Source organism: Felis catus, chromosome F1, assembly GCF_018350175.1.
Source record: "Felis catus isolate Fca126 chromosome F1, F.catus_Fca126_mat1.0, whole genome shotgun sequence".
In the NCBI taxonomy this organism is placed as follows: domain Eukaryota; kingdom Metazoa; phylum Chordata; class Mammalia; order Carnivora; family Felidae; genus Felis; species Felis catus.
In genome coordinates this window covers 16,981,462-17,125,640 of record NC_058384.1, presented here as the reverse complement: position 1 = coordinate 17,125,640, position 144,179 = coordinate 16,981,462, and the positions used below count along the sequence as shown (strand labels likewise).

At 47.0% G+C, this 144,179-nt stretch overlaps 2 protein-coding genes and 2 long non-coding RNA genes across 9 annotated transcripts; 3 read left to right on the top strand and 1 right to left on the bottom strand.

Annotated features, from left to right (window-relative positions):
• The first annotated feature begins 23,591 nt into the window (after window positions 1-23,591).
• On the top strand, window positions 23,592-65,191 carry KIAA0040 (uncharacterized protein KIAA0040 homolog). Of its 2 annotated transcripts, none has more exons than XM_019821658.3 (2): window positions 23,592-23,976; window positions 63,069-65,191. In XM_019821658.3, exon 2 carries the CDS (start codon window positions 63,202-63,204, stop codon window positions 63,499-63,501), a length of 300 nt encoding a protein of 99 aa, XP_019677217.1. In that variant the 5' UTR covers window positions 23,592-23,976; window positions 63,069-63,201; the 3' UTR covers window positions 63,502-65,191. The 2 variants fall into 2 exon arrangements, with proteins under 2 accessions (XP_019677217.1, XP_011289213.1); XM_011290911.3 differs by lacking the exon at window positions 23,592-23,976 and adding an exon at window positions 53,161-53,223.
• A 9,169-nt stretch (window positions 65,192-74,360) lies between these two features.
• On the bottom strand, window positions 74,361-142,479 carry TNN (tenascin N). Of its 4 annotated transcripts, XM_045048451.1 has the most exons (23): window positions 142,350-142,479; window positions 132,734-133,174; window positions 130,861-131,235; window positions 130,069-130,332; window positions 126,534-126,719; window positions 125,213-125,302; window positions 115,536-115,799; window positions 111,977-112,240; window positions 109,054-109,317; window positions 108,129-108,392; window positions 106,086-106,349; window positions 104,043-104,306; window positions 102,000-102,263; window positions 101,077-101,340; window positions 99,681-99,944; window positions 96,496-96,759; window positions 93,230-93,360; window positions 92,056-92,188; window positions 91,478-91,629; window positions 85,435-85,531; window positions 83,905-84,072; window positions 77,484-77,647; window positions 74,361-75,228 (listed from the first exon to the last, which is right to left on the bottom strand). In XM_045048451.1, exons 2-23 carry the CDS (start codon window positions 133,137-133,139, stop codon window positions 75,088-75,090), a joined length of 4,947 nt encoding a protein of 1,648 aa, XP_044904386.1. In that variant the 5' UTR covers window positions 133,140-133,174; window positions 142,350-142,479; the 3' UTR covers window positions 74,361-75,087. The 4 variants fall into 4 exon arrangements, with proteins under 4 accessions (XP_044904386.1, XP_044904389.1, XP_044904388.1 ...); XM_045048454.1 differs by lacking the exon at window positions 101,077-101,340; XM_045048453.1 differs by lacking the exon at window positions 102,000-102,263.
• LOC123382701 lies at window positions 85,525-103,226 on the top strand. Its single transcript, XR_006591454.1, has 2 exons — window positions 85,525-85,820; window positions 100,788-103,226. It is a non-coding gene; the product is annotated as an uncharacterized LOC123382701 (long non-coding RNA).
• LOC111558353 lies at window positions 131,029-134,813 on the top strand. 2 transcript variants are annotated; one of them, XR_006591452.1, is made up of 3 exons: window positions 131,029-131,252; window positions 131,868-131,996; window positions 132,512-134,813. It is a non-coding gene; the product is annotated as an uncharacterized LOC111558353 (long non-coding RNA). The 2 variants fall into 2 exon arrangements; XR_006591453.1 differs by having other exon boundaries at window positions 131,029-131,308.
• Window positions 142,480-144,179: the final 1,700 nt, after the last annotated feature.

Sequence of the window (144,179 nt, the reverse complement as noted above, 5' to 3'; positions counted from 1 at the left end):
ATGAGAGAGGAGGCCCTGAGTGTGGCATAGAGCTTAAAAGGCTGAGCCAAACTTGCCCAGTAGAAGACAGTACTGTCCTTAGGTTCCAGGCAAGAGGGCCTTGGCCTGGAGCTTTGTATTAAGGGGGCTCCCACACATCACAGCGCACGTGCACGCACACACACACACACACACACACACACCACTTAGGTAGATCACTTGAACACCTCTGGCACTTGGGATCTAGTGCTCAGAGGACAGGCATAGAGCCACCCAGAATCCCAAACATCCACTTTTATTTCTAGCACCCTTCAGCCCCAAGGAACTGCTTCACATCTCTTGCCCCTCTCCTCAAAAAAAAAAAAAAAAAAAAAAAAGGCAGCTGCATCTGAATGCCATGAAGGTTTGTGGGTTTCTTCCTGAAGACACTGAGCCATGGGGGGAATTTGAGGAACAGAGGCATTTAAGTATAAAAGAAGAGACAAATTAACCTGTCAGATCCTTCCTCTTGGTTGTAAACGCAATACTTCTTGCATACTGAGTGATCATCTCCTAGTAAGTGCCAGGTGTCTCTTATCTTCCTTCTCTTTGTATTCTAATTTAAGGCTCCAGAAGTGTTCAGGAATGATCACAGTATTTGCAACAGATGCAGGGAGCAGCTGAGGAACATTTTGCAATCTTAAACAAATCATACTACCCTTAAACTTGTGTATAGGAGTGAAGCAGGAAACCAATATTTTTACTGGTAACTAAAAGAATGTTGACTGTTAAAACCCTAAATTGTTTTATTCTTGTAAAAATACTTTTAAATATTTAATTGCATTTCAAAAATTCCAACTAAAATTCAACTTTATTTAAGACGTTTCCATTTGATAGTTCTTCAGGGGACCTAGGGGAGACACACGTTGACATATCTATTCCTTCCTTTATGCACAGATAAAACCCCAAACATCATATATAAAGATAAGAAGACTCTGAAAGGCAGAGAGAAGGCTGACTGGCTAGAGACTTCAGAACCCAAGAAATGCAGAGCGGTCAGTGTCCTGGATTTTCTTTTTGCCTCATATATTCGACTTGGTGCTGAACAACCCAGCAGCTCAGAAGCACCAACAGGCAGACAAAACAACCCCCAGCAAAAGCCACGTCTTTCTCACCAAAGGAGTAAGAAAGGGGCAGCCTAGCAGACTGGAAGCTTTTTGGGCTATACCCAGTCTACCCCAGCCAAACGCCACAAAAATTATCCACGGCCCCATCCATGCCAGCAAAGTCCCAGTGGGAGCCTAGACATCCCCGCAATGAGATCATCCTGAAGTGCCCCCAACACACCAGGTGGCATCAGAGAAAGTCAAGTATGGTGCCTGGACTGTCATCCTCAGTGGCAGTAATGAACTCCCCCCGCCCCATGGTGTCAGTAGAGTCCATGCTGAGAGTCTGGACTTCCACCCCCAAAACAGAAACAAGGAGCCCCTCTCCTTCCCCTCTGGAAGGAGGCCTAGTGGAGAATAAAACTTTCACCATCACCCAGCAATAACCAAGCCACCCTTACTGGAGTGTCAGTAGAGACCACGTGGGGGGCTGGAACTCCCACCTCCACCTGGCAGTAAGAAAGAGCAGCCCCCTCGGGGGTCAAGGGTCAACAAACAACAGGTGGGGAACCTAGACTTCTACCTAGACCTTATAGTAACGATGTGATACCTCCCCAAAAAGCCAGCAAAAACAGAAGATTGAAATAAAATATAAAGTCTCAGAACATAACAGGAAAAATTTCAAGTTCTCATTGAAAATCATTTATCATTTCAACAACCAGGAAGACCGCAAACTGAATGAAAAAAACAAATAGCAGAGCCAATACTCAGATGAAAGAGCTGGTAGAGCTACCTGACAAAGACTTCAAGGCACAGCCACGATACAGTGCTGCAGTGAGCAGTTACGAACAAGCACAAAATGAATAAAAATATGTGAAAACAGAAAGTGTCAACAAATAAAATCAAAATGGAATTCTAAAATATGTTCACATAACCTGCAGGAAGGCAGGCAAAGAAAACAGAAGAATGAAAAATCAGAAAGAAGAATGAGAAAATAAAAGACCTCAACCCTGTAAACAACCATATTAAATGTAGGTGATTGATTTGTTTTTCTCTCTGACTCACTTCACTTAGCATCACACCCCCTAGGTCCATCTATGTTGTTGCAAATGGTAAGATTTGTCCTTTGTATGGCTGGGTAACATCCCACTGCATATCTATACCACATCTTCTTTATCCATTCATCTATCCATGGACCCTTGGGCTGCTTCCTTATCTTGTCTATTGTAAATAATGCTGCCATAAACATCGGGGTTCATATATCTGTTTAAATTAGTGTTTTCATATTTTTTGGGCAAATACCCAGCAGTGGAATTACTGGATGATATGGTATTTCTATTTTTAATGTTTTGAGGAATTTCCATACTGCTTTCCACAGTGGTTGCACCAATTTGCTTTCCTACCAACAGTGCACCAGAGTTCCTTTTTCTCCACATCCTCACCAATACGTGTTTTTCCTTGTCTTTTTGATATTAGCCATTGTGGCTGGTGTGAGGTGATATCTCATTGTGGTTTTGATTTGCATTTCCCTGAAGGTTAGCGTTGTTTAGCATCTTTTCATGTGTCTGTTGGGCATCTATATGTCTTCTTTGGAAAAATATCTGTTCAGATGCCCTGCCCATTTTTTAACTGGATGTGGTGGTAGGCAAAGAATTCTTAGACTTGACATCCAAAGCACTATCCAAAAAAGGAAAGAAATGATAAATGTTCAGGGATTAAGGAGTGAGTTGGGAAGAAGTGTATGGTTATTAAAAGTCAACACGAGGGATTCTTGTGGTGATGGAAATGTTCTTTATCTTAACTGTATCAGTGTTAATATCCTGGTTGTGAAATTGTACCATAGTCTTACATGGTAGTACCATAGGAGGAAACTGATAAGGGTATTTGAGATCTCTCTATATTATTTCTTTTATATATATATACACACATATTATTTCTTATAATTGCATGTGAATCTACAATTACCTCAAAATAAAAAATTTAATTAAAAAATTACATTCATTAATTGCAATTTGGTTTTCTTTTAAATTTATTATATAACTGTAAATGCTTTTTAAAAAGCTTTTCCAGTAACACACATGAAAAATAATATTAAATTTTCACTTTTTCACATTTTTCTCACATTGATAACTTAGATGAAAATACACACAAATGTCATTTTGATGATATCATCCCTCACCTAAAAATCTTTTCATTTGGGGCACCTGAGTGGCTCAGTCAGTTGAGCATCCAACTTCAGCTCAGGTCACGATCTCACGGTTCGTGAGTTTGAGCCCCACATCAGGCTCATTGCTATCAGTGCAGAGCCCACTTCTGATCCTCTGTCCTCCTCTCTTTGCTTCTCCCCCACTTGAGCTATAAATAAATAAATAAATAAATAAATAAATAAATAAATAAAATCTTTCCATGGCTTTCCAAGGCCTATCAGGTAAGATCCTTGGCTTGGCATTCAAGGCCATTTTTGTTCCATCAGCCCTTGCCCATCAACCTGGACTCATCTTCCTCTGCTGCCCACCAGCCCACCTACCCCTCTCTAAATCTTGCCTGCTTGAAGTTCCTGAATGTTCCTTGCTGTTTTGTGGGAGTTTTTAAATGTTTATTTATTTTTGAGAGAGAGAGAGAGCATGAGTGGGGACGGTGCAGAGAGAGGGGGGGAAAGAGGGTCCAAAGAGAGCACTGTGCTGACAGCAGAGAGCCAGACACAGGGCTTGAACTTGTGAACCACAAGATCATGACCTGAGCCAAAGTCACCCAACTAAGACGCTCAACCAACTAAGCCACCCAGGTGCTCCTGTTCCATGTTTTTTTTGCTCACTCTGCCCCCGCCAAACACTTTTATAGCTTTCAAAGCTCAATATTTTATATCCTTCAAGATTCATCTAAATTTACCTCCTCTAGGAATTCTTGCCTGCTCCTCCCTTAAGAGTCCAGACCAGAGAGAATTTGCCCTCTCTCTGCAGTCACACTATAATTTGTACTTCTGTCTTGGTTTCTAACTCTCAGTTGCTTACATGTCTTTTTCTCTCTTCTAGTCTGTGAGCACCTTGAGGATACCCACCTTTGCATTTTCAGTGCCTCAAATAGTGCCTGACACACAGGAGATGATCAAATACATGTTTATGGAACAAATGGCTGAATACCCAGTTCACATGACTCCTTCATTCTATTGATTTCCTTGTTCTCCCTTTTTCTCATCCTTCCCCCAATAAAATTCATTTCTTATTCTTCTGAAGTCCTTTAGACTTTGTTCACAGGACTAATATGGAATCAATATACTTGTCAGCTGTGTGGGAGTTCACCTAAGAGTCACTCAAGGATGGGGATTTTTCAGACACACTTCAGACATATCAAAGAGCTCAAAATTGATTGGTAAACAAACTGTTCAATTGAATGAACAAGTGAATGAATGACCTTGAAATACCATGTAAATTATACAATGTAGGTTTTTTGGGGGTTTTGTTTTTTACTTTGCTCCAGGATGTTTTACGGGGGGGGGGGGGGGGGGGGGGGGGAGAAGACCAGAAAGATACATGAAAATCGTATAAAGAGCCCAAACTAAAAAGAATGAATATGTGGTTGGAATCATGAGCATCACCATGCTGCTTTTGAGTCTGGGGTTAGGTCCTGTGAATTGTTCTCTGGAACTGATGGAAGGAGGGAGGGTGAGAAATTATCACATCATTTCTAACTGCTTATGGACGAATACCCAGTTTGAGTCCCATTTTTCATGTATAGGGAAAGAAGAAACACAAAGACACGTCAAAATCATCAAAAGGCACACTTCAGATTTATGTGCAGTCCCAGACCTGAGGAATTTATAATCTGTTTTCAGCTGTAATCATTCTAAACATTCACCTTTAGGGTAGTTTAATGAAATAAGAAAATATTGCATAGGGAATAGTGTGGGCATTAGCCTCGGGCTTGAATTCAAGCTCTGGACTGACCCCCTGCCAATTACAGCAGGCTGCTCTTTCTGAGTCTATCTCCTTAGCTGTAAAATGCGGTATCAGACCACCTACACATGGGACAGGTGTGAGGATCAAATAAGATAATGTATGTAAACTGTGGAGCATAATTCCTGGCACATAGTAGGCCAATAAATTATGACTGTCTCTTTCCCCATCAGAAGCACCAATCTCAAGATTATGAACTTCAAAACACCTTCAAGTGAAATATTTTTCTCATTTAGACTGTATTAGATGTCAAAGTTATAACGCCAGGAGAATACTTAAGGAAAGTATGATGTGTGTTAAAAATGTTGGATACCCTGCAGGGCTCTCAATAAATACTTATTGACTGACAAATGTATTGTCAGAGCATAAAATCACAGAGATGGAAAGAGGTAACAGCATAAAAAGGTAATTTGGATCAGCACAGGATAATGACTATACTTCAATAAGTATTTTATTTTTTAAAAGCAATAGTAAAGGAAACTGGAAATCATTTGAAAAAAAATCAGGTTTTCTTTTACAGCCATAAGTTTATATGAACAACTGGAGACACAGTACCCAAAAGCTGGCATCTTATTGGCAAAATTGGAAGCAAAATGTTCCAGGTATGAAGGGGCATATGTACTCATGACATCTGTTGCCATCTGTTGCCATATCTTTCCACATGACCCAAGGAGCAGGACAACCAGTTGTCCTACATACCTGTGACTGAAGCACCTTCTAGAACTTTCTAGAACATGGGGCACCTGGGTGGCTTAGTCAGTTAAGCGTCCAACTTCGGCTCAGGTCATGATCTCATGGTTCATGAGTTCGAGCCCTGTGTCGGGCTCTGTGCTGACTGCTCAGAGCCTGGAGCCTGCTTCAGATTCTGTGTCTCCCTCTGTCTCTGTCCCTCACCTGTTCGTCCTCTGTCTCTCTCTCACTGAAAAATAAATACAACATTTTTTTTAATTTAAAAAGAACTTTCTAGAAGGTCATCACCCAGAAGACATAGTTTACCTAACAAATATTTATTGAGCTTTATTATGGGCCAGGTACCCTGCTGGGTTCAGCAACATCAAGACAGATGGATTATGATTCCTGTCCTCAAGAAGAGAGGTAGACCTATAAATAAATAATTTCAAATAAAGAGTGACTGGCTATACCTGAAGTATATCCAAGGACATATAGTGGCACTAAGAAAAGAGTGGTCCATTTGACCTGAAGTATAAGGAAATATTTCTCAGAGGTAATAACAACTGAGCTGGACCCTAAAGGAAAAGATGTTTGCCATGCCAACAGAAGGTAAAGGCAGTCCAGGCAGAGGAATCCCTTGGACAAAAGCTCAAGGTCCAAATCAAGGGGTGAAATCAGGAAACTGAGGGTAGTTGCACAAGACCTGGGACACTAACAAGTCATACATAATGTATGTATAAATAATATTTTACACGTATAAGATATCTTACTATCTTTGTGAAATTAGCAGTAAATAATTATTCCAATTTTGTTCATGTAGAGACAATACATTCCCTATTCCATGAACTCATCAGGTCCACCTAATATTTTTAAATTGAATATCTGTACTTGTTCTTGGTTTTAGGTCTTTAGTAATGGCCCTTATTAATTGATGCCTTGCTCCTCATAGGTTCTTGAATTTTTCCTAGACCAGCCACCCACAATCATTAAGGTCCTGGGAAGGAAGGAGACTGAAGGATAAAGGGACACAACTTCCCAGTGTGCGCATCTCAGTGATCCAACAAAATAACCCAACATCCTGGAGAAATAAATATTTCGGAATGGTCAGAAATATGATAGGACTATGAGTAGCAAATGTGTCAACGATGTACATTATGAAACCTAAGCCATTGGTTCTTTATTCCACAGTATGAAAGTAGAAAAACTTTCATCATGATAAAAAAATAAAAACAATAAAATGAAAAAATAAAATAAAAACAGAAGATATGCCAATTTATGGCCAGACCCATGATGCCCTAAATTTCTGTGCAACAGAAACAGCCAATAGTGTTGCACACGGGCCTCCAGTGCAGGAATCATGAAATGATCTCAGGATGTTTTCCCACTGAACCTGAGATAAGGGGATAACATGAGGTCAAAGAATAAAATGGAAATATTCGTTGTCCTATTGAAAATAGTGCATTTTAGGCATCATCGGAATGGCCCTATGGTTACATTCAAATTGCCACTTCAAAATGTCATCTACCCAATTTCATGTCTCATGCCTGCCAGAAAAATGGTTATGTGACCTTTCCTAAGGTCACATAATTTCTCTGGGCTTCTAATTCCTGTCCTCCAAAATGAAGACCGAGACCATAAAACCTCCAAATCCGTTCCCATTCTGACAGTTTGTAATTCTGACTTTGTGTTTTCCCCACATCTAATTATCCTAAGCCTCTATCTGTACTAACAACCAATTGTCTCAGGCAGCAGAAATCTACCCCTAGCCCCCGAAGGAAGGCACATGGGCGGATTCGTGGCCCAAAAAGCACAGTTCAGTTGAAATGCCCCCATGGGCACATCTGGTCAGAGTCTTTGCCCCCCACCTGGGGCAAATATGTGCTAGATGTAAAGCTGCAAGATAATGACGGCTGCTCCCAAACTGGTAACTTGAAACTCAAGATTCACCTCGAGCACTGTGGTTTCATTTCCTGCCCGGAAACGGAGCTCGGTGTCACAGATGAGGCCTAAGATGACAAATGTTTCTAAGACAGGTTCTGCGTTCAGCACGGTTTCCTTTGCTGTGACATACTGGTAAATACTACAGAGCTTTTCTGTGTGTGAGGTCAGACAGAAAGCACAATTTGGATGAACTTCGCCTTGGATTTCCCACTTATGGATGAAATGAGTGTGCAGCATACCCTGGAAGTTTGGCATTAGGTGAAGCTCCCACCCCCCTTGGCAGTGGTTCCCAATCTCGTAGAATTCACTGGGTAGGGAGTGAACAGGCCCCCAAGGGTTCCAGCCAGGAGGTAACAGGTGCACTGAGCATCCCTCCAGGAGGACCACAGAGTCACCGTAGGCAGAGCCTGCCCCCAGCTCAGCACCACTGGGGTACAGCCTTCCGTTGGAGCAGAGAGCTATATTTGTAAAGGTGTATAAGGGAGTGTTTAAAAGCATGAATCATAAAGCCAGAGATCCAGGTTCAAATTCTGTCTCTGCCCCTTAATACCTCTGAGACTTGAGCTATCCAAGCCTCAGCTTCCATATCCATCAAATGATGTTAATAATGGAACTTAATAATAAGGGTCATTGTGAGGATTATTAAGGCAATGAATATAAAGTAATAAGATGTAGCAGCTAGTATGCAGTGTTTTGCTGAGCCATACTTGAGCTTGAGACAGAAGGAAAAGTCAACACTACTGAACTTCTCTTCATTTAAAATCTTGACAGTTTATTATGAATTTCTTGCATTTTTTAATTTAAAAAATTATTGCATTAATATATTATTATCTTCATGATTGGGTTTTCTTTTTTGCCATCCCTTAAATCTTGCACATGCCTACAAATTCAGTAAATATTCATTGCTATCATTTTACCATCCTCGCACAATGACTGCACAACACAGATTAGCACTGAATTATTTAATGTCTTGTATTAGTCATTGTTCCAAGTGCTTATGTGCTGTTTTTCCAACTAATTGGTACCCTTATTAAGGGCAGAGATTATGACATATGTCTTTTATTCCTAAAACTGCTGAGTACATAAGAGATTCACGTAAGTACATGTCCAGCAATTGCTTACAGCCTATGTAGACAATTCACCACTCTGCTATTCTCCAATCATGTCATGTGTTTGAAGGTTTTGTTCCATGATCCTTGAGAGCTGGGATGACATCTGGCATTATCCTATGCCATGTCTGGCACAAAGATGGAGGGACAAAATCAAAGAACAGGTGGGGATCTTTGAGTTTATCTAATCCCACCTGTTCACTTTCCAGAGAAATTATCTGATGCCCAAAGAGGTTGAACGATGTGACCAAACCAATCAGTGATAGCACTGGGTTGAGAATTCCATTCTCCTCGGCTTTCTCCACCCCAGTACTTTGTTAATTTTCTTTTATCTCTCCATTCCTTTTGGCACCAAGCATAGAGCTCTGCGTGCAGGAAAAATTCAATAAATGATGTGGATTAATGATTTCTGGAACCTGAGTAATCTTTGCTTAAAGGGGGGAGTATGGAGTCATTGACTGGGAAAGCATATGTGTATTTATTTACCAACTATCCATATCTCTTGGCTCAGTGCAGCAAGGTGGCTAAGAAAATACTGGATTCAGACTTAGACAGCTCTGAGTCAAGCCCTGGCTTCACTACTTCCTAGCCATGTGACTTTGGATGAAATTAAGTTTCTTAAATTAATTTTCCTCATCCAAAACATGGACAAAATAATGGCACTTACTGCATAGAGTTGTGGATTATTACACAAAATGAAAACATGTAAAAGGTACGGCAGACTTCCCAATATAGTAAATACTCAACAAATATTAGCAATTATCACTATTTCAAAAATAAGCTCTAAGAGTTAGGTGGGCTATAAGGGCAGATAGATAGAGTTATAGTTATGGTTGTGTAATATACCCACATTTTTATATTATGGTGGATAGGGGCACCTGTGTGGCTCAGCTGGTTAAGCATCGAGCTCTTGACTTCAGCTCAGGTCATGATCTCACAGTTCGTAAATTCAAGCGCTAAGTTCAAGTGCCACATCAGGCTCTATAGTGACAGCACGGAGCCTCCTTGGGAGTCTCTCTTTCTGCCCCTTCCTCTCTCATGTGCTCCGTTTCTCTCTCTCTCTCAAAATAAATAAATAAACTTAAACTTTTTTTTATATTACAGTGGAATAGAACTGGGAATGGGGGGCTAAATTATCAGTTGAGCACTTACGATTATGCCAAATCTATCCCATGAAACCTCATAAATAACTCTAATACCCACAATATTCTGTGGGATTTCAGTTCCATGTAACCATGTCAGGGACTCCGCCCCCTCCTGAAACTTTACAGATTTCCAAAAGCACCACGAGCCCAGACCAGTAGACTACAAAAAGGGATCTGTCATAGACTGAAGAATACCTAACTATAATGTCATTTTTAGTTCCATTTCAGAAGAAAACACTACATTAGCAAGGATGCCTAATCAATAAGCAGAAGCCCAAATATCATAAAACGCTCCATGACTTGAAATGGCCGCCAGCACAAGCCTGGTGCTATGAACAATGGATAGCCTAACCCGGGCAAGCCAGTTGCACAATTCAGTTCCCACAATACCCCACCTACATTCAGTCTCAGTCTCTTTTCCCCTCAACACAAAGCAAGACTCTGAGCCCAAACTTGTACAACTTCAGGGGACTGGACGATATGAGGTAGAAGTCCATGTGGAAAGCAACTGTGTTTCAGTACTTAGAACCTGGGGAAAGAAACAGGCTTGGATATGCCAAATTTCCAAAGACCACAATATTTTACATCCTAACAGCATCTTCATTCCAAAATCCTCACACTGCTTCAGCTTGTCTGGCATTAACATCCAAGGGAAGCACCTATGGGTTCACTGAAGTCACAAAACTTTAAAGAACACTTAACGTTCAGGGTGCCTGGGTGGCTCAGTCGATTAAGTGTCCGACCTCGGCTCAGGTCATGATCTCACAGTTTGTGAGTTCGAGCCCCACGTCGGCCTCTGCGCTGACAGCTCGGAGCCTGGAGCCTGCTTCCAATTATGTGTCTTCCTCTCTCTCTCTGCACCTCCCCCGCTCACATTCTCTCCCTCTCTCTCTCTCTCTCTCTCAAAAATAAATAATCAGTTTTTTAAAAAATTTTTTAAAAACTTACAAAAATAACAATGTTCATAGCACATGGGTAAGAAAAATGAGGGAAAATACAAATAAAACCATTTCTATCCTGGGTCAAACCCTCCATGGGCACTCTAAAATTTCTCTTCAAATTCAAGTTTCCCCAAAACAACACGGTATCCTAAATTGGATCCTAAAACAAACAAACAAAAATGGACATCGGAGAATAAACTGGTAAAATCCAAAGATTCTTTAGATCAGGTATGTCTGGGTGGCTCAGTCAGTTAAGCGTCCAACTTCGGCTCAGGTCATGATCTTGCAAACTATGAATTCGTGCCCAACGTCGGGCATTGTGCTGACAGCTTGGAGCCTGGAGCCTGTTTCTGATTCTGTGTCTTTCTCTCCACCTCCCCTGCTTGTTCTCTCTCTGAACAATAATTTTTTTTTTAATTTTAAAAAACGGCACAAAGTTTCCTTAGATCAGTTAATAGTGTAATATCAATGCTAATTTCTTAGTTTTGACAAATTCACCATAATTACATCAGATATTAACATTAGGTGAAAACTGAGTGAAAGGTATTTATCTTTTCAACGTTTCTGTAAATCTAAAATTACTCCAGAGTTTATTCAAAACTTTATTTTTGAAGTAGCAAAATAATAATAATAATAATAATAATAATAATAATAATAATAAGTCAAGATTTCTTTGCTGAGGAGCTTTTGTTTGATGAGTGGGAAGATTAGAGATTATTATTCTCTCTCCCCAGTAAAAAGTATATTTAAAAGACAAAAATCTCCAGCTTTTTACTAGAAATCAACCAAAGATGGTTGACTAACTCCTTTCCCCTCTAGGTAACATGTTGGGAATAAAGGACAAAATGGATGTAGAGCACTTGACGCGGGTCAGGAGTTGGGGAGGGGGCATTTATTTCCCTTTACTCCTTCTCAGGACATCCCCACAGGCAGTGTCTGTCATCCCTCAGGGAAATTGTTACAGGTGTCCCTCTGGGTGGAAGGAGGGCTCCTCCGTGTTGGCAAGTAGGGCTCCCTACGTCACTGGCCTCTGGAGGACCTGCCGGATGGCTTAGCACCTGGACATCAAGCTATAGTCTCTCCCTCCGTCACCCTTCTAGAGAGCAGCTTGTCCTCTGCTAGGCTCCCGTCAGGCCCTCTAGGAGTAGCTCTGTCCTTGCACTACTTTCTAAAGAACAGCCCACCCATCACTCAGTGGGGATAGGGAAACAGAACATCCTATCGCTTACTTAGTGAGTTGCTTTTTGGTAAGAGTGAGAAGGGAAACAAGGATCCACAAGCTGAGGCTTGGGGGCCCAGCCCCTGCCCCACAGAATGTTATCATGCTACATCACAGGGAGGCTCATTTCTAGAGCAACCCTCACTCCCCTTGTCTTGACTCAACTTTAAGTATATCCATGTTGGCTGTCTTTTATTTCCAAGAAACTCTTAAATTAACTAGACCTTGCTTTGTGTGACAGTGTAGAGCCCCTCCATTCTTCCTGGCATTGCAGGAAGGCAGTCTTGTCTGGTCTTGCAGATAGAGAAGACTGGTGACAGTCCCAAGCTTTTATGTTCTACCCCTATAGGTCGTACATTTCTTAAATAATCTCTATTCCAAATACTCTGCCTTATTAACCTAGCAACCATTCGAATGTCTCAGAAATTTAAAATGTTTCAGTATGTATTCTCTCCCAGATAGCCTCATATACCTAGAGGTGGCCACATGTTCTTGCCAGCCCATGATCTTCCTTCAGTACCCAGCAGTCAGATTACCCTTGATAATCTGGGCATTATCAAGGTCATTCTCATGCTTTTTGGCCACTTAGCATCTGAACCCCTTCTATTTTGGGGGAGTCCTTCTCCCTGTGAGGCAGAGCTGGTCTATGGAGGTGAGCAATGATAGATATTTGCTTACTAACCTCCCAGCAACAGGAGGGATGACCATGAACTAGGCTCCACCAGTAATATACATCCAGTCCAGACTTAAATTGGAAACAAATCATATGAAAAAGCAGAACTCACACAGAATCCCTTCTGGCAATGCAGACAGCTCCATCCAGTTTACGACAGACCCATGGGCAGTTTCCAGCATTTACTGTTGGTGTAGCATGGGGACAACTATCTGCGCTCAGCAGGAGCAGACCAGTTCTCCAGCACAATTTGGATATTTCCCCTGGCTGAACGGCCCCTGAGTCTAACCCATTGACCTTCCTGGAAATTCTAGGACCAGGGCCCAGTTCACAGGTCAGCAACCTGTGTAGTCGCACAGGGGCCCAGGCTCAGCATGGACTGTGCTTGGTTTAATGTTCTGCTGTCCATCTTCCAATTCTCAAAATTTTGACTAAAAGGCCTCATATTTTCGTTTTGTGCAGGGCCCTGCAAGTAAAGCCAATCCTGCTGTGAGCTAGTGAACAAGCTTCAGGTCAGGGACTTCTTAGCCTTTTGTGTGCCACACTGCCCTTTGGTGGGCTGGCAAAGCCTATGAAGCACATGAAGAATGTTTCTAAATGCACAAAATATAATAACCAAGAATACTGAAAAATAGTTAGAAATTTTTTTAAAAACAAATATATGATAGCATAATATGTGTGCTTTTTTTAATTAGTACATTAAATAAATCTAGTGGTAGGGTCTAATAAACCACCCTTACCCAGAAGTAGTAATGAGCATAAACAACACTTTGAAATGTCTGTAATAACTGAAACTGACTTAAAAATATCTATGATTTGGGGGGCAAGGGGGAGGTGCCTGGGTGGCTCAGTCGGTTGAGCATCCAACTTCGGCTCAGGTCATAACCTTGCATTTATGGATTTGAGCCCTTCGTCGAGCTCTGTGCTTACAGCTCAGAGCCTGGAGCCTGCTTTGGATTCTGCATCTCCCCCTCTCTCTGCCTCTCCCCTGCTTGTACTCTGTTTCTCAAAAAATAAAATAGAATGTTAAAAAAAGTTTTTTTGGATATATACATCTATGTTTTCTAACAGTAATAAATTCACATATACCTGGTTCAAAACTTAAGGAAATGCTGAATTCAGTGAAAGATTAACCCAAAAAAGTGACTCATCCAATTCACAGAGCCCCTAAATTTTATTTTTTTTAATTTTTTTAATGTTTATTTATTTTTGAGAGAGAAAGATACAGAGCGTGAGAGGGTGAGGGGCAGAGAGAGAGACACACACAGAATCTGAAGCCAGCTAAGCTGTCAGCACAGAGCCCGACGCAGGGCTCAAACCCACGGACCATGAGATCATGACCTGAGTGAAGTCAGGCACTTAACTAACTGACAGAGCCACCCAGGTGCCCCAGGCAGAGCCCCTAAATTTTAAATAAAATTTAATTTAATTTTAACTTAACTTTAAAACTTAATTAAAATTTTATTTAAATAAATTCTTTTTTCACTTCATTCAGCCAAAGTTATTATTTCAACAGAGAAGCTTACAACAGAGAAGCCTGTAGAATATAGGGCCCAGGGTGACGCAGGCCCTCAGACCAGCCCTGAGTATGCCAGGATTCCCCACCAAAAAAACACAAGCAAATACAGTAGTCACAGTGGCTCCAGATAAGTCAAAAATGCACCCAGCACAGCCGTGCCCTCAGCTGTTAGGATCTTAGAGGAGAAAGTGTCAATGATGACACCCCAGGACACTGTCTACAAACCATGTGACAAGCTCCACGTGTGTGGTATAAACCAAGTGATCCTGGTTGAGCAAGTAGAGATCCCTTCCCACTGGGAGATGATTATCAGGGAGATAAGAGCACAGCAGGGTAGTCATTACTCCAAAACCCACAGCAGGCTAACAGAATGTTGAAGAGCCCTTTCCTCCATCTGCCAAATCCTAACCCAGGATTCTCTATTCTAGCCTAGATACCTGTATTTCAGCGGGAGTTTGTTTTGTTCAGATCTCATCTCAAAAGAAATATCCAAACATACCTCTGCACGTACTGCTCTCTTGTTCCCCCTTCACTCCTTTTGGGAGGGGGCACTCAAAAGCCCTTTGAGGCAAAGGGAATATCTACCTCTTGGACACCCTTGAGAAGCCTGGGTTTGTTTAACAAAAGTAGAAAACAAATCACTTGCAGATATCTTGAACTTTTCTGTTACCCCCACTTTATAGATGAGAAAACTGAGGGTCAGAGAGGTTGTGACTTGCCCAAGGTCACCCAGGTCTCTTGCCTCTTAGCTCAGTGTCCTCTCCTCTGCCCACACCACTCCCATGAGTAGGTCATAACAAAAGGGGAGGCTGTCTCTGAAAGGGAAGTACATTCATGCAGATCATCTAAAAACCGAGATACCCACACTCCAAATACTGGAGAGCAGGTGTCAGCTAAGAGAGAAGCTCAAAACAGAAGACAGATCCCGAATCCTCTGGCCCCCGAATAGGCTTTGATTTGAGTCCCCAACGCAGGACAGAATTCATTTGGCTGGTGACCAGCACACAGAGTCCTTCCCATTCCTGCCTGGGAGTTATGCTCATAACAACAGCAACAGCAGGAAAAGGGCTTCACGAACATAAAAATAAACAAACTTTCTATTTTTAGCAGGGCTGCAGCTGTGAGAGCTTCATTATTTGCATTTTAGCTGCAGCATTCTGAGGGAGAAGAGGCAAGGGTGGAGGGGTGGGGGATGGGGACAACTGGGGGCAGTCGCACTGGGAGCCAAATTTTCCATTGCTGAGCCCAATTACACACAGGACACAGAAACCAATGTCCAGCCTGGAAGTCTCTGGAGTCTGCAGGTCTGGAAAAACTGAAGAGGGTCAACCAGGAAGCCAGCCTGTGATTGGGCTCTTTTCTGGCCATATATAGAAATAAATAATCCTTTACCCACAGGGGTTTTTAGAGCCACAGAAAACTGTTGCCTAGTGACTCCATCAGAGGAGTGTAAGCTCAATTGTAAGTAGAGACCTTTTCGTCTTAACTCAGGTTCTCATTGGAACCTGTGTAAATCTCATAGGAGCGCCGCTCCAGCACGGTCCAGGCTTAACCACTGTGCCCAGAATTCTCGATGAGCCTGCAGTGTTTTCTCCTGCCCAGCTCTCTCTGACAGCTGGCAGCATGGGGAACTTGACAAAGGACAAGCCTAATGGGGAAGGTGGAGAATGATAGTAGCTGTAGTTCCTCCTTTCTGTTTCCCTGGAACAGGAATGGATGTTGTAAGAAGGAAGTTAGTTTCAAGGCTGCCACAGAGGAGGAGTAGAAAGGTCCTTTTCTTATAATAAATGTCACAGAGGCTTTAGGAAAAGGATACACTTGATGTGATTTCAGAAGAAAGTCTCTTTGCCTGTGCTAATCTCTTTAGCCAGGCCATACCTTGACCCCATGTCGCCTTTAATTATGTTCTTTTTCCCCTCTTGTGTCCCTTTTCATGCACAGTCCCAGCTATATGTTCAGCCCTTTGTGAGGAGATAGAATTGCAGTCCTGAGGAAGGAAAGAAGCCAACACTTCAGGCGCTCACAAAGAGGAAAATTCGCAAGGAAGGGTGCCATGCTCTTCCATGACTGGGGAGCCCCTCTACAGCCTCCCAGATGTGGCCTTACATCTGAGGAGCTTCCTTCACTGGCAATGGGGAACAAATAAACAGGTAATTTCATTACTGTGGGCAGGCTCTACGTGGGTCAGCACAGAGTCCCTCAGGAATACAAAAGACCCACTTCTTCCTCAGTCTTGGAGAGTCAAGATGTTTTCAGAGGAGACAGTGGCTGAGCTGGGACTCAGGCAAATAGAGATTGGGTAGGGGTAAGGAGCTCTCTTCAAAGGCCACTCATCTAAAGGTAGCTCTCAAATAACATGGCAAGACATATAGCAAGGCTAAAATATACAAGAACCACAAAGATAGTTGATTTCTACCTCCCAATAATATTTACCTTGTTACCCAACAACATTACTGAACAAAGCAATTGTCCAGTCATAAGAAAGAGTATCACAGTCTATTTGAACATGGATTTCCACAGTTAACAGTGTAAGGGCGCCTGGGTGGCTCAGTCGGTTAAGCGTCCGACTTCGGCTCAGGTCATGATCTCATGGTTCGTGAGGTCAAGCCCCACATCGGGTTCTATGCTGACAGCTCAGGGCCTGGAGCCTGCTTCAGATTCTGTGTCTCCCTCTTTCTCGGCTCCTCCCCTGCTCACATTCTGTCTCTCTCTCAAAATAAATAAAGATTTAAAAAATTTAAAAACAAAAACAAAAAAAAAAACTTGAGCCCTAGAACTTGGGGCTGGAAGAGATCATATGGACTACATCTCCAGAGATAGCAACCCCTTCTCAGCACTTCTGCCAGGTGGTCACCCAGCCTCTACTTGAATTGTTCCAGTGATAGAGAGCTGTACACTGATCAAGGCAACTAGTTAGCTAGTTAGTTAGCTACTAAGGCAGAAGCTAGAGTATATAATGGCCTCCTACCAGGCTGGAGTTTCTGATTCCCTTCTCTCAGTCTCTCTACGCTGCAATAAATCCTACAAAAGGCCACCAGCGTAACTTGTGAGTGATTTGTCCATTGTTCCAAATCTGCACTAACCCCAACTACCAACATACAAATTCTGATCTTCTGCTAAAAGACTAGAAGAACCCATATCGAAATGTGACATTGGTTATCTTTGGTCACCAGGTTTACAGATGATATTTTGTTTTTCTCCTTCATACTTTGAGTCTTTCCCTACACTTCTGCATTAGAGAGAAAGAGAGGTTGAGAAAGCATCATCAAATAAATAATGTTATTTACAGAAAAGTCCTACCATTTATTCCTTCTCTAAACCTTTGTCCATGTTGGGTTCAACAGAGAAACTTTCAGTCTCTTTTGCTGTCTTCAGATTCTTCTGCATCTCCTAAATTCTGGCCAACCCATCCCTATCACACAAAGGTTTCCATGAATGCTCCAGCCCTTACTTCCCTTAAATACAAATGTTAAAACTTAGCACTTCATTATAAGCAATTTTCTAAGATCTGCTAATCATTTCATGGGTCAGTTTTACAGTAGATTGTAAATTCCTTAAGGACCATTTCATAGTGCCTACCTAGCACAATACATTCTCCATAAACAATTGCCCATGGCTGGATGGATGGCTGAAATGCTACCAAGTTGTGTTTATTAGCTCAGTTGGTTAGAGCACAGCTTAATAAGTCACCTCTTCCTGTCCTTCTCAAACTGTGGGGTGGTGGGAGCACATCCCTGGAGGTATAGGAAAAGTGTGTCAAGTGTATATGAAGCCACAAGATATTAACTAATGTCCTCCTAAAGCAACAATTTCCTACCCTTTAGGGACACCCTGGTGGAAAAGTTTAAGAAGCACTCCGTAGCCCATGCTTTTTCAAGGGCAGGAATTCCCTCCAAGGCAGATATCCAGATTCTGCTTGAGTTCATCATGTTAGGCTTTGCTTCTAGATACTTTCAGATGACCAGTAGGTTATACTCCACCAAGAAATGTTCCTGGAATGTATCACTCATCCCACACACAACAACGTAGACACCACTGACCGAGGAGCCAGAACACCTTGGTTCTTGTCCAATTATGCACTATGGTGGGCAACCATAGTTGGCTTCTTCAAGCCTTAGCTTCTCATCCACCCTGCCCTCCTAATAGTAATTGGGTGAAATTAAATAATACATGTGAAATGTCTTTGTAAACTGAAAAGTGCATATAAGAACCAGGTATTATTATTGTTGCTATCATCCCAGAATCAGTTCATTTGTTTTTGTCCCACAGATGCAGAAGCTGTTTCCCCAACCTGTCCAGTTGATTAAAGTGGAGGGCAGTGGAGCTCTGAATCCAGAAAGTTCTGGGCTGAGGTGTGACTCTAGGCTCCACCACACTAGGGACTGATCCATTTTTGTATATCTCATGTTTCTCAAGGTATTGGGAACATGTATGTACTCAATAAATGTGTTTCTGTTTACTGGAATCTCTACTTACCATCTACCTGATCTTTGAGAAAATTTTTTAACTTTCCAAATCCCAGTCTCGTCATCTATTAGATTGGTATTATAGAATCTCATAGTGCTGTGCAAAATTTGAAGGCAATGTGCATATCCTACTTAGCACAAAGAAAGCAGTAAGTCAATGGTAGTTAAAATAGAAAGGATGAGTGTATTTCTGCAACTTGGTAAATGAAGACTATCACATTATTATATATTTCTGTCAGCCCTTCCTTTTACCTGTTATGGAAAAGTCAGCCTAGGGAGAGGAAGTTTGTTGGTGGCAAAGTTGACATTCTGAGTCACTGAGCTACTTAAGGAAGCAAACTTCAAAGGCACAGTTACTTTATGGGCCCTCCAGGCAAGAGGAATAAACAATTTCAGCCTTCACAAAAACTTCTGCCAGAATGAATGTGCTGGGCAGGGCAGGCTGGGGTTTCCCAGACGTCTTGCTGACACAATGGCAAGAAATGTTTTATCTAGTGCATGTAAATCTATATGAAACCCACACAATGGGCTCACTCAGTAAATCGATACGTAAACCTGTCCCCAAGAGAAGAGCAGAGGACAAGGGGAACCACAAAGAGAGGCAGAATGAGAACTCTGTGGGGCTCTGCTCTGGCCCTGAGACCCCTGCCAGGAAAATGGAATCCAGAGGCCTGCTGCTTACATTTGAACAAAGCCAATGCTGAATCCCCAGAAAGAGCACTGAACGGTAGTGCTGGCCAGTTTGCAACAGCCAGAGACAGTGCTATAAAAATAGCTTTCAAGACACATTCTGAGGGGCTGTGCACCAGAAACAGAAAACGAAAACAGAACCCCTTCATGCCCCAGAGGTATAAACAAAGCGCTTTCCAAGCCAGCACCTGTCCCCAGCCACATCAGCCCTAGTAATGGAAGGGGTTGGGCAAGGTGCTGTAGCTCTAGAATCTACAGGAGCACTGAAGAAAGCACAAAGCGCATGCAGTGTTGGGACACGTATGCAAGGGGAGACATGTGGATTATCAAGGGAGACATCCAAGAATTTCCTAAACTTTCCCCAGTGCCAAGATTTGCAGCTACAGCCGTAAAAGTAACATTTTTCCTGGCAACCCGGATGCAGCACTGAAGACATTTTGGGTGTTGCATTGAAAAGAGTTCCCAAGAAAAGTATATTGTCACTGCTCTTTTTAGAGGAGCTTTCATAATTAGACTAACTTATGTCAGAATTCAACAGTTTAGAAGGGAAAGTCTGAACAGAAATCTAATCACAAGAGGTAAATATAATAACTGGTATGAAAACAGGCTCTCTAAATCTGTTTAGAAGTCCAAAGCCAAAATGAAAAAGCAGCGCCTTTTAAAAGGGCTGTAAGGGGAGCAGAGGAAATACTTTCTTAGAATGGCTATAATTAAGCTGAGCACGCACGAGACTAAAAATAATAGACAGTATCTGCAGAAAATACTTGGCTGAGGTTAAAAGAACAAGGTTTTGCTGCCTTCGTGAGGTAAAGGCCACAGAGACTGTACAATTGGGCAGGTAACATTGGCATTGCCAACTGGCTCAAATCCAAGCTCTATCAAGGCCAAGACAGTTGTCCACAAAGACCCCGCATATGCACAGTGTAAGGGCCACCCTGAAATCCCAAGCACATGGAGCAGACCTTAGCTTCCTCAAGTTCTCCTTTACAGCTCTGCCATTCACACGTCTGTCCAAGCCTTTTTGGAATCCATCTATGTTGCCAGCTTGTGCCCCCTCTGGGAGATAATCCAGTCCATAAATTCATTACCTGCTGCGTGGTATAGTATTTCCACTGACTTGTCTTGAACTTGCCTCTCTCGTGATTCCAAGATGCTGTTACATTTCAGGATCTGATGAACAAGTCTGCGCTCATCTTACCCACGCCATTTATAGGCAGATCATTCCCTCCTGACAGCCTGTGCCTTGTCAACAGACCTTCTGATTTCTAGTCAGTCCCTCGGAGCATCCAGGCCGGCATTCAGTAACTTTCTATAGCCCCGTTTATGATTCTAGATCCTCGGCCAAGTGTCACAGTCAAGAATACACCACAGTTGGAGGGGAGAGCAAGATAAGATTCTTAATTTAATATTTTCCATACCTGAAGAACATGCCCATTGGGGGTAGCCCAAATATACAAACGTATTATATTCGACACGTCTTCTAGACTCAGGGCATTTGCAAACCGATGGGAAAGTGTCCGAAGGCAGCTCAAAGTGGATTGATGCTGGCCAATAGTGCAAGTCAACCTGTCTAAAACAGCATTGCCAAGCAAGAAAAGCAAGTGTAGTCAGTCCTCATGTTCACAGCAGGCTATGGCTATATACTAAATGCCCCAGTGATTTTCACAGCACAGACAGGGAAGTCTTTTGTCCCCAACATACTGATGTGCTAAACTCAGTAGGGGGCGATCACTCAAATTTTCAGTCTCACTTCACATAATCTGCTTATTTTGGCTTCTTTTTTTTTTTTTCAATTAGATGTCAATGTTCTGTTTCACTCCATTTAGAGCCCACTAACCCCTTGACCACCTTCAAAAATCTTGATGGAAAACGTAAGAAATAATGAGGATTAAGCAAGAGGTAACAGCACTGTGGTTGCCTGGGGCCGTTTATGAGTTCATTAGAATTAGGATTTAACTGCCAAGAGAATAAAATAGAATGTGGGTGCTCTAACCTGCTTTTTAGTAAGGGATACATCATCCACCCAGACTGAGAACATTTGGCCAGATGCCCACTCCTTTTCTTCTGCCATGATTGCATCTTCCAAGTAGAGTCAGTCCCTCAACAGACCGGGCAGCCTTGGCAACCAAATATGAGTCAGTCCGCCATCTTGCTCACCTATGAGTCACTGATTTCTCTGCCACAGAAGCTGTTGGCTTTCCTTGTTTAACTGAAATATCACAGAGATACCACGTAATGGATAGGCCCCCGATTTTCTTTCTCCCATTGGCAACCATGTCTGTGAAGCCCTCAGCTCAAGTCAGTTGCCTCCATTTTTCTTGTTTAGTTTCTTCCTGTTTTTTCTTAAAGGCAACCCTAAATAATCGTCACTCAGGCCACAGCCAATCTGTAACATTGCTCTAGATATCCAGAAAAGCTTTTTCTGTAGCCTTCCCTCCAAAGGCCTCATTCCTGGCCTGAACATTACCTTTGTGCAAGCGTGGATTTCCTTCCCAGAAGGCGAGTTCCTCCTTTACTGGATGATAGAGTAAGAGGACAGACTGGGAGTTTGGAAACACTGGAACTCAAATCTGGGCTCCAGTATCTATTAGTTATGTGATGCAGAGGAAGTTACTTAACTTCTCTGAACCTGTTTCCCCATAAAACGAGGAGAATACTACATCTCCTAAATGCGTTGTGAAAGATTCCATGATATGTGCAAACCTCCCGGCACAGTGGCTGTGTCCTTCCTGCAGGTGGAAGGAAATATCCATTCTCCAATCCTTTGGCCAGCATTCAAGGCCTCACTACCAGCCCCACCCCCCACCCCTTCCTGTCTTCCTCAATACTCTCGGACTCTATACCCTGGCTGTAAGCTCCAGGAGTGTTGGAGGGATCAATTCTACATACTTAGACATCTGCAGGCTCAAAGTATGATTCCAGATGGAGCTTCTGACAGCATGGGGAACACATCAACTGAGGGAAGCCCCTGAGTCTGGACACTTGCAAACAACCTTGCAAGCCCAATCTTCCCATTTCTGCTGATGCTACCCAATTGCTTGTTAAGCCCACTTGCTTCTGGAACCTGTCTTCTACCTTCCTGTTCCGATCTACACTGAGTTCACTCCACCTGGATTTCTGGGAAAAGAGTCTCATCTAATCTCCTTCCATTGGAAGAAAACATTTCCCCCCTTTCCTTAATCATTCTTGGCATTTCTGACTAAAGGGCAGGGTTTTCCCTTTGGCCTTTCAACTGAGAGCCATTTGGTTTCTCCGGTACTCACACAAATGGATCTCTTGTTCCTCAGTGGAGATAGTTAACTGCAAAACAGTCATTTTAATGCCCACGTGAACACCAGCCCTCCAGCACAGTAGGTAGAGGGCAAGACCCGGCTCAGCACCTGGCACCTGGTGTCTGAGCACCTGCAAATACAGTCAAGAGGGCAGCACCTGAGGCACATGTCATGGAAAAACTCACCCAGATGACTCAGAGAGGGCCCCTCCAGGGCCAGGTCCTGGCATCACCCTTGTCCCCTACCTGCCCCCCAGTAACCTTGGAGACACTGAACAAGCTCCCTACCACGGGTCACCAGAAGCTTCGAGTCTCAAGTCCCTCACCCAACATTGGCATAGGCCCTTTCATTTTCTAGCGTTCCAGGTACTCGAAACCGGACCCATGGACGTCAGAGTAAAAACTGGATGGGGGGCAACTGAGGATGAGAGGGAGGAATCTCTGAGAATTTTCTGCAGGCAGTTTCCCCCTCCATCTCTGCTCTGACAACTCGTGATGGTGCAGTCTTCCTCAACGTCTTCAGAGAGCGGCCCAAAGACTGCGTACACCCTCTCCCACCAAGCACGCAGCGATTGATTAGGGCAGCCGGTCGCTTTGTTTGTCCAGATAAGGCATGAGAGCCTTCACCCAGTCTGTCCCAGGGCCTCCCTCCCAGATGCCTTCCACCCCCCCTTCCAAGAAGGCCGCTCCCTTAGGCAACGCTGGGCTGTCTTCACAGCAGCCCAAGTTCCCCCCGCCCCCCCCCAACACCACCACCCCGAATCCCTGAATCCTCTCAAGTCCCCGGGAACCTGGTGCGTCTGAGAAATGGACTGGGGACCGGCTCTGGAGGAGAGCGGCGCGTCCCGTAGGAGGCGTGTTCCGGAACCGGTGGGGCACCCACACGTAGTGGCGGGGCGGGGGCCGCGGGGGGAGGGCGCGTCGGGGCGGGGGCGCCGAGTCCAAGGGCACCAGCGGTCTGTGGGCCCCGGGCGGGGAGCTGGGGCCGAGCCCAGGCGGCGGGAGAGAGGGCGCGTCTGATTCAGGAAGTTGTGTCTCTGACATCAGGGGCAGGACGGAGTTGGAGCGAAACCTCAGAAATGTGAGGCTTCAGCCTCGGGAGGGCAAAGAACGCACAGGGGGCTTTCCTCGCGGTGAGGGCAGGTACGCGCGGCGCCCGGCCCCCACCTACCCCTCCGCGCCGCACCTGGCTCCGCAGGGGGGCGGGCTTCCGCACAGGGACCTTGACCTCCGCCGGGACCCCTGCTGTCAGACGGGCCGCGCCAGACCCCGGCGCCACCGCGCCTGTAGGAAGCCCTCCGGTGGACTGCGAGGTAAGTCTCCAGACTGTGTATGTGTGTCAGACTGTGTGTGTGTGTGTGTGTGTGTGTGTGTGTGTGTGTGTGTGTGTGTGTGTGTGTGTGTTTTAAGTTGCCCTCTGTTTGGAAGGGAACTTCCCGCTCACTTTCGTTCTTTGCAAGGAGGAGACCAGCCCCAGAGATCAGTGAGATTCCAGGATCGTTTCTAAATAGCCTCTTGGCCCTTCACAACTTCGGTACTAGTTTGTTTCCCTTCTTGGGAGGATTCTCAGCAGCTTGACATCTGCTTCTGGGCTGAGTCCACATGGGTTGGGGGTGGCGGTTGGGGTGGAGTTCTCTTACTCCAGTTGACAAAGCTGCCAGTAGGAGCTTTGGGACCGGGGGACATTCTATTTGCTACTGAAAAAAAAAGTCAAGGCCTGAAACCCACTAAAACTCACTCAGGCTTAGATGTTTCTAAATTATGCTAAGTGAAGCCAAATTTTCAACGGGGCTAAGAAACTGGCCAAAACGAAAATATGGCGTGGAGCCAGGTGTGGAGTGGGAACCTGGCTGCTAGTCTCCAAGCCTCCAGGGGATTTACTGTGACACAGATTGCTTCCTAATTTCTTTGAGTCTCTAAATGGTCCTACTCCCAGCACCCCATCCCCCCAGACCACCCATGAAGGTAAAGGACACAAAAAGACCTGTTTCCCTAGTATTTCCAAGAGCTTCACAGGAATACATTGTGTAGTGATTGAGTTAAATAAACTATAGATGTTTTGCTGGTGGGAACAGCAGTCCTGCCTAACCGAAAGGGAAACCGAAGCAGACAAGAATTGCCCTAATTTCACAAAGAATGCTGGCGGCCCGCATTCTAGCTACCTTGCAGGACTGCTTCTCAGATTCTGTTCAATAAGGAAGGGGAAGGGGGGATAGGGGGTGGTGCCAGTAAATGCACTTGAGCATGTCAGCAGCACCTTCCTTCAAAGCTGGTGCAGTTCATTCACTCAGCTAAAGTTTGGAAGAATCTGAAGCTAATTTGAAGGAGCCCTCATTTTGAAGTCCGGTTGGTAATGGGGAGAGCCTTGAGTTCTAAGGAACAGGTCTGAAAAGCACCACTGATGCATCTCGTTCCTAACCCTTTTACAAACGGTTTGTCAACTTCCACCCAAAGAGTTCAGCAAGGGTCTTACCATCAACCTCCTAGTCTGATGTGCCTTCCCTTTGCCCAGTGCTGGCCAGCTGTCCAGGAAAATCTGATCAAGTCCTTCATTTCTTCTGAAATTCTGGCTCCCCATTCCCACCCAAGATACAATAGAGGAGAGGAATGCATGACAGAACAGATGTTTCTCCAGCCTCCATGCTTTGTCAATATCTAGCCTATAGAATAAAGTCAGAATGATTTCTGCCCGTTTCTCTGAATACTTAACTCAAGGGAATAATGGGCACCCAGCGAGCTAAGTTACTGACCTCATCAAAGAGGGGTGAACATCCATTCCCCTCCCCACCCATTCCTGCAGCAGTTTCTGTACCTACTGTGTGATAGGCAGTGTTCCAGGACCTTGGAATCCAAAGGTAATGAGATAATTTCTGCTTTTGAGGACCCACAATCTAGTAAATGCCACGAGACACAGAAACAAATATGGTTCAGAATAATACACATTACAGTAACAGTAGCTACAGAACACTGAAATAACCCAAAGGAGAGAGTGATAAACTCCCCTAGGAATTATCTGGAAGTCAACACTGCAGAAGTGATGGATGAGCAAGGTGTTGGAAATGATTAGGAGTGATTAGGGAAAGGGTATTTCAGGCAGCGGGAAGAGTATCTATTCAAAGTCAAGGGCATGTTGGGGGAACTGTGAGTAATGGGACTTATGCTACTATACTAAGGAAGTCGTGGTTTTGGTATTTAAGCAGAGAAAGGGTGTGGTCAGATTTGTGTTTGGAAAGAGAACTAAAGGCCAGATGCAAGCTAGCTTGGAGAGATGGGAGGCAGAGATAAGGAGGACCTCAACTAAGATCATGGCAGCGGGAACTAAAGGAAGGGAATGGATGCTAGTGATGTTTACAAAGTTAGAGTCAAAGTACATCCTGACCAAGTGAACAGGGTAGAGGAGGAGTGAGCGGAAAAGAGGACGATTATAAGGTGTGGAGCTGGGGTTGGGGGGGTGCACTGTGATGTCCAGAATGGAAACCATAGGAACTAAGGGAGCAGTGGACTTGAGAAATGGATTGTGGCAATTAACACTTCACACACATTTAGGACGGATGTACCCAAGAGATGCCCAGGAGGTGCCCAGGAGATTTCTGGTAGGCAGTGGCTATTCAGGTCTGGGGCTCAGGGAGAGATGGAGGCAGCAGGGCGCCTGCGTGGCTCAGTAGATTAAGCGTCCAACTCTTGGTTTCAGCTCAGGTCATGATCTTGCAGCTTGGTGCTTCAAGCCCCACATCGGGCTCTCTGCTGACAGTGTGGAGGCTGCTTAAGATTCTCTCTCCCTCCCTCTGTCCCTGCCCCTCCCCCACTCACACTCTCTCTCAAAATAAATAAATAAGCATAAAAAAAAAAAAACTAACTATCCCTGACTTGCATAAAAGCAGTGTTGAAGGGTGGCTAAAGGAGCCTGTTATAACGCTATCCGTGAGACCATGTTGACACTGAAGAATCTTGGATTTGGCCAGTACTCATTGGCCTGGAGATACTATTTTTATACCATATGGTGACTTGCCGGTGACTCTCTAGACTTCTAAGGCCTTCCCAGGATGCCTTGCAGGTGATACCTAAAATTCTAAAATGTTGGAGACGACCCTGCATTAGTGGCACACAGATGCATTTAACCAAACAAGTGAATCCCTAGGAATCACTTCATCATATGAAAAATGAACACTCTAGTTCAACTGTGAGATCTGCCAAGACCTCTCCAGAACACATACCCCAAGTTTAGTAATACACCTGTGTGGGAGAGTCCTACCATCATTAAAACAAGAAGGATGACTTTGCCAGAGAAAATTTTAAACCCTTATTGAACAGTACTTGAGGTCTGACTGCCATGGCTCAGATCAGGAAATTATGTGACCCAGTGTGGAAGGAAAAAAAAAAAAAAACCTTGAACTTGGAAGTAGACAGACATGGATTCAATTCTTGTCTTGACCACTTATTAGCTGACCTTGGACAAGTCTTTGAATTTCCCAGCTTCGTTTCCCTTATATTTGAAATGGGAATAATTATTACTCACCAGGGCAAATTGAATCAGAAATCAGAATCAAATTGAAAAAGAAAGTTACATTTAATGTGCTCCATAAATTGCAAGGTTCTATAAAAATGTAAGTTGTTTTATTATTATTACTAATCTTCCCTCTTGAAGCTACCAACTTACCCTGAACTGTGTAGGTGTAAGATCTGGGGAGGATCTTCAGCCCAGACTTGCAGCTTTTTAACTGTATGAAATATTTTAAGGCAGCAATTATAAAAGTCTCCTTCCGTCATATGAATGGCATGCATCTACTCTGGCTACTTCTCCTTTTACTCCTTACCTACAGTGGCCAGAGCCCAAAGAAGTGAATGTTTATGCAGGTCGTGCACAGCACAAGGATTCCTGGGAGGTCATGGCTGAAAGCAGCCAGTATTCTACTTACCGGGCCACGGATCTGCCCCACTTGCACTGGGCCCACTCGGAAAGGAAGCTTTCTTTCCAATCCTCACCAAGGTGCTGGTTAAACCAGCACTGACCTTGAATCTGAGCATCGGTTCATGGCTTAGGTGTATCTGTGGTTTTCTTCTGTCCCGACTAAGGAACCCTAACGTCGTCCAACACAGTAAAGCCGACACCCAAACTTTCAACTAAACAGACTTCTGAGAAGGGATGGCTGTTGATGAGCAAAAGAAAAAAATAACCACAGGCTCAAAAACTTCAAATGGAAAAACACTTTGAAATAAGCCAGCCCCGCCCCTTACTTCACAGGTGAGCGAACTGATGTTCAGGGAGGCGAAGTGTGTCCCCAGCTCAACAGCTGATTAAGGGAGCGACCAGAACCCAAGCTCTGTCTCTCTCTGTTCAGGAACAGCAGACACTCTCTAGGGTTTCCGTCACCTGGACCTTCTGGACCTCACACTCAGGCACCCAAACACTGGCAGAGATGCAGAATGAAGAGGCTGGAAGGCTAAGCCCTCCCCCAAGCAGCCTCCAGCAGGCTCCAGCCACCAGGAGCAGATCTTCCAGAGATGGGGGCAGGTCTCCTCTTTTAAGGCACCTCCGTACCATACCCAACACTTCTGTTTGCTCAACGTCAGTCCTTAACGTTTTCTCAAAAATTCCCAAACACCTCTCAAAAAAGGGGGACCGCACTGGGTGTCAAAATCCTTGTCGTGAGGATGGTTTCAAGACCATCGGACAGGTCAACACTAAACATCCAATATTGATTTACTCTTTCCCGTTCCATGAGAAAGGCTCCGGGGTGAGTAACAAAAGCTCATGAGACTTATCACGGGCACTGTAAGAGAGAGAAAACAGAGGCAGATAGACTTTTTCCCTCTTTATGCGGCAAGAGGAAAATCAACAGCCAATTCTTTGAAGGGCAGTCCCCAGGGCCACAGACCAGCTCAGGTTTCTGACTTTTCCCCCCACATGGGCCTGCGCCATCCGAGCAGAGCACCGCCTGGGGACATGAGTGGGCCTCAACGTAGCCTGGTTCCAAAATGAACCTCACGCAAACACAAGATTTCTTTCTCGGGGCAACTCCCACGGGGCCACAGCAGTGTCCAAACCAAATCCCAGCCCCTGGCAAAAGACTTGCTCCCACGATTGTAAGCAAGTTGCTCCATGGAGTTTGTTGCTAAGAGATGAAAGAAATCCTAATCATCGCTGTTGTTCTTGGTCAAAATTGAAGATTGTGATTGTAAACCTTTGTGAACTTGCCTTTGCTCTTAACCATCTACAGTTTCTTCCCGTTAGGATGTCTTTCAGTTGACTTTTATTCTCCTCAGATACACTCCTGATTTCAAGCTGGATAGGCTTCAGGAAAGTGCATCAGCAACTTCTTTAGTTTCCCAAGCGAGTCACAAAAGAAAAGTGGCAGAAGACAGGGAAAAAATATAACGGCAAGGAGGGTAGTTGCATGTTATAGTATTTTTAGTCTTCAGGTTATCCTGAGAAGGTACACAAGTTTAGAGATGGTACGGAAGCTGGTTAAGTAAGTTAACCCCTTAACTGGGGCTAAGGTCAGTGAAAGAAGCGATGGAGGACACAAAGTTGTCTTAGCCGCTGTGTTATGGAAACAGAATGGTGCACAGTGGACACGTCTTAGCCTACGTGGCATGCGGCCATGGCCCCCATGGAAAGAGAAGAGAATGCTTCAGTGCAAGTCAGGAACCTGTTTTTCCCTCTCCAACCTGAGTGAGGATCTGAGTCTGCCCTTCTGGCCCTGGTTTCTAATCTTAGAATCTTCTGCAGCTCCACCAGTGGGACAAAGTGTGGGCTCTCAGAAGCTCTTCTGCTGTAAAAGCCCTGGCCATAGCCTGGAGGCTCCATCGGGCCACTCGTGTCCAGTGGCCTAACATCACCCAGGAACCATATAGGACAAAGTAACCTTCCTGATGATTCGGGACTGGGAGAAAACACGTTCACCCAACCTTTGTCGGTTCCTTCAGATTTCTAGTGTGCATGCTAGGCTCTCAGTAGCCATTTGTTCAACAGTGGTGCTAAGAATTTGAGGCATGCAATTTGACTGTCATGCTACACTCCCCCTCCCCCCCCCGCCCCCACACCGGCAGGTTGTTTTATGAGCACATCGCAATTGTTTATTCAACACGATGTGACAAAAAGTAGCAAAGCTGAAAGAGAACACACCACTCTTAAGGCCAGCCCTGCAGACTTCCCCCATCCATGGAGCCCCTTTCTTGTAAATGACTGAGGCTCGCACCCTCCCTTCTCTCTCCGCCTTCTACTCCTGACCTGAACCTTTCCCTCCCACCCAAGGCCCACCATCTACTGAGTAGCAATTGCCAGTACAGCACAGCGGTGGTCTAGAGTAAAACCTCCAGGCTCATCACATGTGTGACCCACACTGTCCCAAAATGAAACCTCCTCTGGGAGAGGGGAATACGTTTGCACCCCACACCGTCCAGACATGACCTGCCCAGTGCTCTCCTGGTTTCTGAATTAGAAACTCAGTTCCTGCCCTGTGGGATACTTGGCCCAGAGCCTTCCCTCATTCAGAAAAAAGACAGTGATGTGCTGAGTGCCTTAGGATACTTTGCTGATTTCCAACTACCATGCTCTTCATAGGTTTTCACAAGGATATTATTGACCCCTCTGAGGAAAAGATGATTTTTACTGTGTTTCCAATGGACAAATGGCACAGATTTTCACAGCTGGCCATGGAAGGAATATCTCATTTCCAGACAGAGGCACTGAGTCTTCCCTCCACCCTGTCTGGGACAAGGGACAGGGACTCAGTCACAGAGCATGTGCCACATGGGGAAGGAGGTCTGATGTTCCTGACTGACATTTTCCAGGAATAAGTCTTCAGTGGTTTAAAAACATTATTCCTGGGGCGCCTGGATGGCTCAGTTGGTAAAGCATCTGACTCTTGATTTCAGCTCAGGTCATGATCTCATGGTTTGTGGGTTTGAGTCCCACGTTGGGGCTGACAGCCTAGAGCCTGCTTCAGATTCTCTCTCTCTCTCTCTCTCTCTCTCTCTCTCTCTCTCTCTCTGTCTCTCTCTGTCCTGCCCCCACTCACACACGGTCTCTCTCTCCCTCTCTCAAAATGAATAAATAAACTTAAAAAAAAAAAAACAGTATTCCTTCAATAAGGAATCTCCACCATTGAAATATGTGATCATTCAACATTTGGTATTGTAATGAATGAATAAATACACACTAAAAAAAGAATCAATGCCATTTTATACATCTTAAACAATTAATAATAGGAACTATATCATTGTTTTCCATTTACCATCTATGAGCTTTCAAGAAATTTTGCTTTACCTCCCCCCCAAGTTTTTATGAAGGTGAAATTCACATGACATACAATTAACCATTTTATTTTATTTTTTAATTTTTATTTATTTATTTATTTATTTATTTATTTATTTATTTATTTACTTTCACTTTAGAGAGAGAGTGGGGTAGAGGGGCAGAGAGAGAGAGAGAAAGAGAGCGAATCCCAAGCAGACTCCACACTGTCAACACAGCCTGAATCAGAGCTCGAACCCACAAACTGGGAGATCATGACCTTAGTCAAAATCAGGAGTTGGTCGCTTAACTGACTGAGCCACCCAGGTGCCCCTCTATTCATCTGTTGATAGATATTTGGGTTGTTTCTGTCTTTTGGTGTTGTGAACGTGCATGTACGAGGATTTGTTTGAGTGCCTGTTTTCAGTTGTTTGGGGTACACACCTAGGAGTATAATTGCTGAATCATATGGTTATTTTATGTTTATCATTTTGTTTTGCCTTTTCCCACATTTTGATCAACATCCTTTCTTGATGATAATATGCATATTAAGTAAGCATACTATCCTATCCCTAGTCTCTTATTTGTTACCTTTGATCTTATGCTTTAATGAAGGATATCAAACTCTGCTCCTTGTTGTCCTAGAGATGAGGTTATTTGTCTGCTTGAGAAAGAAACTGTTTGGACAAACGATAAACTCTCCTTGGTATGACTGAGTAGGAAGTCACTAACATAACAACAGCAACATTTATGGAGCACAGTCTGCATCGTGCCGGGCATTGCATTAAATGCGTCATCTACTTCCTCTCATTTAGTGTTCAGGACAGCGCACTTACTCTCCTTGTTTTACAGATGAGGAAACTGAGGTCTCTATTGAAAGCTGAGTGCTCTTCCCTTGGCTCCAGAGGGTCATCCATTAGCCTAGCCTGCAAAGAAACTCTGCAGCTGTCACTAATAATGCATCAGGAGCTCACAGTCTATTTTGGCAGATGGATAGATAAAGAGGCAATTACGACGCAGTGTAGGAAATGCTATGAGAGGTGTCACAACAGGGACCCACAGGACCCAGAGGGAAACCACTTAGCCCAGCTTCAGGTGACAGACTTCCCAGAAGAGATAAGATCGAAGTGTGTTATTTTATGTATAAACTTTTGTGACCCTTGGTAAGGTCTGACCCTCCACCATCACCCTTGGGCACCACCACCTGGTCATTAAATTCCCACTGCGTGGTCGCTGGCACATGGTAGCTGCTCATCAAACACAGGTTAATAAACGTGTGCTTCTGCAGCTGGAACATCCAGCCCCTGTCACCCTGTTAACACGACTCCAAAAAGGGCCTGCATTTCAACTCATAGGCTTTCCCAATTCAGATATGGCCCGGGCATCAGGGAGAGAAGGTGAGAAAAGGCCTACAATGGCTTGTGTGGTTCTCTGTGATAACTGCGTGGGCACCACGTACATGAGAAGACGGGAAGGGTGGGGGGAGGGGCGGGAAGTCGTGCAAAGGGCATTATGAGGAGATCTTGGCATGCCCAGGTGAGGAGGCCCTAGGGTTGCATGGGATTCTAAAGAAGAAATTAAATGAACCCGGTAAGCCACTTTCTAAAATCAAAATTTGTCCATTCACCTTGAGATTGTATTGTTGCTTCAGAGACTCCTAGCGTATGGCCATGCTGGGTCTCAGCCAGCAGGTACAAGAAACAGCAGCTTCATGGGGAGAGATCTAGACTCGCCCCTCCCCACCCCCACCCCCAGGCCCCCAGTTGGTAATTCTCACTCCTCTGTCTTGGAGATTGTCAGTGAGATTTGGCCGCCTTCAGTTGTCTTTGGCCAGGCACCTTCAGCTCCTCTTTGCAAAAGGAAAATTGTAAAAAACTCTTAGGAGGCTTGGAGGCCTCGATTTAGAAGGCAGAAACAGTCCCAGTGTGCGTCTAGCTGCATTTCCGTACACATTTCTCAAAAACTCTGTGTGTGCGTGACACTATATACACTAGAGGCCACAGGGAATTTAAAAAAAAAAAACCCAAAAAACAGCAAGTCCAGATCTACCTTCCGTCTAGGAACCTGTGAGCACCTGCGAGCAAAGCCTGCCCCTCTCATGCAGACCTGGGAGAAACAGCCTCTTCCCTGGGATTAGAGTCTGTCCTGGGATCTCTGCTCTTGAGGGCCACCAGCTCTTCACCCATCGCCCAGACCGCACCATTCTCAACATTCTGCCACCTCCTCCATCCCTGGCCGGTTGGCTGTCCAGGCTCTGACCCACTTGCCTAAGCCGAAAACCACTGCTTTGGGCTCCACCCACTGCAAGACCTTCCTGTTCCGCACAGGCCCTGGTCCTGGACCCCTCAACCTGCTGTAGCCCCACCTGCTATGCCCCTGGATGGCCTGGCCCTGCAGAGGCCTGTGCAAAGCTCATAGGGATACCAGGGCTCCAGTGCCAGTGATGAGTGTGGGCGCCTGGGCCCAGAGGAGATAACACCTTAGCCTTCACACAGGCGTTCTTAATTCTGGTTCTTTTCCATCCTCCAAAATCATAACCAGTTAGATTTGTTAACCATTCGACAAACGCTGAGCACCTACTATGTGCTAACACTAAGCAGTGGGGACTCCTAGAGGAAAAGCTCTCAGGTAGAGAGCTCAAATACAGTCACGTGGGAAAGTAGACGTAGCACAGCATCTGTACAGAGCACACGATCATCTCCACTAGTTGTCAGGCAGGTGAGGCAGCAGCGGGGGGAAGACATAGAGATACAGATCTCTATATAAACCAGGATTCCAGAAAAAGCCCCCAGGCCACCAGAGCCTCCTTTCTGTCACCCCTCTCCCGCAGGGGCTACACACAGGTCAGTCTTTGCACAGTTTAACAGGCCAGAGTGTTCCTCACTGGCTCTGCCAGAAATAGCAAGGGGTGCTTTTCCATGCTACACCGTGGCCTGCGTGTCCCTCCGCACCCTTGAACCCCCCACCATTGAATCATTGCGGGGATCACAAGCTCAAATGCCTCCAGGGCCTGGTGGACAAAGCTAACACTTCTTGAACATTTACTTTGTGCCAGGCACTGTTTTACACGTTATACAGATTATTTAACTCATCCTATTTCCACAGTGGACCTATGACCCCAATTCTACTCTTACCCTGTTTTTACTGCTGAGGACTTTCTGAGGTCAGACAGCTAGTGAATGGAGGAGGGGCAGGCTTCCATCCAGATGGGTCTACCCAAAAGAGTAACGCAGGTGGCATGGGGGTGGGGGCAGGATGTGATGTGAAACTAGAAATCCAGTCACTGGTCTCTGGTCATATCTACCTCAAGGGCTTCCAGTTTGCAGCCTGTGGCTTGGGTTTGGCCTGCTTGGGCAAAAATCCCACTTGGTTTCCACAAACCTTCTTCTATAAATGTTTAGCAGTATTGGGTTGCCTGGGTGGCTCAGTCGGTTAAGTGTCCAACTCTGGCTCAGGTCATGATCTCACGGTTTGTGGGTTCAAACCCTGTGTCAGGCTCTGTGCTGACAGCTCAGAGCCTGGAGCCTGCTTCGGATTTTGTGGCTTCCTCTCTCTCTGCCCCTTCCCCACTCATACTCCGTCTGTCTGTCTCTCTCTCTCAAAAATAAACATTAAAAAAAATTAAACATTAGCAGAATTGCTACAGGGGTAGGCTAACTACTAAGTGTGTGTGTGTGTGTGTGTGTGTGTGTGTGTGTGTGTGTGTAGGGAGAGAGAGATAGAGAGATCCCTTTGAACTTGTGCCAGCTGGAACTGGCTTTGGTTACCTTGTGACTCCAGATTTGAAATCAGTAGTAGTACCAAATTAAAGAATATGGAAAGGAATAAATTGTGTCTGGAGTGGAAAGTCTGGAGTGGAGAGGGAAGGAGGCCGAAACCCACAAGCCACATCAAGTTTTCTTACACAACAATCTGCCTTCGTGGTTGAACTTGGAAAACAACCCTTTGGAGGTCCTTGGGCCCAGCACATCATCGGCCACCCCCAGCGTTGCCCTTGGGCATTCAAGCCATAATAGGTGAGGAGGTGTGGGATGGAGAGTAAGTTTCCCAGTAGGCAGCCCTCCTCCTCAGGCCGCAACCCCGAGGAACTCTCACCTTGGGCCAGGCAGCTCGCTGGAATGGCACCCACTGGAGCTCGGAGTGGCTGGCCCGGAAGAGCTCTAAGGAAGGGCGGGCTGGAATGAGTTGTTGGCGTGTTGCCGTGGTAATGGGGGGGGTTGGAGGCTCCATATCTGGGCCACCTTGATTAGATTCTTTCAAGAGCAGCTGGAATCCCTTTACTCCCATTCTCCCTACATTTTAATCATCCTGTTCTCCCTGTAGGTGCCCACCCTGATCACCCCTTCTGTGAAGCCTTGCCTAGATCTCTCACTGGAATTAACAGCTTCCTCCTGGCTGCTTCCATGTGTTTGCATTTCCCTTTGGACACTTAACTAGTCATGCTTCGTCGTTCTTCTTTCATGCTCCTCCATTTCCCCCAACAAAAAATAAATTCCTTGAGTTCACAGTCTACATCTTTAGTTCAGTTTGGAGTTCCTTACCCAGGTAGTTGGCAGGTTTCTGTTTCTTACTAGGCAGCATTATCTGGGAAAGCCTTAGAACGGAGAGAAGGGCTTCAGGCACCCAGTGGTTACTCAACATACTTGCACTGAGTTGGATCGTCTGCTGCTCCGCTGCAGATACTAGAGATGGCAGCTCTTGGCCCCCTCAGCCTCAATTGGAAGGCTCAGGGAAGGAAGAAAAAAGCGAGCCAAGGGAGTTCCTCCCTCTAGGAAGAAACAGGGAGAGACCTTTGCAGTAATAACAGTGATGTATGTAGTGAGTTGCTACACACACGCATACTCTACTCAGTCGGCTCAGCAACCAGAAATTACCAAACAAATGGTATCAATTCATGAACACCAAGACGTGTCAGAAAGACATCTAATCAAGGCTTTTCCAGAGCATGGTGGCAGGTCATGACATTCAATATGGTGCCCTGTGAGAACAAGTGCAATCTCCATTTGAGGCCGACGATCTTTGGAAGAAAGCTGTCACTGCTATCATCGCTGTTTCTTTGCACTTACAGCCCAACTGGAGGTTCAGAAATAGCCAGTCACCAAAAGAGGCCAGCAGAGTGTGCCGATACTCGGGAATGCCCAGGAGTATCTGGCATGGAAGTACACTCTGAGCTCAGGTTGAAAGAGTTCTCCAGACCCAGAATATTGAAAATCCCGTTGATGGATTTTCTTCAGAGCATCTTCTTCCATCTGACCACAGTGCTGTGTGTGAACCCAGAAATCAGCATGGCAGTCTGGAACAAGCACTGGGTATTTAGAGGAAGAAGAATTATCACATCATTCTTGATCATCTGTGAGCCCTTGGGTGTTTAACTTCGGTGGGCCTGATTCCTCATCTATAAAAATGTCCATTTATTAATTCAGCAAGTATTTTCCCAAAGCAAACATGTCCCAGATGCTGGGGATGCTAGATGGGAATAGATTCTGTCTAGAAAGGAATAAAGGTGATTAAATAAACAATTAGCCTCAACCAGGTATGGGCTATGGTAGCAGTGTAAGGACAGTGAGGGGTACCGGGCAGGGGCTCTTACATCAATGAGGTCATAGAAGGTTTCCCAAGGGGACCCACATTTCTCTGAGATGTAAATGAACAGAAGTCAGGAGGTTTGGTGGTAGCGTTTGGACTGGGATTAGGGGAGAGCTGGGGGGTTCCAGACAGAGAAGCTTGTAGAGGCCCCAGAGCAAGAGAGGGACCATAAATCTCAGGGAGTCTGAGAGAGTAAACCGCAGAAGTGACGAATTGCCATTATTAGCTCCTCTCTTGTTGCTTTGTAGAAGTTAATGTAGTGAAGACAACATTGCACTGGGGAACCAGATGACTAGAACCCTCTCTGCCCTTGGCCACTAACCAGCTTTGCAATTTTATTTTTTAAGTTTATTTATTTAAGAGAGAGAGAGAGAGTATGAGCTGGGATGGAGAAGAGATAGAGAGAATCCCAAGCAGGCTCGGCACAGAGCCCGACGTGAGGCTCAAACTTACAAAACTGTGAGATCATGGTCTGAGCTGAGACCAAGAATCGAATGCTTAACCAACTGAGCCACCTAGGTAGCCCACAAGCTTTGCAATTTTAAACAAATTTTGAACAAATTTCTTCTCCTTAGGTCATTCATCTGTGAGATAGGGTGAGAAATTCTCCCTTCCTCACATTATGGTAGACTGAGTAAAGAAATGTTTGCAGAAGCCCTTAAAACATTAACATGTGTTATGAGGGCAAGGTCTTCGATCAGACATCCCCCAATCATAAGTAAAAGCAAGCCCATCTGGGCATCTGTTAAGACTGGAGAAGTGACTGCATCAGGGTTTTTAGCCTCTGCCTGCATTCCCAAAGGATCACGAGATAAATAGTAGTTTCTTTCCGACTGGGTTGACAATACTTCATTTCAGTTCATAATCAGATTTTGTGTAAGGAGGCAAGAGCGCTATTAATAAAATTTGTGTTTTTAGTTGTAAGGTTTGTGATTCCTGAGCCTGGCTGGTTAGGGCAGAGTGCCCCGAGCCCAGGGGTGGGGGCTTGCTGCTGTATAACCGCCAGCTCAGGCCAAGGCACACTTGGAATTACAAGAGGGATCAGGTTAAGAGTATGTGGCCTCTGAAACAGTGACGCTGCTATGTCTCTTCTGTTCGCCAGCTTTCAGGGCCTCGCTGGCACCTGTTACACCAAACCAATGTTCAGCCTTCCAAGCCCTGTGTAATCTCACCAGCCCTGCCTGTATTACCTCGGTCCTCACTCTTCCTTGGGAAGTTTCTTCACTGCTACCCCAGGCCCAAACTCTGCATGTGCTGGCCTCTGACCTGCACCCTGGCTTCCCATCCTATCCAGCTCACCTCAGCTCCCCTTTTCCCACCATCTGACCTCAGACTCTGCCGTGCAGCCTCCCACTTAACTCCTGAGGCAACATTGATTCCTCTCCTTCCTGATTGTGTGTGCACTTTGGCATTTTCTGATATTTATCTTAGCCTCTAACTGCCATGATTATTTTTGAAAATTATACTTGGAAGGGCATTTTCAGCTTATAAAGAACTCTCCTGTATATTGTCTGACTTCCACAGCAAGGCTGAGGGTGATGATGTCAGTGTGATTATTACCTTCCCATCTTAGAGGGGAGGAACCTGTGGTCTGGCCGCGGGGAGGCAGGGACCCGCACTGTCTGGCAGGACCTAACAGCGTTCGATGTTCCATGAACTCTCCCAGGACAGGAACCTTCTTACACTTCTGGGCTCCCCCTCAGCACCAAGTTGACCACATAGTAGTTCCTTAACTAGTGTTTCTTGAAATGAAACCCACGTGCTACTTCAGGAAAAGTAATTCAAATGGCAGGTTTTATTGATGGAAATCATTGTTGTTAGTTCTATTAGCTTCTTCATATACAAAGAACGATATGCCTGCAGCATGGTTTTTATTATGGTGACCCAGTAAACAGCCTAAGGGAGACTGGCACTCATTCTGTATAAACCTCCCCACCCCCACTCCCAGCCAGGGGTCAGTCACAGGGCAGTCATAGAGGCAGGTACCACTCCCGCAGCTCCCACCAGGCAGCCAGGCCCCACTGCCTCCTGGCAAAGGATGGAATGTGCTTGTCAGAACTCGCTCGGCAGGGTGGACATGCTCGGCTAGCCCTTGAAAAGCAGGGGTCATTTGGGCACACGGGGGATCCAGGTCTCCCAGCACCACTGCACAGCAGGTGAAAGAGCCCTCTCCCCTGGGGGAGAAGGGGGGTAGGGGTGGTATCCATCCATCCATCCACTCTGGGTTGGGGGCAGGAAAACTTCCCAGCATGGGAGCAAATTTCCCAAGAATTTCAAGCCACGCACTACCTGGAAGAATTGAGGTGTGATATTTTTTGCCATGTCCCTACATCTGCCTGGAATGATAGCAATTGTGACTCTAAATATTTGTACAGTTCCTAAGAGCCTAGGGTCATGTTCACATGCATTGTCTACTTTGACCTCAGGACCCTGCAAGGTCCACTGCTAGTTACTCGTTTCCTTCAGAAAGTATGTGTATGTGACCAAGCCTTCAGAATAGTACCAAAGGAATGAGACAAAAGCCAGTCTCCCAGCTCTGCCCCCAATGTCCTTTCACAGAGGCAACACATATTATCACTTTCTTGAGTATTTGTCCAGATTTTGCCCCCATTTTAGAGATGAAGAAACTTAGGCCCAAAACAACTGAATGACCTTCTCAAGGATGCACACGAAGTCACAAGTGAGAATGTGAGTTGACTTCTCATACCACAATCTAGGAGCTTCCCCTACGCTCTCAGTCTGTCTTCCTCCCAAGAATTCAGCTCATATGCAAACCTACAGGAGTATAAATAAATAAAACCACCTAAAAGTCAAAGCCAGAACTGGAGCCCCACAGGCTTTCCACTGAGGAGCAGAACTGCCTCCTCTACAAGGACCCCTGCCCCCCTCTCTGGCTGCTCTGAGCCGGCTCCTATCCCGGGGGGCCCTCTCCTCCTTTCTCACCAGCAGAGGCATGGCCAAACATTCAGGTCGTTTTGCTCTATCAAAGTGTTTCCACGCAATGGCCTATTTCTTCAAGACCCTGACACTCTGAGAGTTGGTCTGATTTTTTTTTTTTTTTAATGTATTCTGGGCTGCTAATGGGAGATGAGGCCTAAAAGCTGGTGTGGAGTCTGCAAGCCGCCCCGCCCTGAGGACACAGGTGGAGAGATCAGAGACAAGGTCTGAGTCCCAGGGTCTCTCCCACCAGTCCTCCGCTCCGGGAGACCCGCTGTCTTCCGTAAAGCTCTGAGGTCTCCAGGCAAGGATGGAGCAGAGTCGGTGGATGGGAAGGAGGGTGGCGGTGGAGCCAAGGGAAGGGTGTGTCTGTGCGCATGCGCTTGCCGTAGTATCTACTGGCACCCCCCACCCCTCTCCAACAATCGCAGCTTAAGCCAGTGTCTTAAATCCACGCTCCCAAATGACATGTTTGTAGCACCTGTAGCCTCCCTTACGGAGGGCATTTCAGGGACGGAGAGAAAGACATTTGGGGGCGAGGGCAGGCAAATTGAGAGGATTAGGTGTGGGGTGAAGCCATCGTCGGTTCCAGAATTTCTCTGTAACGGGAGTTTAGGAGTAACAATCTATTTGCACAGAGGCACCCAAGCCGCATTTGATGAGACTTGGAAAATGTCATCTGGATCAAAAGAAGAGGGTGCCACTTGCCTGAGTGTGTGCTCTATAAATATATGAGGAAACTCATACATACTCTGCATTCACCAAGAATTATTTAGCAAAACTGTACAAAAAAAAACACAAAAAACAAAACAAAAAAACAATTCTCCCCGTGACATTGGGGATGCAGATTTAAGCCCCTGCAGACAGGAAGTGAAGGTCGCCCTCCAGGAGGGTTAGTGCCTCTGTATACCCCGCCCTGCGGGCAGGAGCCTGGGGCCCAAAGCCTGGCGAGTCTGAAATATTCCACAGTGTGCATTCCGCAGGGGTGAGTTATGATTGGAATGAGACTATTTCTGCTCACTCCCTCTATGACTCGGCCTTTATGTTTTAAGCCTTAATATTATGGTAAGGTAGCTTTTGACTTTTAATTGCCCTGAACTTCTGTCAACATCCTATGAAAGGAGAAAATGGAAAGGAAAATAAAATCATATCCGTACTGCTTTTGAGTTGCATCACTGTGTATTTTTGCCACCCCATTAGTTTTCAACTATTTTAGCCTATAAACTTCTCTTGCCCCACCACCGAGAAAACTGAATCAGTCCGTCATGCAGGTATGGCTGCGAGGTGTGAGAACACTAAGTTCTCTAATATTAAAGAGAATTACGCAGCTTTCGGGCCTATTTTTTGATTGCCACCTGTGTGGGAGACCCCGATTCACACAAGTGCTGGATTGTCTTCCTGCTTTTTCAAGAAACACCCTCTCCCCCGGAGAGGATGTGACGTTTGAGGACTTAAGTGCCTGTTGCCGGGGTCAGCCACAAAGTGCTCCCTTCATCTGGAGGACAGACAAGGCACCACCCTCCTCAATGGCCCCGAACTTGAAGATGACCTCAGACCCCAAGCTCACACTTTCCAAAAATAAAACTGTACCTATGTGCTTTACCACACCCACAAAGATTGGCTCCAAAATCGTGTACCAAATAGTTTTGGCAAGTGAAAATGGGAGCTGAGTAAGCCAGGTATTTCACAGTAACTATGGCTACAGGTTTTATTAGCACTAATACCAGGATGTGGTCAGATCAGATATATTCAGGCAGCAAACATAAATGCGGGTGTTGTCAGTGTGTATGCCTGTAAATTCTCCAAACTGGAAACACAGCTCCTAATGACTGATTCGGGAAGGATGGGGCCAGGGTTGGGAGGGTGGAGGGCTGCCTCAGGAAGGGAAGCTCAGGGGTTCTCACTTGAGCTTTAATTCAGCTTTCCAGTCTGATCCTTGCATTTCGATTGCAAGCCTCCCTTCTCAGTGTTCTTTCACATGCCTGGCTATTCTCCACGACAATCTTGAGAGATATCTGGGACAGCTCCTGGCCTCATTTCTCAGATGAGGAGAGGGCTCAGAAAGCCTGACTGGTTCACTCAAGGTCAGAGGGTTGGAAGACAACTGAATCGGGACTAAAACTGGGTCCTCTGGCTCCCAGCTTGATGTTCTCTCCACTGCACCCCTCTGCCGGCCTTTTGTATCGTGCGTGGAACATTTTGAGACGCATTAACTCCTCTTGCAGACAGCCCTCATCCTTATTATTTGTCTGATTAGCCAAAGACCAAGGTCAGTGGATCAAAATGGTGGTTTCAGCTGGAAAGGGCAGCTTGCCTTCTGCCTTTTGTCCTCACCTCTCCTTTTCAAGCCCCCTGCCTCACTCTCCCCTACGTAGACTACCGTGCAAGACTAGGGAATCTAGTCCCTACTCCAGAGGCAGTTTGTAGTCTGGGACCCGCAGGCTTTAAATGCAGTGACGGGACTGGGTGAGGCTGGCAGGGTGGGGAAGGCTGTGGGATGGGGGTTAAGGAGGACACACAGGCCCTTCTAAAGCCCCAGCAGGTTGTGGCTATGCAGGAGGATAGGTTGGTGGCCAAATCTGGGGACTAGCTAAAAATTGGTAATTGTACATGAAGTTAGAGGAGGGGAAAAAATAAAATTATAATGAAAGTGCCTATGGGTTGGTTATAGCTCTTGGACTGCCAGCGAGCACTCAAAGGAGTTTTATGCCTTTGGGGTACCCGCTGTCGTATGTGATATCGCATTGTATTCCTTTCCTTTTCTTACATTTTGGGTCCTATTAAAACATGAGCTCCTTGAAGACCCAGAAGACACCTTAATCAGTCAAGAGTGTACCCATAGGGTGTGACACACATGGCAGGCTTTCAAACATTTGATGGATGACTGATTCAGTAAACACCCCCTCGGCTGAGAAGAGAATGTCCAGAGGTGGAAGGCGTCACCTGAGGATGGCAGCCGTACAGCCTTGTGGTCACGTGCAGGATCCTCTCACACTCAGATAGGACCAGAGTCCAACCTCTTCTGACTTTAGTAGCTCTGTAGCCTTGGGCAAATTACTTAATCCCTGATAGACTCAGTTTTTTCATCTGTGTCCCGAGGATGAAAAGACCCACCTCCAGAGTCCTGGCACTTAGAATATAAGAGACGGTGACTTTTTGATACAACAGATCACCCCCTGTTTCTGTGAAAGGTGATAAGACATTTTGCCAACCCTCTGTTTTGCAGCTTTGGCCTCCTAAAGTATCTATGTCAAAAGAGGCCAGTTAAAGAAAAACAAGTGAGCATTCTAGCTGAATGAGCAGGTGAAAGTTGATAGTGATGGACAAAACAAGGCACCCCTAAGAAACTAGATCCAGGAGGTCAGAAAGGCTGAAAGCGGGAGAGGCAGCTGGAAATGAATGGAAATCAAATTCTCAAGAAAGCAGGAAGAAGGTGAATGTGTCTGCCCCGATTCTTCAGGAATCTAAATCTAACTAAATCTAAAGCTAATTCGCTTTTTAAATCCATTCAGGGAAAAACTGACCAACCTCTGGTTAGAACAAAATAAGTCTTTTTTTTTTTTTAAGAGAGAAAGAAAGAGAGAGAGAGAGAGAACGCAAGCAGGGGAGGGGTAGAGAGAGAGGGAGACACAGAATCCAAAGCAGGCTCCAGGCTCCGGGCTGTCGGCACAGAGCCTGACGCGGGGCTTGAACCCACCAGCCACAAGATCATGACCTAAGCCGAAGTCAGACACTTAACCGACTGAGCCACCCAGGCACCTCCAAAATAAGTCTTTCACACAGAGATGTTTTTCACATTTCACACAATATGAATAGTATCATAAATACAGAGCTGCATGGTTCTCAAGGCAATTTAAGGTTTAAGGTGATCTGTTGCCTGTGTGAAGTGTACTTAGGGCTACATTCTTTGCACACATGATATCTTATTGCTCCCAACAATTCATTCATTCACTCATTCACTCATTCATTCATTCACTCATCCATTCCACAAATACTTATTGCCAGCCCACTGTCTACCAGGCACTGTGCTAGGTATGGAAGGTAAGATGATGTAGCACAGTGGATAAAAATGTCTAGCCCTCTGAGAAATGTGCTAACATCTCTGTTTACAGAACACCAAGATCAAAGAACTTAAGTGAATGCCGCCCAGACTCCACACCAGTGGAATCCTCACAGAGGAGGGCAAAATCCTTCTCTGTCTGCTTTCTAGTTTAGGGGAAGAAAAATCAGAAAATTCCCTTGTGATCTCAAGGACATGAATATGTAGGAATTTGTTGACTTGCTAACAAGCTAGAGATATGATATTCAATCCATTTAACACAGTTGGAATTTTCAGAGAATCAGAGAGACAGGACTGCTGGTATCTAATCCTAAGGGGTGACTGAAAAAGACTAATTAGGGGTCTACAGCATGGACCCTTTGGAGACAGTGTAATTAGCCATGAGAAGAGAGAAAAAGAAGGAAAGAGGGAAGAGAAAGAGCAAACGAGAATAAAGGGGCTAAAGATTCCAGGCATTCCCTAACAGAAAGCCAGAGAAAGCCCAAATGAAAACCTTTTTAAACTCTTTTCATTGTTCTTAAATTATTTTCTAATTATTTCCTTGGTATCATCTTTGAGTAGAGAGAGAATGTCTTCTATCTCCCCTGTATTTCCTGGCATCGCTTAATTAATACTTGATTGATTGAAAGATTGACTCATTTGAACCTGGAGTGAAATGGAGCTTTTTAATTGTCTTTTCTGCTGAACCTGAAATAGAGCATATAGTAATTAGGAAAGGATCCCTTGTTATCAGAAAGTCCCAGCTACAATGAGCTCTTTGTAACTAAGCAAAAGGAAAGTAGGTGATAATATAGGAGCTGATAAAGCACACACCCCCACACACATTCCCAACTGCTTTCAGTGATATAAAATTTTCTTGATCATTATTTCCTCCTTAAATGAGTTAGTTGGCTGGAGAATGTGGCTGGATTGTGAGCTAAATGGTGGGTAATTGTCATCAAAGTCTGGCCACAGATGTGACTGATGGTCATGTTTCTATGCTCTTCATTGCTCCTTGTCTCTCTCCCTAATGACCAGGGCTGAGTGATTAACATTTTTTTCAAAATCTCTTTTCCTTTGGGACACTTGGGTTAGCCGGCATGACTTCATTCATTCATTCAACTACATGCCAGACTCTGAGCATCCAAACAGAATAAGACAGGCAAGGGCCCTATTCTCATTAGGCTCATTTCTAATGCAGGAAGGCAGTCAATAAATGTGTAAATAAAGTGACCAGGGCATCATATATCGAATGAGAAATTTAGGAGTGGGAAACACTACAAAGGCAGTAAGACAGGATGGCGTGGTAGAGGTTGATTGGGGGTTGGGCTTCTTAGTTAAAAAAGCCTCCTACTGAGGTTACACTTGACTGGAAATGCATTTGAGGTAAGCCCTGAGTGTTATGAAGTGGTCAATCACACCAAGATCTGAGAACAAATGTACCAAAGGGGCAAAGAAGTTCATGAGGGGAGTGGACAGTCCTAAAGTAAGGTGCATCCAGGACCTGTGAGTGAGAAGGGGGTACAAGATGAGATTAGAGGAGGCAGGGCCAGATGAAGGAGGCACTTGTGGGATATGTTAAGGGTTTAGACTTTACTCTGCAGGCCTTGGGAAGCCAGGCGGGGAGTGGAGGTGTGAGGCTGGGGGGTGATATCATCTGGCGTGTGTGAAGAGAGCGGCCTGTAGAGACAGAAGCAGAGAACCAGACACTGGTTGGGCAGCTGTCGCGGTAATCCAGGTGAGAGATGATGTTGACCTCATCTTGGAATGGGGAGAAGTGACTGGATTGGACACATATTTTGGAGACAGAGCTCATAGGACCAGCTGATGAAGAAGTGGGGGGTGAAGCAAAAGGGACCTCTTAACCTCCTGGGGCTGCCATAGCAACACACAAGCTGGGTGGCCTACGCAGGAGAAATGTACCTGTCTCATGTTGTTCTGGAGGCAAGAAGTCTGAAATCAAGAGGTTGGCAAGGTCAGATTCTTCTGAAGGCCACGAAGGAAGGATGGGTTGCAGGCCTCTTTCCTTGGCTTGTAAATGGCCATCTTCTCTCTCTGTCTCTTCCCGGTGTCTTTCCTCTGTGCATGTCTGTCTCAATGTCCAAACTTCCTCTTTTTATGGAGGACACCAGTCACATTAGATTCTGGGCCCACTTCACTCCAGCCTGACCTCATCTTCACTAATTACATCTGCAACAGTGCTGTGTCCAACTAAGGTCACATTCTGAGATACTGGGGGTAAGGACTTCAACGTAAAAACGTGAGGAAGGCGACACAATTCCACCCTTACCTGGGAGAACCATGGATACAGTCAGTCTCCTGCTTAGCCTGGGCATTGAAAGACATCATTCATTCACCAAATATTTATTAGCACCTATTGTGTGATAGACATTGAATGACGGTGTGAGATTACACAGATGAGTATGAATCCCTGCCATACAGGAGCTTGCAGTGAATGTGAGAAAAAAGAGTCAACAAGTACCATACATATTAATATATGCATATAAAATATTATTACATATGACTTTTTGTACTTCTCTGTATTCTTATAATTTTTCTCAAAAAAAACCCAAATAATTATAATATAGTAAGATAAGAACTATGGGAGGATATTGGCCCGGTGAGAACTCAGAAGAGAAAGAAATTGCTGTGGGGAAGCTTGGGAGTGGAGAGCTGATAGTTCCAGAAGAAGGCCCTCCCCCCCAGAGGAGGCTTGAGGGACAAGGAGCTCTCCCGTGAACGGACAGAGGGAAGAAGGTGAGAAGACACTCCAGGCAGACAGAACAGCATGTGCCGAAGCATAACAATGGGAGGGAGCAGGAGTGTTGGGGAGAATTCTGGAAAATGTAGTAATAAGGGTGGTGGTAGGAGATGAGCCTGGGATGATAGGAGGCGAAGGAGTTATGATTATCCTGCAAGCGATGAAGAGTCAAAGAGGGGCTAAGCAGGGGGACATGACCACTTCCAGACTTTGGAAAGATGAATTGGAGGAAGGAGAAATGGGACAAATGTGACAACAATGGGGACAAAGAAAAGGGCGTCTGAACTTTTCAGGTCCCTTTCTTTTCTTCTCCACCTTTTGTCCTCTGTACTCACTGCCAGGACTGCCCAGCTTAATCCACGCCTCACCTTGGGTGCTCACAGGCCCCTGGGCACCGGCCTCCTCCTCTACTGGGGTCAGCTGAGCTCTTCCCCCTTCAGAGCCTTAACCCTGCTGTCCTGCCCCTCAGAAGGCCCTTTCCTAAGCTCTGCACACAACTGGATCCTTGCCATTCTTCAGATCTCCGTTCAAAGTCACCTCCACACAGGCCAGGCCAATTATTTCCTTAAAGTACTAACAACATATTTTGCCCTTCTCCTCATGGAAAGTAAATAGCTTGACCATATCTGAGTTATTCGTGACTGTATCCACAGTGCCTAGGAACATGGTGCCTAGGACTAGAATATGCTAGGAGCTCATTAAATACACTGGCAGAAGGAAAGAAAGAGGGAAGAGATGAAGGACGGTTTGGTGTGGGGGTGAGGAAGGAGGCTCGCATCCCACTCTGCCCCATGAGGTGGGATCCACAGAGAGAGAGTGAATAGACTGTATCCACATCCTTATGATGCTGCTTCTGAGTGATGCCTGTGCATATTTTAATTCTGAAACGGTTGCTTTGAAAAAGAAGGATGAGTGGAATAAGTTAGAAAGAATATCTTAGGGCACCTGGGTGGCTCAGTCAGTTAAGTGTCCAACTTTGGCTTAGGTTATGATCTCGTGGTTCGTGAGTTTGAGCCCCGCTTTGGGGCTGGAGCCTGGAGCCTGCTTCAGATTCTGTGTCTCCCTCTCTCTCTACCCCTCCCCGACTTGTGCTCTGTCTCTCTCTCTCAAAAATAAATAAACATTAAAAAAAATCTCTTTAAATCTCTAAAAAAATCTCTTTACTACAGGAAAACTAGAGAAAAGAGGGGGAGAGAAATGCCTCTTAAAGGAGACCTATATAGTCAAAGTCATAACTTCAGAACCGTTCCCAATTCTAAAAAGGCAGACAAAATCATTATTAGCTGAGGAGCTGAGAGATGTTTCTTTTGGCCAGCCTTTGGTTTGGGGTCGAAAAATAAGGACTCACATTTATCACCAGGCTCAGTTCTGAGAGGCTCTATCTACCTCTACTGATTCACTTAGATTTCACAACAACCTACTATTGTGAACTCCATTTGACAGATGAGAACACTGAGGCCCAGAAAGTAACCTTCCCAGTATGGCACAGTCAGTGGGTAGCAGAGCCAGGATCTGAACACAGGGTATCTGGTCCCAGAACCAGCACTCTGAAGTGCTTGGCTAAACTCCTTTCTGGTCAAAGCTGCAAACTCTCCAGGAGAGTTGTTGACCTCACTGCATATTTGTTATCATCATTACCCCAACGCTACCTTTTTTTCACTCGTATTAGTCAGGATAGGCTAACAGGTTTAGCCAACAATCTTCAAAATCAATGGCTTTACCCAACAAAGGTTATTTCTCACTTACTCTACTGTTCAGTGTGGTCAGTAGGGGTGTTCTGCTCGTGGTCATTCCGAAACACCTTCTCCTGTACCATCCCAGCGGCCTTGGAGTCCTCTGCTGGGTCCTTTGCACCTAGCCAGCCAGTGAATGAGCAGAGTGAACGTGGAGGATGTTGGGACAGGTTTCAGGAGCCAGGCCCACGTTCCCTCGGCCACAACTCAGTCACCTGGTCCCACGACTATTTAAGGGAGCTGAGAAGGGTAGTCTAGCCTCAGCCCAGGACGAGGATACGGTGGGCATGTTGCCAAGAGCTGCCTTAATGCTTATTCGTGAAGACTTTTGTAAGGGAGACCTTGGCAGGAGGTGATGCTGGGAGTCAGAAGACATTGATCGGGCCCTGATTCCACCAGTTGTCAGCTGTGTGACCTCCAGCAAATCACAGCCCCTTTTGGTCCCACATGCCTTACCAATAAAGTGAGGATACCCAACTAAATGACCCATATCTGGATTCTTCCAGTTCAGAATGTCTATATGATAAAGCATGATTTTATCATTTCTAATAATCATAGTGCCTTAATCATTTTTATATTGATGACCTATGTGTGCCCTTGTTCAAAATTGCACCCATAATTATAACATTGATTCTGAGGAAAAATACTATCTATTTTCTTCTAATACTTAATATCTAGTTACATACCATAAATGTATACGTTGGGGGAAGAAAAGAGCCTCCAACTTTGCATCAGAACTAGGTACTTGAAGCCATTAATTACACTGGGGAAAATACAGATATCTGTTTCATCATGCCTGGAACCACGTTTAAGTTATAAGCGCAATTCTCCACTAGCAGATTATTGCTGTGATCTGACCATTTTTGTACAAAACAGTACTTAAATCTATTAGAAGGCATCTGAGCATGCCAGGTGAGCACGGGGAGAACCGTCAAGAAAATCTGTATCCAGAGCAGCAGAGTTAATAACTACTGACTGAGGTTCTACTCAGTGCCCTCGCTGCCAGCACACCTTGGTTTCTGAAGTGTGTGACATTATTGTAACCATAGGGCTTTTGCAAGAACTGCAGGGGCAAGGTTTGGGCAGGCAGGGTTGGAGAGGCTGGGACTTAATAAGATGTCCTAAACCTCCAGGAGAAATGGCAGGGAGTCAGGCAGAGACCGATGAGGTTCCCATATTGAAAACAATAAAACGCGGCAGACTCGGAGACCTGACCAGGGACTAGGGGTGGGCGTGGAAAAGCAGAACACGGCCTGGGACACCTCCTCATGCCCCTCTGCCCAAGAGTTCTCCCACCGTCCATAGGAGAATGCCCCAGTCAGGCCACCTGTCCCTCCCTCCGCCACCACCCTCGCCCTCATCCCTGCTGCCATTTTCCCTGAACAACTGTAATCTTGCCTCCCACTCTTGTCCCTGCCAGCCTGTCCCCTCTCACCTCAGCAATACTCTTCTTTGCAGAACACATATGGATTATGTCCCCTCGTTTGCTTACCCCCCATGGCTCTTGCAGCATACACCAGCCACTAACACGGCTTACAAGCCCTGTGGGTGTGGGGGCTGCCTGCCTCGTGGGTCTCACGTCACCCCACTGTCACCCCCACTCGCTGCTGCTGACTTCAGCCACACTGTCATTTCGCGTCCTTTTCAGAAGAAGCAGTGGCTCCAACTGTTTGACTGAGAGAAGGCACAAAACACGTATTTCCCTAGAAATACACATACTTCTAGACTTTTGGGGGACACTTTATAACTCATTAGCAACTGAACTCATGGCTTCCAATTTAGAGACACTTCACCTGCAAAGGTAGCTGAGGGTTGAAGAAAAACCTAGCAAGCATATTACTTGAAGATGCTTTAAATGAGTTTACTCTGTTTCAAGACTTTATAGACACCCTGACCATGTGTTGCTCTTGTAATTGACCATGTTTTTGCTCAGATCGTGGTTGAATCCTCCCCACCCAGAGCCTGCCCCACCTCCTTGAAAGCATCATGGGCTTCTCCTCTGTCACACTTCCCGTATGCTATTTTCACACCTGTATGTGGGGTTTTCTGATGAGTGTTTGCTTCCCACACCAGACTTTGAGCACCCGAACAGGGACTCAGTCCGCTTGTTCCTGGTCACCCAGGACCCAACACAGTTCTCAGCATGAAACAGGTGCTCCATACATAGTCGTTGAAGGAATCACTGAGCAGACACCTGCCCTGATTATAATTTCCTTTTCATTTCTTTCCTGTAACCCTCTCTAGACCAAATTGTTTACTCCTTCCCCTGGGCTGTCTTCATGTCCCTTTACACAGAACTTGACCACAGGACTCATCACATTATACTTCTGCTATTTTTCTCTCTCCTCTTTGCTCAACTGGAAAGCGCTCAGGGCTGGTGACATAGTGGGTGTTCAATGAATGTTTACCACATTGAATTGTGACCTCTGGGAAAGCAGTCTTGGCCCAGATGCTCTGAATACACGAGAGCAAGAGGTAATGCCTAAAGAGGCCCCCCCACAGCAGACCACCGTGCTGCTGTGCACAAACATAAACCTCGCCTCCACCTCCTCTCACCCATGACCCATTCCTTCATTCAACACAAGGCTCCTAGGCTCCTATGCTGATGCAACAACTTGCTTATACAACAGTTTTTAAACCTGACAATTGTCCAGAAACCGTCGGGCTATTTGTCACAAGCATAAATTCCAGGGCTCACCCTAGATCTACTGCGTCAGTGTCTCCAGGAGCAGGGCTCAGGAATCTGCACTTAACTAATGCCCTAGGTGACTCTTAAGCAGCCAGCCTGGCTAGAAGTCCATCCTTGGGTGAAGAGTTAAAGCAACACAGTGATATCCACAGCATGAGGTAGAAAAGTCAATGGAAGCATTTGAGGAAAGGCCAAGGAGAGGTCTTTGCTGCCAACTTTCAATTATAAGACGCTCCCCCCCCCCCCCATGCACACCCTGGAGTCAGCAGCTGAGCAGAGGAATCTTTTAAGGTTCTGAGAGAAACCTGAACCTCCCACCTCACCCTACCCCTTAAAGAAGGCAAAAAAATTGGACCACTTGGAGGTCACTGTGGAGTTGCTCTTAGGGATTTCAACTGGGTACTATCATGATCTTTATCATTAACATTTCTAGAAAGCATCTACTACCCCACAGACACTATTCTACAGCTTTACATGTATTATGTCATCTAACAATCAGGAACAAAGAGAGACTAAATGCAAAGTAGCATGCTCTGCCCCCTGCTGGGGAGCTCCAGAAGGAAAACCAGGCTCTTGGCTCTCAGGGATGGATCAGATCTCTCTGTGGAAAGACCGACCCATCCCTGTACACTTCCAGGGATTCCAAAGACAGGGAGAGGGGTTGGGCCCACCGAGGGCTAGGTATTTTCCCCAGGCCTTACTTTATGAGATCAATAATCCTCTAGACACCAACAGATTCCCTCAAAGAACCCTTCTCCATCCCTCTTGACAGATGCCAGAGTCTAGAATTACAGCCGCAGACCTGCTGACCGCCATAAGCAGCAAGGTTACCTGTGAAGTTCTCTTCATCTGGATGGGGTGGGGGCCTATGGTTCTTTGCTGATGAGGATTGGGTATGGAGGTAAGGGGGGGAAAAGGAAAGCTCAAGGCTAGAATTAATCCATTGCTATCTGGAGATAACTCACTATTTCATACATTATGTTCTATAGTATTTTACAGTTTACAAAATGCATTAAATATATTGAGCTCTTTTAATCCTCACCACATCATTACGAGGGAAGCTCATTAACTTCATTTTGTAGCTAAGGTTCGGTAACTCACCAAGGTTACACACATTGACCCAGGGCTCAAACCCAGGTCTCCTGGCTCTGGGATCATTGTTAGCCATCAACATGGACAGATCGAAGCTTCTTGGGAGAAAGAATGAATGAATGACTCTCTCTCCAGTGAGATACTATGGAGGATATAAAGATGAATAATTTTTGGTTTTAAGGAAACTGAAAGTAACTTTCCCCCCTTCTTTTTCCTCTCACCAACCCTCATAACAACAATCATCAAACAATCGTGTTTGGTTAATGCCTGTTGTTGGTTTTATAAGAATAGATGAATTATCTTTCAAACAGTGTCAGCAATACTTGAGATCCAACAAAATAATGGTGCCTCCCAGAGAGCATTTCTAAGGCCCAAAGTCTGGCTCCTTTTACAAAACATTCTGTGGAAGCTCAAACTTTTAATTCATACCACCAAGGAGATATTTGATTGTTTCCTGGAAATGCTAACAATGAGAGGCTCATAAATACTAATGAAACAGTATAGATTAGCAGAGCTCAGCAAGTAACCTGGGGGGCCTAGAAGAGAATTCTTAGATTAAAAAATATAAAGAATACCTTTTTAATTGAATTTTCCCCAGACTGGGCTCCCAAATGTTAATGAATACTCTTTTTGGCTATATGGAGAGTAGACTCAAATAAGTACCTTCAGGAATCCAAAAGTGAATTATCGAATTAGCTTTCGCTGGAAAAGAAATCTATTTATTCAAAGGCTATTTTAGGTGTCATAGGATGGACGAGCTTGAGACAAAGGTTGGGAGGGGTAGGAGGGCCTGAGACATTGAGATAAACATAATTCAAATGCATGCTTCTATTTCAGCCAACTAAGCAACCTAAGTTGAAATTTGCTTATTTGTCCTTTATGACATGATCCCTCAATAATAACAACTTCCTTGGAATATACAAGGCCCCATGTTACCAGAAACCATGTCTTTAGCTTTCCTCACTGAATCCTAATACCTAACACAGTGCGGGGCATGTATTAGGTGCTCAATAAAAGTTTGTTAAATGGATGAAGAGCTCTCTTAAAACATTTTCCAGCGCTTCTCAGGCCCTTATCTTTTCTTGAAGGGCATCCTACTATTATAAACACACCAAGGGTGCCTGGGTGGCTCGGTCGGTTAAACTTCTGACTTCTCAGGTCATGATCTCACGGTTTATGAGTTTGAGCCCCACATCAGGCTCTGTGCTGACAGCACAGAGTCTGGAGCCTGCTTTGGATTTTGTATCTCCCTCTTTCTGTCTCTGCTCCTCCCCCGCTTGTGCTCTTTCTCTCTCTCAGAAATAAACATTTAAAAACTTTTTTAAAAAGGAGGAGGAGCCAAGATGGCAGAACAGCATGGAAGTTTTTTGTGTGTCTCACGTCCATGAAATACAGCCAGACCAACACTAAACCGTCCTGCACACCTAGAAAACGGATCTGAGGATTAACACAACAATCTGCACAACCTGAACCACAGAACTCAGCAGGTACGCGGCGCGGAAAGGTGAAGTGGGGTACAGAGCCACAGAGGGCAGGGAGCCACTTTACATGAGGAGAGAGGACAGAGATGGGGGGGAGGGAATACAGGCAAAGCACCCCCCCAAAAGCAGGTGGAGAGAAAGTGGAAAAGTGGAAACAGCCACAGGGACTGAATTAAAAAGGCAAAAAGGAGAAAGGAGAGAGGAGAGGGTTTAAATTCCATTAAGACTGTAAACAGAGGGAGCGCGGAGGCTGAAATGCCACAGCTCCATACCTGGCGGTGCTCGGGCGGGAAGGGCGAATCCCCAGGAGCAGAGTGGAGTCCGGGGGTCTTCGGGCCACACGGGAGAGGCGGTTCCCCTGCTGGGAGGACACCTGGTAGAGGCTGTGTGGGTCCCCAAAGGCAAGGCGCCAGTGGACCCGGGAGAACAACCACATTCGCTGGTGCTGGAACAATGTCATTAAGGGTGAAGCCTGGTGCCAGACGCATGTTGTGATTTTCCATAATCCCCGAAACGCTGCTGCTACACTAGCTCACGAACTTTCTCTGGGGTGGGCTGGCACCCGGCCTCAGTCTCTGGGCGTCGGCAGCAGCACGGTCCCGCGAACGTTCCCGGGTGCAGCCAGCACCCAAACGTGGCTCAGTGAGACCCTCCCGCAGACGGGCAGAACGGATCAAAGCCACAGTCCCTCAGAAATAATGGGTTGGGAAAAATGGCCGCATCTGAGACAAAACTCAGGAGGGAGGTGCCGTTTGGTCACGGACAGTGTAAAAGCGGGGAGTAGACAGAAGCCGAAGACAAAGGACGGGTGCGTGATTGCCGATCAAGGAGAGCAGGATTCCCACACGAGACCGGGTAGCTGGGTGACTCCATTGTCACCATTCCCGCGCATGCGCATACGCACCTACAAGCGCCACAACAACCCACCCCAGGAAGCTAAGCAGCGCCATCTAATGGAGAACGGAGCCGTTACCCTAAGCCCCGCCCAACTGGGCCAACCTCGCTCTTCAGGAACACGGCTCTCCACCTACTTATTTTATGGACTATAAGGCGCTTCATAGTTCGACTTCTAGGGGAAAACAAAGTAATTTGAGTCTTAGTTCAGTCTGTTCGCTGGTCCATCTATCCAGTTTTCTTTCTTTTTCTTTTTTTTTTTTCTCTTCTTCTTTTTCTTTAATACAGAAAAAGAAAAAACTCATTTTTATTTTCAATTTTCATTAAAAATATTTTTCTTTAATTTTTTTCTACTTATTGTTTACTCTTGTGTAAATTTTTCATTTCTATTTTACTTCTATCATTTCATTTTAGTCTACTTCAGTGTATTCATTTTTTCAAATTTTCTAACGATTTCCTTTTTTTTTCTTTTCTTTCCCCTTTTTTTTCTAATCCATCAAGCCACTTTCAACACCGAGACCAAAACACACCTAGGATCTAGCATCATTTATTCGATTTTTTTTTTGCGTTTGAGTTTTTTCCCTTTTTTTTTCAATATTTTTTTATTTTAATTTTTTTACCTCATTAATTCCTTTTCTCCCTTCAAAATGACGAAGTGAAGGAATTCACCACAAAAGAAAGAGCAGGAAGAAACGACAGCCAGGCACTTAACCAACACAGATACAAGCAAGATGTCTGAACCAGAATTTAGAATCACGATAATAAGAATACTAGCTGGAGTCGAAAATAGATTAGAATCCCTTTCTGTGGAGATAAAAGAAGTAAAAACTAGTCAGGATGAAACAAAAAAGGCTATAACTGAGCTGCAATCTCGAATAGATGCCACAGTGGCAAGGATGGATGATGCAGAAGAGAATCAGCAATATAGAAGACAAACTTATGGAGAATAATGAAACAGAAAAAAAGGGGAGATTAAGGCAAAAGAGCACGATTTAAAAATTAGAGAAATGAGGGGCACCTGGGTGGCTCAGTCGGTTAAGCATCCGACTTCGGCTCAGGTCATGATCTCGCGGTCCGTGAGTTCGAGCCCCGCGTCGGGCTCTGTGCTGACCGCTCAGAGCCTGGAGCCTGTTTCAGATTCTGTCTCCCTCTCTCTCTGACCCTCCCCCGTTCATGCTCTGTCTCTCTCTGTCTCAAAAATAAATAAATGTTAAAAAAAAATTAAAGAATTAGAGAAATCAGTGACTCACTAAAAAGGAACAACATCAGAATCATAGGGGTCCCAGAAGATGAAGAGAGAGAAATAGGGGTAGAAGGGTTATGTGAGCAAATCATAACAGAAAACTTTCCTAACCTGGGGAAAGACAAAGACATCAAAATCCAAGAAGCACAGAGGACTCCCATTAGATTCAACGAAAACTGACCATCAACAAGGCATATCAGAGTCAAATTCACAAAATACTCAGGGAAGTAAAGAATCATGAAAGCAGCAAGGGGAAAAAAGCCCTTAACCTACAAGAGAAGACAGATCAGGTTTGCAACAGACCTATCCACAGAAACTTGGCAGGCCAGAAAGGAGTGGCAGGATATATTTATTTAATGTGCTGAATCAGAAAAATATGCAGCCAAGAATTCTTTATCCAGTAAGGCTGTCATTCAAAATAGAAGGAGAGATTAAAAGTTTCCCAGCCAAACAAAAATTAAAGGAGTCTGTGACCACTAAACCAGCCCTACAACAAATTTTAAGGGGACTCTCTGAGGGGAGAAAAGATTAAATAAATAAATAAATAAATAAATAAATAAATAAATATAACAACAAAAGCAACAAAGATTAGAAAGGACCAGAGAACACCACCCAAAATTCCAACTCTACAAACAACATAATGGCAGTAAATTCATATCTTTCAGTACTCACTCTAAACGTCAATGGACTAAATGCTCCAATCAAAAGGCATAGGGTAACAGAAAGGATAAGAAAATAAGATCCATCTATATGCTGTTTACAAGAGACCCACTTTAGACCTAAAGACACCTTCAGATTGAAAGTAAGGGGATAGAGAACCATCTATCATGCTAATGGTCAACAAAAGAAAGCCAGAGTAGCCATACTTATATCAGACCATCTAGACTTTAAAGACCGTATCAAGAAATGAAGAAGGGGACTATATCATAATCAAGGGGTCTGTCCACCAAGAATACATAACAATGGTAAACATTTATGTGCCAAATGTGAAAGCACCCAAATATACAAATCAATTAATCACAAACATAAAGAAACTCATTGACAGTAATACCATAATAGTAGGGGACTTCAACACCCCACTCACAGCAATGGACAGATCATCTAATCAAAAGATCAACAAGGAAAGAATGGCTTTGAATGACACACTGGACCAGATGGACTTAACAGATATCTTCAGAACATTTCATCCTAAAGCAGCGGAATATACATTCTTCTCCAGTGCACATGGAACATTCTCCAGAATAGATCACATACCGGGACACAAATCAGCCTTCAGAAAGTACAAAAAGATTGAGATCATACCGTGTATATTTTCAGACCACAACGCTATGAAACTCAAAATCAACCACAAGAAAAAATTTGGAAAGGTAACAAATAGAGACTAAAGAACATCCCACTAAAGAATGAATAGGCTAACCAAGGAGTTAAAGAGGAAATTAAAAAGTTCATGGAAGCCAATGAAAATGATAACACCACAACCCAAAACCTCTGGGATGCAGCAAAGGCAGTCATAAGAGGAAGGTATATAGCAATCCAGGCCTTCCTAAAGAAGGAAGAAAGATCTCAGATATACAACCCAACCTTATGCCTTAAAGAGCTGGAAAAAGAACAGCAAATAAAACCAAAAACCAGCAGAAGACAGGAAATAACAAAGATTAGAGCAGAAATTAATGCTATCAAAACCAAAAAACAAACAAACAAACAAACAAAAACCAGTAGAACACATCAATGAAACCAGAAGCTGGTTCTTTGAAAGAATTAACAGAATTGATAAACCACTAGCCAGTTTGATCAAAAAGAAAAAGGAAAGGACACAAATAAATAAAATCAAGAATGAAAGAGGAGAGATCACAACCAACACAGCAGAAATAAAAACAATAATAAGAGAATATTATGAGCAATTATATGCCAATAAAATGGGCAATCTGGAAGAAATGGACAAATTCATAGAAACATATATACTACCAAAACTGAAACAGTATAGAAACAAATAGAAAATAGAAAATTTGAACAAACCCATAACCAGTAAAGAAATCGAATTAGTAATCAAAAATCTCCCAAAAAACAAGAGTCCAGGGCCAGATGGCTTTCCAGGGGAATTCTTCCAAACATTTAAGGAAGAGTTAACACCTATTCTCTTGAAGCTGTTCCAAAAAATAGAAATGGGAGGAAAACTTCCAAACTCTTTCTATGAAGCCACTATTACCTTGATTCCAAAACCAGACAGAGACCCCACTAAAAAGGAGAACTACAGATCAATTTCCCTGATGAACACAGATGCAAAAATCCTCAACAAGATATTAGTGAACTGGATCCAACAATACATTAAAAAAATTATTCACCACGATCAAGTGGGATTTATATCTGGGATGCAGGGCTGGTTTAATATCTGCAAAATAATCAATGTGATTCATCACATCAATAAAAGAAAGGACAAGAACCATATGATCTCTTGATAGATGCAGAGAAAGCATTTGACAAAATACAGCATCCTTTCTTGATAAAAACCTTCAAGAAAGTAGGGATAGAAAGATAATACCTCAATATCATAAAAGCCATATATGAAAGACCCAATGCTAATATCATCCTCAATGGAGAAAAACAGAGCTTTCCCCCTAAGGTTGGGAACAAGACAGGGAAGTCCACTCTCACCACTGTTATTCAATATAATATTGGAAGTCTTAGCCTCTGCAATCAGACAACACAAAGAAATAAAAGGCATCCAAATCAGCTAGGAGGAGGTCAAACGTTCACTCTTCACAGATGACATGATACTCTATATAAAAACCTAAAATATTCCACCAAAAAACTGCTAGAATGGATTCATTAGTTCAGCAAAGTCACAGGATATAAAATCAATACATAGAAATCAGTTGCATTCCTATACACCAACAATGAAGCAACAGAAAGAGAAATCAAGGAATCGATCCCATTTACAATTGCACCAAAAACCATAAAATACCTAGGAATCAATCTAACCAAAGAGGTGAAAAGTATATACACTGAAAACTATATAGAAAGCTAATGAAAGAAATTGAAGAAGACACACAAAAAATGGAAAAAGATTCTATGCTCCTGGCTAGGAAGAACAAATATTGTTAAAATGTCAATACTACCCAAAGCAATCTACATATTCAGTGTAATCCCTATCAAAACAACACCAGCATTCTTCACAGAGCTAGAACAAATAATCCTAAAATTTGTATGGAACCAGAAAAGACCTTGAATAGCCAAAGCGATCTTGAAAAAGAAAACCAAAGCAGGAGGCTTCACAATCCCAGACTTCAAGCTACACTACAAAGCAGTAATCATCAAGACAGTATGGTACTGTCACAAAACAGACACTGAGATCAATGAAACAGAATAGAGAACCCAGAAATGGACCCACAGATGTATGGCCAACTAATCTTTCACAAAGTAGGAAAGAATATCCAATGGAATAAAGACAATCTCTTCAGCAGGTGTTGCTGGGAAAACTGGACAGCGACATGCAGAAAAACTAACCTTGACCACTTTCTTACATCATACACAAAAATAAACTCAAAGTGGATGAAAGACCTAAATGTAAGACAGGAAGCCATCAAAATCCTCGAGGAGAAAGCAGGCAAAACCTCCTTGATCTCGGCCGCAGCAACTTCTTACTCAACGTGTCTCCAGAGGCAAAGGAAACAAAAGCAAAAATGAACTACTGGGACCTCATCAAAAGGTCCCTGCACAGTGAAGGAAACAATCAGCAAAACTAAAAGGCAACTGACAGAACGGGAGAAGCTATTTGCAAATGACATATCAGATAAAGGGTTAGTATCCAAAATCAATAAAGAACTTATCAAACTCAACACCCAAAAAACAAATAATCCAGTGAAGAAATGGGCAAAAGACATGAATAGACATTTCTCCAAAGAAGACATCCAGATGGCTAACTGACACATGAAAAAATGCTCCACATCACTCATCATCAGGGAAATACAAATCAAAACCACAATGAGATACCACCTCACCCCTGTCAGAATGGTTAAAATTAACAACTCAGGAAACAACAGACGTTGGCAAGGATGCAGAGGAAGAGGATCTCTTTTGCATTGCTGGTGGGAATGCAAGCTGGTGCAGCCACCCTGGAAAACAGTTTGGAGTTTCCTCAAAAAATTAAAAATAGAACTACCCTACAACCCAGCAATTGCACTACTAGGCATTTACCCAAGGGATACAGGTGTGCTGTTTTGAAGGGACACATGCACCCCAATGTTTATAGCAGCACTATCAACAATAGCCAAAGTATGGAAAGAGCCCAAATGTCCATTGATGTCCATTGATGGATAAAGAAGATGTGGTGTATATATACAATGGAGTATTCCTTGGCAATCAAAAAGAATGAAATTTTGCCATTTGCAACTATGTGGATGGAACTAGAAGGTATTATGCTAAGAGAAATTAGTCAGAGAAAGACAAATATCATATGACTTCACTCCTATGAGGACTTTAAGACACAGAACAGATGGACATAAGGGAAGGGAAGCAAAAATGATATAAAAACAGGGAGGGGGACAAAACATAAGAGACTCATAAATATGGAGAACAAACAGAAGGTTACTGGAGGAGGTGTGGGAGGGGGAATGGGCTAAATGGGTCAGGGGCATTAAGGAATCTACTCCTGAAATCATTGTTGCACTATATGCTAACTAATCTGGATGTAAATTAAAAAAAATTTTTTTAATAAAAATAAATAAAGAGCCCAAATAAATACACACCCTATGGAGGCCCTCTCTACCTTGGCCTCTCTACAGTCCTCCCCTCTCCCACCCGGAACCCCAGGCTCACCAGAAGACAGCCTGTTCTCCTGCCATATTCTAGAAGTTTCTCTGCCTAGAATCTTTGAACATCCTTTTACCCATGTTTCCCTGTCAAGGTCCTGATCATCTTTCAAGGTCCTCCTCAGGTGGCTCTACCTTCATGAAAACTGCCCTAATATTCTCCAAGGGCTCAAAGCCCTTCCTCTCTTTCCCTGGATGAACCCAAAAGTGGGCTCCTAATGCATTTATGTTCCCTGCAGGGACCAGCATGACATCTGACACAGAGTAGTTTGTCAACAAATGTGGTGGTGGTATCTAATTTGAGTCCTAGAAATACGGTATGAGGAGCATTTGGTCCCAGGAAAATATATGTGTGGATCAAATTAGTGAAAAGCCCCCAAAGTCTTCCTTCAAGAGAGCATGGAAATCCCTCCAGATAGGCCAAATATATATATATATATATATATATATATATATATATATATATATAGGGCCAAACAAGGGCTGAAGTAAAAGCAAAGGTGACGGCAAAGTAAGAAGGGAAATCCAGAGACCCAAGTGTGTGAGAAGGAGCAAGTCAGTGGATTGGCCTTGATGGCAGGGGGCGGGGAGGATACCCAAGGGTGCTTTTTCTCGACAAAGAGCCTGTGGGCTTGATGGCGTGTGAGCATATCCATGGCACATGATGTTCCAGGGCTTCTGAGGGGTTCACACGGAGCTTCTGGCAAAGGGGTGTGACTTCTCAGAATGTTTTTCTTTGTTGCGAGTTGAGTTTATATGCAGGCAGTCATATGCTTTCTATAAACCTCCCCTTGAGCAGGACTGGATTTTTATTGTATGTATCTTCATGCATTTGTGAAGTATCTAACAATGGGAAATAAATCACTGTGCAGTCTTCTTCCACAACAGATTGGGATAAACGTTTTTAAGTCAATCTGGGGAATAGCCAAGTATTGTAAGATTCTATAAATCCTGGGCTACTTGCCAAAACGGGTTAATTCTACACAAAGGAATAGGAGGCTCAGAGCGACACCTATGAAGGGCTCGCAACCCGGGAATCTGGAGTCAAACGCCCCAGAATCAGTCAGGTCAACTCTGCCACTCACTCACTGTGTGACCTCTGCCTCTGTCTGTCCAGCTGTAAAGATGAGGAAAATACCTGTACCTACTTCCTAAGGTTGTAATGAAACAAAATGGGTCAATAGGTGTAGAGTGCCCGGGATGGTGACCGGCATATCAGGGCCATTATATAGCATTACTTCACTTTCAAGGACCAAGCATTTCAGCAGTAGGCACCCGTTTATACAACTGCATAAAGTGTGTAGATTACGTGCTCAGGGCATGAGCCCAAATGCCGGCAGGCTAGGACTGAGTTCGGGTGGAGTTTGAGTGAACACACAGGTACGTGTGGAACTTACAGAGTGCTATCCAAGGAATTAGACTTCTGTGGACAACCCCTGAGTATAACACACTCCTCAGGAGGGGCCACACATTTATGCCCCAGTGAAATACAACAGAATGAAACCTGGACTTCATAATGATTGTGAACCTGGGTCCCCAGCGGTTTTCTCCATAAACATCCTGTTCTCTCTTTAAAAACATAACTCATGTGAAAGTGGTTAGAAAAGTATCAAGTAAAACACAAATATAAAGTAACATCATCCTGGTTTTTCTGATTGCCCAGCAGCCTTGGAAGAGAAACTGACCCATTATCCCCAACTCTGGGTGTTTGTGGTACCTCTGTGTGGCCTTAGGCATGTCCCTTCCCCACTCTGGGCCTCAGAGTCTTAACCTTTCAGTGAGAGCATTGGTTGCGATGATCTCTAAGTTCTCCAGCTGAAAATCAACGGGTCTTTGATCTTTGGGTCCCAGACAATGTCTTGTACCAGAAGGCCTCTTGAATTGCCTTGAACCATGTTACCCTCCAAGTCTTGTTTAGACATAGGAACCTGTAGATTCCAGAACTGAAGGAGCCTGTAAGACCTTACACTTGAGAGCTGAAGCCTAAGATACACGTGGAAAGGTGGAGAGGGTACCGGTGGAAGAAGGGCCACTCTGTATAAGCACCAGAACAGTCCCGGCTATAGTTGAGCTGAGGGTGGAAGTATGGACCCCCATCCCAGTTTCTAAACACCACTGCTGAGCAGCCTGCGGGACTCCTTTTCCAATGCCAAGAACAGGCACAGGCAGGGCAGGAGTCTTGGGAATATTCAGCTGGGGGACAGGAAGCAGAGATGAGAGCGATGAGGGAGACGAGGAGAGAAACAGAGGGAACCAGCACATGGTCCCCCACCGCAAAGCTCGGTGAGTCCTCTTTGGGCACAGGAGCGGGATGTGAAGAGGGAGGAGACGGAGCTGGGAAGAGAGCGTGAAGGGACAGTAAAGAAGTCAGGGCTGAGGCAGGACAAGGACTGCTGACCTCATAGCCTGGGGAAGGTCCAGGCCCCTGTGACAGGCGGCAAGACTCAGATATTCCGTCCTGTGCTTAAGCTTCAGTATGTGTGGGAAATGGCACGTGTGTTCACAGAAAGTGAGACACAGCTGTCCTGTGAGGAGTATGGGTTCAACGCCCATCAGATGAGCTGCAGGGAGAAAAGATGGAGAACCGCTCCTACAGAGGCGCCAACCCCTACCCGGAACGCTGAATCCGCACGTTGATTCACGTATCCACCAAATGCTGAGCACCCTCGATGAGCCAGGTCTGATACACTATCAATTCTCATCCCCAATAGAGCGTGTACAAGAATAGTGAGTACTTACTTAAATGTGTGCTTTTATTTTGTTTACTGGGTTTCAATACAATTTCAGCGAACTCTGGAAATCTTCAATTCCGTCCCTTTTCCTAAGCCTCAAAAATACGTCGTTGTTAAAAATTGTAGACCATTACCATTGTGTTTCTCTTGAATTGTCTGTTTTGCTCTCTTCAGCTGGTAACAGGTGCATGCCCAAGCCCAGGGCTCGAAGAGGAAGAAATTGCAAGTGGACAAGGCTGTCTCAGCTTGAGCCCAGGACTTTCTAGCGAGCTACGAGTTTCCTGTGGCCCCAGCCTAGCCCGGCGCCATGGAGAAGATCAGCTCTTTCTTCAGCATCATTTGGGACACCATCTTGACCAAACACCAACAGGGCCTCTTTAACACCATCTGCCTGGGCATCCTGCTGGGGCTGCCACTACTAGTGGTCATGACATTCATCTTCATCTGTTGCCACTGCTGCTGGAGCCGGCCAGGCAAGAGTGGCCCACAGCCGGAGCGAAACAAAGGGAAGAAGAAAAAGAAGAAGAGGAAGGCCGAGGAAGACCTCTGGATCTCTGCTCAGCCCAAGCTTCTCCAGATGGAAAAGAGGCCATCACTGCCTGTCTAGTTAGGCAGGGAGCAGAGGCGTCCTTCCTCGGGGACTAAGCCACCTTCCAAACACACACAGGCTAGAGAGCAGCAATGCCCAAAGTGATGCACTCGTGTCCACAGAGGAACTAACCAAAGGACGAACCTCAGGCTGAGCGTCCCCGTGGAGGACACCCCAGAAAGAATATGGACAGTTCTTGGGCACTGTCTTGGCAGCTATGTGTCCGATAACAATGCTCTTTACCACAGACTCAGGCATCCTTTCCACCTGCATCCCGCAAGCTCCATCCGCAAAAGTACAAGGAACGTTTGTCCATACATCTTGACACGTCTCCCAGATGCACACACATGCCCACCACGCACACAATAGTGCCCACACGCACACACATATACACACGCGTGTGAATTCAGGCAACAGGTACCTGGGCAAATATATTCTGTTCATCAAATGGTCATTGACGACCTACTTTGTACAAGTACATCATCTTCTCTCCCAAAAATTTCTCATAGGAAGGCCTGGCCGGATTCGGGCACTCGTGCACAATTACATACCCAGATAAGGTACCTGTCCACTGTCTACTCCATACGCCACTCAGGTTAGAGATATGTGTTTTCCTATTCCTATCCCCACACAACCTTTTACTGGAAATCCTCATGTTTGGGCACTCCAGCAATACACAACTGTATCAGGTTGTGCATCGACACAGACAAGCCAAGTTCTTGTGTTTCTCACATGGGAGAAAAAGTTTCAAGTGAGGAATCAAAATCCATTGAAAGCTGTATCTTGCAACTCATGACAAGGTCCCCATCACCACGGATCAGTATCGAATGCTGTCTAAGACCTCTTTTTGAGACGCTACCCCCAGAACCACTCAGCAAGGTGCCCTTCTCCAAGCACAAACTAACAGCTCTTGGTGGTGACTTCTAGAATGTTCTGGAAACCAAGGATACTCCATTCACTTCCGTGAACTGCAGTTGTGAGCCTGTGCAATGTTTTACAGACGGGAAGGAGATGCTACATCTGACAGACACCTGACCTAGGGATTTCCTATGTAACCAAAGCTTCTCAGCAGGGAAGGAATTGAGGCAATATCCGGTACAGTCTCGCGGAAGGCACACTGGAAAAAAATTCATAAGGTTGTAATGGATGTGTGGCATGTTGCAGATGGGATACAGAAGTTACAGACTTTAAATGAAAGTAGAGCGAAGCTATATAGAGGTTTATTAATATTTATCTTGAAGCTCAGGCAAGTGCCTTGCACACAGTAGGTACTCAGAACTGTCTGTGGATGCTGTTGGATACGTGATGATGTTGAGGGTCAACGTGTAATACCTCGCCAATCCCCCCGAGTGACCTTCTGTTCTGAGCCCGCTAATTGCTCCAACGGATGGAAGTTGGGTATTGAGTGCCTCACAGGCATGCGCAGAACCGACAGTCAGATTGGCCTGTGCGCCCCGAGATCCACGACTGAGTTGAGGCGAGTGTCTCCCCACCAGGCTGAGGTTGGGAGGCCGAGTTAATCCACATACGTGAGGAGATGGTTGGTATTTTGATTGTAATGTGACTATATGACAAAGATGGATAATTCCCAAATTGGAAGCGGGTTGTGCTCTGAAAGGTCACTTGCAAATCTGCTGGGTAGCTCTCTTGAAATATTTTCCCACAGAAGCTGTTCTAGGAGGCAGTAAAATTGCAATTTAATTAACAATGTAGCCAAACTATGATATCTATAGTAGCAAGAAGCTAAATTCTGCAGGATTGTGTTCATGGCAAAATGTCCTCCGTTTGCTCTCTTGGGCTGCCTGGTACTCACCTGCCCTCCAGGTATTCTCCGGGCCTGTGGGGGCAGGCATCTCACGGTGACTGCTGCATCCGTCTTCTAACGGCGACCCTGTGAGGCAGAATTCAGGCCTTCCCGTGTTTTAAAACCAGTCGCATCCACCTTCTCACACCAGGTGGCCCCAAATGCCCTGGCCGCTCAGACCCCCTAGTCATAAGCCCCTTCTAGCAGAGAAAGAAGCACTCTCTGGCTGGCTGTCCCCTTGTACACGGACGGCTCGTCATGGAGCAACTGGCTGTCCCCTTCCCATCACAGGACGATTGCTCATCGCCCCACACCAAATGCACATGCCTCCCCAAGCCCTTCCTGCCCCCCTAAGACGGATGACCTTGGGGAGACACGGAGCTGACGGCTGAGGCTGGGTGTCAGATGCGATCTAGGAGAAAGGATCGCTTGGATCCGGGACCACACAAGTAACATGGTTGCCATGGCAACTGGCTGCTAGCTTGAATTAAGACGGCAGTCAGTCAGTTGTCATTGCCGGGACGAGGCCTCTGTCTCCAGGTGCAGCACCCCACTGTCCCCTAATCAAATGGATTTGAACTACCTCCAGGCGCGAAACACCCAGAAGCTCTCTTCTCACTTGTTTCCATAGCCCAGGACTTAGGAGAGCCAGATGCTGAACGAGGCTTATGTTTTCCCCTCCCCTGCCACCTCCCTGATAGCCTTCACCAGGGTCCCCCCAACACCATCCAGGGTGCCATAGGCCCCCAAACTTCTGTGGAGTAAGTGGGTCCATGAAAGGAGCCCCGTGAAGTCACTGGAGTCACTCCCTGTTCCTCCCATCATCCTTATCTTCCTCTCCCATGTTTCCTTCTCGTCTCATTCCTGCTTCTCCCGGCACCCCCACCCTGGGTCCACCCCTTATTCCTCTTTACTTTTACTCCTTCTCCCCAACCAGCACAGGCTTGGGGAAGAGTCCCCGGGCCGAGATCTGAACAACTCCAGCCAAACTCATCCACCGTCATCAGAGAAGGCCTCCTCCCCGCTGCTCAATGTATTCTGGTGGCTTTTTTATTTCTTGGGGGGGGGGGGGGGAGCGGGGGAGTGGGGAATGTAGAGAAAGGGCAGTCACCTTCTCAAGAAGAGTATAAATGGTCCAAGCGGTATAGTGTTTGTCAGAACTTTTTTTCTAGAAAATTCAAACACATGCAAAAGAAAAATTTTTTTAAATAAAATATTTGGAAGACAGCAGCGCCTGGCCTCCTTACCTGCTGGCATCAGTTACTTTCTTGACAGTAAATATTTCCCTCTCCCAGACATCACTCAGAAATGACAGAGGCATGGACTCCCGCTAGGACACAAAAGGCCCAGCTGTCCCTGGACACTGTCTTCCCCCTGACAGAGTCATAGGTCAAAGGACCAGGACCAGGCTCTCACATCACTGCCTCCAGAGAGGACACCTCAGAGACTAGACATCCTCGGAGGTGCTGGCTGCAGGAAAAACACTGACGCTCCTTGGCAACTCTTAGAGAGCGTTCCCTTCGATGAGGTCAATGTCTTCTTAAAGGAAAAGGGAAAATAGCAAAAACTAAGTAGAAATAGACCTCTAAGTTAAATCTAGTATTGGGAAGGGGAGAGATCAGAAGTCTCTATAGTAGCTGCTGGGGGGATAGATACATGCATAGTTAGGTACATTCATTGTTAAATACGTAGGTACTTACATACACACACACACACACACACACACACACATAGATACATACATACGTGTATATACACACATTGTTAGATACATACATGGATACATAGATATGTATTTACATTATTAGATACATAGATGGATAGCCAGATAGGAAGACACACACACACACACACACACACACACACACACACACACATACACGTATGTCTGTATAGTATGTATGTATAAAACGCATATCTTCTTTTCAAGTGGACCACGGCTTTGCATTGGTTGTGAAATGGAATGATTCAGATGCTCCAGAGTCCTCCCTTGATGCTCAGCTGGCCGTTAAGCAGAAGCCCTGTAGAACAGGGCTGTCCGATAGAGTAGATAAGATGGAAATGTCTCTATCTAACATGGTACCATTAGCCACATGTAGCTATTTAAATTAATTAAAATTAAATAAAATTAAAGGTGCAGTAGCTGAGTCACACCAGCCATAGTTCAAGTGCTCAGTAGCTACACGTGGCTAGCAGCTACCATCCTGCAGAGCACAGATCTAGAGGCTCATGGGGGAAGTGGTCAAACAGGCTGCTAAAACACCGTGTTGACTCCATTTCAGCTAGGGCTTAGGAAGACAGGCCTATGGCACACGCTCCCCCTTTGTCTTGTTTCCCCCAAGGTAGGCGGACATTTCTGTAGTCTTAGTTGGTTCCTGGGCTCCCTTCCCCATTGCCACACACTCCATGACAGCCCAAGAAGAGACTCTTCATTCAGGTCTCTGTTCTTTCCAGGACTTCCAAAACTTTCCAGTGTCGACCAGGAACAGTTGTCCAGCAACCAAAGGCAGGGGCAGCTGCTGCCCATCTTGGCTGAGGGGTGGGTGCCAGAGCCAAAGCCACCAGCTGCACCTGCTCAGGCTCAGCCCTGCCCGTGGCGGTGTGCCTGTGGACCTGGACAGTGCTATGCGCATTCTCAAGTCACCACAACACTCTGCGCTGGCTCCTTGCCCTTTGCCCTTTGATTTTAGTATCTTTCCCAAATTCAAAGTCACAGAATTACAGAGCTGGCGGGGGGGGGGGGGGGGAAGAGTCCCTTCAACATGGCTGTCTGTCCCTGTCATGGGTTCAAAAGGATGTTTTCAAATACCTGTGATCGTTCCTTCGGGAATGGCCCTGCATGCATGCATCTAACTCCCTCTTTGAGGCTACTTATTCCATTAATATTTTTGACTCTTTACCATTTGCCAAGCACACTAGGTGCCAGCAACACAGAGTTGTCCCAGAGGGGCTGCAAAGCTGGCATCTGGACAGCCCGTGGGGGATCACCCAGGAGCCATCTAGAGACTTACAAGGGAATAAATAAGGACAGGAGGACCCCGTTTGTATTGCCTCCACCCAGAGGGTGCAGCCTGCAGCAGTGATGCAGAGGACAGCCTGGTGAAGGCCACCATGAGTGTGACAGGTCAGGACTCAGGGCTAAGGGCTTCCCGATTCTGATGCTAACTCCAGTACCCACTGGTTAGAGAATTCAGGCCGACGACTTAATCTCCGTAAAGACTTACCAGTATGGTAGAGTTAATGACCATCCCTGTCTCACAGGGACACAGCAGTAACGAGATAAAGCATAAAAAGCATTCAGCATCAGGCCTGGCTTATAGTACATGCTCAGTAAATGTTAGTTGTTGTAATTAAGGGTAGAAGGAAGATAATGAGAGTGTTGTGTCCTTGAAGCCAAAGGAGAAGAAACTTTCAAGAAGAGTCAATAGAGTCAAATGATACAGACAGATCAAATGAGATAGGGATTGAAAATACTGTGCATTTTCTATTTTTTTATTAAAAATTTTTTTAATGTTTATTTATGTTTCAGAGTGAGAGAGACAGAGCACAAGTGGGGGAGGGACAGAGAGAGAGAGGGAGACACAGAATCCCAAGGAGGCTCCAGGCTCCGAGCTGTCAGCACAGAGCACGACGTGGGCTCAAACCCACAGACCATGAGATCACGACCTGAGCCGAAGTCAGATACTTAACCAACTGAGCCACCCAGGTGCCCCAATACTGTGCATTTTCTATTCCTCCTTGTGTGATGTGGTCCATAATTTCACCATACACTGCACGGTCTACAGTATTACCAAAACTCCCAATTTGCAATTGTGATGGATGGGGTAGGTACTCACCCCTGCCTCAGCCTCTTCTCCACACCAAGCCACCCTGCGTGACAGCGCCCCCTGGTGGCCAGATCAAGAAAGACTTTGAATCAACATCTTCCCACCTTCCTGGGAGTGTTTCCTTACTGGGCTTCCAACTAAATGGGCTCAGGACTCACTGGGTTTTATGTGATGCTGACAAATATGTCAGGGTCAAAATCGTCATGCCCATTTGACAAATGAGGGATTTTCATAACTCTAAGTCTTAATTGTCATTACAAACAAATTTGGGGTGAAATGTTCCGTGTGTTACATCACTGCCTCCAAGAAAGCTTCCCTAACCACACAAGTCTTCTGGATCACAGTAAGATCAGACTATGTTGCACTGTGGGTGTTCCCGTCTTCCCACACTTCCCTGCCATCCCCTCATTAGAATAAGCCTTTGTGAGGCCTAAAGAGTAACTACATTACTCACCACCCTATCTCCAATAACTAGTGCATCCTATATGCTCAATAATGTGTTGACTGGGGGAAAAGGGAAAGGAAAAGAGATCACTGGGGGGTTTCTTACAAGTGCAGATTCCCAGTCCCTCTGCCCTTCTGACAGATTTGTTAAGTCGAGGGTGAGTCCAGACAACCCGCTCTTCTAACAAGCACTCTATGTAATTGCCAGCGGTCCCTGAACCACACCTGGAGAAATATTAGCTACTCAGAACACAAGAAAATCCTACATTCAAACAAGATTGCAACTACTGCAGCCCATGACTTCCCCTCTCTGCCTCCTTGAGATCTGTAATCACGTATCACATTAAGGGTTCTAACGGGTACTTTAGTAAAGAAACTAGTATAACTCCACTTACCTCAGAGTTTTCCCAAGTTTATTTGACCACTAAACCTCTTCTTTTAGGAGATCTGGAGGAGCAAGGATTCTGAGGAATATCATTTTGGAAATGCTGCCATGGAGGGTTCATGTACAGCTCAATTCATATCATCCCCAAGGAAACCCTTTCCAAAATATAGACGGATCCCCCTTTACCTTCATTAAGCTTTTCTTTCCCACTCTGCCTTTTCTCCTTTGTCCGTTGGTTAGCTGTAATAATCCCATTGGTGGCTATCCATAGCACATACACCTTAGAGCTGGCTAGGGATACACCTCTATCGGGGGAAAAAAGAGGGAGGGAGAGAGAGAAGAAAGAAAATCCAAACGTCTTGATTGAAGTTATCAAGACTAGAGATCCAAGCCGTCTTACCATTCCAGAGTGTTATGTATTATGTAAGAGTGCTTTCGGTATCTCATTTGATTCTTGCAGGGAGTACCTCGGGGACTGATGTCATTTCCATTTTATAAACGAAGAATATGAGGCCCACAGAAGGTAAGTAACTCACCCAGACCCGAGATGGAAACCAAAGTCTTCAGAATCCCGTCCTAGTGGCCCTTCACACACCAGCCATCATGATCCAGCCTAATCGGATTTGGGTTCCTCAAAGACGTGTTAACTTACGATACCTACTTTGAGTCAGAAACCTTTTGAACACAATCAAGAGCTATGCCCACAAGGCTGTAGAGCACCCAGATGTCTCCTTCAGGTGCTCCACAGCAAGCCTCACCTGCCTCCTTAGCCTTGTCTAATTAAACCTGGTTTTCTTCACTTACACAAATAAAGAACTGTTTCCACTCCATTTTGTTTCCTTCCCTTGTTTAAATAACAACATTGCAATACCAGTGTTTTCTATTTCTGTCATCATACATGCCCTGAAATTGGTCTGCGTTATGGAATAAACAGGCATTTATGGGCTAACCTGGGAACTAACTTCTTTATATAACGTGGCAAGTGGAATTCAACCCATTCCACATTTCCCCCACAGAAACAACCGACTAACAGAAGGACTTTGGGAAGTGGATTTAATTACACACTAGGAACTGCCTAAATCTCTTCCAGGGGTGCCCCCTTCACCTTTCATCGTGCCAATGGATCCATCTTCTTGTCTCAGCAACCGGCCAGGTAGACCAGGTCAGGGGACAGAGTCTAGGTTTCAGTAGGTAACCTCTTCAAGGTGTTTCCCAGTTACCTGTTTTGTGCATTAGGCCAACAGCAACACTACCTGCACAACCACCAAGCACGGGCTGGATGCTGAGCCGTACCCCATAAGCTGATTCCCCAGGCCATGTTACCCAGGAAGGAAGAAAAGGAAGAACCTCAGAACACCCCTTCAGAGAGGATTGGAAAATGGCCTTGAAGGGAGATGCTCCCGATGGGACAACACTGCCATCTGCTGGCCTGACTGGGTACAGCATGTCTGCTGCAGAGGGCTGCGGGCCCTGACCGGATTGATCTGCACTCTTTATTGACAGAAACTCCTTCCTGATCCTTTTCACTGCCCTGATGGAAGGCTTAAGGGAAGGATTTGGAAATTTTTTTTAGCAGAGGATTTCTTCCAGCAAATGACTGCGTTTTGCCTAGAGCTTTCCGTTATTTATACTTGTTTTGCCTCCTGCTCTGCTGTTTGTCTCCTCGTCCACGAATTCTCTTTTCATGCACCACACCTGGTCCTTGTTCTTCCTGACATCCCCTTGCTCAGAATCCCTTGAGTCATTCTTAGTCCTTCTCCCTGGCTCATTCAGCATTTTCTGGCTTTACTGATCCTTGAATCCCTGAGAGTTCTAAGTTAAAAGGCAGAGCTTGTGATGCCTTGTGACAAACAAACTCTGGGGCCCTGTTCCCAGAGAAACAACCAGCTCTAAACTCAGCCATGACAGGATTCTTCCCTTGCCTTTACCACCCAGCCCCCTCAGTTCCTGCTGATGCTTCCTCCTAAATATCTCTTTAATCTGTGCCCTCTCCCCCGTCCCACCATTTCTGCCACAGACCAAGAGAGCCATTACCTGTTTTCTACTGCAATAGCCCTAACCTGTCTGTGATTCTCCACCCTCTCCTAGGAGCTTCCCTCAACAGCTCCCCACCATTCTCTATCCTGCCTCCAGACAGATATTTTCAAAATGCAAGCTTAACTGTCAGTGTGACTGCAAGATTCAAACACCGCTGAGCGACCTCTGCTGTCCGACTCGTTCATCCTAGCAGAGGTTGTCAGGACTGGTTGCATGTTAGCTTTGAAAGGCTCCAGGCACAGGGCTCAGCTGAGACCCACTGAGGCAGAGTCCCTGGAGGTTAAGCGGGCACGGAGCTGAGAACCAGCACTCACACGGCCAAGTGTCCCTGCCATCTCTCTAGCCTCCCCATCAATCACTCCTCTCCCTCCCTCACCCATGCCACACCCCACCCATTCCCATCCTTGCCACCAAGTTCCCTTTTCCCGAGGTGCCCTGCCCCCCTCGGGCCTCTCTTCCCTCCCTGACACACTCAGACTTCTTCCTACCTGACCTAATGCTGATGTCACGTCCTTGACACTTGCTCCACAGTGACAGTCCATACCCGTTGACTCACTCTCCCCAACGTGCTACCGGCTGCCCTGGTTTGTCCCCACAGCTGTCCAACCATCAGCACCACGCCACGGGCTGCTGGAGGGCAGGGCCTGTGCTCTGTCCATGACCGCTTAGCTAGCAGTTTGCGTGGGACAGAAGACAGCTTGGGAGCTTTAGCACGTGCTTGGTACTTCCGTCCTTGCTTCTGCCCTCCTGCCTGGTTTGCAGCCTGGCCCTGCGGTGACAGACTTTGTCTTCTCTGGTTTGTCCTAAAGGGCAGGGATTGCCCCTTAAGCTTCAAAACCCTGATGGCTCATAATCTGACTCTGAGGAAAATGGCCTCTGCAGAGCAGGTTTGTGCAGGAACCCATTCCCAGGGGCGGGGGCTGCCAGAGCTGGTCTCATTCCAGTGAGGCCAGGCACAGACATTTAGGGCTAGAACGTTCTCCTCGGTCAGATGAACAGCCTTTAAAAATGAGCTCATCCCGACTTCTTCTCTGCCCCATGGAGAACCCTTAAGGGTCAGCTGAGGTTTCCCCTGCCAGTCCTCCGGGCGGCACGGCTCCCACGGCAGTTTCCAGGTCCCGGCAAGTCCTCATCTTGGCCGGTGGTGGAGAAATGCTGCGGTCAGGGGACACAGAGTTGTGTGGGGGGCATCACAGGTCCAGAACAGAGAGACCAGCAGCAGGCGACCCCTACGCCAGAGCTTACTCCAAGAGTGGTCAATCTGGCGGCAGCCCCAGCCCAGACCTACTGAGTCACAAGACCTAAGGATGAGGCCCAGCAACCTGCGCTCTACCCAGCACGTTTACCAAGCATTCACCAACCCACGTGGGGAATTTTTGCCCGCCACGCACCAGCCCCAGCTCTGAGTCACCCCGAGGTTCGTTCCACTGCATCCACTGGGTTGAGCGCCAGGCTCCTGAATCGCCAAGGTGAGGGCGGGACTAGTGCAGTTTCTTCGCTTCCGCGGCACCAGTACCTAACAGCAGAAGCTGGCTCCCAACGGGGCTCCGTCAGCTTTTGTGGAATCAATGAAAGTGAACGAATGAATGACAGTCCACACGCCGTCTGGCTTGCTCACCTCTGTGTCTCACCTGTGTCCCCCTCCCGCCCAGGGCACAGCACACACCCTGGCGAGAAGCAGGCAGACACACACTCTCACTGAATTCCTGTTTAGACCGCCCTCACCAGATCTAGCAGCACTGCGGCACGGTGCGTATGGGGGGCGCGGGCGGTGCTGAAAGCCCACAAGGGGGACATAACCCGTTTGGGGCATACAGCTTGGCCTTCAGCCGGAGGTTAAAGCCTGGACAACCTGAGGCAGCGAACAACTCCCCGGGCCTGGGGCGGCGCTGAAGCTTTTAGGGCACATGCCTCCGCTCCCACTCATCTCATCTCTCCAGGTTCCAAATACCACGATTCGCCGTCTCGCAAGTATGAAACGGCAGGCCGACCGCATTCCGTGGTGATGCACAAGTTGTACCTTCACATGCACTTGGGTTGAATTTAGAATTCAAGCGCACTGATGTGAGTTAAATAACACAAGGCAAATTTTTTAAGAACCAGGTGTTTTTTTTCTTGACTCAGAATGTAAGTTACTTTTAATAATGATCACTGACTTCACTACAGAGAAACTTTCCAAAGGGGTAGGAAAGTAAACCCAAAGGACCTGACCTGTCAAGTGCCTGAGCAAACAAGAAGCTTCTGCTGGGCACCTTCAGAACACCTACAGGCCCAACAGTGTGGGGGCCCAAGGAAAGGGGCAGGGCTGAAGACTTGAGGGCATGAAAGAGAGTCACTGAAGAGTCTTTGGGAGGGACCAATCACCAAAAGAGTCCAGTTATTTAAAGCTGAAACGAGTGAGAATTTATTCACAACATATGCAGATCTCTGAAAGTGATTATGCAAATATGTGGGAAGGGGGAACTTGAAAAGGGGGGTAACACGGAAGCTTGGTTCCCAGCCTGCTGGATACTGGTCACAACTTAGCTCTATGTGAATCAGTCTTGGTCCCTTTGTTCTTTCTCCTGGTCTAGCATTTTTTAAACAGGTGAAGATTTATACCTTTTTCCTCAAATCCCAGTGGTCATGGGAGGTAACAAGCATCAGACTACGTTAAGCCCCTTGGTCATCAAATAGAACCCCTCCTTGGTACAGCTTTCTAGAGAAAAGATACACACACACACACACACACACACACACACACACACACCAACTGGTGAAGTGCTAGATGATTCTTTTCCCTTCCCCCTACTCCCCAATCCCATATATTTGCTACTGAAGACAGACTGACGAACTTGCAGTCCGGTGTTCTTTCTCATATATACTATTGTGTTGATTTGCAGGTCCCCAATACAGATGGGCAGAAATGCAGGTGACAGAGACCTGTGTGGTCTGAAGTTTGGTCACACACTTTGTCCTGGAGGTTACCCAGCCATCTCAGAAACCAGAGGCCAGGAGTATCCCTCAAACTTCCATTAACCAGTCACCACTACCCACCTTGCCCCAAGCCTACATAGCCCCAACCCTGGGCTGGTCTTGTCTCGTGTGATGACTGTTCAAATAGGCCATCAGAACATTCTCGAATTTTCTCCTAGTGTCCGCTTCTTTCTGTCCAGGACGTGCTCTCCACTGTAGCCATGAGGGCGGATTTTCAACTCCACATAAGGAATGGAGAATTCATGTCCTTTCCATGGCTCCCAGTTCACCCCCTACATAGGAAGAAAGAAAGAAAGAAAGAAAGAAAGAAAGAAAGAAAGAAAGAAAGAAAAGAAAGAAAGAAAGAAAGAAAGAAAGAAAGAAAAAGTCAACATCAAGAAAAGGCACTAGGGAGGAGGGTGGGATGGCTTAAGGTACAAGGTACAAAGGAACGCTTCTTTGCAGGGAGGGGAGGGGAGGGGAGGACCACACCCTCTCTGCTTAAGGAAGACAGGTGGTTACTGGGGTAGTTATGATAAGGGAAGTACAGCTGAATCTTGAAACATGTGCCCTCCCTGTTGGGATGAGCACTGGGTATTGTTGTATGGAAACCGACTTGATAAATTATATTTAATATAAAAAATTAAAAACTAATAAAAAAAAATAGAAACATGTGCCCTCTGCTGGGCAGCTGAAGTTAGGCTGATGACTCAGAAGCCCCCACCACCTCCACCTGGTGGTTGGAAGGATAGGGTGTGAGCCCAGGGGGCCGGGGAGCCCGAGGCAGCAAAGCTAACACAGGGTCAACCTGGCCAGCAACAGGCACAATATCTTTGCCTTACTCTTTTCCTTTCCAAAAAATTAAAGGCAAAAATAAACATATTAATTGGCCAATCGTGTAAAATCATTTTCAATTTAAACTGTTTAGATACTAGCTCTGGGGTAACGAATAGCCTGCTGAAAACTAAATTTCATTTTATGTCTTTTGACTGGTGAGCGTAATAATATTTAATTCACTTAATAACCTTGCAACCTGGCCAATAAAGAGCCCAAGTGACCAATTTTATGTATTTTAATTTGTGAGGTAAATAATAAACAAGAAGCTAAATGCCTTGCAGACTGTGAAAAGCACATTAACCAGATGAATGTCTTTTATTAGCAAATATGGGGATGGTTTAGGGCATGCTGGCTGCTCATTTCAAATATTTGATCTCTGATCACAGGCTTTCCTGAGTCAGCCCACATGCTGCCACCATGATTCATGGACCCACCCTCCTTGGCCTCCCTGGGGGAACATTTCTTCTTCCCTTTGAAAAATCACACAAGGATTGGGAGCCCCCCACCCTGTCTGGTCAGGGCCAAAGTAATCAAACTGTACCTGGACTTGAGATGAGCTAATATTTACAGTGACACCGGTTATAAGGTAAGTTCTGGGGAGTGGTGGCTTCCTGAAGGCTAGAATAGACCCAGGGTGGGAAGTTAGAAACCCAAGGTAGGGAGGAGCTCATGGCAACAAGACGCCATTTTCAAGAAGATGTGTGGGAGCAGTCAGGAGATGCCTGGCAAGGAGTCGAGATGATGTCTACGGGTCATGGAGGTTTGAGAAATCACTGGTAGGAAAGTTTCAGAGCAAGGAAGGGGAGAGGAGCCATCAAGAACTCTCAGTCCTGGGTGCACCTCCTGAACTGGAGAGAGAAGTTTAGCACAACACTCTGGGTAGACTCTGAGTGGCTCTGGATGAAGTGGACCCAAAAGTGGGTCAGATCAAAGACAGAAAAAACTTGTTTTCCTGGTGATCAAAGGACTTGAGGCAAATAGTTGTGGTTTCACTGGGAGAACAACTAGAAAGAATTCTGAAGTTATGAATAGAATGTTAGTTCCCACCTGCCCCCAAGGCATATGTTGAAGTCCTAACCCCCAAAGTGGTAGTCTCTGGAGGTGGGACTTGGGGAGGTAATCAGGGTTGATGAGATCATGAGGGTGGGTCCCCCATGATGGGATTAGTGCCCTTGTAAGAAAAGGAAGAGAGATGAGAGCTCTCTCTCTCTGTCTCTCTCTCCACCATAGGAGGACACAATGAAAAGGCCATCATCTGCAAGACAGAAAGAGAGCTTTCACCAGGAACCGAATCTGCTAGCAGGCAACTTGATCGTGGACTTCCTACCCTCCAGAACTGAGAAACAAATGTGTCTCGTTCCAGCCACCCAGCCCATGGTATTTTGTTACGAAGACGGTGTCCACGGGTGGCCCGGAAACAGATGGTGCATAATCCATGTCACCTGTCTCTGTCCAGCAGTGGGCAGCCTGAGCTCCCACCCACCTACACTAAGTTTGCAGCTCTGGTGGGAATGCAGAGTGGGGAAGGGCTGCAGCGGGTGGGCAGGGGAGGCCTTGACCTCCAGGCCATAGAGCCTGGAGAAGAAGCCCCACTGCCCCGACTGGGAGCATCAGAAGGAGAGAGGTAGCCAAACCAGCGTGGAGAGTGTCACTTTGGGAACGCAAAGCTTTGGGCAGAGCTTGGAACAAAAAAAGTGCACCTGTCGCCTACCTCACTGTGTTTGGTCTCCCCGTATCTGCCGTTGGGGTTGGCCAAGTGGCAGTTCTTATACCACCAGCCACCATGATGTGTCAGGGCACAGTTGCTGAGGGCAATATCGTTGTCTCTGTCAAAAGTTGTAAACTTCCATCCGTTGTGGTAAGTAAGAGCATCCCCTGCGGGAGAGGAGAGATGAGGGGTGAATGGTGAAGTTCGGCCGCTGACATGGTGATGGAACTCTGGGCTCAGCAGGACAATCTCTGGGCATGAAAACGCCAAAGATCTGGCCATTTATGTCACAGGTAAATCACTCGTCTCTGAAAACGGCCAAGGTGAGGACATGATACAGATGAAGAGATCCTCCTTCCTGGCCTGTCACCCAAACTTCAGGCCTGTTTCTCCAATAGCTTCCAACAGCTTGCTCCCTTCCAGCATTTTCACTCAGAGGCTACACAGTCACGTAAAATAACCAAACATCTGAAACCAAACTCGTCGGCTCTCCTCCCAGCACTTGACCACCCCTCTCCCATATTCCCTGCCCTCACTCAGCCATCCTCTTAGCCACCCCAGCCTCGAACTCCGAGCCACATTTGCCAATCCCATGTACCCCTCTACGGAGCCCTTCTTCCTGAGGATCACTCACAGATGGCCTCACTCCCGGGGCTGCCACACGGCCTACTCTCCTCTCCTCGGGCCTGCATCAACACGGCAGCCCTCCCGGCCTTCCTGAAGCATAAGTGTCCACTTTCATGCTCTCAGGTCAATGTCCTTCCCACCACCCACCACAGGGAAGGAGCCGCTCCTCCTTGCTTGGCTTTGCAGCCTGTAATTTGGCTTGTACCCTTCGCACCATCTCTTGGCCCGCTGTCCCCACAGGCACACACGGCTTGTGCAGCAGACAGGTCTTCCCTCCACGCCTCTGCCCTCCCCGGTCCAACTCCTAAACGCCCCTCAAAGCCCAGCTGGACCCTACTCCTGAGGAAGGGTCGGTCTCCTTAATAATCCTCCCACACCCCCTCCCAGCACACACTCCCGAGTTTCCCAGGCCCTCCTGGCACATATATACAGTTCAGTGCTTCATTACATCCTGTCTGGAAATCCGCTTGAATCATCTGACTTGTATTTCTACCATTTCCCCCATGGTATGTATCATCTTTGTATCAGTTTAATTCTTAATTCAGCTCATAAAAGGTGACAAGGGCCTGAATCAATCCTAAGTTGTGTTCCTATCATGACAACACTTGGGTTTTCATCTGACCCCTGAGCTACCGACCACCTTCACATCCGTATCCTCCCCCTCTGTCCCCACGACAGCCTACAAGGTGGGCCAGGCAGCCGGCAGTCCCATGAGGAGACAGACTCACAGAGGTTAGACTCTGGGGACTTGTCAAGGTCCCACTGTCCCCAGATAGTAGGGCCGGGACTCAAACCTCAGTCCTCAGATTCCCAGTCCAGGGTCCTCCCTGACACACCAACTTGCCTGCGGCTGCCTTATTTCAGTAGAGACCTTTAATTACTCGAACCAGAGCAAGCCGTCTCTGGTTCTCCCGGTGTGGCCCCTGGACCAGCAGCATCAGCAGCACCTGGGAATTTGTTAGAAAGGCACATTCTCAGCTCCACCCCCACCCCGGATCCACAGAACCAGAAACTCCGAGGCAGTACCCGCCTGCAGTCTGCATTTTAACAAGCTCTTCTGAGGACAACAAGCCCTTCAGAACGTCGGTCTGCAACTTCCTTCATTTATTCAGGAACCATGAGAACACCTGCTGGGCCCAGCACCAAGCTCAGCTCTGGGAAAACAGATGGAGGAGGTCCCCGCCCTCAAGAACTTAGTTGGGGGAGGAAGGGGGCAGATGTATGTAAAGAGTTAACAACACATTATGAAAAGGGAAGGTCCCGGATTGTCCCAGATTGTCCGTCTGACTTTGCAGCTTGAACAATGGCTCCTTGATGGCTTCCCCAGCGAAAGCAGGGGAGTGAGAGCAGGGGACACAGGCCATTCCTGCTAAGACAGCTGAAGGGCCCCTGCCCCCAAGAGTTTCCTCCAACTGAGGAAAGGCGTGTAGTCGCTGGATTCATACACATCTCTCTCCCCTTCAGCTCTCTAGCAGACAGTTAACTACAGCTTAAAATAACACGTGATGGCTCCCTTGGTGACACTCTTTTAATGAGCTCAGCTTACCGAACGCGCGTCTAAAGTTCCCAGAGCTGTTTCCTAAGAATCTGTGCGGAGGCTGTTTCTTAACGATTTGTTCACAGTTATCGAACCTTAGGCACTGGGATCAAGGAAAGCGAAGCAGGTTTCGGACTAAGTGTGGCAGTTTATTCCATGATGGATTTGCTCCCTTCCAGAAAATGAAGCCATGCTGATGTTCAGAGCGTGGACAGCGAGGATAGTCATGAATCAAGAAATTGCTTTGCTCTGGTCGTCAGGACCCAGCCAACACGGTGTTCCGATCTATTAAGCTCATCTCCCTAAGTAAGATAAAGTAGAAAAGCCAGTGGTCGTCAGACCCTCTCTCTTCTATCAGAGTTTGAGGAGAAAACATTGGATGAGAAATAAGCAGCCTTAACTTCTAGTACAATGGCTTTGGGTGGGCGGCTGGCTCCCCTCAGGAGGTGCGTGTGGGGTTGGTGGCGACCCCACAAGAGCCCTGGGTGGGGCCGCTGAGCTGGTTATCACCCATCTTGTCAAAACATCACTCCAAGATCAGCTCTCCTCCTGCACCTCCTGAGTCGGGAAGGATGACCCAGGCAGCTGAGCCACCTCAGACCCCAAGAAGCCATCGACATCACATCCCTTTTAAGTCACACAAGACTGTCTGGACCTTGAACCCTGGGAACAGGAATGGGCCCATGGAAGTGGATGTGTGCCATTTCTAGCTTTCCCTTGTGTCCACGAATCCAACACTTGTTTCGCCTTTAAGTACCAGTATTTAAGGGGCGCCTGGGTGGCTCAGTCAGTTAAGTGTCTGACATTGGCTCAGGTCACCATCTCACGGTTCATGGGTTCGAGCCCTGCACTGGGCTCTGTGCTGACAGCTCAGAGCCTGGAGCCTGCTTCGGATTCTGTGTCTCCTTCTCTCTCTGCCCCTCGTCCATTCATACTCTCTCTTTCTCTCAAAAATAAATAAATAGTTAAAAAAATTCTAAGTACCAGTGTTAAAGAATCTGTTTCAAAGCAAGAAAGGCACTGGCATTTGTGTAGGACAATTCCTCACCGTGGACAGTCAGCATCCCTGGCCCGGGCCCACTGAATGCTGGTGGCATTCCTTAGCCACGCTTCCAAGTGCCCCCAGGGCGTGAACCCATCATCCCTGGTTGGACACCCCCAAGTCTCATGTCGATGGGATTGAACCCAGCTGTAAATGACGGGTCAGCCCATAGAAGTCGCTCTGCGCCACTCCAAATGTCTGTGTTTTCACCATCACCTCTCCAGAGACGAACAGCGTCTTATAGGCAGAGCTCATTAGATGTCCTCCCGGCCCTGCTCCAAGATCCAGAATCGGAAACTATATTCACCTGGCACTTCCTTGCTGGGCTCTCCTTCATGGGGGAATAACGGGCTCTCTGACAGGACTTCAGGGAAGCAGAAGTCGGGGGCCCACCTGCACAGTGTGAGTCAGAGTGGTCCTGACTGACATGTTTCCCCCAGGGTCCCACATGCCCAATCCTAATCAGAGCTCCAATGGGGACAGCCAGCACATGCACAGAGACATCAAACCCTTCACCTTCTATTTGAGTGCTATGTCCTCTAAACAGCACCTCATCATTTAGGATGTGAGTGGTCAGAAGCTTCCTAAATTTCAAAACTCTCCTGGGGACAAATCAGCCTATACAAGGAAAGCTAAAACTCCACTAAGCCCACCACTCAATTTCAGAGTGTCCAAGTAGGAACGGCAGGTATGGGGAGACCAGAGTGCTGCCAAAATGTGGTGTGATCTGAAAGTCTCCCGAGGCCTCCTATTAGAAAAGGCATCTTCCGCTGACCAGCACTGTGGGCCTGAACAACCTCAGAATGGCAATTATCCCCTAATCACACTTAAAATGCAAATAGAGTCCCTGGGAGGAGGATCACGTTAATTCACGAATATATTGACTCCTTTTCACTCCTTTCCCCATTAGCATCAGTTCATTTCCCGGTTATTTTAGGGCAGGCGTTGGAAAAGGTGTGCGGTAGAAGAGAGGAGAATGGGCGGCCCTCGTGGGCAGGCCTGAGTGATGTCCCCAGTTGGGAGCTGGGGGCACTGGGATTCCAGGAGAGATGTAGGAACTCCGCATCTTGTCCAAGGAAGATCCCATGAATGGAGTCTCCGGAGGCTGGGAATCTTTAGCCCGAGAAAGGCAGACTGACTTGATCTCCACGGTCAGTAGTGAACGGCAAGAAGGAAGACCAGCTATCCTCCATGTGGACTGAGCAGGACAGGAGGGGCCCGAGGGGTCTCAGGGAGCCTGTGATGTGTGCACCCCTCACACCTAATGGTTGGAGATCCAGGAATGAGCCATCAGCAATGTGGTCTGATTTCATCCAGAACTGGGGAAAAGGTAGGCAGAGTGCCGAGTGGTCAAAACAGCATCTCTCCATCTCTCCCCGCCCCCGATTTGGTTTTATTGTCTGTCACAACCCCAGGAAGGTCCATCTGTGTTTCCCAACTATTTTAACTGCCTCGTTCCTATGCCTGGCTTTCACGTTTCGTACTGTACTGTGAGCAGATGAAGTGCAGCGTACCCAACATCCAGAAACTGTATAGCAAGTAGAAAAGGGTTGCCCAGCCTGTTTCACCTATGGAGACCCCAGACCCCCAGAGAGAAGTGACAGCTCTTCCAGCAATGGTCCGTTTTTTCTTCAAGGATTTTCCCTGAAACACTGCACTTATCTTTGCACGCTCCCCCCACCCACCCCCTTGGAACGCTTGAACAATTCTGCCGTGTCTGTCACCCAAACTCTTCATGCACTAGTAGGTGCCTACCCCTCCCTCTTTGTCTCCTCCCATGTCCCCATGTCAGTAGACCCACCCCTTCACCGGCCCCTGTGCAAACTCCCTGGGTCTCAGGAACTATCCCCTACACCATGAAACATCCATAACATCACACTGAAAGATCTTGCTAGCAACATCACATTTTAGCAAATGCAAAATTCTTGTGATTAAAAAAAACCAAAACAATTAAATTATAAGACCTAAAAGTAACTTTGCATTAGCTACTGGCCACTTCGGATCACACTCCAGAGGCATCTGTTCACAGTCCTCTACCGTTAGGGGAGGAGGAGTGGCCTGAGTGGCCTCAGGCTTCAAGGGCACACCCCAGTACCCTTGCTTCTGCTTGGTCCTTGCTCACCATGGACTCCCCTGGGCCGGGGGGCCCTTCTTTGTTTCCCATCTAAGTCCCACCCTCTCAGACCCAGCTCCTGCCTCCTGCCCTGGGGGAAGCTCCCTTCAACAGCCTCAGCGTACCCACCTTGTCGCATCCTGTAGCTCCTTATTCTCCTCACCACTAGGTGACACTTGGCAAAAGTTACTTTATATTATTACTTATCTATTTACATGACCGCCTAAGGGGAGCAACCAGGTCCTATAGAGTCAGTGGATCCGACTGGTAACACATCCCTACAGAGTCACACCAAAGTCAAAAACGTGCAAAATCAAACGACTTGTTAGGGAATTTTTAAAAACTATAAATGTAAGTTTAAAATATATTAAAACAACCACCACCTTCCCCTCTTAAATAAAAAACTCAACGGTAAAATCCCAGTATTTCAGTCCTGTTGCTTATGCTGTTCTCTTCCTTCACAACCGACCACACCATCGACTGGCTTGCATCCAATGAGCAGCTAATCAAGGTTAGAGATTCCCTGCTTTCGGCTGAACTGCTAATTTCTGGGTTGTCACAGTTCTATGAGGTTAATGAGACCTTCCTTCTTCTTGTTTGAATCAGCCCTGTCATTTTTCTCTTTACTTATGGTAAAGTGCTGCAAAATATTCAAATAACACACACACACACACACACACACACACACACACACACACACACACACACATACTCTTCTGTGCAAGGACAGCAGCCATACCGCTGAAGCCCAGTGCAAGGTGGGCAGGCACCATGGATCACTCAGGATGCGGGTTCATTGGCCAATGCACAGCAGCCTGAACCAGGGGAGCGTAAGAGGAGGGTTTTTACTGGTGGGGGGATCAATGTGTAATGTACAAAATTCCCAACTTTCAGATGGTCAAGGATTGCTTTAACATACCTGTTTACTGCTCACCCCCTGTAGGGCATCATGCCTGAGGGGCCTCGATCATCAATGATCAATGAGGACAAGTCACCTTCACAGAGCAGTATCGCATCCCCCAGATCCATGGCCCGTGGCAAACCGATCCTCAGACCCACGGGCTCGACCCTGAGACCCTGGCAGGGGGGAGATGCATTTGCTTACCGGCCGTGCCTCTGTATTTCCCGACTGAGAGCTTGTACCGCTCCTTGCTGGAGGCCACCTGGAAGAAATCATACACGGCATAGGCGGACTCGTTGGCTGTCTGTAGGTCCACTCTCACCTCATACCGGGTGGCAGTGCCAGTGGTGAGGTTGTGCAGCTTGTCGAGTCCTAAAAATAAAGCAGGCAATCCCAATAACCAATCAACCTACGTGTGCAAGTGCCCGCCTACCAGCAGCTGAGATGTTCAGCACCAAAAACCACCTTAGCCTTCACCACCTCTGCTAATGGGCACTTCCTCACGCTATCTCTTCTGGGGGACCCATTTTCTCATCCTGTTATCTCTCTGGCACAGCCATATTAACGAGTGTGGAAACCACGTCCTGTGAGAAAGAGCGGTGGAGGGTAATCACTGGTGAACCTGCCCCCACACTCCTTCTCTCTAAAGTAGATGCACTTCGGGGCGCCTGGGTGGCGCAGTCAGTTAAGCGTCCGACTTCAGCCAGGTCACGATCTCGCGGTCCGTGAGTTCGAGCCCCGCGTCGGGCTCTGGGCTGATGGCTCGGAACCTGGAGCCTGCTTCCGATTCTGTGTCTCCCTCTCTCTCTGCCCCTCCCCCGTTCATGCTCTGTCTCTCTCTGTCCCAAAAATAAATAAACGTTGGAAAAAAAATTAAAAAAAAAAAAACGGGGCGCCTGGGTGGCGCAGTCGGTTAAGCGTCCGACTTCAGCCAGGTCACGATCTCGCGGTCCATGAGTTCGAGCCCCGCGTCGGGCTCTGGGCTGATGGCTCAGAGCCTGGAGCCTGTTTCCGATTCTGTGTCTCCCTCTCTCTCTGCCCCTCCCCCGTTCATGCTCTGTCTCTCTCTGTCCCAAAAATAAATAAACGTTGAAAAAAATAAATAAATAAAGTAGAGGCACTTCTACTTATCGTCCCCTTATCTCACCAAGCAGAAGAGGGCATCAGATGCCACCGTAAGGTCTCTGGAGGAATTTTGCACCAAGAAAACCACATCATCATCTACTCTACCTGACACTGGGTCTCCAGATTATGATTTTTTTCATTCTCCATTTCCCAGTGGGTGCTTTCGGCTAGTTCACTCTCTATGAGCATCTGCTCCAGAAAAGAGCAGAAGGGAAAGGGAAAAAACAATCCCCATAATGATGGGCATTACTAGTAGAATTTCAGGGACTACTGGTATGACCTCCCAATAATAGCCCAGAATCCCAAACAGTCAACTATTTTTCTACTGTGGTTTCTAAGATGTGCGGGCTCCAGGCAGATCCTGTGGAGCTCAGATACAGCATAAAGACCACCTGTGACAGCCACACCCGCTCACAATCCCAGCACATGAGAACCTTCCTAGCAACATGTCCCCACCAACACCTTGGTGGGTAGGTTCCTCAGGGTATCCTGTCCCTGTCACTGAGACATCTTCCTGAACGTGGGGAGCCTTCACAAGCCACCCAAGCAGCTTTTGAAGGGAGATGTCCCTTCCACAGCACAGCCCTTCCGGAATCTCAGAGTTCATACCAAGCCAGAACTCCTTCATGGGGTCCCCAAAGCCTTCCACGTAGGTCCGCCAGCGCTTGAAGAAATCCAGCTGTCCAGTGTTGCGCCTTTGGAAGACCTGCAAAGGGAGATGGACCTTTCACTCTGACGCACTTGGACAGATGTCACTGAGTGAAGGAGGGCAGCAGCTTGGACTGGGGCTGCCCCGAGGTCAGACAGAAGCAGAGAGAAGGTCACACTGACGGATGTGGTGACAGATTGAAAGTGGAACTGAAAGAGAAGTCAGGAGTGATTCTTGTGGTTTGGGCTTGTGACACTGGGTGGCTGTTCACTCAGCTATTGGCAGAGATGGGGGCTCTGACAGAAGACAGGTTCTGCGGGTACATCACGAGCTCACTTGGGACAAGGTAAGTGAGGGTCACCCCCAAGGTGCCCTGGCGAATGGGGAGGCCATAGTGGCACATAAGTGAAGGACTAGGGTTCTGAATAGAGATCTAGGCCAGACTTACAAAGGTAAGCATGTGTCTCAGATGATGCTAAGTGCCCACCAAGACCCATTTCATTTTCCTCTCCCCAGAAACACAGGGAAGCTTCCTTCTCCAGGCTCCCTTGCAGTTAAGCTGGAGCCATGTGACTCATTCTAGCCAAAGGGCTGTAAGTGGGAGTGCAGGAGGGCAGGAGGGCTCTCCATGCTCCCTCTTCCATTGCCATGCGTCACGGGGCCTTGGTGAAGGCCACATGACCACAGAGCAGAGCCATGAGCTGGAATCAGCCTGAATCCCTGAGTCACCACTTAGAAGTGACTGCCAAACCCCCAGAAGATTGCACACATGGGAAGAAACTTTTCATGTCTCAAATCATTGGAATCTGGTGGTGGTGTTTACTGCAGCAAGGCCTGCTCTATCCTAATGAATACAGAAAGCCACGGGGACACAGATGGTAAAGTGGAGCCACTGGAGAGGATGAGATCACATGGGAAGAAAGAGTACCTAAAAAGAGAAAAGGGCCTAGAATCAAGACTCGGGGACCACCAATACACAGCAGTCAGGTGCAGAAGGATGTGTTCATTAAGGAGAACGTTCATGAAGGACAATTAGGAAAGCATGGAACCACAAAGACCACAGAGAGAAAAGTGTGGCCGATAGTGTCAACGGCAGGTAAGCAGTCAAGGGACACGTGGCCTAAGGAACACGTCCATAGAATTTACTGAGACAGAAGTCGTGAGTGACTCTAGCAAAGGCTGCACTGGAGACAGACAAGGGCAGAAGCCAAAATGGAGTGGGCTGAAGAGTGAGTGGGAAGTGAGAAAATGGAGACAGACTTGGGTACTATTTCATGAAAATATGTGCTGCTTTCTTTTCAAAAACTCCTCTCTTTGGGGAAGGAAGGCAGTTCCTGTCAGAGTAAACTGGACTCGTTTATATGAGGTAAACGTGAAAAGGAGCTACAAGCTAAACACACCTGTATATCCTACAAGAAGTGATACTAATTGATGTCATTCCTCATGACCTTGAAAGACAGCCATGCTAACCGCCATCCTAGCTAACCTCAGAAATGATTCTGGAATTCTGGAAGGCTGGAATGGCATCTTTGTCTCCACCTACTTTCCTCTGTAGTCATTCGAATACAGAAGCCCCAACACAAAACCCCATCTCCCTCCTTTCCACCATGCTTCATAGCGGGTGCCTTGATGTGAAACACAATTATTTTGAATTTGGTAAGGTACACCTCCTAATATTTCTGTGTTCTTTACATTTTTTCTGGGAGGGAGGGAGAACAGAACAGGGGTCCCGCAACAGTGCTGAAATCTCCTCATGGGAGCTCACGTTTAACTCCTTCTGAAGCACCAACCCACCTCTGCTGGCCCAGGAAGCCCTGAACTAGGGCATCAAATGGCGGGAGAGCCCTGGGCTCTGAGGCAGACCATGGCCACTGCCTGGCCAGGGGCTGGTGAGTCAGTCATCTCTATCACTGAGCCTCGGTCGGTCAGCTTGGTGACAAACAGGGTTAGAAGCGGGAAGGAAGTGTTTATCTCACAGGTGCTAGGAGAACTCAATGAAATGGCAAGTGTAAAAACATTCTACAATACCCAGGTGCTGAGCAGGACTTAGGGAACGATCGGGCCCATAATTACATACTGCATTAACACTGTTGTTCCTGTCCCCTTTTGTCCTTATTTTAGAGACTGTCACTCCTCTCTTGGCTTCCTTCATTTCTTTACTTACTGACCCACTTGTGTAACTACCATTTACTGAGCATTTTGTTAAGGGCTGGATACAGGGCGAGTATACATGATGCCATTTTACGGATGTGAAAGTTCAGAAAAGCAATTAGCCAGATTAAATAATAATCAGCTTATTATGTAATGGCTGATGCAAGGATAAAACATTGATCTCATCTTTTATAAGAACGTTTGAAAATACCAGCTTTTACTGAGTCTATTTTCCAAAAATCATTTCTTAAGATTCTGGGGAGCTAACTGGTCATTTCCTAGCATGGTGCCTGTTCCAATACCTTCCCGGGGACACTTCCTATACCACGGACAGTGGAATCCCAGGGCAGAAGTGTTACCAATGTTTGGTTCCTTGTACACTGGGTCAAATTACATTCCCACTAACATAATTAGTTATAGTACAAGATCAGGCTCAAATTTCATTCTGCCTTCCTAGGAGAGATGCATTACAAAGGCATTCTCCAATCAATGAATAGAGTACCTAAGCATGATAAGGGTTTTTCCCACTGATATATATATGTATATACATATATGTTTAAAAATGTTAATAATGTAAATAATGTTACTAATGTAAATATATATACATATATATTTAATAATGTTTCAGCTTAGTGAGGAAAACTCCAAAAAAATGGTTCTGATGCTCTCTCCATCGCCATTTAGACCCAGCTCTGCCCTTACTACCTGTGTCCTTCGGCAACTTGGTGAACCTTGACAAGCCTCACTTTTCTAAACTATTAGATCAAGATGTTCATAGCCCATTTGTCCTTCTCTTAAACTGAGGCTGTAGCAAGATCATTAATCATGATAAATCATGAAAGTGTGAAGGCCAGAGACTGGCACATACTGATACAAGTTATTATTATATCTCAATAAATGTTAGTTTGCATTTTATTGTGTCAGATTCCAAATGAACTGACCCACCACGAGCATTTGCACATCTTGATCAGGCAGCCTGACTGGACTCCCAGAGAATCTAGTCCATTCCCCTTCTATGAGGTGAAAACACCTGATGATGGACTGTCTGGGATAACAAGAGCCACTCAGCAAAGAAGTCTCGAGGCGGGCAACACGTCTCAAGACAGAACTGTCACTGCACTCTAGAACTTACTCAACGTCCTGACTCAATTGGGAGAAAAAAATGAAAATCTCATTTAATTGCCTGTGGAAATAGCTTCTCATGTAGTCCTTAAGACTTGCAAGATGGAGAACAAAGATGGAAATACCTGAGGCACCTAAGTGCTCCTGGATTGTCTTCATCCTGGCCTGCCTCCTGTGGTATCAGCTACCACGGGGTAGAGTTCTTCAGGCCTCTTAAACATAAGGAGTTCCTGCTGCCCCGTGGAGGAAAATTTCCTTAAAAGGATTTTAGGAGCTCAATTTAAAAGAACCACATATTGGGGCGCCTGGGTGGCGCAGTCGGTTGGGCGTCCGACTTCACCCAGGTCACGATCTCGCGGTCCGTGAGTTCGAGCCCCGCGTCGGGCTCTGGGCTGATGGCTCAGAGCCTGGAGCCTGTTTCCGATTCTGTGTCTCCCTCTCTCTCTGCCCCTCCCCCGTTCATGCTCTGTCTCTCTCTGTCCCAAAAATAAATAAACGTTGAAAAAAAATAAAATAAAATAAAAGAGCCACATACTGAGGTCATCTCTCAGTGACAAAAGATCCTTGAACCCCAAATCAGGGACAACGCCAGTAAAAGATTTGGTGCAGAAGTGCTCAGGACTCCGCATGTTTTCTGGACTATGATCGCTTTGAGGAGGGCCCTACAGAATCTCAGTTCATGTATTATCTTCAGGAGTCTGGGTCAGAACACAAGACTTGGGAGGGGGTGAAGGACCGGTATTGGTTAGAACATAGAGGGATTTTATTACTTCTGGAATTGACCTCAGTTTCCTGGTAAGGGTCCTTGGCGTGAGCAGGCCCCAGAAGGCAAGCTCCTTGAGAGCAGCGGTTCACTACTGGTTCTTGAGTATATAAAACCGTGCTTGACACACAATAGGCACACAATAAGTAATTTTGGAAAAAATCTTGGGGATTCCCAGGTGGACACACCGGCAGGTATCTTTCTAGAGGTTGCCCTAGACAAACGTCTCCTTCCCGATGGGAGGCTGGCTTTCAAAAAGGACACACTAGACAACACAAACATTCTGCCGATGGTCAGTTATGGACACGGACGCAGGATACTGGCTTCAAGCCTGAAGAGACCTGGTGCTTACAACCGTGCTGATGAAAAGCAGCAGGGACAGCTCAATGGCTCTGCTCAGGTAGAAAACCCTCCCGTGCTACAAGGTGTTCGGTTATTTTTACAAATCAATCAGGAATTTCTCCCATCCAATCCAGTTCCTGCCTTTCAGCCATCAGATGCAGCTGTGCGGATAATAAGTTTTCTTCACTGCTGCTTAGCGGATGGTATCATTTTACCCGTGGCTGCTCAAGTGTCTTTGGTCTCCCAGGCCCCTGAGCGAACGTGTAAATGAATATAGTCTGAGCACTAGGAGATCATGCTTTCTCCTTCCCAGAGTGAGCTCCGGATGCACAGCAGGTTAAGGCCGCATGCTGGTCTGGAGTGGTGAGAGCCTCTAGCTGTTCAGGCACTGGGAGAAGGGGGTGGCGGGAGAAGGAAGGATCAGATCGAAACCCTCAGAGACAGCTCATCATATAATTGGATCAGGCTGATGCAATCAAAGTAGGTGCCATGTGGTGGGAGCAGACAACGGCCGGAGGGAATAAACCTCCACACAGAAGGACCATCAGCACGTTGCCAAGTTGCCCTCTTTCAGGCTTTAGCCTTCAAAGCAAAGTCCCCAAGGCCTCGCTTCTGACCTGCATAGCAGGATGCAGAGCCTGGACAAAGGGCTTCAATCCAGAGGCCCAAGGCCCAGGGAGGTCATGCGTTTCCATGGCGGATGGCCTTAGAGGACCCACAGGGAAGGCCAATGATCTGGAAGGCTGGAGTCCTGAAATCTGGCCCCAACTTTTGTCATTAATTCTTATGAAGGGCCAAGATACTTCTCCTTGTGGCCTCAATTTACCTATCTATAAACTAGAAATAATAACCGCTGTCACTTACTTGAAAGATTTTGTGTGAGAGTCTCATTTATGAGAGTGCTTTGAAGAGAATAAAATGTAGGATTATACAAACATAGAGGGCATTATTAGATGCTGATAAACCCATGAGCCCCCACAATCGTTAACCTTAGTTTAACTAAGCCTGCTCTATCCTGGCCATGAAGTACTTCAGGCTCTATTTTTTTTTTTTAATTAATTAATGTATTTTGAGAGAGAAAGTGAGAGGGGAGGGCCAAGGAGAGGGAGAGAGAGGGAGAGAGACAGACAGAGAGAGAGAGAGAGAGAGAGAGAGAGAGAGAGAGAGAGAGAGAATCTCAAGCACAGCCCACACTGTCAGCGTGGAGCCTGATGTGAGCCTCGAACTTACCAACCGTGAGATCATGACTTGAGCCGAAATCAAGAGTCGGAGGCTAGAGGCACCTGAGTGGCTCAGTCAATTAAGCGTCCAACTTCCATTCAGGTCATGATCTCACAGTTCCTGAGTTTGAGCCCCACATCAGGTCCTGTGCTAACAGTTCAGAGCCTGGAACCTGCTTCGAATTGTCTCTCCCTCTCTCTCTGCCCCTCCCCAGCTCGCTCTCTCTCTCTCTCTCTCAAAAATAAATAAACATTTAGGAAAAATTACAAAAAAACAGTTGGAGGCTTCACTGACTGAGCCACCCAGGCGCCCCCTTCAGGCTCTATCCTTACAGCCCGGGGCTGGGGGAATCAGAGAACAAAAACAAGCCACCCAGCCCCTCCCTCCCGTGGATAAAGACTCACAATCCAGCCACCTCCGTCCGTGTCCATATCACAGTACACCTGCAGGGGCCGGCTGGCATCACCATGCAGGTAGATGGTATATAGACCGCTGGCGACATTGCTGTTCTGCTGAACTTGACTGCAGTCGGAAGGATGTGGAAAACGGGCACCAACTGGGAGTCAAGCAGAAAGGTAGCATCGTTAGGCGAAGGGCAAGGAAGAAGTAGGGGGGCTGGTCCCTTATTTCCAGATAATTTATTTTGTTCAGAAATTATTTCATAACCTCCTACTACTTTGCTTCTTCCGACCCTTCGCAAATATCTTATTTTTCTCATTCACCCTGCTCTCATCAAACCCTTCAAATGTAGTAGAAATAAGGTCAAGTTTACATCACTTCCTACCCTGATGCCCTCAAAATGACATTCTGTTCTGCTTCCCTCTTCAGTCTTTCTACCATGAGATCAATTTTGTTTGAACCCATAACCCTATTGCCCCGTTTCCAGAGAAATCCATCACTCTGTCCACTCGCTCCTCCTTGGACAGCTTTCTTGGCTGTCCGATGCTTGTCCTCTACCACATTCTCGTTCAGAGAACATTACCTGTGGAAAGGGTGGTAGATACACTCCTGCTCCGGCGATCACCCTTAAAGGCAACCAAGGAGACTGGGTAGGCGATGCCCTGCTCAAGGCCTTGCAACTCAAGTCTCTCGTTCCCTCTTCCAAGCTGTACCTCCTACCAAACAAAGGAGACAGTAGACAGTCACTCAGTGTGTCACCCCCAGCACCCTAGCTGGGGTCAACGGCTTTCCCCAATGCTAATGACAGGAGTTCTCTGAGAGCACAGTGTTTGGTTTCTTTCAGGGCTTAGTGGCTCCCAGAATACGGGTGGGTCCCAGCAGCTTTGCTGGGGGGCGGCGCCATGGAGATTCAGCCCTGCTGGAGTGCTAGCACAGAACTGGCACCACGGACCTCCCTGGAGGAGCACCCACCAGGTCTCCTGGGACCCTCTGCCTCCAGGTACATGCTGGAACACCAACTACAGCCACCAAGGCCAGCGGTGCTGGGCTAAGGAGCTAATAAGGGCGATTAAAGTGACTGCTGATAACTGTGCAGCAGGGCCACTGTTGGCCTTTCAGGAAACGTCCTTCTGAACCTATCTTATTTCCTCTACAGACATAGGGCTAACTTTCCTTGAAGCACTGTCATAAGCAACCATTAAGATAATGAATAAATCAAAGTGCCCTTCCTTTCCCTCTTCGTCCCTTCTCTCTTGCCAACAAGAAAGAGGAAGAATTTTCCATTGGAACAAGCTAAAAAACTTGCTGGCCTTCAGATTCCAGGTGGGAGGGATAACTCCTGAAAGAAGGTTTAATCAATCCATTCAATAAATATTTAGTGAGCACGTCTTGTGTGCCAGGTTGTAAGCACGTTAGATACAATGATAGATACAACAGACAAATTGTCCTTGGAGCGAACGTTTCCTGAGAAAGACAACAGAACAAAATAACATGGGGCGGATGTGCAGCCCACAAATACTCAATGGATAGCGAGGAGAAGGCACAAAAGTTAGTCCTCTAAAACGAGGCCACACGTACGATGTCGGCAGACAACTGTGTGCAGCAGCTTCGCTAACACAGCAGATGATCAGTAAGGCTCAACTCATTTCTTAGCCGGTGGCCATGACACCAGCGATCAAGCCGGTGGGCCCGGGTCAGTTGCTTCATTTGGAGGCTGGGCATGGGTACCAACAGAAAAAGCAAGAAGTATCCAGTACCTTAACGGTGCCATCTGGGAGTTGGTAGGTCAGAATGTAGCCATTGATCTGAGCAGAGGGGGGCGTCCAGGTCAACACCCCCCCGGACTGTGTAACGGCAGATGGACGAAGGTTTTTGGGAGGGTCGATGTCTGTATACAGAAAGTCAGGTAATTATTATTAGTCGGTATTTCTGCAACCGAGGCAAGATCATTTTTGATGTGTTAACATATTTTCTACCAACTTATCCTTCCCATGGCAGCAGGCAGTTCCCAGGCAGTTCCTCCCCAGCAGCAGGCATGGTCTCTGCTCTTCCTTGCCACCAGCCCCTTATGACCTTGGTTTCTAAAAGCACACTCCAGGGGCACCTGGGTGGCGCAGTTGGTTGAGCATCTGACTTCAGCTCAGGTCACGATCTTGTGACCCGTGAGTTTGAGCCCCGCGTTGGGCTCTGTGCTGACAGCTGGGAGCCTGGAACCTGCTTCGGACTCTGTATCTCCCTCTCTCTCTGCCCTTCCCCTGCTCACGCCGTGTCTCTCAAAAAGGAATAAATGTTTAAAAATTTTTTTTTAATAAAAGCACATTCCACACCCGCTGAGGACAAGGCGACTAAGGAAGAGGGGAGTGGGTAGGGCCGAGACAGTGCATCTATGCTCCCAGGTTCCCCACAGATTCTCCAAGAGTGGTGGGTATGAACAATCCAGATCATCCAGATCAGCAGGCAGATTCCCAGCGACGGCAGGGCTCCCGAAGTGACCTGGAGTGCGGATCTGAGAGGAACCTGTGCACAGAAACCACATGTCCCGGCAAACACCTACCTGGAAAGATGACCACAGAGCTGCCCGCCCCCCACCCCATGGCTGGCACTGGGAAACCACCCAAGACTTTACACACAGCCCTGGAGAAGGAGCATGCCCCCTAAATCAGAGATACCGACCCACCAGCAGAATGGGGGCTTGCGACAAACATTAAGTTGGCGTAGAGATTTAAAGTTCTATTTCCTACCTAACTAAATATATGGCCTTAGATGCACACCCTGTACAGAAAGCGTGGGGAAGGCGCGATGGTGGTGGTCTTGTGCAAAGGAGAGGAAGAGAGAGAGGGAAGAAGAGGCAGAGAAAAAGCAGAGCCTTCCTTGTGGCTCTGAACGTGCGATGGGGAGGGAGGGGAGGGGGAGGAGTACACACTCTGGAGACCGGGAAACCAAAACTCAGCAAGAATTCTAGTCAAAACCATATTAATTGGTCAGATGGCTCGTTTTTTTAAACCCAATAAGATATTGAATGAAAAATTTCCATTTTGAAAAATCATCATAGAGGGTGATTTTAATTTAGAAGTTCCCAAAAAAAGATGTCTCCAGGCTATTTTCTCCTCAGTAGCATTTCGGCCGAGAATGGAATTGCAATGTTTTAATAGAAATCAGGCAGCTGTTGTTTTGAATTAGGATGTTTTGACAAATTTTGAGTTTCTGTAATATCAGCTCGGTTTGACTTTCTAAAGTGTAACATCTGGCATGGATTTTATTCTTTCCATCACACTACAGAACTAAATTTCCTGCTTCCAAACATCAAAGCAAAACCTTAACTATTTAAATATCTTAAGCTGGCCTCTGCTACGTCTTTGACTGCCCACCAATCCCCTGGTTATGGACTTGAGATGTCTTAATTACTTCCACATTTCTGTAAGTACAAAGATGGTAATATTGTTGTCTTTTTTAATTATTATTTAAGAGAGAGAGAGAGAGAGAGAGAGAGAGAGAGAGAGAGAGAACGCATGCAAGCACAGGAGGGGCAGAGGGAGAGAGAGAATCCAAGGCAGGCTCTGTGCTGTCAGCTCAGAGCCTGGAGCAGGGCTCTCGATCCCACAACCCTGGGATCATGACCTGAGCCAAAATCAAGAGTTGGACACTCAACCCCCTGAGCCACTAAGGCACCCCTTATTGTCTTTAAAAATGGGAAGAGTGAGAGGCACTTGGGCGGCTCAGTGGGTTAGGTGTCCAACTTCAGCTCAGGTCATGATCTCATGGCTCGTGAGTTCGAGCCCCGTGTCGGGCTCTGTGCTGACAACTGAGAGCCTGGAGCCTGCTTCAGATTCTCTCTCCCCCTCTCTCTCTCTCTCTCTGCCCCTCTTCCACTCATGCTTTGTCTATCTCTCTCTCAAAAATAAACATTAATTTTTTTTAAATGGGAACAGTGAAGCAAAGAGAAGATAATGAAGGAACAGAGGGAGAAAGGAACGAGGGCGACAGAGAGAGGAGAGAGGAGAGAGGGAGGGAGGGAGGGTAAAGAAAAGAAGGAAGGAGGGAGGGACTGGCTGCCTCTGGGGAACAGCATTGACTATTAAGGAGTCTGGGCTGTACAAGAGTTTTTCTTTCTACGTGTTCCTTTGAATAGTTTGAATTTTTTTTTCCTGTAAGTATACTTTACTCTTTTAATTAAAAAATCCTGCTAATTGTAACTTATAAGGAAATTCAAGGCACCTCTAACTCCAGTGGCCACACATGGTGTCCCCCGCCACAAAGGGGATGGCCAGCCCTTGCCCAGATGTCCAAAGAGACCCGAGGACGTCAGGGTGGGCACAGGGAGTCTCTCGGTCCCTGTGAGGCCCCACCACACACGCAAAACACAACAGCCCAGGCCCCTCTGATCACTAACTGGAAAGGGACAGCGAGGGAGAAAGACACTCCACCACCGCCCCCAACCCGGGACGTGGACACAAAAGTGCTATGTTGCCTCCCTCTTCTCCAAACTGGAGCTGAGGCCCGCCAGGTTCTAACATCCAAGTGGAGAGCCTGGGAGCTGGGCAGGGTGGAGGACAAGCTGACGGAGGCCCCACACAACCACCCGGAAGAGCCACACACTTCCACTTTCACACTGCCTCCTATACACTCTTCTTTTTTTTTTTTTTTTTTTGAAGTTCATTTATTTTGAAAGAGAGAGAGAGAGAGTGCACACCAGTGGAAGGAAGGAACAGAGAGAAGGAGAGAATCCCAAGCAGGCTCCGCGCTCCCAGCACAGAGCCCAACGTGGCTTGAACTCCTGAACCACGAGATCACGACCTGAGCCTAAATCATGAGTCAGACACTTAACCCACTGAGCCACCCAGGCACCTGTCCTCTACACTCTTCTCAATCAGAGCCCTCGTATCCGCATAAGGTAAAGAAGGAACCACTCTGAGGCATGTCCTCAGGTGAAACAACGGCCTTCCCTACTCCCCTCTGCACCCCTAAGTACAGACGACTGCTCTGATGGGTGTGCAGGGTCCCCAGTCCCAGGCCTTTACGGTACCTGTCAGGGCCGTGGTGTCCGCCTTCTTGCTCTCCCGGGCCCCCTTCTGGGCCCACACCTGGACCGTGTACTCCACGCCCGGCCTCAGGCCCGTCAGCACGGCGCTGCTCTGCTCCTTCCCCACCGGCACCTCCCCGGTGTCTCCATCGGCAGACGTGTAGCGCACCATGTACCTGTCGATGACGGCCTGCACCGGGTCCCAGGAGACGGTGGCCGTGTTCTCTGTCACCCGGTCGGTCACCAGGTTTTGGGGGCTGTCAATGTCTTTTGAAAAAGGAAAGGCTGCATTTTAGAGCCAAGGGAGACCATCCTACCTCCCGACCCTGTCTCTAGGAGCTCTCCATTCAAGTTACCTCTAATAATGATCCAATTCCATCGCAACCAGGAGTGAAGGGCCCCTGGTTTCCATTTTCCAGGGAAACAAACCACTGGACATTAATATGGAAATTTTCTCCCTAGCTTCCACAAAAATAACAATAAAAGTCTCCCGAACAACAAGACAAGCCACCCAAACTGCTGTTCGAACAACCTCTTCTTGTTATCTCCACATTATGTGGTGGTTTTGTTTTACAGAGTCTCAGAGCTGAGAGGTCAGATCTTCCCACCTTCTTGTCTCTTACAAAAGGGGAAGAGAATGGAGGTCCAGAGGAATGAAAAGGCTCGCCCAAGATCCTGCCATTTCCCTGTGTTAAAACGCAGACAAACCCCTCTCTGCTCTGAACTTTGAAGCCTCCCGCCTTCTAAAGGACTCTGTTCCTTTTCATCTGCCCTCTCTCCAGCACCATCAGCTTCTCCCACTCTCCCGCCCCTCTGCACGCCTCAGCCCATGGAATTCTCGGGAGAGCAGTCTGCATGCCTCCACTATCAGTCCGCCCCTCACATCCACTCCTCGAGCAGTGAAGTTTGGCACTTTTTGACACCACGTCACCGACCCCACCAGTATAGGTCACCACCGACTCTGCACTGCCAGATCCGACGGACGCTCGCCACCCCCAGAGGCGTTTGGCAGAGCTGATCCACTCCCTCTGTCTTAAATGCTCTCGGCTCTTGACTGGCGTGACTACACCCTCCTCTGGTTTTCTCCTAACTGCCCGACCCCTTCTCCATCTCCTTTGTCGGCAACCTGGAAATGTGGGGCACCAAGGCCCCCGTCTTCCTCTCTACACCTCTCCCTAAGCGAACCCATCCACGTCCGTGGCTCTGAACGCCAACCAATGCTCTCGGCTCCCTGATACACGAGCCCCTGGCTTGCATCCGCAACCATATACCCAGCACAGCACCTAGCCTATGTTGGACGCTCGACCAATATTTGTAGGATCGATGAATAAATCAATTAGCCAAGGAATCGCACAAGTTTCTCCAGCTTAAATGTCTGAAAGTCTTAACATCCCCCCGCCCACACCGAGCCTATTTATCTCTGAGCCTCCCCTCTCCGAAAATGATGCCCCAACCTTCCATGCTGCTCAAGCCAGAAACCCCGGTCTTACCGGATTCGTTTTCTTCCTGCCCCACACCTCATCCATCAACAAATACTGCCATTTATAACTCCCAAATATGTGCTCAGATACCCCCTCTCCTCTTTCCCAATGGCCATCATCACCTCTTGCCCGGATTTTACACTAGAGTCTTCATTAACCCTCCTAACGCTACCCTTGTCACGCCCTCTGTTTATTCTCTTCACTGTGGCCTGAATAAACCGTTTTGAACAAATATGACATCGTGTTGCTCTTCTTCTAACAAATGTAACCTTCCTTCAGGCACGTGGGGTCCTGTGTGAGTGACCCTGCCTCCTTCCCACCCGCCCCACGTCACCTCCTCTCTCGCCCTCTGCGCTCCAGCAACACCAGCCCCCTTGCGGTCCCGTGTCCATCTCAGCTGCTGCAGCTTAGGGCCGTCAGGTGCACTCTTCCCTCAGCCAGAAGCGGCTGTTTTTCTCCAATACCCATCCTCCCCTTCTTCCGTAAGCATACTGTCCAGTGGATCTCTCTGTGATGATGGAAGTACTCTGCCCTGTCCAATACAGTGGCCATTAGAAACGTGGCTCTGGACCATCTGAAATGTGGGGAGTCCAACTTTGAAAATAATTTAGTTGCTTTTAATTAATTAAAATTTAAGCTGCCACAGGCAGCCAGGGGCTACTGAATTGGAGAGGACGGTCTAACAGAAGGGTAAGGTGGGCACGTGATCACCCAGCTGAAGACTCCGTTTCCCAGCCTTTCCTGTAGTGAGGTCTGGCACCGTGGCTTGGGTCTGGCCAGTGGAACACGAGAAGAACTAAAGGACGCGTGCAGTGTTCCTTCCCTTTCCCAGGTCCCTTTCCACTTCTGGAATGAGGACAGATGACCACACAGACGAAGGCAACCCCCTAGGGATGACTGAACACAATACCGAAGGAGCCGGGGTCTCCTGTGCCGTGGGGCTACCTCATCAGCCCTGGGCCACTTCTACTCTGCCCACTCCACAAGAGAAGAGTAAGCTTCTTTCTTGTTTAAGGATATGTTATTTGGATGTTTCTGTCTATATGTATCTTAACCAGGATTCGTTCCATCCCGTCTAAGAAACACCCCTACCCTGCTATTCTTTATACCTGCGCCAGGTACATCTCCTTCATAGAACTTATCATAATTATAGTTACAAGTTGGTTTCCTTGTTGATTGTCTTTCCCACTGGACTGCAAGACAGCAGGAATCATATTTGTTTTGGTGCCACTGGATCGCAGGCCTGGCCTTTGGAAAATGCTCACCAAAACTTAGCGTAGGCCGAAATGAACACAGAGCTCCAACCTCCAAGGAAACACTTATTCCTCTAAACTACACACCATCTATTAAGGCAAACCCACAGAAAACAGCTTTGCCACAAAACAGTTCTCTAATCCAGTGCTTTTTCGGAATTTTATGTTGTTTTTACCATTCAATAATTTTTTATCACTGAGAAGCAGAGCTGTTAAAACACAAGCCTGGGGAAAGAGTTTTAAGACCTTCACAGGACTGTTCAGTATGTACCCCATAACTATGCTTTGATTTTTTTTTTTTTTTTTTTTTTGGTACGGGAATGAGGTTATTTTCCAACAAACCTGCCCAAAACAGTCCCTGAGTCACAGACCCAAAAGGCAGCAGTGGCATAATTCAGCAGCAGCATCAACCCCTAGTGATGACCCCAGTTTCTGTTCTCCTCCCTCCTGTTACCTGTGGAGGCCGTGGTGTCCGCCTTCTTGCTCTCCCGGGCCCCCTTCTGGGCCCACACCTGGACCGTGTACTCCACGCCCGGCCTCAGGCCCGTCAGCACGGCGCTGCTCTGCTCCTTCCCCACCGGCACCTCCCCGGTGTCTCCATCGGCAGACGTGTAGCGCACCATGTACCTGTCGATGACGGCCTGCACCGGGTCCCAGGAGACGGTGGCCGTGTTCTCTGTCACCCGGTCGGTCACCAGGTTTTGGGGGCTGTCAATGTCTAAAAGGAAAAGTACTCATCAACGTGCACTAGTTATAGGCCACAGAGTGCAGAAACTCACATCGTTTTGCTTGGAGGGAGGCCCTTTCATGTTACGTGGTCTTTCCGTCACCTACGCTCTAACTGATTCACTAACCTATGTCTTCTCTCCCCAGACAGAGTTGGGCTCCTCAAGCAGAAAGCACAGTAAACCAAAATCTGCAAATCTACACTATTACCTTTAACAAGAGTGTAACAAAACAAATCTCATTATTGATTTGGGAAGCGTATATCAAACTCCCACTATGTGCAAGGCGTGGTGTTATGTGGCGTTCAGGGTTCAGTTGAAGACACAGTCCATGCTCACAAGCAGTAATCATTTTGTTTCTAGCATCATGTCAATGGAGACTTCTGATCTCATCCAAGATGATTCTAATAACTAGATGCAAATGTCGGCTCCTACAGGAAGAGGGCAGCGACCATATCTCCTCTGGGTTGCCACAGCCTCGTAGAGAACACAGCACATGGTAAATGCTCAACACACATTGCTGAGTGGATCAGCCAAATGAAGACCAGTTTTAATATGCTTTACACATCATAGATGCACTTGTAACGCTGGTTGGCTGGTTAAATCACTACAGAAATACTGCCAAACATCTCTTTCCCAATAAAATTAAAATATAACATATAAGTTACCCTTATCCTCAAAACCAGATTATCATGATTCATTCATGCTAAAGCACACCACATAGATCAACTTGCTCTGGTAGATGTAAAGTCTATTTTATAAAGTTGAGTTATCAACATATTAAATAATATTAACAACATTTGATTTTCATTTTCTCCTCCCACTCAAAACACAAGGACAGACCCTTAATGCTGTCCACAGTGAAATATCCACGCACTCAGAGCAGGAGCAGCTGGACACGACCATCCAATCACGGCAAAACTGCACTTTGGAAACTGCCACAGAGGACTGACTTGTAAGGAAACCAGTTAAAGGGACGTGAGAGGCGGTGTGTGCAGTCTCTTATGAAAGGACACTATTCTGCTCTTCTATAAGTCATTGATTCTTCCAGGGTCAAACAGGAAAACAACTCTTGACCAGCCATAGGCTTAGGCCTTACATTCTCAAAGAACAAGGCTCCATTACCTGTCGGGGCCATGGTGTCCGCCTTCTTGCTCTCCCGGGCCCCCTTCTGGGCCCACACCTGGACCGTGTACTCCACGCCCGGCCTCAGGCCCGTCAGCACGGCGCTGCTCTGCTCCTTCCCCACCGGCACCTCCCCGGTGTCTCCATCGGCAGACGTGTAGCGCACCATGTACCTGTCGATGACGGCCTGCACCGGGTCCCAGGAGACGGTGGCCGTGTTCTCCGTCACCCGGTCGGTCACCAGGTTTTGGGGGCTGTCAATGTCTTTAAAAAAGATATTTGGAAAGCCTAAGCTTTGAAGCCATGGAAGAAATACCCACCACCCACCACTCTCATTTCATCTTCTAGAACTCTCTTAGCACAAGGCAATGGTATTCCCATCCAGAATCTGCTGGGAGTCAAGGGAGAAAGGAACCCCAGTTCTCAATTTCAAAAGACTACACATTGTAAGCTTAACATACTTTTGGCTTTTAGCTCCCTAAAATATATGAGGAACGACATCTTCTTGACAACATTATGTCACATCACAACAGTCGTTAAACATCTGCCATGACGTTCAGGGTACCTAGTTTATCATTTTATCATGGGCTGCTTCACGGGCAGTCATTCTAAAAGTATTATCACAAGCATTGCAACGATCAGAGCCTATAAACATCTTTGCTGAGTCCGCTGAAAACATGGCCACCGCATAACTTTACTTCTCCCTTCCTGTGGGCTGAGTGGTTTCGTGAGCAGCTCACCACGACCAGGCAGAGAGAGCTACCAACTACCACCTCGCTGAGGTCACTACTAGGACTCACTGTCCTTTTTGGTCTCTGTGACTTTCTCTGCAAAGTCTCTCATCTCAGGCCGCCTCTTGGGTATCATGCACACTCAAATCCGCATGCTCAAAATTCAATTCTGATTGATCTTTTTCTTATTACCTGTTGGGGCCGTGGTGTTGGCTTTCTTGCTCTCCCGGGCCCCCTTCTGGGCCCACACCTGGACTGTGTACTCCACGCCCGGCCTCAGGCCCGTCAGCACGGCGCTGCTCTGCTCCTTCCCCACCGGCACCTCCCCGGTGTCTCCATCGGCAGACGTGTAGCGCACCATGTACCTGTCGATGACGGCCTGCACCGGGTCCCAGGAGACGGTGGCCGTGTTCTCTGTCACCCGGTCGGTCACCAGGTTTGTTGGGCTGTCAATGTCTGAAAGGAAAGTTAAAGCGCACCATTAACAAGCACCGAAGAGGGAGGCCGTGTTGCTTGAAGGGAGGCAGTCTCCTGGTCTTGTGGTTTTCCCATGTCCTATGTCAGTTTTCAGGTGTGTCACCAAGACCGAACTTCTCTCCACAGCTAGACTCTTGGATCCTCAAGAAGGCAGCACAGGATAATGGAATGAGCAGGAGTATCCAGAGTCAGAAGAGCCAGTTTGCAGTTTCAGCCCAGAGATGCAGAGCAGAGGGGCAGGAAAAGCCCTGAGCAGAGCCAACAGACTGGGGATATAGGCCCAGCTCTGCCATCAGCCAGCCATGGCCCTGGACAGCTAGCACTGCTGTCCCCAGCTGAACCTCAGTTCCTTCTTTGTAAAATATGGGCCTTACTAAATAGATACGAAGGTACCATAATATGCAATGAATATGCCACAAATCTGACTCCATGAATCATCAGCTGACTTTGTGACTTGTAAAAATCATTCACTTCTTTGTATTTGAGGTTTCTTAACTATAAAATGGGGATATTGATTCCTGCTCTACCCATCTCACCAAATACCTCTGAGGACGAAGCAATTGAAGAATATAACCCTCATTCATTGCTGGTGGGTATATAAAATACTGCCACCATTCTGGGAATAACTTGGCCATTCCTCAAAAAGTGAAACATAGAGTTATCATATGACCCAGCAATTCCACTCCTAGGTATATACCCAAGTGAACTGAAAGCATATGTCCACACAAAAAGTTGTACCATAAACGCTCATAGTAACCCTATTCACAATAGCCAAAAAGTGGAAAAAGCACAAATGCTTATCAAGTGACAAATGGATAAACAATGTGTTACATCCATACAATGGAATATTATTTGGCAAGAAAATAAAGTACCCATACATGCTCCAACATGGATGAAATTTGAAAATATTATGCGTAGTTAATAAAGCCAGTCACAAAAGACCACATGCTGTGTGAATCCATTTATATGAAATGTCCAGAATAAGGACCTTCTGTCTCTATAGAGACAGAAAGTAATAGTTTCCTAAGGCTGGGAGGAGTGGGGGCAGGAGGCACTATTAATGGACATGGGGTTTCTTTCTGGAGTGATGACAATATTCTGATTAGATAATAGTGATGGTTGTAGAACTCTGTAAATACACTAAAAACCACTGAACTATATGCTTTAAAAGAGTACATTGTATAGAAAGTAAATCAATAAGTCTCAATAAGTCTCAATAAGTCTCAATAAGTCTATTCTTAAAAAATGAGGACACAGAGATGAATGAGCTTTAAAAATTATGAACTGTTACAGGATGTAAGTGCAACTTTAGGATCCTGAGAACGGAGCACACGGTGCTTCAGAGAGGATTTATCCCCTAAGAAAACAATAACCCTTCCTTGCTTCAAAAAGATCAGAGTGAAAAAAACACTTCCCTAAAGTACTAGGCTCGCAGATCCTAACATATATGGTTTCTTTATATCTTTTCCCTCTTAAGACAAAACATTTCAACGATTGAGTACAAATCAGAGGAACAGTGGGTAGATGGGACCAATCACCATCTATCTTTATAAGACCAAAGTATGAGGCCAATATGAGCTCCTTATTTGGAGGTAATGTGTAAAAGGAAGGTGAGGGATGGTGTGTGTGCTCTCCTACAAAGGAACACTATCCTGCTCTTCCATAAATCATCTAGTCCACCAGTGTCAAAGCAGGAAAACAAAACTTGATTAGCCATAGGTTTAGGTCTTACATTCTCAAAGAACAAGGCTGCATTACCTGTCGGGGCCATGGTGTCCGCCTTCTTGCCCTCCCGGGCCCCCTTCTGGGCCCACACCTGGACCGTGTACTCCACACCCGGCCTCAGGCCCGTCAGCACGGCGCTGCTCTGCTCCTTCCCCACCGGCACCTCCCCGGTGTCTCCATCGGCAGACCTGTAGCGCACCATGTACCTGTCGATGACGGCCTGCACCGGGTCCCAGGAGACGGTGGCCGTGTTCTCTGTCACCCGGTCGGTCACCAGGTTTGTTGGGCTGTCAATGTCTGAAAGGAAAGTTAAAGCGCACCATTAACAAGCACCGAAGAGGGAGGCCGTGTTGCTTGAAGGGAGGCAGTCTCCTGGTCTTGTGGTTTTCCCATGTCCTATGTCAGTTTTCAGGTGTGTCACCAAGACCGAACTTCTCTCCACAGCTAGACTCTTGGATCCTCAAGAAGGCAGCACAGGATAATGGAATGAGCAGGAGTATCCAGAGTCAGAAGAGCCAGTTTGCAGTTTCAGCCCAGAGATGCAGAGCAGAGGGGCAGGAAAAGCCCTGAGCAGAGCCAACAGACTGGGGATATAGGCCCAGCTCTGCCATCAGCCAGCCATGGCCCTGGACAGCTAGCACTGCTGTCCCCAGCTGAACCTCAGTTCCTTCTTTGTAAAATATGGGCCTTACTAAATAGATACGAAGGTACCATAATATGCAATGAATATGCCACAAATCTGACTCCATGAATCATCAGCTGACTTTGTGACTTGTAAAAATCATTCACTTCTTTGTATTTGAGGTTTCTTAACTATAAAATGGGGATATTGATTCCTGCTCTACCCATCTCACCAAATACCTCTGAGGACGAAGCAATTGAAGAATATAACCCTCATTCATTGCTGGTGGGTATATAAAATACTGCCACCATTCTGGGAATAACTTGGCCATTCCTCAAAAAGTGAAACATAGAGTTATCATATGACCCAGCAATTCCACTCCTAGGTATATACCCAAGTGAACTGAAAGCATATGTCCACACAAAAAGTTGTACCATAAACGCTCATAGTAACCCTATTCACAATAGCCAAAAAGTGGAAAAAGCACAAATGCTTATCAAGTGACAAATGGATAAACAATGTGTTACATCCATACAATGGAATATTATTTGGCAAGAAAATAAAGTACCCATACATGCTCCAACATGGATGAAATTTGAAAATATTATGCGTAGTTAATAAAGCCAGTCACAAAAGACCACATGCTGTGTGAATCCATTTATATGAAATGTCCAGAATAAGGACCTTCTGTCTCTATAGAGACAGAAAGTAATAGTTTCCTAAGGCTGGGAGGAGTGGGGGCAGGAGGCACTATTAATGGACATGGGGTTTCTTTCTGGAGTGATGACAATATTCTGATTAGATAATAGTGATGGTTGTAGAACTCTGTAAATACACTAAAAACCACTGAACTATATGCTTTAAAAGAGTACATTGTATAGAAAGTAAATCAATAAGTCTCAATAAGTCTCAATAAGTCTCAATAAGTCTATTCTTAAAAAATGAGGACACAGAGATGAATGAGCTTTAAAAATTATGAACTGTTACAGGATGTAAGTGCAACTTTAGGATCCTGAGAACGGAGCACACGGTGCTTCAGAGAGGATTTATCCCCTAAGAAAACAATAACCCTTCCTTGCTTCAAAAAGATCAGAGTGAAAAAAACACTTCCCTAAAGTACTAGGCTCGCAGATCCTAACATATATGGTTTCTTTATATCTTTTCCCTCTTAAGACAAAACATTTCAACGATTGAGTACAAATCAGAGGAACAGTGGGTAGATGGGACCAATCACCATCTATCTTTATAAGACCAAAGTATGAGGCCAATATGAGCTCCTTATTTGGAGGTAATGTGTAAAAGGAAGGTGAGGGATGGTGTGTGTGCTCTCCTACAAAGGAACACTATCCTGCTCTTCCATAAATCATCTAGTCCACCAGTGTCAAAGCAGGAAAACAAAACTTGATTAGCCATAGGTTTAGGTCTTACATTCTCAAAGAACAAGGCTGCATTACCTGTCGGGGCCATGGTGTCCGCCTTCTTGCCCTCCCGGGCCCCCTTCTGGGCCCACACCTGGACCGTGTACTCCACACCCGGCCTCAGGCCCGTCAGCACGGCGCTGCTCTGCTCCTTCCCCACCGGCACCTCCCCGGTGTCTCCATCGGCAGACCTGTAGCGCACCATGTACCTGTCGATGACGGCCTGCACCGGGTCCCAGGAGACGGTGGCCGTGTTCTCTGTCACCCGGTCGGTCACCAGGTTTGTTGGGCTGTCAATGTCTGAAAGGAAAGTTAAAGCGCACCATTAACAAGCACCGAAGAGGGAGGCCGTGTTGCTTGAAGGGAGGCAGTCTCCTGGTCTTGTGGTTTTCCCATGTCCTATGTCAGTTTTCAGGTGTGTCACCAAGACCGAACTTCTCTCCACAGCTAGACTCTTGGATCCTCAAGAAGGCAGCACAGGATAATGGAATGAGCAGGAGTATCCAGAGTCAGAAGAGCCAGTTTGCAGTTTCAGCCCAGAGATGCAGAGCAGAGGGGCAGGAAAAGCCCTGAGCAGAGCCAACAGACTGGGGATATAGGCCCAGCTCTGCCATCAGCCAGCCATGGCCCTGGACAGCTAGCACTGCTGTCCCCAGCTGAACCTCAGTTCCTTCTTTGTAAAATATGGGCCTTACTAAATAGATACGAAGGTACCATAATATGCAATGAATATGCCACAAATCTGACTCCATGAATCATCAGCTGACTTTGTGACTTGTAAAAATCATTCACTTCTTTGTATTTGAGGTTTCTTAACTATAAAATGGGGATATTGATTCCTGCTCTACCCATCTCACCAAATACCTCTGAGGACGAAGCAATTGAAGAATATAACCCTCATTCATTGCTGGTGGGTATATAAAATACTGCCACCATTCTGGGAATAACTTGGCCATTCCTCAAAAAGTGAAACATAGAGTTATCATATGACCCAGCAATTCCACTCCTAGGTATATACCCAAGTGAACTGAAAGCATATGTCCACACAAAAAGTTGTACCATAAACGCTCATAGTAACCCTATTCACAATAGCCAAAAAGTGGAAAAAGCACAAATGCTTATCAAGTGACAAATGGATAAACAATGTGTTACATCCATACAATGGAATATTATTTGGCAAGAAAATAAAGTACCCATACATGCTCCAACATGGATGAAATTTGAAAATATTATGCGTAGTTAATAAAGCCAGTCACAAAAGACCACATGCTGTGTGAATCCATTTATATGAAATGTCCAGAATAAGGACCTTCTGTCTCTATAGAGACAGAAAGTAATAGTTTCCTAAGGCTGGGAGGAGTGGGGGCAGGAGGCACTATTAATGGACATGGGGTTTCTTTCTGGAGTGATGACAATATTCTGATTAGATAATAGTGATGGTTGTAGAACTCTGTAAATACACTAAAAACCACTGAACTATATGCTTTAAAAGAGTACATTGTATAGAAAGTAAATCAATAAGTCTCAATAAGTCTCAATAAGTCTCAATAAGTCTATTCTTAAAAAATGAGGACACAGAGATGAATGAGCTTTAAAAATTATGAACTGTTACAGGATGTAAGTGCAACTTTAGGATCCTGAGAACGGAGCACACGGTGCTTCAGAGAGGATTTATCCCCTAAGAAAACAATAACCCTTCCTTGCTTCAAAAAGATCAGAGTGAAAAAAACACTTCCCTAAAGTACTAGGCTCGCAGATCCTAACATATATGGTTTCTTTATATCTTTTCCCTCTTAAGACAAAACATTTCAACGATTGAGTACAAATCAGAGGAACAGTGGGTAGATGGGACCAATCACCATCTATCTTTATAAGACCAAAGTATGAGGCCAATATGAGCTCCTTATTTGGAGGTAATGTGTAAAAGGAAGGTGAGGGATGGTGTGTGTGCTCTCCTACAAAGGAACACTATCCTGCTCTTCCATAAATCATCTAGTCCACCAGTGTCAAAGCAGGAAAACAAAACTTGATTAGCCATAGGTTTAGGTCTTACATTCTCAAAGAACAAGGCTGCATTACCTGTCGGGGCCATGGTGTCCGCCTTCTTGCCCTCCCGGGCCCCCTTCTGGGCCCACACCTGGACCGTGTACTCCACACCCGGCCTCAGGCCCGTCAGCACGGCGCTGCTCTGCTCCTTCCCCACCGGCACCTCCCCGGTGTCTCCATCGGCAGACCTGTAGCGCACCATGTACCTGTCGATGACAGCCTGCACCAGGTCCCAGGAGACGGTGGCCGTGTTCTCTGTCACCCGGTCGGTCACCAGGTTTTGGGGGCTGTCAATATCTTTAAAAAAGATATTTGGAAAGCCTAAGCTTTGAAGCCATGGAAGAGATACCCACCACCCACCACTCTCATTTCATCTTCTAGAACTCTCTTAGCACAAGGCAATGGTATTCCCATCCAGAATCTGCTGGGAGTCAAGGGAGAAAGGAACCCCAGTTCCCAATTTCAAAAGACTACACATTGTAAGCTTAACATACTCTTTTGGCTTTTAGCTCCCTAAAATATATGAGGAACGACATCTTCTTAACAACATTATGTCACATCACAACAGTCATTAAACATCTGCCATGACGTTCAGGGTACCTAGTTTATCATTTTATCATGGGCTGCTTCACGGGCAGTCATTCTAAAAGTATTATCACAAGCATTGCAACGATCAGAGCCTATAAACATCTTTGCTGAGTCCGCTGAAAACATGGCCACCGCATAACTTTATTTCTCCCTTCCTGTGGGCTGAGTGGTTTCGTGAGCAGCTCACCACGACCAGGCAGAGAGAGCTACCAACTACCACCTCGCTGAGGTCACTACTAGGACTCACTGTCCTTTTTGGTCTCTGTGACTTTCTCTGCAAAGTCTCTCATCTCAGGCCGCCTCTTGGGTATCATGCACACTCAAATCTGCATGCTCAAAATTCAATTCTGATTGATCTTTTTCTTATTACCTGTTGGGGCCGTGGTGTTGGCTTTCTTGCTCTCCCGGGCCCCCTTCTGGGCCCACACCTGGACTGTGTACTCCACGCCCGGCCTCAGGCCCGTCAGCACGGTGCTGCTCTGCTCCTTCCCCACCGGCACCTCCCCGGTGTCTCCATCGGCAGACGTGTAGCGCACCATGTACCTGTCGATGACGGCCTGCACCGGGTCCCAGGAGACGGTGGCCGTGTTCTCTGTCACCCGGTCGGTCACCAGGTTTGTTGGGCTGTCAATGTCTGAAAGGAAAGTTAAAGCGCACCATTAACAAGCACCGAAGAGGGAGACCGTGTTGCTTGAAGGGAGGCAGTTTCCTGGTCTTGTGGCTTTCCCATGTCCTGTCAGTTTTCAATTGTTTCAGGGACATAGACCTTCTCTCCACAGCTGGCCTCTTGGATCCTCGAAGAGGCAGCACACGACAGCAGGATAAGCACTAGATCCAAGTCAGAAAAGCTGTGGTCCTGCACATCTCAACGGTCTCTGGCTGGGCCTCAGCCTCATCACCTGCAAATCTGGGGTTCAGGTCGGATAGACTTTAATGTTCTTTTGAGCACTAATGTTCCATGCATACATCTAATTTCATAAATTACTAACTTGTTTCATGACCTTGGACGGCTCACCTCACCTCTATGCATGGATAAAATAGGACTGTTAATAGTTATTGTAAATATTTCACTGGATGGCTCTGAAAACCAAGACAAAAAATACCATGTAAAAAGGGGCCTTGAAAATACTGAAGTATTACAGTGTCTGCAGAATAAAAAAAGCAGGACAAGATATTAGTGTATAGCCTGGAAACTAGCTGTATTAAATGAGTTAACAATACGCCCTTTGTGACAACTCTTGGCACAGAGTAGATGCCCAATGACCATAAGCTATTATTGATATCACCTTGCTGATATTTTATGAGTGAAGAAGATTATGCTCCTCCAAACTATACACAGAGAAGGTATTCAAAAATGCAGTCACCAAGAAAATAACAACATGTCTTTGTTCCAAATAGTTTATTGCAAAAGTCGTTTCCCTAAAGTCTTTGCCTCTAGGTCGTGTCACATATGTGCAATGGTATGTTCAAGCAGGACTCCTCTTATCTTGGTTTGGGCTGTGACTCCAAGAAAACTGGTATCTACATTCCAATCTGAAAGCCCACAGTCAAAGTAGGACCAATAGTCCCGTGGCCCTTGGCTGGCCAAACCATCTCCAGACAATGAAAGAGGTTGGAGAGGCCAAAGAGATGGGACTTCAAGAGTGGATTTCTTCGGGCTCTGGGCTGATGGCTCAGAGCCTGGAGCCTGTTTCCGATTCTGTGTCTCCCTCTCTCTCTGCCCCTCCCCCGTTCATGCTCTGTCTCTCTCTGTCCCAAAAATAAATAAACGTTGAAAAAAAAATTTTTTTTTTTTTAAAAAAAGAGTGGATTTCTTTGGGCAGAGTTACACTGAGTTTCATGGGTAAGACCCAAACTTCAAATGAGCAAGTGTTCTCAATCAGGAATGATTGGCAATATCTGGAGACCTACTTGGTTGTCACAATTCGGTGTGGGATGCAGAGGCTACTGGAGTCTAATGGGTAGAGGCCAGGGATGCTGTTAAACAGCACACGGTGCCTGAGACCAACCCCTGCAACAAAGATTTCTCCAGCCAAATATTTCACTAGTGCCAAGACTGAGAAACTCTGCCCAACACTTGGGGAACACCGTAGGCTGGTGTCTGACATGTATCTAAAATACCTAAGGGGTGAGAAAATGGCTGTTTGCTCTGATAGAGAGCATTGCAAAAGAACCATGTATCTAGTTGAATGGATTAAAGGATGCCTGCATATGCCCTGTAGACCAGACATGGACCAAGGAAAGAAGAGCCCACCTGGGATTATTTTAGAAGCTGTCCAAGACACTCAGCCAGAGGGGTGAGGTGATGCCACCAGAAAGGCACTGGAGTGCACCCCACATGTGTAGGCAGAGGAAGGGGAGTAGGTGACCAGCAGGAGAGATGCATCTGTCACAGGATCACTATGATGACAGCTCAGAGTGTAAGAGGGTCCCTGAAGAACGCACAGAAGTGCTCCACGAGGGAAACATTAGCTTTAACACTGGTCAGGCCCCATGACAGCTGTGAAGGTTATAGTAAAGCAGGACCCCTTACCTCTCCTTCTCCTGACCCCTGGCCTCTCTCCAAGCTGTTCCAAACATAAATGGGCCAGAAACTACAGTTAGCATGCTAGAAGGAGGGTGTCTGAAGTATAAGAAGGGAAATACAAGAGCAGTCGAGCAGACCCCCCTTCCCATGGCAGATAGTTAGCCCGCAAATGGCCCACGCCAGTGGAGAGGAGAAGACTTAACTTTAAATGAAGTATTGATATAGACATTTTAATTACTAAAATGATATGTGTTGAGGACTAAAAATGACTAGATACTTGCTTATTTTTAGCTAATAGAGCATTATTATTATCTCTGCCTAAAACATTCATCCGAAGGGCAGAAATAAAAAACAAGCTCCAAGAAAGGGTTTAAACAGGTGAAGAGGGAAAACAAAGTTGGTTTGGGATCACAGTCCGGCTCCCCCCACATGGAAGGCACTTGTGCTTTCATCCCGTTTAGTCCGTATCAGGTGAGGCACTTCGTGTGTTCACAACACAGAAGATGCACAGGCACCACAAGCAATCACATCAATGCAAAGGACCACAAGCAATCACATCAATCTTTCAAGACCAAAGTTTGAAGGCCGCAAGATGAGCTGTGCATTCTACGGGAAGCCATCAAATAGAAGTAAGGCATACAATGAACTCTATAAGCACACCATTGCACTCTGTAAAACCTCCCTTTCTGCCAAGGTCACAGAAGGAAAACCAACTGAAACAGACATGAGTTTAGCAGTGACACAGGGATGATGCACGCTCCGTTACCTGTCGGGGCCGTGGTGTCGGCCTTCTTGCCCTCTCGGGTCCCCTTCTGGGCCCACACCTGGACCGTGTACTCCACGCCCGGCCTCAGGCCCCTCAGCACGGCGCTGCTCTGCTCCTTCCCCACCGGCACCTCCCCGGTGTCTCCATCGGCAGACGTGTAGCGCACCATGTACCTGTCGATGACGGCCTGCACCGGGTCCCAGGAGACGGTGGCCGTGTTCTCTGTCACCCGGTCGGTCACCAGGTTTTGGGGGCTGTCAATGTCTTTAAGAGAGATGAAAGAAATGTAACATTTACCAACTCTCTGGTTCCAGAGAGGCCAGCACATACACAGACAAAATGATGATCTCAACAAATTTCAGAATCTGTTATGTGCCAGTGATTGGGATAACTTAAGGGTTTAATTAAGCAAGTGGTCTGAAATTCCAAGAATGAGCTAATAGCACGTAAGGAGACGTAGGGTTTTCAGACAAAGCCAAAACAGTCTCAGCTCTATAAACTTTACCCACAAGTAGACTCTGGATTTTAAAAAAATTGGTCTTCATATACAAATTTCTCCATTACCCTGGGTTTATATAATACACTCTTTGAGTTCTGATTCCCTGTACCTGAAAGCAATTATACTTCAGTAAATCTCTGCAGTGGCTCTAATATTTTATTTGGGAATAAAAATATCCTGAAAGTAGGAGCTGTTAGTTCTTTCCATATAAAACATTATGCCTACAGCCAGAGCACCAGAAGACTTCAACTGATGGTCTTTGAGGTCTGGGCTGATAAAAAAAAAAAAAAATAATCCTACTTGGGTAGGAATCTGTCTGGGTTTCAATACAGTTAAACTGGGTTGGAATCTGGGCACCGTTTCTTAGTTGCTGACTTTGGACAGACTCCAAATTTAAGTCTCCGTCTCCTCATCTCCACAAAGAAGGAAATACCAGTACCTACCTCACAGGTTATGACAAATCACAGATGAGATATTCACATGGAAAAATGCTTGAATATAAGCTCTTTGTTATTACAAGTGTCATTCGAGGCACGAAATTCCCCCCTTTCTCCTTGAAATGTGAACCTCTGAGTCAGAAATCCAAGTAGTTGGGTACATGATTAGCAATGCCTTTATGATCCTGTTTCAAAAACCACTTCCTCAAAATGGCTGAGCTTTCCGTAACAGTAACAGCAACTGCAGCTCGAGCCCGTGCCCTATTGTTCGACACGCATGGCCAGGCCAGCGGGACAGAGCACACAGCCAAGGAGACAACTTGCCTTGAGGAGCAAAGACATACAAGGGGGAGTTTCGTTCTGGGATTCTGAGCTGGCTTTGATGCTGCCGCCCCATCCTTCATGACTCCCCTCTGTCCACCACCAACACCACTTAAGATTGTTAAGAGACTTGCATATTAGAAATAAGACACAACCAGCCCATCGTATCCTTACATCTTACGCCTTATGCTGTTCCCACCGCTAACACACTCCAGTGCCCCACCCCCAGCAGCTGAGGTGCTAACTCACACCACCGCCACCTGAGAGTGGGGAAGATTCTTCTCTATTCCAACTTCCACCATCTTAAAAAGACTGACCCACAGGCCTCCCTTTCACAACACTCAAAATCCTAGAAAACAGAAAACCTTGTGTAATATAAACCAGGAGTTGGCAATTTACAACGCATGGGCCAAATCTGACCCACTGCCTATTTTTATAAAGTTTCATTGAACACAGTCATACCAGGTCATTTACATACTCTCCATGGCTGTTTTCGCATTTCAATGGCGGAGCTGAATAGTTGTATCAGAGCCGGCATGGTCCCCAAAGCTGAAAACATGGACTATCTGGCCCCTCACAGAAAGTCTGCTAGTTTAAACAAATCTAGATCTCACCCTCCTTACTGGCAACTTCTCCTTCCCCTGGAGGAGATAAGGCCCACCTGGACCCAGGAGGCTACATGCCATTAAATACTTCAAGGGCTAGGGGCACCTGGGTGGCTCAGTCCGTTCAGCATACGGTTCTTGGTTTCAGCTCAGTTCATGATCCCACAGTTCATAGGTCCGCCCCCCCCCCAGCCCCCACCGCTGCCAGCACAGAGCCTGCTTGGGATTCTCTCTCTCCCTCTCTCTGCCCCTCCTTCACTCACACTGTCTCTGTCTCTCTCAAAATAAACTTTAAACAAACAAACAAACAAACAAATGAAAAAATAACCAAAAACTTCAAGGGCTGTTTGCTGATTAGCATTTGCTATGGACTGAATATTTGTGCTCCCCTCCAACTCCCAGGTTGAAATCCTAACCACCAATTTGCTGGTATTTGGAGGTAATTAGGTTTAGGTGAGGTCGTGGGGGTGGGTTCCCTATGGTGGCATCAGTGCCTCACAAGAAGAGACCTGAGTTTCTTCTCTCTGCCCTATAAAGGTGTAGGAAGAAGGTAGCCATCTATTAGCCAAGAAGAGGGTTCTTACCAGGAACTGAATCAGCCAGTGCCCAGATCATGGAGCTTTCCAGCCTCCAAGATTGTAAGAAATAAACCTCTTTTGTTTAAGCCCCCAGTCTATGATATTCTGTTATAGCAGCCGGAGCAGACTAAGACACATTCTAAGAAATAATCACTACTACCGCTCACGTAGCCCTTGCTATATGTCGGGCACTTACATGAATTCACTCATGCAACCCTCACAACAACTCTTTGATGTAAATACTCATATGCCCCATTTTACAGACAAGAATGTGAGGAACAGAGGTCAGCTGACTCGCCCAAAGTCCCTCAGCTACTAAATGGCAGAGCTGGGATTAAAACTTGGACAGTCAAGCTTCTGAATCCACATTCCTAACTAATTAATGGCTTCTCTGGGCACCTCTGTACTAAGTGACTGTCCAGAATGGAGCCCAGTGAATAAGCAAATCCTTTTCTAGGATTCCTGTCAAGTGTCTGCAACCTCAAGCAGCCTCCAGGATTAGACTGCTCTGGACTCGGGGACAGTACCAGCGGAGGGTTTAAACACAAAGCAGGTGTGGGATTCGCTCCCCTGCAGCCTCAGGACATCTGCAAACCCAAGCTGGGCCGAAGGCGGGCTATATTTCACAGCTGGGTGAAATATAGGGACCCGTATGGTTTCTGAAAGCTTAAAGGCAGAATCGGTACATTCGGTGACTGTTGACTCAGGATGCAAACCATTTCCATGGTCTGAAAGAGAGCTCCAGATTATAAGCAAAGTGCCTGTACAGCCACTGCAAACTGAGATAAGCATTCAAATTCACTGTCAGCCAAATGTTTTGAGTTTTAACGTCCAAAAAAGTGAAAATTAGGAAGTGTTACTCTTCTCTGAGAGAGTTGCATATGGAATTCTAACCCAAATAAGTATGACCTTCTGTGTAACGTAAAAAGGCTGGTCTCTTTTGTTTGAAGTTAAAAGGGGAGAAATCATAATTGTGAAATTTGAAATTGCTTTTGCAACCCCCTTCCCCACCCCCGCAAGCAAAAGAGCTGATGCTAGGTGGGCATCGGACTCCTGATTCAAAAATCAGCCTCCTCCCTGCTGTGAGGAAATCTGTTTAGGCTCCCGTTCCTCTGTTACCTGTGAGGGCCTTGGTGTCGGCCTTCTTGCTCTCCTGGCTGCCCCTCTCGGCCCACACGTAGACTCTGTACGCCTCTCCCGGCTTCAGGCCCGTCAGGACGGTGCTGCTCTGCTCCCTGGGCACCGCCATGTCCCTGGTGTCCCCATCAGCAGAGGTGTAGCGCACCACGTACTTGTCTACGACAGCCTGGACTGGGGTCCAGGAGACTACCGCTGTGTCTTCTGTCACTCGGTCGGTGACCACGTTGGTTGGGCTATCGATTTCTTCATAAAAATATACGAGAAAGAAAAGTTAGAGAAGACGTTTGGCTGGCCAAAATCACAGGGGCTTCAAGATCTAGTTCATCCAGGTGACCGAGTTCCATGGTCCATACAATGCAAGAGGGTCTCTCCATCATCTGTGACAGGTGGACAGCTGGCAGAGCTCTACTTGAACTGTAGGCTGAGAAAGGGCTCCCTGATGGACAAAACAATCCCTTCCATTTTGAGACCAATGAGCACGTTAGACAAGACTCCTACAAATGTAGTCACATGAAATGGAACTCCTTCAAGAGGCATATGGAATACACCTAATGCTTCTTCTGGGAGACCCTCCAGCAGGTGTTCAAGAATAGTAACCATTCTCCTTCCTAACTCTCCTCAAGTCAAAACAGCTTCACCTCTCCAATGTCTGTATTTATAGGTTATTAACTTTTGTATCATTATATCATATCATATCATGCCATACCATATCATATCATATCATATTATACTTTCAAATTACAGTTTCTAGACCTGGCACTTACATCTGGACATGCTTTCTTTCCCTTGATCAAAGAAAAATCCCCAAAACTCAGTCCATTCATTCAACAATTCACTGACCATCCGTTTCATGCCAGGGAATATAATGGCACTCAGGAGTCACCAATGAACAAAACAATCAGAAATCCCGACCTATGCAAGGTTGATGTTCTAGAAGGACGAACCGAGAACAACATACCCCTCCATGTCCTAGACACTGTTCCCTCAATAACATATCTTCAGCCCACAGCCTCAGAAAATCCCTACGCTTTTCAACACGTGTCCCTGCTGACCCAGGGGTTGTCAACATTGGGCACCTCCTCAGTATCACCTGCAGAGAGCTCATTTCAAGTCTCAGATATGCGCTGACATCTCTGCTGAAAAAACAAATAAGCAAGACTCCGCAGGTAATTCTGATGCACAGCCAAAGCTGAGAATCCCACATTGAGCCACATCTTCCCCATTTAAGATGCATATAAAATACATCTCCAATGTTTATTCTTGTTATATTTCACCTTATGGACTTCATTTATAATTTAGTCTTTCACTCAACATGCTGATTTTCCTTTCTAGCTTATCATTTACAAACCTAATAGGTAAGCATCCGAGTGCAGCATCCGTTCAAGGTCACTGATAAGGGCGCTGCACAGAACAAAGCTGACATTTGGTGCCAAGAACCCTCCCCACCTGCGGATCTATACCCTTTTGGGGAAAGACACACGAAACAGGTTCCTCCTCTCAGAAATTTAAGCAGCTTTCCTTCCTCCCCATCCTGCCCTGGTTCTCTTGGCCAAGGGTCCTCCGGCAGAGAAGTTCCGACGCTACAAAGCTGCATTTTTTTCACATCAACTAGGATCACCTTTCTTGAGCACAATGGCAGGGTCTTCTTTGTGTGCAAGGAAATGAAATATGTTCTGTCACCAGAGACAGTGCATATTTAATAAACCAACTGTCATCAATTGAGTGTATACTAAATGTAAGGTGCTTTTCACACATTACCCTATCAAACCTCATACTAACAACTCAAGGTTGTATCAGATTCCCCATGTACTAATTTTGAACATTAATAATGGTTAGCATTTTTAGAGCACTAACCATACATACCAGGCTCAGAGAGGTTAGATAACTTAGCCAAGGTCACTCAGCTAGTAAATGGTAGTCACACATTCTACAAACGTTCCCTGAGTGCCTAGCTGGAGCTGGGAACTCAGTTTAACTCAGTTATTCATTTTCTATTTTTTTTTAATTTTTTGTAATGTTTATTTATTTTTTGAGACAGACAGAGCACGAGCAGGGGAGGGGCAGAGAGAGACAGAGACACGGAGCTGTCAGCACAGAGCCAGACAAGGGGCTGGAACCCACAAACCTTGAGATCATGACCTGAGCCAAAGTCGGATGCTTAACTGACTGAGCCACCCAGGCGCCCCGGTTTAACTCAGTTTTAAATTAAAGTGAGCCTGCCTGGAGCCTGCTTCGGATTCTGTGTCCCCTGTCTCTCCGCCCCTCCCCTGCTCGCACTCTGTCTCTCAAAAATAAATAAACATTAAAAAAAAATTTTTTAAGTGTGCCCCTCCCCCACCAAAAGCTTAGTCAACGTGCTAACCCTCCGTACCTCAGCATGTGACCTTACTTGGAAATAGGGTCTTTCTAGAGATAATCAGGTCAAAATGAGGTCTTTAGAGTGAGCCTAATCCAATATGACTGGTGTCCTTATGAAAGGGGGAGTTTGGACACACACACACACACACACACACAGGGAAGATGATATGAAGAAGCCCACCATGTGCCTAGAATGCCGCATCTGTAAGTCACAGATTGACAAGGATTGCCAACAAACAGCTGAAGCTAGAGGGGTGAGGAAGGACTCTCCCCTACAGCTTTCCAAGAGAGAGCGGAGCCCTGCAGGCACCTTGATCTCAGACTTTGCAGCCTCCACAGCAGGGAGACAATAAATTTCTATTGTTTTAAACCACCCGGTCTTTGGTACTTTGCTACAGCGGCCCTAGGATACGAATACCGTTGACCCCTGAACAATGCAGGAATCAGGCACCTCAATTCTCTTCTGCTCAGTCAAAAATCCACGTGTAACTTTTGACTCATGAAAAACTTAATAGCCTGCTGTTGACCAGAAGCCTTACTGATAACACAAACATTCAAGTAACACATATTTTGTATGTTGTATCATATACTGTATTCTTCCAATGATACCTACTTTCCCTTAATTTTTTCAGGATTTCTAGGCTATATTTCTAAACTTGGTCTGAGTTTTTCCAAAGTGTCACGAATCTCAAAAAACTTTTCCAGTATATTTACTGAAAAAAAGCTGCACATAAGTGGACTGGTGCAGTTCAAATCCAAGTTAAGGGCCAACTGTCTAAGCAATGAACAGAATAAAGACTCTCTGCTATGGAACTTACATTTTCCTCAAGGAGACAGACGATAAACAAGATGTGATAGTATTAGGAAGCCCAATGAGGCAAGATATAGGGTTAGAAAATGCCGAGCAAAAGCGGTTTGTGAGTTTAGACAGGGAGGTCAGGAAAGAGCCATCTCACTGGGAAGGTAACATTTGAACAAAGACCTAAACGAAATGAGGCAGCGGGCACGTACTGTCTGGGCACCTCATTCCACACAGAAGGAGCAAGTCCAAAGGCCCTGCTCCACATAGCCAGGGAAAAGCAACAGGACAGAGTCAGTGAGGGGCTGAGTGGCTGGAGGTGAGTCCAGGGAGGTAAGGGGCGAGTGGACCGTGGATGGCGTCCAAGGCCACTATAATGACTGTGGCTTTTGCACTGAATGAGATAAGAAGCCCCTGGGGTTTTGCACAGAAGAATGGCATGATCTGACCTAAATTATCAAAGGGTCCCTCTGGCTGCCAGAGAGAGTACAGGCTATAGTAGGTCAAGAGTAGAGGTCACCTGGGAGGCTGTCCCAACAGTGCGAGAGAAGACAGGAATGTGAACCAGTGTGGCAGAGATGAAGTCACGAGAAAGGCTGCACTCGGGAGATTTCAAATGTAAACCTGTCAGAGTCTGCCGATGGGGCTGATGTGAGATACAAATCCACCCTTCCATCCATCCATGTTGATTTGAGACCCGAGCGATTTGCAGAATGGGGCGACCATTTACAGAGATGGACAGATCTGAGGGAGGGCAGGGTTTTCAGGAGAGGGCGGGGAGAATGGGACCAGGAATCTGCACCCGGACACTTTAAGTGGGAGAGCCCAGCTGTGAACCATTCCTCTCTGCCGAAGACCCTGCCTGATACCACTGTGTCTCAGCAGCATTATCGTCAGCCTTTTCTCATGGAAATAATCACAATAAATAAATAGCATCAAGTGTGATCTGGAAGGTTCCTGCCATCTGAATCCATACGCAGCAGGGGACTAGAGCTTGCAGTGACAGCTGGAAACAGTCTCCTACGGTTCCTCTTGGGAGACTGGCTGGGCAGACGTCACGGCAGAGGGCGGTGAAGTCAGGAGCAGACAGTGACAGGGCCTTGTCCCGGGCCTCTGCAGACTTGAGCAGGTTCTAAGAGGATGCTCAAGGGAAAGTGAGCACAAGAGAGAGAACTCGGTCCCCACCCTGGTCCCCTTTTTCTGTGCAAAGCATGATTCTGCACATGACAGGGAAGGAATGAAAAGAGCCTCCGAAGGTGACCCCTCCATCTGGGAAAATCTTGGTAGGTCAACCTTTCACTTGCATGTGTTAGAATAAAGGGGAGCCCCACTTTGGGGTTGCCTGGGTGGCTTAGTCAGTTAGGTATCCGACTTCGGCTCAGGTCATGATCTCACAGTTTGTGAGTTCGAGCCCCAAGTCGGGCTCTGTGTGGAGAGCACAGAGCCTGGAGCCTGCTTGGGATTCTGTGTCTCCCTCCCTCTGCCCCTCCCCTGCTTGTGCTCTCTCTCTCAAAAATAAACATAAAAAGTTTAATAAAAAATAAAAATAAAAAATAAAAATAAAAATGGGGAGCCCCACTCCAGAAGATCTAATCTACAAAACTGAGTATACAGAAGAAGCTAATTAAGAGCTCTAGGCTCAGCAGGAAAGTTTATTCCACTTGGGGTAGGGCATGGCATGCTCAGTCTCTGCTCAAACACCAACCTCACATGTCCCTGCTCCAGCCCACGGCAACAGGCATTAGCACTGACTCAGGAATGGGGACATTTAGAATGGAAAGTGAGGACGGGGGAAAAGAGCTAGGACACCCTGACAGTCCTGCCTCTTAAAGTCCCTGGTCCTCATCCTCTCCAAAGTGACCCACATCTGCACAACCCAAGGTCCCAGCGGTGCCTCCCACCACCCCTCCCTGCCCCAGGCCAGTGCTTGGCCCCAGAGATGCGGGACCCAGGGCACAGGCCTATGCTTTGGGGGGTCAGGGCTGCCTTGTGCGCAGCCCTCTCAAGAGCCACCATGCCCATATGAGTGTAACCAGCCTGGTGCATCTGGTTCCCTCAACAGTCCCGGGGCACTCGAGGAGTGGAGAAGAGCCAGGAAACGCATCTTGACTGTGAAGAGTACGAAGGTGGGAAAGAAAAACAGAATCCTCCCGTGCCAGGGTCAGAGATGTAGCCCAGAGAGGAGATGTGACTTCTCCAAGGTCATGAAGCCAGCTAAGAAGACTGGCCAGCCTCGAACTCAGGACTCTGCCCTTTCTCTCGATCCCCTAACAACACCCTGAGTGAGAAGGAGGGGCTTCATGGGGCTGCTCCTCTATATGATAAATCTCAGGATGGGAACCAGATGCCACGACACAGAAGCAGGAGGACAGCCCTGGTGTTGGGACCCCGATGGGAGGCCACACTCCTGGTCCAGCTTAGCAGTACCAAAGCCTCCCTCTCTGCCAAGAAGGGATGTGAGGATCATAAGCAGTTTTTTCATGGAACAAAGCCCTCCAGCAGCTGCAGACGCTGGCTGAGTCATAGATGAGTCATGGTGGGAGCCTCAGTGAGGAGACTGGCTCTCCCACCCAGCCCCCAACTCCCTGCCCACCTACGGGATGCTAGCAGCCCTGATGGGACCTTTCTCAGGGTCGTGCAAGGTCAGAGAGATTTAAGACAATACTTGGTAGACAGACTTTTAAGTTGCATGTGTTAGAATAAAGAGGAGCCCCACTCCAGAAGATCTAATCTACAAAACTAAGTATACAGAAACAGCTAATTAAGAGCTCTAGGCACAGCAGGAAAGTTTATTCCACTTTATAATGAGATTCACCACCGGTTTGGGTAGGACATGGCTGTCCTCAGTCTGTGCTGGAACACCAACCTCATGTGTCCCTGCCCAGCCCATGGCCACAGGCATTGGGAACAGCTTTTTCCATTCACAATGGCTACTTCTGAATCATCCCTTTGGCATAGTGGAAAATGGCACAGCCAAAATCTAAAATCTATGGGCATATGAGCTTGGGGGCAAAGATGGGGGAAAGGGCCTCCGCCCCTAGTTTGATAGTGAGTTCCTGGAAGGTGAGGCTTTCCTCCCGACTACCGTGGCCATGCGTCCCAAGATCTTGTTTTCTCAAGCCTCCCCTACTGCCTTCACTGTGGCAATAAAATTATTCCACAAGCATTATTTGTAGAGAATGTGCCAAAGATGAACTCCTTTTCCCGCTCTCCTCTAGCTTTGCTTCTGGAAAGGTGGTGATTTGACCTCAAGAAAACTTAAGTTCAAATGCCATTCACTGGTTCACCCTGACTCTCCTAAATTCTGTAGTCTTCCATTTTCTCGCCTGTAAAATGGGAATAATAATGTTTACAATGCTATTATAAGCACTAAAGGTAATGTTTATCAAGCCCTGCAGCACCTAGAATAACAGTGGGTACTCAAATGACAAAAATCATTATTTTTCAGCCACCGGGTGTGCATGGGTGGCTGTGTGAGGCAGGAGCTCTGAATGTTGGCAGGAGTTCATCTTGAAACATGAAGGAATTTAAAAGGCAAGTTTTAGGGCTGGGCCATTTCAAACAGAGCAGTGTGTTTGGAAAGCAGTAAAAAGTGAACAAGATCCTCAGTGAAGCAAAATTGTTATTTCGTAGCATCATCAAAGGGAAAAGTTCGAAGAAAACTGTTAACACGTGAATATGCCAGGCTGTATGTTCCACTGCACGTGGCAGCCTGTGAAATTACAACAAAGCAAGCAGTCCTTTGTTCCGTACTCACCATTGCAAAATGCACGCACTGGAGAAGTTATTAAGACTCATAATGATGTGAAAAAGAGGGACTTTAAACTTATTTAGTCTAACCTTTAATTTTACAGATGGAGAAACTGAGGACAAAGGGACAGCATCGCCTCCCAGTTAGTGGCCTGCTCATCTTGTCATGTGACGTGAGGTGGCTGTGGAGGGTCCGGCAGAGAAGTCAGGGACACTCGCCGCTGAAGATGCTGGCCTGGCTGGTGTCTGCTACTCTGAAGTTGACCTGCTTCTGAAGCCTGGCCTTTGTGGGAGACGCTTCAGTGCACTCCGAGTGTCTTAACAGGGTGAGGATTTTCAATTGACCCCTTCCCTTTCGTGGATTAGTTCCACCGAGTGACTTGTTAAATGGAAAATACCTGAACTGTGTCATTTCCTCCCTGCGCACGGCTATGCTGTTCTTACATTCCAGGGTCTTCGTCTAGCTCATGAAATGCAAAACATTTTTTTTTCCCCTTAAATTAATGAACAGTCTAGCCAGGTTTGAGAGTGTTTCCTGACCTCAGACATTATTGCCTCTTTTTTTTTTTTATGTTCATAGGGCACATGACACACATTTATTTGCTATCCAATAAAATATCCCATCCTGCGTTTAGAATATAATTGACAATAAAAACACTTCTTGAGTGTTCACATTCTAGTTGGGATAATATACTTGAAAGGTTAACCATCAATTCAAGGCCATGTGTGATTAAATGCTCCAAAAACTCAGAGGCAAAAATGGCTGCTATTTAATGTGGTCCTACAAGGCCTCAGTGGAGAGGCTAAGGTTGGAGCTGGGTCTGGAAGGATGAGTGATCTTATTGCTATGAGTCCCTGAAGGGCAAGGACCAGGACTTTCCATCTGTGGAAGTATCTAAAGGGACCACATCTCTAGTGCCCAGCTCTACTCTGCAATTCGTGTTTGTTGAATCAACTGATGGCTTGTATTAATTGAATTCCCCACTGAATTAATGGATAGCTAGAGATAAACGTGGAGGGCTTCCTAGGCTGGGGTAACAACATGAACAAACCCATCATGATGTAGAGATAAGCTTTCGGTGTTAAGAAACCCCAAGAACAGTCCACCAGCAAGAAGGCTTCCCGTTCAGAAGTGGTAAGAACAACGACCCAGTTTGGTTGGGTCCCTTGAGGCCAAGATAGAAGGGTTTCTGCATTATCCTAAGGCAATGAGGAGTCACAGAAAGTTTTCTAGTTAGGAGGTAAAAAGTATAAGAATTAACCAGAAACAATGGGTGAAAAGGAGAAAGTTGGATGCCCTTTAGTGTTGTGTCCATCCAAGAGGATATCCTGGGTTCAAATCCCAGCTCTGTCATTTCTTGGCTGGGCGATCCTACACTTAGCTTCTCAGTTCTTGTGGTTTTTCATATGTGACTTAGAAACAATAATAGGACCTACCACATGGCCACAGGGAGAACTAAATGAGACAATTTTCCAGAAGTAATTGTTAGTATAATGCCTGATGCATCGTGGGCTCTCAAGTAATTCAGAGCTGACGAGAAAGCCCCTGGAAACAAGGACCTCCTTGCCATTTCCCAGCCCCTACAAGTTTTCCACAAGTCCACCATTCGGGCCAGCTCCACAGTCTGTACTGTGTAGTTCATAAATTAGGTTCTATCTTCTCCTTCACGACTGGCCGACTAGAACTTTCACACTACTGATATGCAATCTGTTAGGCAACCGAAATAGCGAACTCAATTCTTGCACCATCTCACCAGCCCGACCAGCTCCTGCCAGGACTGCACTGAAAAGAACTAAAACACTTCTCAGGGAAGTCTCAGAATTCAAAAATCCCTTCTTGGCCAGCTTCAAGGATCAGCCTTCCCCAAGTGGCATTAGACTCCAGCTCACCAGTTCCCAACGTGGGCTGGCAGAACCACAGCTTTGCAGGAAACGCACCATTTCATATGGACTCAAGCATCAGCTAAAAACTGAAAATTACGCGGACTATCTTGCATGTATGACTACAAGGATTGCAAATTCTTTTATGATTAATAAATCACAGTGTCAAATGTTACTGATTTATAACGTTTGTCATTATCTGTTATCTCGATCCACAGATGCTAAATATACCACTACTCCCATGTGAGAGCCTTTAACATCTTTTGACATTTTTAAAAATATTTTTAATGCTTATTTTTGAGAGAGAGAGAGAGAGCAGGGGAGGGACAGAGAGAGAGGGAGACACAGAATCCGAAGCAGGATCCAGGCTCAGAGCCCAATGAAGGGCCTGAACCCACAAACTGCGAGGTCATGACCTGAGCCGAAGTCGGATGCTTAACCGACTGAACCACCCAGGCGCCCTTCTTTCGACATTTTAAAGCAGAGTGCATGAGTGTGATCATCAGGAAAAAACACAGGAATGACAAGAAAAAAATTTTAGAACAACTTTCTTTGGTAATACGGAGTCGTGTGTCTAAGTCCAAGATAATGAATAAAATAACCCAGTGATTAAAGCTAATGAAATAAGCAGAAAGGTGTCAGAAATGGCCTTTCCCCTGGACTCCAAGATCCTGGGGGAGATTTTCAACAGTAAGAAACATTTCAAATAGAAGTGTTTACTTCCCTTCCCCTGCCCCACAACATAGATGTCAGTACACAAAAAGACTCTCTCTACATCCCAGGGTTTTTATCCAGGGAGGACTCAGCCAAGAAAAACATCAGGAAGAAAACTTGAGAAATGTTCACAGCGCCTCCAAATCGCTCCTACCTGTGCGGCCATTCAGGAGAATCGGCTTGCCCTCCAGTTCTCCTTTCATGGGGATGACAGTGATCCTATACTCTGTTCCGGGCTGTAGACCTGCAAACAAGCAGCCGGTGCGCGATGAGTTCCGGCTCCAGAACCTCGCCCCCAGCCCTGCTCTCCCCCAGGGTCTCTCTTGTGAGGGAGCTGAGGGGCTATGCTCCTCACCTGAAGGCTAATCTAAGGCAGAGAAAGGGCAGCAGGACCAGTGGGATACGAGGCGTCGTTGAAAGGCTTATGGGGGAACAGGGGGCCAGAGCGGATGAGGGCCTGATGGAGCTCCTTCCTTGGGCCACCAAGCACAGATCTCCCAGTTTTATTTACAGCCCGAATGTTTTTCTGCCCCCAGCAATCCTTTTCCCTCAGAAGTTTCTTTTCTAATTAGCCTCATCGTATTCCATTATTTTCTTCTTTGCTCTGCCTTTTGCTGTCGTTGTTGCTTGTTATTTCTCTGTAGCAGCAAATCTGAATGACTGTTGTTCACGGCACTGGCACCGATATCCAGACTGGGGCAAAGTGCAGACAAATAGTGGCACGTGTGAGACACACCCACTGTTCTCCGCTCTACAAATGCTGGGAACCTCAAAGATGTCCTTTCAAGATGCAACTCACAGAGCGGACAGCAGAATGAGGCCCCAGAGGAGAACTGAACCACAGCGCTAAGAAGCCTCAGGGCCCCCTCCCCTGCATAGGCCACTTCCAAGGGTATTCACACGGGTATTCATGATTGTGTATTATTTTCCCTAAAGAGAGCCCTGAGAACTCTATAAGCTTCAGGAGCCACAAAACATGATCCAGCCCTGCAGGTCCCATTTCCTTAGCAACCATCAGATTTTCAGCACTCAGCAGATTTACTTGGTCAGTTGGGACAGGACATCCCCACCCAGGCCTCCCAGTATGACTCCCCATGCAACATGCCAAACAACCCAGTCTCTCTCTCTCATTCTATCTCTCTCTCTCTCTCTCTCTCTCTCTCACACACACACACACACACACACACACACACAGAGCTCTTCCAAAAGGAACATCTGTGCCACTACATCCACCCTGAGACACAGGCAGTTTTCAAGAGCACATCGGGCCTATGATCTGTTGACCAGGTGCTCTGAGATTCCAGTCAGCTCTGGGATGCTGGAGCACAGTCTGCAGGCCTGCAGAATGGGCTCACATCTCGTAGTTTCCAGGGTCAGAGTTCAAGTGATTCCTAGGGCCCCAGGACCCTCTGTGCACACTGTCCCCACCTTGGCATCCATGGCGAACATCTCACATGCCCAGTGTTGGCTCTTACCAGTGATGTCATATCGGCTCTTGGGGTCACCGCTCCTGGGCACGGTGACCTCAGCCACCTCCTGCCCTGTCAGAGGGCCATACTGAAGCTTGTAGTAGTCCACCTCGGTCGGGGGGTTCTCCCACTCCACATCCAGGGAGCTCTCAGTCTCCTCTGTCACCCACGCGGTGCCAAGCACAGCCGGATCTAGGGCAGGGGTCAAGGAAGGCAGGAGAAAGCAGTGAAGAGCAGAGATCCAGCAGGTCTGTAACAGGCCATTGGCTACCAGGTCAGTGCCCTTTCTTGACACATTGAGAACGTGCTTCAGCCCAGGATACAGTCCTTAACAGGTGTCTCAAGACTACCAAAGTAGCAAATAAACTATTGGTCCTCACATTATCCATGGAGGGAAGACTATCTTCTGGGAAAGCCTCCTGTCTCCCATCCCTTCCCATCAGATGCCAGGCTGCCCCCCTGCCCAAGCTGCCATGGGCCAAGTCCTGGGCCACACCTCTCCAACCAGCCATCCAAACCTCCAGAACCTCCAGATCCCGGATCCAACCAGTCATCCAAACCACCAGGCCCTGGGGGCAGACTGCTCTGAATGAAACACCCCCTTTAGCAGAAGTGACTCAAGAATCACAGAAGGGTCCCTCAAAGACTGCACCCCAGCATGAGGTACTCAGGCCCTCCCATGTAAAGTATGGGAAACACGTTTGAAATTTTAAAATTTTCTCGTCCTCTGTCTCCCAAATTATAGCTCCTTCCTCACCTCTCAGATTCTCCTATGAGGACTAACACTAAGCCAAACTATATAGTAGTTTGGTGAACTTTAACTTGGTCCTTCTGAGGATCCTTCTTGCACTTTCTACCACAGTTTAGACCTGGCGCCCTCAGCTGCCCAACCTGTCCAGCCTGCAAAGGAGAGTTATTGGGCCCATTTGTTCACAGCAAGTATTAATGGCTCAATGTTTCCCCCCTCCCCTAAGAAAACAATGGAATTATAATGATGAATACAAAAGAATGGATTCCTGGTGTGGCTCCAAGGGAAGAACTTTTGAGTGGTGGCTGGGGAGGGGACCCATTCTCTGGGAGCACTTTGCATTCTAAAGGCCGTATCCCAGGTGGATGTGGTCTGACCTGAAGTCTGGAACAGGGAAGATAAGTCCCTAGACTCCCCAGCCTTGCCCTTCTCCTCCGTCACATGCCCACCTTCACCACCTTGGCGGTGCTCCCACCTAGGCCTACTGACCACTTGTCAAGGACATGGGACAGAGAATCTGTGCATTAGGAAGGGGGTGAACATGGTGTTCTCAAGGTCCCTCAGCTCTGAATGGTCCTGATTCACTGTTATGAGCAAAGAAGCTCACAGAACCTTTTCTCTGAAGAATTTCTTCCCACCTACTGGCTTCTACCTGCCAGCCTCCAGGCTCTTCCTTCGAAGGTGGGAATTCCTTGAGGGAACAGGTCAAGACGTGAGTAATGGAAGTGACTCAAGAATCACAGAAGGGTCCTACTCAGCTCACAAATGAAAAAGCGGAGACTAAATGAAAATATTCAAGATTATTTTGGGGATAAGTATCTCTCGGACTGAGGCTCCCCTGAGGAGCAAATAAGAATGGGTTTAACATGAATCAGATTAGACAGAAAGACAAGCTTCGCAGTTACAAGATTTTACAAGTCCCTAGAGCAGAAGCCAAGAGGGGTTACTAAGACTTTCAGAACAGATGTCTCTGCTCTTCATTGGGAAGCTTGGGGCACTGGCCTGTCTGAAGGCGGAGGCAGCCACAGACAAAAACGGGAGAAAGAGAAAAGCAACCCAACAGTGGGGGGCTGGCCTGGTTCTCACTGGGTTGGCTTGGGTGTGCTCCCATTGAACATAAATGGTTGCACAGAACATCAACATCAGACAAGCCACTGTGTGGCCATGACAGATCAAGACAAAACGGGACCATTCTGTGATCGTGTCTGAACACAGACAAAAATGAGAACAATGGTCCAAACCACAAAAATGACTAAATATTCTCTCTCCTGATATGAGTGACTACCCTTTCTTTATTGATGATGGCTTTAGCCTCCCTCTAGTCTGTTCTTTCTAGATAAGGTTCACTAAGTTACCATAGAATTAACTCCCCTTCCCAACAGCATGCAAGCCAAAGCAAACCCCTGCTGGCTTTGACTTCCCCCAAATCACCTAAATGCAAGTCCCAATTGTATCCCAGTCCTTTCTAAAGCTCTTACAGAGATGCTCACAGCCCCTGCAGTGAGCTGTCCCACCCCCAACAGTCAATAAACCCAACCTGCTCAACTCCAGAAGTGTTCCAAGGGGTCTATGGCTGGAGGGGGGTGACAAAAGCAATTGCAAATTGTGCTCCCAGGAGAAGCACAGAGCCCTTTCCAACACAGAGCCATCCCTATCTCCACCGCCAAACAGGATAGGCAACTGACATGTTTCTGCAGAGACATGTGCCCCAAACCCCATCCGTCCAGGTCTTCCTGGATCTTTCCCCAGGAGTTTAGCAAAGGGTGGAGGCCGATGATTTTTATTAGCATCCAAAACACTATGCCTGGTACATAGTAGATGTTCAGTAAAACATGATGAGTGCATATATGGATCAGACTCATTCAAATAATAGGTTTCTCCAAGTCCTTGAAGATCGAAGAACTTTCACAAGAAAACAAGAAATTCTAAATAGTAAGCAGTGATGTCTGTCCTTCCAAACACTGTGGTAACATTAGGTGGTGTGCTGGAACCTCTGTCCCTCCAGATCCATCCTCTATCCTCCTGTCTCCCAGATTATGACCTCTATGAATTGTGTTAGTCAGATTCTCTTGCCCTCTGGATTCTAGTTAAGTTCAGCCAGTGAGTCACCAGGAGATCAGAGGGCAGGATAGAGAGTTCAGGCAACTGTTCTCCTCCCCTTCCCTCCCTCCCTTCCTTCTCCTTCCCTCCAGGTGGACCGCCTGCATCTCTACCCAAAGCGCCTCCTCAGGCAGCCCTCTCCCACAGCTCTTTTTGGATTCCAGTACCAACTCCATCCCTGACCCTTCAGAATGAGGCGATCCCCACTGATGCCAGTCCTATAGTGTTTCGCCAGCCAAATCCCACCCAAGCCTCTTCGCTAGCTGTCTTCAATGACACTGTTTGTTCTCTCTCTTTCCTGCTAAGATAAATCTGATGCAGGGAGCTGCAGCAAATCTTCACCCATCCCAGCTTGAACTTGCTGAATGGCTTCAAAGGCTCAACGAGGGCTTGGGTGTGCAGATGTGCTCCTTGGCTGCTTGTGTGTGGTGCAGGGCAATCAGACCTTACTATTCTCAGGGGGGCAGAGAAGTGCCCTTGAGCCCCAACCCAGCAGGCTCTATCACTGACTTGGAGGAGCAGAGAGAGGGGAGCAAGAACTGAGATTTTTCTCCCGAAGCTAGGATTGCAGCAGCTACGCTTTTCAACCCCAAATCAGGGCAATGTTCTGAGTAGTTGAAGGGTATTTGCAGGGACGATAGAAGAAAGCATTTAAAATGGGGCCTTTCCTGGGAAACCTGGCCACTTCCTCACCGGTGGTGGCAAGCAGATGCTGTGGGCGGCTGGAAACCTCCTTCTTCACGTTGAGCAGGGTAACCATGTACTTGGTGCCAGGCAGCAAACCGAGGATCTCATAGCTGTGCTGCTCCTTCGGCACTTGGATCTGCTTCCCAGAGAGCTCCTCTCCCAGGGGGTAGTAGCTGAGGAGGTAGTGGTCCACCTCGCTGGCCGGCTCCCAGCTCACCAGCAGGGAATCCTCTGTGCTCTTGAGCAGCTGCAGGCCCTGAGGGGCCACCACTGTATGCAGAACAGGAACAGGTGTGCAGAGGGTGAAGCAAGCGAGGGGAGGGGGGATGCATAGCCAGTGTGCATTCACTGAGCACCTACTATACACTTAACACCGTGGTGGCAGGTATGAGAGCACAAAGAAGCCGTGCTGAGCACCCCTCTGGACACCCCTCCCCACACACCCGCCGGAAGTTACGTGAGGGGAAGTTCACCCTGATCCCGTCATCGCCACACACACACACACACACACACACACACACACACACACACAGCACCATCAGATCACATATGATCAGTGGTCCCGCAACCTAGAACTTATTAATGAATGCCCACCCCAGGGCCCCACCCCAGGCCCGCCGAATCAGACACGCAGGCCGAGCCAGCAATCTGTGTTTAATAAGCCCTCTGGGGGCTCTGGCGTGCGTGGGCTGGACGTCGAGTCCCCCCACCCCCCCTCCACGAGCACCAAGTGTAACAGGGTCTGAGGGTGCCCGCCCCCAGCAGGGAAAGGAGAGAGTCGGGCGTCGGCGCTCTCACCCTGGGCGCAGTCCGGGCCGCTGAAGCCCTCTTCGCAGTAACACTCGCCCGTGTCGCAGAAGCCATGGCCGCTGCAGTCGCCGGGGCAGCGGCGCTCGCTGCAATCCTCGGACGTGAAGTCCTCGTGGCACCGGCACGCGCCGCGCACGCACACACCGTGGCCGCTGCAGTTCTCGGGGCAGGCGGGGTAGGCGCAGTCGGCGCCCACGTAGGGCGCGTCGCACTCGCAGCGGCCGTCCACGCAGCGCCCGTGGCCGCTGCACGCCCCGGGGCAGGCTGGCCGCTCGCATGCGGCGCCCTCCCAGCCCTGCTCGCAGCGGCAGCCGCAGGTCTCGGGGGAGAAGGTCCCGTGGCCGCTGCAGTGGCCGTTGGCACCTGCCGGCGAGAGGAAGGTAGGCTGGAGGGGGTGCGGGCCGGCGAGCGGGCCTCTCCCTTCCCTGGAGCTCCGGTAAGAGCGGGCTGGTGGGCCGTGGGCACTGTCTTTGAAGGAGGGCAGGGCCCCTGCAGAAGACTGGGGTCCGCCCTTTCCGCCCCCTCTCCCCCCGACCGGCTGGACTCTGACCTGTGACATCCACAAACTGTGCCCTCCTTTTATGCCCCAAAGCCACGGGAAGTCCCCTTCCCCTCCCCTTCTCATCCAAGTGCTCAGGTGAATTCAGGTTCCCTCTGCTCTAAACGGCAGTAATTACTTAGGACGTTTAAGAATGGGGGCGCGTTCACGTCCCCAGACTGGGCGTCCTCGCGCCAGCGCAGAAGCTCGTCTTGTCTTGGCTGGAGGTTGCTGGACCTAGCAAGGCCGGGTCCTTGGGAGATGAGCCCAAACTGAATCCTGGCAAAGGGGGCCTCCAGAAGCTACAAACCGGCCGCGTCTCACTACGGGGGTGAGGGGCGGGAGAAGGGATCACCCAGGCTCCCTTCTCTGACCCCAGGCAGCAAGAGGCAGTTGGAGGCCCTGGCCCTTCAACAGCCCGGCTCCTGCTTCTCAGAACACCCTCTCTCCTTCCTAGAAACTTTGGACGTGCAGGCTCCTCGGCAATCCCGTGCTGTTTCATTCACCGCAGTGTCCCTGGTGCCTAGTTCTGTGTCTGGTACATAGGAGGCGCTCTCAATGGTAGCACTTCCTCCAGCATGAACAGGTACGCCAACATACCACTGGATACTCGGATCAGCTTTCGTAATTATCAGCTATGGGCCAGGGAACTTATGTACGGCATCTAGGGTCCTCAGAACTAGACTAGTGGATAGAGTTTTCCTAACTGGGCAGTTTAGAAAACTTCAGGAACCGCCCAGAGTCACACAACTAAAAAGCAGCGAAACCCATCTGTACCCAGTCCTGTCTAGCTCCAAGGCTCACCGTCCTTCCTGTCTTTCCCACTGGCTTCCCCTTCCAGTAGAGATTGGATCCACAGGTCAAACAGTACCCAGAAGTGTAAACTCAGGAGTCCAGACTCCCTTTCAGGGTTGCCAGTCCCTCAGCACCTGGGTAGCTCAGTTGGTTAAGGGAGTGACTTTGGCTCGGGTCATAATCTCACAGTTCGTGGGTTCAAGCCCCTCGTCGGGCTCTGTGCTGGCAGCTCTGAGCCTGGAGCTGCTTCAGATGCTGGGTCTCCCTCTCTCTCTACCCCTCCCCCGCTCACACTCTGTCTCTCAGAAATGAATAAACGTTAAAGATTTTTTCTACAAAGAGTTGCTGGTCCCTCTCTACTGAGGCTTGCAGATGCTTCCTGGAGCTAGTGTCGAAGATGAGACCCCCACCCCACCCTCAGAAAACGCAGAGGGAGGTGGGAGCACACCAGACCCCCACAGGACAGCTGGCATGTGGAAGGCGCCCGTTAGTTGTTTGTTGAATGAATACCAGATGGTAAAAGCTCACCGGCAACTCCTTGGCAGCAGCGCTGGACATCACACCGCTGCTTCACCTCTGCCATCTCTTCCTCCAGCTTCTTCACTCGGGCCAGGAGGGCTTGGACGCTGCCTGCCAGCTCACAGTCCTTCTGTGGCGTCTGTAGGCGGATGTTGTGCCTGAAGATGATGTTCTGTTCCTCGGCCTCCCCTGAGGCCAGGAGCGAGGCTCCATCGTCACTAAGGGGCTGGGGGTCAGTCTCGACCTGGACCAGAGCGGACTTGGGCACATCAATCTTGTAGGTGTGGCTGACAGTAACCTGCGGCTCCTTGTCGCTGCAGCCCTGAGGCTCGAGGGTGGCCGGGGCTGAGGCCACCAACAGCACAGAGCCAAAGAGGAGCCCCAGGGGGAAGCAGAACATCCCCCGGAGACCCATCCTTGGGGAGACAGGGAGCAGATGCTCTCGGAGACCTGTATCCAGAAAAGATGCAAACGAAAGCCATGAAGATTTGCTGGTGGAAATTGCCCTTTATAGTGGATTCGAAGAGTCCACAGGAAGCTGAGAACCCAGCAGAACTACATCCTAGATCTCCTAAGGATCCAAACTAAATTTTGTGTTCTTTCTCCTGCTTCCTGTCTTTGCTTACACCGTTCACTCCCTGGGAGACCCTCCTCTTCACCTCTAATTCAATACTCACCTCACGAATAGTGACAAGGAAAACAATTGCGACCAGGCTTTGATCTCCCCATCCCTGATCTAAACCACACACCGAGTAATACCCTCCCCATTAACACCACCTACAGAACAGCCGCACCTAGAGAGCATGCTGTGTGCCAGGCGCTGTCCTAAATGTTCTGCGTTGATTACCTTATTCGAGCCTCACAACAATGCTTCGCAGAATATACTATTACTACCCCATTTTGCAGATACAGAAACTGAGACTCAGCTCCCTAAAGTGACTTGCCCACAGGCAAACAGCCAAGATGGCCGAATTTGAATCCAGAGACCATGCTCATCCCCACTTTGTCACGCTGCTTTGCACACGTGAGGAAACCAAGGTTCAAGGGACTGAGCAAGTTGTCCCAGGTGCCACAGCCAGGAAGGGCAGAGCCTGTCCTCAGACCCCAGGCCAGGGTCCTGCTCACCACCGCTGCCTGCGAGCCAGCAAAAGATGAGAACTTCTAATACAAATAATTCTTCCATGAAGCCTTCTCTCATGCCCCCCCCCCCCCCCCCGCCCATCTCACTACAGCTGGAAACTACTAGCTCGCCTGCTGAGCATTCGGAGAAATGTATTGGTTCCTCTGTGAGTCTCTTCACGGCCTACCTTGTGTTACAGTTACTCTTGTATGCAGTTTGTCTCCCCATGAGGCTGTCAGCCTCTTAAGGACAGGACCCAAGGCTGGTCCCTCCCGGAGCCCTCCCAAGGCAGGAGCAAAGAGCCACCCAAGCCAAGGGGTTCAGTCACCCTCAAATCCGTGCTCAGTGGCCTGGTTTGTCAGTCAGGCCAGGCCACCCTGGCAGGAGCAGGCGATTAGGTTTCGCCTCTGGTTTGGCCCCCAGGAGGTGTGAGCCTTCCTCCATCAGTGTGGAGAAGGACCTCTGTCTCCAGCTCCTATCCAGGATGGCACGTTCTTGACCACTATCAGACCGAGGCCGGGCAGACACAGGAGACCTAGCCGGTACTTCACATTCGCTCAGGGGCACTCACTCACCAGAACACCTCTCAGCTGGGCTGTCACGGCCCCCCTTTGCTAGAAACCGAGCTGCAGGGCTGCCTCCGGCCAATGGGCTTCTGTGACCAACTCATGACTCGTAAGCGTTTGTACCGAGACTGACGTCAGGAAGCCTTGTCCTTTCCTGGAGGTGATGTCCCAGTCAAGCCCAGGCTCTCCCTCCCCATTATAAGAGGCAGTGACAAGGTGCTGGAAAAACAAATCAGGTCCTAGGTGTGTAGCCTCGCGAAGGCTCCTTATCCTCCTGTTAACCATCATCCTCTGGTGAAGTGGGAATGATAACACCTGCTTCCCGCATTGTATGAGGAGAGCGCTTCGTGCCATGCCAAGCACACGGTAAGTGCTCAATAAATGAGGTTTGGGTTTTAATCAACTACTGAGTATGGCTTCCTTTTCTTTCTCATCTTTTCTATCGTGAAGGGTGATATCTATCCTGAAAACAGCATGCAACATAAATGGTGTCATTTTTAGTGAATTGTTACAAAGGCAACAGCCAGGGAACCACCACCCAGCTTAAGACCTAGAACGTCGAGAGCCTCTGGAAGCCCCCCACAGGCCCTCATCTGATCCTGCCTCTTTTCCCTATCAGTAGTCAGAGTCAACCATCCAAAGAGTTGATCTGGGCAGGTAACTCTGTTGGTCAGAAAAGGAAGAAAGCCTCGTTGAGCCAAATTCTCATACTTTGTGTGAGTCATCTTTTCTAAGAGTCCTCATTTATTTAGTATGAAGAAGTGGAGGATGAAGGTCCCTGGCAGCATTATTATTAGAAATGACAATAAAAACATTACAAGAATACTATATGTTATTTGTCAAGTTGCTGCTTGGTGCCAGGCATTGGCCAGGTGCATTAATCCTCATAATTAAACTCCACAGCTGCTAAATAAGGTCAGGGCCAGTCTGCCTACCCTGGGTGAGGAGCCAGATGTGAAAGGCAAAGTCACTTACCGGGGGGTGTCCAACTAGTAAGTGGCCCAGTCGGGATTCAACACTAGGTCCATCTGATTGCAAGCCTGCACTTGCTCTACGTCAATACAACATTCTGACACTAATAACACATGAGCTCAGGATGTACCTTCCCTATGCAATTCCCTCCTTTGGCCTGACACCCTGTGTGTTGGGCCCAAGGGACGTGCTACCACTCTGAACTAAACAGAGCAGCCCCAAAGGAGAGTTCTTCTTCATATCACCCCTTAGCCCCCCTTACTCCTTCTTGGCTCTTCCTATAATCCAAAGCATGCGTTATTGCTAATCATAATCATCGTAGCTCACCTTTTCTGAGCACTTACTATGTCCCAGGAACTGGACTCAACACCCTGCAGACATAATGGTCAGTGGGACATTTCTTGTTGGCGTGGGATTTGGACAGTGGGTGGTAAGTGCCCACACATTTTTTTAAATGTTTTATGTTTATTTTAGAGAGAGAGTGCATGCACGGGTGAGGGGCAGAGCGAGCAGGAGACACAGAATCCGAAGCAGGCTCCAGGCTCTGAGCTGTCAGCACAGAGCCCGGCGTGGGGCTCAAACTCACAAAGCATGAGATCATGATCTTAGCAGAAGTCAGATGCTTTACCAACTGAGCCACCCAGACACCCCAGTGCCCACACATTTTAAAGAGAGACATTCTACTGGATCTCTTCTGCAGGCAGGTTGGTCTGAATAGGAGGTGGAGGGCAAAAAGACCAGCGCCTGCCCCTTGCCCAGAGGAATTCAGAGGCGGGGGGTTGCCTAGAACAGCCTGCATAGCAGAGATTGGAGGGAGGCTACAGTAGGAGAGACCTGCACCCCAGAGTTTGGGGAGACAAGACTATGTTAAGTCCTGCCGTAGGTCATAGTCCTGTGTAAATCTATGCAACTTACTATGGGGGGGGGCAGAGCTGAGGGGCAGCCCCCTGGCTCAGCAGGAGTATGCTTCCCCAGTGGACAAACCACAGGAGGAGGTTCCCAGGAGCTAGAATGAAGACCGTCTAAAAAACCCAGGACAGAGTCGCACAAGAGGGAGCTGATGGAGCCAGCCCTGGGAGCAGCTGCCACAAGGGCATCGGAAGGAACTACGATGGCTCTAACTAGGTAAAAATCCCTTTTCCCTTCTCTCTGACTACCCTCCCTGCTGCTGACCTGGAGAAGGCATAAACAGCCGGGCAAGTTGGGGGAGGCAGTGGAGGAAGGAAGCCACCAGGCTCACCACCTGCCCCCTGGTGTGTCTGTGGACTCAGGCCCAAGCTGGGTGAAAAGAAAACATGTGGCCTGGATAGGAGATTGAAGCTCTCATATTGGACGGGCATGCCCTTCACAAAAGGGTTTTCTTCCAATACCAAAAATAACCAGAAAAGCTCTGGAATCTGCTTGAGATTTTTATCAGAGGATGGGGTGGGGGGGTGAGGAGGGCCAGGAGAGCAAGTCGGAAGGCAGGTATAGGATAAAAATAATATTTCAAGGGGTGCCTGGGTGGCTCAGTTAAGCGTCAGATTCTTGGTTTTGGTTCAAGTCGAGATCTCTCAGTTTGTGAGTTCGAGCCCCCCATTGGGCTCTGCACTGGCAGCACAGAGCCTGCTGGGATTCTTTCTGCCTCTCCCTCTCTCTCTGCCCCTCCCCTGCTGGTGCTCGCTCTCTCTCTCTCTCTCTCTCTCTCTCAATAAATAAGCAAAAACTCAAAAAAGATAAGATATTTCACAATTGCTATCTTCAAAAGTTCAACCCAATGGTAGCACAGTTACACACATAGCTGTGTGTTCACTCCCCAAAATGGGGACCGAGGCTCAGGGACATCAAGCAATGTGCCCTTGATTATGCAGCAGAAGTGCAAGGCTGCAGATTCAAACCGGTCTACACAGTGTCCACTAACTGAGCTTAAGCCCTGAGCACCTCTGTCACCCCCAATAACCACACACATTGATCTCAAAGCAACTTCTTTGAATGGAGTTTTTGCTGTCCCAGATCCCCTTCCCAGGCAACAGTGGAGCTAGAAAAGCAGACTGAGACTTCTCTGCCCACTCCTGCCATCCAAACCCCTCCCCCACCCCATGGCTCACTATTTTCTGAGACGCAAATGGAGCGCAGATGGGTTTTTGAAGAAGTTCTGCACGAATGCAAAACAGCTACAGACTCTTGCCATAAACCGCAGCAAGGCTGTGCAAAGCCCAGTCTCACTGTGTTTGTTTTGGGAAGCCTGGAATATGAGAAACCCCAGAAGCCCTCGTATGAGCCCTCCGTGTCGCCCGTCCTTCTGCCGCCTGTCGCTTGTAACAAGATGTCCTCGCTAATTGCAGCCTCTTGGATTCCCCCAGTTGAGCTCAGATTTCCCTGGGCAGGGTGATTGTTGGAAAGAAGATGGGAGGGAGGGATCTGCGACCTAGCACTTCTGTCAAGTGTAATGAGCGAGAGGAGAAGCCTGCTGTCTCTCCTTCCAGCACGTGGCAGGGGAGACTTGCCTTGTGTAAGAGCAGAAGGAAGGGATGACCTCACCAAGGCTGCTAGCATGCACAGCCGACCACAGACAGAGCTCCGTCAGAGTGGGGAGGGGGCGGACAGGGCAGCAAATGTCACCAAGGAAAATGCAGGATAAGTTTCCGAATGGGGATGATTTTTCTGTTGAGGAATCATTTGGTAAATGCTGTAGGAATGTCTGCAATAAAGGGGGTTTACATGTGAGGAATGTGCCTGCAGGAAACCACGGGAAACCAGGTGTCCACAAGAATCAGTCTCATTGACTCCAATCTCGTCTTTAATTCTGGCTGCAGAAGGGGTGGGAGGGGTGTGGGGAAGTGGCAGGCAGAGGCATACTAAGACTCAAGACAAATGCTGCCTGGCATTGCTTTTTCGAGAAAGGCTCTTTAAGGAGTGTGCTGCTACCATCAGCTGGATGGACAGTCCTGGTTCTGCCCTGAAAGACACACTGATGTCACAGGGCTCTACATCTGTGCTCTATTCATTCTCTCTTGATGGCCACATCCACCCTTGTGACTTCAATTTCCAACCAACCACAGATAGCCCCAAAATCTATATGTGAGTTCCTCAGCCGGACATCCTTGTAAATCTCGGGCATGGTAGTGACCATGAATGTGTTGATTCCCTCTGTATTTTCAGCACAGTCCTGACGAAGGTAATATTTTGTGTATCAAGTAGTAATCCACCCCTAGATTTTTTGTGTATGGGTTTATTAGACGGTGGTGACTGCCAAGTACTTTATAAATATTATTCTCACTTAGTCCTCAAAATCCTGGGAGTCAATTGATACCATTCTTTGTAACAGGTGTTCAGAGAGGTTAACTAGCTTGCCCAAGGGCACAGAGCTAATAAGCAGCAGAGCTGAAATCAAACACCAGGTCTGTCCACTCTCCCTGTGTTCTTCATCTTTCTGCTATATGTACTGCCCGCCCCTCAAAAAAATCCAGTGAGAAGAATACCAACTGTGAAAAATAAACCAATGTCCTCTTGCCTATCATATTTAAGAGAGGGGTTCTTCTGCTGGAAAGAAAAGAAAGAAAGAAAGAAAGAAAGAAAGAAAGAAAGAAAGAAAGAAAGAAAGAAAGAAGAGAAGAGAAGAGAAGAGAAGAGAAGAGAGGAGACGAGACTCAGGGCTTACCAGGTGCTCATTTCAAAATGAACTGCCCAGTAACTAAATCCTATGCCTGTACTCCCTCTGAGCAGTGCCAAGGAAGATCTCCTAGAAGAACAATTAATTTCCCCCCCCCCCCCACAAGGAGGTTAAATCATGATCACTTCTCATGAAATTCTGGAGAACTTCCTTCCCAAGAAACACAAAGCAGACCAAGACTTCTGTCTGTAGGGGCAGATGTCAACCAAGGCTTGGCCAGAGGTGAAGGATGGACCCTCAGTCCCAGATAGTCCTCTCCTATCCTAAGGCTGATGGTCTCCATGTCACCTCATTGTCTCCAAAGAAGCACACACATCCTGGTCAGAAATAAGATATACGACTTACAACGAAGAGAGTGGCAGCCAATTTCTAGCCACCATTACAGATCTTTCTACTTAAGTTCAGGGCTTTCTTTGGTTCCCTTATTACCTCATCCTGCTTTTACAATTAACCACAAGCAAATGAGAGCACTGCTTTGGGTTTTAGAAAAATCGTATCATCCATTTCCAGTAGAGTCACTTAAAAAGATATTCTGTCCCCAAATGACAGGGTGGACATCATTGAACCATGAAGGAAAGTGAAGGAGATGGTGGCTAGGGATGCACTGATGTCATAAATGTCACCTGGAATTTGTTACTCCTTCCCCAAAGTCTCTTGGGCATATTCTGCCAGTGATCTACAACCTGGGCCTTGGGTGACCCCAAGGTCTTCTGACCCAGTACTTAGTCCAGGAGAGCAAGTTCTTGGGTGCCTGGCTCAACTCGTCCTCAGCCTACCGATTTCACCTCTGGATCTTTTTCTCTTTTAGTAATGTGAGCATGTGAGATGCACAAGACAGTACTCTTTCGGCTAGGTCATACTACAGACAAACCAAATACATGTGAACACTTATTTCGAGGCCCTGTGACCCTGAACCCTCTGCAGAGGTATTCTACACAGGATAGAAGATACCAAGTGTGGGTGAGAATGAAAAATTGGTTTCATGGGATAAGGCTTAATATGGTGGCATTTCAGGCATCATTAGGTGCGCCCACTCCTCCGGGTCAGTGGACCACAACCAGCGAGTGCCCAAGAAGTCCTTGTAGATGACTCTCACTGCCACACAAGACCTCTTTTCCTGAAGAGCTCTTTCCACCAAATCTTCCCATACACCACAAGCTAGAAAAGCTGACACACGGTGTCTCTGATTCAGCTTCAACATTCAATCACCTTTTCACAGGTGGTCACAAGCTGCCGTGGTTGTTTTATTCCATCAGCCGAATATTAGTCTACCTTACGGAAGCTCAAATGGGTGGTGACAATGGTAGTTACCACTTTCTAAGCTCTTATGATGTGCCAGGCTCTGTGCTAAGCTCTTCTAAAGCTTTTCCTGAGCATCAGGCAAAGGCAAAGATGTCCGTTGACACCATGGGAATGAATTCCTTCCTCATATAAAGCCCTTCCTTTTACTTTCACTGGAATGCACAGGCTCGTGCACAGTGAGAAGATAAAATGGGCACAAGGGCATAAATTCGGAGACCTGCCTCCCCCACATCCAACCATACACCCAGTCTCCAGAATGCCTAAGCATCACGTTAGACACACAGGTGTAGAGAGCTTCACATGACAAACTCTGTTTCAGCTGAATGATAATGAAGAGAGGCGTATGATGAAAATATTGCCTTTCCTATCTTTGGTTTAACGTGTGGTTTTCCACAGATTGAAATAATTTTAAAGTTCCAGCCTTCTTCCAAAGAGGGTGAGTTCCATCCTCACGCTCTGGGTCTCTCCTTGAGACCAACAGCACTTATTCAGACGGTGGCTGGTTGACATTAACAGCGAGTCTACTGTGGTGAGACCCTGCAAAGCCTATTCGGGGATCAGGCTTGAGATCTTAGCATCACTAGCTTGCTGACTGGTGGCCCCAGAAGCTGCTATGGAACCTAAACCATGATCTCATATCTGTATCCAGATCCTATAGGAGCCAAGGCTCTGGAATGAGTGGTGGATGGACAAGAGTTTCCACTGGATCTGGGCATGATTTCTACAGGCCCCTTCTCAGGAGCAGACCTCAGTCTACCCTATATTTCAAACCACAGAACGGTGCTGGAATAGAAACCAGAAACCACAAGACGATCTGAAGTCATCCTGTGTAATTTTCCCTCCTTTAGCAGTCAACTGCAGCCACAAATTTGGGGACATAGCAGGATTCAAAGTTGCATGAAAGAATGTCTGGTTTGGGAGAGCAGGGGAGTACCCCTAGGAAAAAAATGGTAACTGATGTTAATACTTTCTATTTCTTCCGGAGATTGTCTCCCAGCATTGTCACCTTGACTCTGAGTCTCCAACAAACATCTAAATGCCAAAAAACACCAATTCTTCCCATGCAGATCCTGTGCTTCGGCAGCCACCTGTCTATGGCCGTCGCTAAGCACGTGTCACCTGCTACCTCAGTGGTTCTCTGGCTCCTGGAGGAGCCTATGGGCATTAGGCACTGTGGCTAACCTACTTTGTTATTTTTATGTTAGGATTTGTTCTTTTTTAAATGCTCATGTCAGCAACTCCAGTTTTGTGTTTTTAGGTGACTGTTCTCATTCATTCCTTCTCCATTTCCTCAGGTCTCTCCTGACCACAAAAATAAATAAATAGGTACATAAATAAAAAGACCCCCGAGAACTAGTCCAGCACATAGTTTCTTGAAATGCTTTAATATGGGTGTTCTCAAGGCATTTCAAGGATCATGGCATGGGAATTTGGGGGAAAGTTATAAATAAGAAATAAAACTTATAAAATAAGAAATAAAACCTATAAAATTAAATGTTTGAAAAAACTTCAAAGCTCTTAAGTGCATTTGCAAACATCATCTTACTTGGCATATCCAAATTTCAAAAAAAGGGGAATGTTAGGATAGTTTCCTGATCACATCGAAAATGAAAGCTTTGTTTCAGGATTTTATTAAAAAGTGAGATGTAAGAAAACTTACCAAAAAATGAGGGCTTTGACATTGTAATAAAGAAAAAAAAAAAAGCCCGCAAAGAAACAAGAGATGAGGAGGCCACGAAAAACTTAAAGGAAATATCGTATGTAAAAATCTGTTACTCCAGGCAGAAATTCCCCTACAACACAGACTGCACGTGGCCAGGTAGGAAGGTGATTGTACTCAGTCCCTGTCGGGTATCCAGTATACTGCTGACTAAGGACACGTTACTTGGGTCCTGGCAAATATTTCCTAATTAGGTTTAGGCAATGACATTGCCTGGAATTTTCAGCTCAGGAGCTCATGCCCAGCTGGCCATCACCCTCCCGCTCACAGGTAAAGCCCTCAGGACCCCTTACCTCAGAGGCTGCTGGGCACCACTTCCAACACTTCCCCCAGGGACTGGGCCCCTCGGGCTGCAGAGCTTGGTGCTTCTCTGTCCCTCCTTCTCTCCCCTCCTAAGCTTCCCTCCCTGGATTTAAATCCCATCCAGGCCAGAGGAGGAGCCAATGGGGACTCCTGGGTGTTTCCCTGTCTTCCCGGCAGTGACTCGGTTAAGAGATAATGAGCAATTCCTTCTTATTCTAACTAGGGAAGAAAAAACGTACACATTTCCCCCTTCTTTTTTACATCTGTTACACAGCAGCTAAAAATACTGGTGACTGTTTCCATTTAAGTAGATCCAGAAAAAGGTTATTAAAAGAGTTTGCATGTCTCCTGGCCAGGAGCTGGCTCTTTGGATTTGCAAGAGATTTTCTAAAGTCTCTCTTTTTTTTCTGTTTCAAGCAACATGGGACTTAATTGCCTACCATTTTTTAAAATAGGAGAAGACCCCTGGCATAGGAAGAAATGAGCAGAGACCCTCAGGGACAGAATCCCCCTGCCAACCTCTAGCCTCCTCCCGCCATCAGTTTGCAGCTCTGAGTGGCAGGGCTCTGAGGACACCGAGAGCAAGAATAGCAGATCTAGGGCATTCTACTCCAGTGCCCCCCTGTCCCACCCCTTCCCAGAGCCTCCTATACACAAGTCACAGGAGAGCTCCATCACCAGGAAAGCACCGTGGGCGCCCTTTGGTGCTGCCCTTCCTTTTTTGCCATCGGACGGGCAGACCTTAATTCTTTCCATGAAACAGAATTATTCCAATGGGTCACTGCTGACACTCAGTGTTCCTTCTGCCCTCCACCCCACCTCTGCCCTGCCTGAAGTAGGTTCCAGAGTGCAGAACTATAATGCACTGGAAGGAGTCCATATGCTTCAACTTCGCAATGTAGGCATTGAATGTTGTTGGAAGGGAAGAAGGGCCAAAGAGATGGGGGGTGGAGGAGTTGCCCCAGAAGCGTGAAGGTGCATCCAGAGCCAGATTGCTATATCTGAAGTTTGTGTCTGCTACTTGCAAGTGACCTTTGACCTAACCTCGCCGTGCCTCAGGTTACTCATCTCTAGAAGAATAATGTGGTTACGGTAAGGATTAAAGGAGCTCGTACATGTAAAGAAATTCGGGGAGGGGCCCACATGGCAGAGAAGTGGGGGGATCCGAAGTTCCCTCATCTCTCAAACAAAGCGGTGTTGAAACCAAAGGACTTTGAACCCCAAGAGTCCAGGAAGCAAAGAGAGTCGCTTCCAGGGACCCACCCGGACAACCTGGCGGGCCATAGGTGTGTGATTGTGAACTGGAGGAGAGAAAACAAATGGAGGGGAGGGATCCCTTTCTGCGGAGAGACAAAGGGAAGAGAAAGAGGCTGGGGAAGCATAGGACTGTATCTGGATAAGAGAAAAACCATGAACTGGAACAGAGAAAGATCCAATATCCAACTGCCGGGCTTTCTCCAGACTGGGGCCGGCTGCCCGGAGGAGGGGAGCCAGCCTGGGGAGGAGGGGAGCCAGCCCCGGGCTCAGTGGCTAGGTCAGGGGTGCAGTCCAGAGTGGGAGAGAGCGATCCCCTCCCTGGAGTGCTGTGGGACAGGACAAAGCCTGCCTGCACCTGCCAGCCAGGGACCACATATCGGATGGCACGGGAGTCACTCCCCCAGTACCTGTGCGCGGAGGGAGAATTTGAATCCTAGCCAAGCACCAGGCACCAGAGTCAGGGGAGCGAGACAAAGTGCCTCGTTTGCACCGTGGCACAGTGAGCACAGCTCGAACAGAGTAGCTTGGGACACCAGTCCGTGGAGGAGAGACTGGGGTGTCGC

What these genes read in the sequence shown, in the direction of transcription:
- KIAA0040 (XM_019821658.3), top strand. Translation starts at nt 63,202, where the DNA reads ATGGAGAAGATCAGCTCTTTCTTCAGCATCATTTGGGACACCATCTTG.
- TNN (XM_045048451.1), bottom strand. Translation starts at nt 133,139, where the DNA reads ATGGGTCTCCGGGGGATGTTCTGCTTCCCCCTGGGGCTCCTCTTTGGC. An exon ending in CAACACCACGGCCCCAACAG is followed by an intron (nt 101,341 to 101,999) that starts GTAATAAGAAAA and finishes TCTTTTTTAAAG; the next exon opens with ACATTGACAGCCCCCAAAAC. An exon ending in GGACACCACGGCCTCCACAG is followed by an intron (nt 96,760 to 99,680) that starts GTAACAGGAGGG and finishes CTTTTTCAAAAG; the next exon opens with ACATTGACAGCCCCCAAAAC.